General features: G+C 36.8%; 8 protein-coding genes, 1 long non-coding RNA gene and 1 pseudogene across 13 annotated transcripts; 5 read left to right on the top strand and 5 right to left on the bottom strand.

Moving 5' to 3' along the window:
• The first annotated feature begins 11,047 nt into the window (after window positions 1-11,047).
• LOC128213739 (uncharacterized) lies at window positions 11,048-12,280 on the top strand. Its single transcript, XM_052919773.1, has one exon. It carries the CDS (start codon window positions 11,048-11,050, stop codon window positions 12,278-12,280), a length of 1,233 nt encoding a protein of 410 aa, XP_052775733.1.
• A 467-nt stretch (window positions 12,281-12,747) lies between these two features.
• On the top strand, window positions 12,748-14,668 carry LOC128213733 (uncharacterized). The gene is made up of 2 exons (XM_052919759.1): window positions 12,748-12,896; window positions 13,381-14,668. The coding sequence occupies exons 1-2, from the start codon at window positions 12,748-12,750 to the stop codon at window positions 14,666-14,668; spliced, it is 1,437 nt and encodes a 478-aa protein (XP_052775719.1).
• A 206-nt stretch (window positions 14,669-14,874) lies between these two features.
• LOC128243305 (heparan sulfate glucosamine 3-O-sulfotransferase 6-like) lies at window positions 14,875-26,288 on the bottom strand. Its single transcript, XM_052961004.1, has 2 exons — window positions 25,452-26,288; window positions 14,875-16,380 (listed from the first exon to the last, which is right to left on the bottom strand). Exons 1-2 carry the CDS (start codon window positions 25,949-25,951, stop codon window positions 15,762-15,764), a joined length of 1,119 nt encoding a protein of 372 aa, XP_052816964.1. The 5' UTR covers window positions 25,952-26,288; the 3' UTR covers window positions 14,875-15,761.
• Window positions 26,289-50,998: 24,710 nt separating this feature from the next.
• LOC128213723 (uncharacterized) lies at window positions 50,999-65,438 on the top strand. The gene is made up of 6 exons (XM_052919750.1): window positions 50,999-51,069; window positions 53,342-53,477; window positions 62,662-62,805; window positions 63,040-63,150; window positions 64,001-64,123; window positions 64,651-65,438. The coding sequence occupies exons 1-6, from the start codon at window positions 51,064-51,066 to the stop codon at window positions 65,436-65,438; spliced, it is 1,308 nt and encodes a 435-aa protein (XP_052775710.1). The 5' UTR covers window positions 50,999-51,063.
• A 2,683-nt stretch (window positions 65,439-68,121) lies between these two features.
• On the bottom strand, window positions 68,122-75,264 carry LOC128212231 (26S proteasome non-ATPase regulatory subunit 10-like). The gene is made up of 6 exons (XM_052917578.1): window positions 75,130-75,264; window positions 74,257-74,355; window positions 72,506-72,652; window positions 70,688-70,854; window positions 70,224-70,305; window positions 68,122-68,836 (listed from the first exon to the last, which is right to left on the bottom strand). The coding sequence occupies exons 1-6, from the start codon at window positions 75,262-75,264 to the stop codon at window positions 68,741-68,743; spliced, it is 726 nt and encodes a 241-aa protein (XP_052773538.1). The 3' UTR covers window positions 68,122-68,740.
• A 1,441-nt stretch (window positions 75,265-76,705) lies between these two features.
• LOC128212217 (uncharacterized) lies at window positions 76,706-83,405 on the top strand. Of its 2 annotated transcripts, none has more exons than XM_052917557.1 (2): window positions 76,706-76,830; window positions 79,027-83,405. In XM_052917557.1, exon 2 carries the CDS (start codon window positions 79,093-79,095, stop codon window positions 82,429-82,431), a length of 3,339 nt encoding a protein of 1,112 aa, XP_052773517.1. In that variant the 5' UTR covers window positions 76,706-76,830; window positions 79,027-79,092; the 3' UTR covers window positions 82,432-83,405. The 2 variants fall into 2 exon arrangements, with proteins under 2 accessions (XP_052773517.1, XP_052773525.1); XM_052917565.1 differs by lacking the exon at window positions 76,706-76,830 and adding an exon at window positions 78,821-78,922.
• A 5,157-nt stretch (window positions 83,406-88,562) lies between these two features.
• LOC128222110 (uncharacterized) lies at window positions 88,563-91,361 on the bottom strand. The gene is made up of 4 exons (XR_008259074.1): window positions 90,391-91,361; window positions 89,940-90,035; window positions 89,173-89,325; window positions 88,563-88,938 (listed from the first exon to the last, which is right to left on the bottom strand). It is a non-coding gene; the product is annotated as an uncharacterized LOC128222110 (long non-coding RNA).
• Window positions 91,362-95,165: 3,804 nt separating this feature from the next.
• Window positions 95,166-96,588, bottom strand: LOC128213715 (uncharacterized; annotated as a pseudogene).
• A 6,275-nt stretch (window positions 96,589-102,863) lies between these two features.
• LOC128222069 (glutamate dehydrogenase, mitochondrial-like) lies at window positions 102,864-121,254 on the top strand. The gene is made up of 12 exons (XM_052930857.1): window positions 102,864-103,388; window positions 108,126-108,326; window positions 109,786-109,872; window positions 109,991-110,079; window positions 111,230-111,328; window positions 111,692-111,829; window positions 112,764-112,901; window positions 115,372-115,452; window positions 115,875-115,998; window positions 118,623-118,714; window positions 119,387-119,449; window positions 119,954-121,254. Exons 1-12 carry the CDS (start codon window positions 102,983-102,985, stop codon window positions 120,071-120,073), a joined length of 1,638 nt encoding a protein of 545 aa, XP_052786817.1. The 5' UTR covers window positions 102,864-102,982; the 3' UTR covers window positions 120,074-121,254.
• A 2,215-nt stretch (window positions 121,255-123,469) lies between these two features.
• LOC128222083 (39S ribosomal protein L1, mitochondrial-like) lies at window positions 123,470-130,435 on the bottom strand. Of its 4 annotated transcripts, none has more exons than XM_052930904.1 (10): window positions 130,410-130,425; window positions 129,677-129,788; window positions 128,290-128,407; window positions 127,828-128,041; window positions 127,408-127,497; window positions 127,102-127,173; window positions 126,671-126,800; window positions 125,522-125,637; window positions 124,396-124,477; window positions 123,470-123,665 (listed from the first exon to the last, which is right to left on the bottom strand). In XM_052930904.1, exons 2-10 carry the CDS (start codon window positions 129,717-129,719, stop codon window positions 123,520-123,522), a joined length of 1,011 nt encoding a protein of 336 aa, XP_052786864.1. In that variant the 5' UTR covers window positions 129,720-129,788; window positions 130,410-130,425; the 3' UTR covers window positions 123,470-123,519. The 4 variants fall into 4 exon arrangements, with proteins under 4 accessions (XP_052786864.1, XP_052786874.1, XP_052786883.1 ...); XM_052930914.1 differs by lacking the exon at window positions 130,410-130,425 and adding an exon at window positions 130,155-130,172; XM_052930923.1 differs by lacking the exon at window positions 129,677-129,788 and having other exon boundaries at window positions 130,410-130,435.
• Between the last annotated feature and the right edge of the window lie 13,744 nt (window positions 130,436-144,179).

Below are 144,179 nucleotides of genomic sequence, written 5' to 3'. Positions count from 1 at the left end.
AGTTTAAGGAATAGGAATACAAAAAATCACAAACGTGCATACAGCATGTGACTTTAAAGAACAAAAGCAGACGAAAGTACGCCCATGCGAAGGGTACGCCCTGTTGAAGGATACGCCCTGACCAAGTGTACACCTTGACGAAAGGTACGCCCTGACGAAGGGTACAACCTGACGAAGGGTACGCCCTGACGAAGGGTACGCCCTGACGAAGGGTGCGTGTACCCTGACAAAGTGCATGCCCTGACGAAGTGTACGCCCTGGCGAAGGGTACGCCCTGACGAAGTGCACGCCCTGACGAAGGGTACGTGTACTCTGACAAAGTGTATGCCCTGACGTAGTGTACGCCATGGCGAAGGGTACGCCCTGACGAAGGGTACACCCTGACGAAGGGAACGCCCTGGCGAAGGGTACGCCCTGACGAAGGGTACGCCCTGACGAAGGGTACGTGTACCCTGACAAAGTGTATGCCCTGACGAAGTGTACGCCATGGCGAAGGGTACGCCCTGACGAAGTGTACGCCCTGACAAAAGGTACGCCCTGAAAGTGTGATATTTTCGTTACACTGTATTTATACAAATTAGTCGTTTTCTTGCAGGGTCATTCTTTTCCTCACCGTTCTATAGAAACGATGTGTTAGCTACCACAGTCAAATTACATCGCATCTGATGTTGCTTTTATTTTAGTTTTGTGTCATACACGGCATTTAAACAGAAACACATACTTATGGGATTAGTTTTAGTTTGACGTGTGGACAACATTAACTGTGATTAATCAAATCATACACACAAAGACAAATCAACTACCACCCTTGCAAAACAAATTGTACCATGTACATTTGAACTTTGCAGTTTTTTGTATTTTTAATTAGGAACTGTAGGAAATTGGAAGAAAGACGATTATCCTGTTTGAATACAAGAAAATACTACAGTGTAGATCCATGTATTGCCTGACTTGTGCTTTATGAATTACTTCTTTTCATTCTTATCGTGATTTTAACGCCAGCATCTGAGACCAGACAGTTGAAATGTTTAATTCGCCTTCCCGGGAACATTCCATGAGCAGTGCTATAAGTTTGGTCGTGTTTCAATGAGGGACGATTTTACGACATCGGTTACACGTCCGTAGCCATTTGTCTTTCCTGTCACACGAAATGTATTGTCAATAAGTGTGCGTGTATTCGCGGTATTATAGATGAATATTAAATGTTCTCATGCAATCGAAGTTTCTACACAACCACTGGTGTTTTCTCAATCAGACGACAGTAACATATGTAATCTGATCCATTTATTCCCGCCAATAGCGTATGGTTTATGGCTAAATAAACTTTTAGCACGGAATACATGAAAAGACGTTCACAACAATGGTGAAGCATGTGTGGACATTATTTGACATACTTCAAAGAAAGACGGTGGCATTCTTATCATTTATAACTGTGTTCGTGAAAAACATGTATGTTTTTGAAAATGTTTTTAGATACAAGATTTTGCAAATGTTTAGCGCTGTTGAAACCTCTTTAAAGACTTTTAAAACTTTAATTTCAACTTTCATTTTACCTAAGACCCCAAATCAGAGGCGTTTGCCCTTACATACATAATGAAAAAGTCTAGTAAATTCTTAAAATAGGAACTAACTCTCAAATTCTATAAGAATCTTGTTTATTCTAAAACTTCTATACATGGAATAGCACATTCTAGAACAGTCTAAACAAATCTCGACAGTACATGCGCACATATCGTACGGGGAACATAATATAGACAGTACATGCGCACATATCGTACGGGGAACATAATATAGACAGTACATGCGCACATATCGTACGGGGAACATAATATAGACAGTACATGCGCACATATCGTACGGGGAACATAATCTAGACAGTACATGCGCACATATCGTACGGGGAACATAATATAGACAGTACATGCGCACATATCGTACGGGGAACATAATCTAGACAATACATACGCACATATCGTACGGGGAACATAATATAGACAGTACATGCGCACATATCGTACGGGGAACATAATATAGACAGTGCATGCGCACATATCGTACGGGGAACATAATCTCGACAGTACATGCGCACATATCGTACGGGGAACATAATATAGACAGTACATGCGCACATATCGTACGGGGAACATAATATATTTTTTATGAATCTAGGTCAACATGTAGATCAAACTTGATTATTACTCAATAAAATACTGAGCTTAAAATACATATACACGTAACAATAAAATTATTATATTCTGAAGTGAATCATCAATTGCAGAATCATTCCCACCATTTAGTTTCCAATCTGAAACGTGTTAGCTTGAAGAAATCATTTCACTGTCATGCTTAACTAAATCGTGTTTCTGGGATCATTGTGTACAACACAGATGTCATGACTCTGTCCAAGAAGTTTAGTACCAACACGTCAAAAAGGTATCCCTCAAAGAATTGCTTGTGTGATTATATCGACAATATAAGGACTATCCCATTAATGTCTTAGATGTTTCTCATGGAATGCTGTCAGGGCGATTCAGATAATTATATATGTATATATATATCATGATCACTTTAATTATAAAAAGATAGCATGAATATTTCATAAAAAATAAAGTCGAATGGAAATGGTTTTATACACGTGGAGTTTAGCCATGTTCGAGCCGAACTGAAAACATCAATTTAAGCTCATAGCGACCGTTATTAAGTGAATAATGATATAAACCCACAGTGTCTTGACTAATCTGCAATGGAATGGGTAGTATAAACCTCAATTAAGGGTGTGTTTTTGTCTTTGATGCAGACTTTAATTTAAACAGCTAAAATCTTAACAATTAGCTTCATGATATCAAGACTGGTGTACATGGTATACATATGACCGATGAGTGTCTTTTTTCAAATTTGATTCAAATATTTAAAATTTAAGTTACATTTTCAACACAATATATAAACATCTGTCGTTTTTGCTAATGGCAAACATTTGAAATGTGTATTCAAAGCTGTTTTGTTCAGAACACAAACTTACCTTCGAGTGTACTTTACATACTTCAGCATCGCATGTTGGGGAAATATTTACCATTTGCTTAATACTTATATTTTATAAAGGGTTCGTCCCAAATGTGTCGTGCAACAACAGATGAGTTCCCTTAACGAATTTGTTATATAGTATTGCCACCAACTGTTCCATTGATTCGATTTTGTCTTTGCAATAACATTGTTCTCTGAGGTAATAACATTTATATTGCATTTTCCGAGAAACAGAGCCAATGTCTTTATTGTCTCGTATACATGGTAATGTTTTTTCTCTTGTCAAGCTAAGCCTAATGGTAGCAAAAACCGCGCTGCTGGTGACAAAGGCACAAAAAGATATCACCAAGGACTACCACAGTATGTACATTGTGTATTTATTATTCTCCTTTATATCACAAAATCATAAATTATTCGATATAATACATTTAAAAATACGAGTACTGCTACAAAAGCACGTGTACGTCTCACTAACGACCTCGTTCAGCGTGTCCCATGTTCATAGTTTTGCAATATCAAAAACGGTTAACATTATGTTTGTTATGCGATTAATTCTGGACTCCATTAAAACTAAAGTTTACAATTATTGCTTAATCCAACAAGTAAGAATAAAATAATTCACTGTGGACTTACTCTGGATACTGAGTTACTGATCCTATGTTCTAGGTGTGTGCTCTAGACTATTCTTTTCAATTATACTCTACAAGTAAACCTTGGATCTTCCTTTGTAATTCAACGTTATTACACTGTACAATGTACATATTGTGGTGCAACTATGTTTGGACCTCTAAAACCCGTACACAATGCATTGCCCCGCGCCCTTATTACATATGGATGGAGGTCTAAAACCGGTAGACAATGTATTTACCCGCGCCCTTATTACATATGGTTGGACCTCTGAAACCGGTACACAATGTATTTACCCGCGCCCTTATTACATATGGTTGGACCTCTGAAACCGGTACACAATGTATTTACCCGAGCCCTTATTACACATTGTTGGACCTCTGAAACCGGTACACAATGTATTGACCCGCGCCCTTATTACATATGGTTGGACCTCTGAAACCGGTACACAATGTATTTACCCGCGCCCTTATTACATATGATTGGACCTCTGAAACCGGTACACAATGTATTTACCCGCGCCCTTATTACATATGGTTGGACCTCTGAAACCGGTACAAAATGTATTGACCCGTACCCTTATTACATATGGTTGGAGATCTAAAACCGGTACAGAATGCATTGACCCGCCCTCTCATTACATATGGTTGGACCTCTGAAACCGATGGACAATGCATTTACCCGTGCCCTTATTGAATATGGTAGGACCTCTGAAACCGTTAGACAATGCATTGACCCGCCCCCTTATTACATATGGCTGAACCTCTGAAACTGATACCGGTAGACAATGTATTGACCCGCGCCCTTTTTACATATGGATGGAGGTCTTAAACCGGTAGACAATGCATTGACCCGCGCCCTTATTACATATGGATGGAGGTCTAAAACCGGTAGACAATGCATTGACCCGCGCCCTTATTACATATGGTTAGACCTCTGAAACCGGCAGACAATGTATTGACCCGCGCCCTTATTACATATGGTTGGACCTCTGAAACCGGTAGACAATGTATTGACCCGCGCCCTTATTAAATATGGTTGGACCTCTGAAACCGGTAGACAATGCAATGACCCGCCCCCTTATTACATATGGTTAGACCTCAGAAACCGGCAGACAATGCATTGACCCGCGTCCTTATTACATATGGTTGGAGATCTAAAACCGGTAGACAATGTATTGACCAGCGCCCTTATTACATATGGTTGGAGATCTAAAACCGGTAGACAATGTATGACCCGCGCCCTTATTACATATGGTTGGAGATCTAAAACCGGTAGACAATGCATTGACCCGCGCCCTCATTTCATATGGTTGGAGATCTAAAACCGGTAGACAATGTATTGACCCGCGCCCTTATTTCATATGGTTGGAGATCTAAAACCGGTAGACAATGTATTGACCCGCGCCCTTATTTCATATGGTTGGAGATCTAAAACCGGTAGACAATGTATTGACCCGCGCCCTTATTACATATGGTTGGACCTCTGAAACCGGTAGACAATGTATTGACCCGCGCCCTTATTACATATGGATGGAGGTCTAAAACCGGTAGACAATGTATTGAACCTCGCCCTTATTTCATATGGATGGACATCTGATACCGACAGACAATGCATTGACCCGCGCCCTTATTACATATGGTTGGAGATCTAAAACCGGTACACAATGCATTGACCCGCGCCATTATTACATATGGTTGGAGATCTAAAACCGGTAGACAATGTATTGACCCGCGCCCTTATTACATATGTTTGGACCTTTGATACCGGTAGACAATGTATTGACCCGCGCCCTTATTACATATGGTTGGAGATCTAAAACCGGTACACAATGCATTGACCCGCGTCCTTATTACATATGGTTGGAGATCTAAAACCGGTAGACAATGTATTGACCCGCGCCCTTATTACATATGGTTGGAGATCTAAAACCGGTACACAATGTATTGACCCGCGCCCTTATTACATATGGTTGGAGATCTAAAACCGGTACACAATGTATTGACCCGCGCCCTTATTACATATGGTTGGAGATCTAAAACCGGTACACAATGCATTGACCCGCGTCCTTATTACATATGGTTGGAGATCTAAAACCGGTAGACAATGTATTGACCCGCGCCCTTATTACATATGGTTGGAGATCTAAAACCGGTACACAATGCATTGACCCGCGCTCTTATTACATATGGTTGGAGATCTAAAACCGGTAGACAATGTATTGACCCGCGCCCTTATTACATATGGTTGGAGATCTAAAACCGGTAGACAATGTATTGACCCGCGCCCTTATTTCATATGGTTGGAGATCTAAAACCGGTAGACAATGTATTGACCCGCGCCCTTATTTCATATGGTTGGAGATCTAAAACCGGTACACAATGTATTGACCCGCGCCCTTATTTCATATGGTTGGAGATCTAAAACCGGTAGACAATGTATTGACCCGCGCCCTTATTACATATGGTTGGACCTCTGATACCGGTAGACAATGTATTGACCCGCGCCCTTATTTCATGTGGTTGGAGATCTAAAACCGGTAGACAATGCATTGACCCGCGCCCTTATTACATATGATTGGACCTCTGAAACCGGTAGACAATGTTGGAGATCTAAAATCGGTAGACAATGCATTGACCCGCGCCCTTATTACATATGGCTGGACCTCTGAAACCGGTAGACAATGCATTGATCCGCGCCCTCATTACAGACGAGGGGCATTCAGTGTGTTTTGCAACTAAAGGAAACAATTTAATAGAGTGCTACTAATCTGAAACCGTAAAAAAAAAATTACAACTGGGCATGTATGTTTTTTTTTCAAGTTTGTTTTAAGTGCCATAAGAGGTGGCATGATATATAACTGACTGCAATGTCCAGTCTTGATGTGTGTCATAGTTGAATGAACAGAGTGAGATACAAGATGATCCCGGATTCAACTCTCCAACAGGTTTGAATCATTACGGAGTATTTCAAATATTCCAGTACTTCCCTTTAAAGCTGCACTATCACAGATTGACCGTTTTTCCAACTTTCAATTTGTTGTCATGGAATGAACCAATTTTTTTGCGTACATATCTGTAAACCAGTGATGAAATCCTGCTGACAAAGGATCAGATCGCAGATTTTCAAAAATTGGTCTTTTCAAGACAAAAAGTTGTCAAAACGTTCACTCTGTGAGATTGCAGCTTTAAACGCCGAGCGCTGGACGAGCTAGCTATTTGTACTAGTTTTGAACGTGTTGCAGCATGACACGGCTTGGGATTGAATCCTCGACTTTCTGCACCCAAAGCGAACGCTCAAACACTCTACAAACACATACATTGATTAAAATGAACAACGCACAATTGTGTTCTTATTCCACTTTATAACATCAACCATGCAATTTAAAAAACTACAGAAATGACAAGAAACCATCATCCAGGTGAAAGAAATTCTCCAGTTGGCTGTTGAAAAGCGAAAGTGAAACATTGCTAAAAGCGAAAGAAAAGACGTTTATTTTTTAAATAACAACATATCTTTTTAGAGTATGGCCCATTAATGTTTGAGCATACTTAGGTGTGTATGATCAAACCCCTCCTTTAAAGCAAACAAAACAATAAACTATCTTAGGTAATAATACATGTTGACCCAAATCTATCAACACATGTCATGCTTGAAAAGAAAGCCCTTCTACCTAGACTATCATCTGGTCAACCATTGCCCAAAATGTCAAGCATAGATTCACTGCAAAATGCTGTGATGCTATCCTAGCGTCTGTGTATTGTTCGATAAAACAAATAGTAAATCATGTTTCGCCTCAATTTATTTAGCATGCAGAGTTAAACAAATCTTAAACCTTAAAAAAAAAGTTTAGTAGGTCTCAGCCAATAAAGTTCCTGCCAATCAGTCCGAGACACTTCCAATTTTACGATAAAGGCATTTGTTAACTGTGATGGATGTTTTTTCAGGAATAAATTTTCTCCTGTTAATTGTGTTTCTTTTCTGTGTGTACACACACACACGCACACACACACACACACACGCACACACACACACACACACACACACACACACACACACACACACAGACAGACTGGCTATATCTCTTCGTTTTACTCTCCCCGGGCCTTTCAGTGCCTGATTTTTAGTTCCACACAAAATAAAGTGATATTAGGAAAAATCAAGTTATTATTGATACTCACGAGAACAAATTATTTTCAAGGAATAATATATCACAACTTTTTTCATCATGTATCTGAAAATACGAAAGTATGCTCTTTAATTACGAAAATAATAATAATTAAAATAATAAGTTTACGGAAAAATCATATATTATTGACGAACAAAGTATACATCCTAAATTCTCAGGCCACTTGATTTATATGTTGACAGGTTTGTCCAATACGTAGGTAATTGCTATAGGTAAAACGATTTCCTTGTTGTGTCGACTATCAAGCTGCATGATGCAAAATATTGATTGAAATCATTATCATTGAAATCAGGTTGTGGGCATAAATAAGATTAATTAAAAAAATACTGTTTTGAAACAGTATAAGTCCGTAACGATATCCTTTCATTGTCGTAACATATTGATTTAAAATGTTTTAATTAAGTAAGTTTCATGGAATGTCATAAATCCATCTTCTTAGAGACAAGCTCGTTTGATGTGTATTTGAAGATAAGAACATCCAAACAAAACAACACATATGAGAAACCTTTTGAACTTGTAATAAGAGTTGAACCGCGGTTTACCTATTAATAAGATACTATCAATACTGATGTCGCAGAATTAAGATTCCTGTAACATACTCACTCCGATAAGTATGTAGTTATTTACTGGAGTATGGATTAGTGAGGAATATACATTTACCAGATATGTGTGTATGCATATGATAATAGCACTAAAGCAATTGTTGTCAAATGTGTACCTTGTTTTATTTGTGTGTCTTAAATTGTTTAAGCTTGAAACATTAGACACTTTCTATATACGCAAATAAGTTAACGTATAAGCATTTTAACGTGTTCTGTCAGAGGAATAGGGTAATTTGGGTAACAATTAGATGACAACTGTTCCCTGCTTCCATTGTTTAACTGGTGTCCTTTATAAAGTGAACTCAAAGTATACCAAACATTGTTGGCATATGCTGGAGTCAAAGTCTAAAAAAGTGATAGGCGTAGTCATCTGAATTTGTTATTGAAACAGTCTGATGTGTTTTTCTTGGTTGAACATGTAGCATATTACAGTTCAACATGTTGATGAATACTATGGCAATACCAGATTTCCTTGTAAAATGACCCTGTGATACCATTTCAAGCACTATGTTGCCTCGCCTTATATAGGAATAAAACATAATAGCCTGGGTGATTATTAACGAGTGAAATTATACCTAATATACATAATATGTAATATCCACTTCAATTACATAAATACTAGACTAAGCCATCTACAAATTCTGCAAGCAATTCAATGGTTAGATATTATTCACAAAATAGTTTCACAGCTGAAACTGCAAAACAAAAACGTTTGTAATTTCTGCACCTGGAACATAGGAGATACTCAATAGACGTGTGAAAGTACTCATAAACGAGGGGTATATATCTCCCGGGCACTGGAATCCCGCCCCATCACATACATTACAACACTTAGGGCGTACAGCACATTGACAAATATTCAAATGCCATGTTTTCCAGCAGCTTTATCGCTTTAACGGAGGCAGTAAGACAATTTCAAACTGTAGTTATAGTCAAGTGTGCAGATGTGCAGACCTCCTTGGTATCCATATGTCGCAAAAGCCTAAGGGAATACTTTTCCTCCGCAATTTAAGTCTAGTTTTATTGCACAAGTCTATGTCCGCATGACAGAGTCGAAACATATCTGCTGATCAGATTCTTGTAGCACGATTAAAGGGATTTCTAACTTAGTATAACTGCCCGTGTCATGTGGTAGGCAATTATTTTGATAGGTGCGAACTGTTTGTTGTCTTGTAGCGTTGTGTCTTTTGTTTTCCTTCTTTAAAAAGGTATTTTATTAAACTTTATGCTAGCGATTTCCTGTTTAGTCCCATGTTTTATTAAATATTATTATGAATGCAAAGCGGAACATGACCTAATGGTTCCCAGTCACCTTGATATCAACTTAAGATCATTTGGGAAAAACATAGCTTTACGTCTCACTGGAGGTAACTCGATTCTATTAGATTAAAAATCTTAGGGAATAGTCTCAATTTCCCGGAAAATATAAATGTTAACAAAAGTGGTCCAAGAATTGTGAATAATCTTTTGGACTTGACCAAGTGGAACAATGATGTCGCTATATGTCGTATGAAGTTCAATAAGGTTATATATCTCGTTTGACCAATGTAGCGTTGACATGTATATATCTCGTTTGACCATTGTTATGCTAACATGTATATATCGCGTTTGACCAATGTAGTATTGCTTCATTATGATTAAGATGATGATAAATATTTTCATGATTTTGAATCTTAAGTTGTAACCAGATCTATTTAAGTGACCCTTATATTTCTTTTCAGGGGATTCTGTTTTTAAGTTGGAAATATTCATAATTTTGTGCGCATACTTGTGCGGCACAGCTTTTTTCGTTTATTTTGAATATCTTTGGATGTATTCCATGAATTTCGGCATTTTGAAATTGCGTAAATTATGCACCTGGTGAAGCATGTGTTATTTATTTACTCCATTGAAATTGCTTTTAGATCTTCATTTAATATGCCTGATCTACCCACCTGCTCAGGGAAAAACATGATCTACTAGTTGTTCAATGTCAGCGACGTCTTTATCAACCTATGGAGTTCAAATCAGGCCTCTTAACTGCTTTGTCAGGGCTGAAGGTTTTATGTTAAGTACGACTGACAGCTATGACATGGAAATACAAGACTTGCGTGGTCACAGTAGGCCGCCAGAGATGTGTTCACAGATAAAACACATGAACATCAATGTAACAAGTAAGAACTCTGTGTTCACTTCACACTCTGAAACAGGAGACGCCACTACAATACATGCCAACCGAATCGTGAAAATGAAAATTTGCCAATGATCAATTAAACACGAAATATAATCTGTCATCTGAATTCGATATGTTTTATCACTGCGCTCACGGAATGTATGTAATTTAGGTCAGTTCTGTATACATACTGTATTTCATGTATCAGTAGTATGGTGCATCTCACTCTGTCAAGAATAAATCCAATTGATACACTACATGCCAAGTAGCATATTCTTGTTCACTCATGAAACAAAACGGATAACATAAAATCACTACATAACTCTAACTTGGCGACGCGACCAAATCACTGGTGCAAAATGACAGTTATAAAGTCATGAAAATAAAGCAATAAACTGTTTACATCTGGTCAATCGCAATGATGATATTGGAGACGAGATATCAGGCCAGTTCCAGATGGGACAGAGACAATATTGCCATTGTTCAGCCTTGAAGACAAAATACCAGGCCAGTTCCCAGATAAAACAGAGACAATATGGCCATTATACAGCCTTGAAGACAAAATACCAGGCCAGTTCCCAGATAAAACAGGGACAATATGGCCATTATACAGCCTTGAAGACAAAATACCAGGCCAGTTCCCAGATAAAACAGGGACAATATGACCATTATACAGTCTTGAAGACAAAATACCAGGCCAGTTCCCAGATAAAACAGGGACAATATGGCCATTATACAGCCTTGAAGACAAAATACCAGGCCAGTTCCCAGATGGCACAGGGACAATATGACCATTATACAGTCTTGAAGACAAAATACCAGGCCAGTTCCCAGATAAAACAGGGACAATATGGCCATTATACAGCCTTGAAGACAAAATACCAGGCCAGTTCCCAGATAAAACAGGGACAATATGGCCATTATACAGCCTTGAAGACAAAACACCAGGCCAGTTCCCTGATAAAACAGGGGCAATATGGCCATTATACAGCCTTGAAGACAAAAAACCAGGCCAGTTCCCAGATGGCGCAGAGACAATATGGCCATTATACAGCCTTGAAGACAAGATACCAGGCCAGTTCCAAGATGGCACAGAGACAATATGGCCATTATACAGCCTTGAAGACAAGATATCAGGCCAGTTCCCAGATGGCACAGGGACAATATGGCCATTATACAGCCTTGAAGACAAGATACCAGGCCAGTTCCCAGATGGAACAGAGACAATATGGCCATTATACAGCATTGAAGACAAAATACCAGGCCAGTTCCCAGATAAAACAGGGACAATATGGCCATTATACAGCCTTGAAGACAAAATTCCAGGCCAGTTCCCAGATGGCGAAGAGACAATATGGTCATAATACAGCCTTGAAGACAAGATACCAGGCGAGTTCCCAGATGGCGAAGAGACAATATGGCCATTATACAGCCTTGAAGACAATATACCAGGCCAGTTCCGAGATGGCAAAGAGACAATATGGCCATTATACAGCCTTGAAGACAAGATATCAGGCCAGTTCCCAGATGGCACAGGGACAATATGGCCATTATACAGCCTTGAAGACAAGATACCAGGCCAGTTCCCAGATGGAACAGAGACAATATGGCCATTATACAGCCTTGAAGACAAAATACCAGGCCAGTTCCCAGATAATCAGGGACAATATGGCCATTATACAGCCTTGAAGACAAGATACCAGGCCAGTTCCCAGATGGCGAAGAGACAATATGGCCATTATACAGCCTTGAAGACAATATACCAGGCCAGTTCCGAGATGGCAAAGAGACAATATGGCCATTATACAGCCTTGAAGACAAAATACCAGGCCAGTTCCCAGATGGCGAAGAGACAATATGGCCATTATACAGCCTTGAAGACAAGATACCAGGCGAGTTCCCAGATGGCGAAGAGACAATATGGCCATTATACAGCCTTGAAGACAATATACCAGGCCAGTTCCGAGATGGCAAAGAGACAATATGGCCATTATACAGCCTTGAAGACAAAATACCAGGCCAGTTCCCAGATGGCACAGAAACAATATGGCCATTATACAATCTTGAAGACAATATACCAGGCCAGTTCTTAGATAAAACAGGGACAATATGGCCAAAATACAGCCTTGAAGACAAGATATCAGGCCAGTTCCCAGATGGCACAGAGACAATATGGCCATTATACAGCCTTGAGGACAAGATACCAGGCCAGTTCCCAGATGGCACAGAGACAATATGACCATTATACAGCCTTGAAGACAAGATACCAGGCCAATTCCCAGATGGAACAGAGACAATATACCAGGCCAGTTCCCAGATGGCACAGAGACAATATGGCCATTATACAGCCTTGAAGACAAATTACCAGGCCAATTCCCAGATAAAACAGGGACAATATGACCATTATACAGCCTTGAAGACAAGATGCCAGGCCAGTTTCCAGATGGCACAGATACAATATGGCCATTAAACAGCCTTGAAGACAAATTACCAGGCCAATTCCCAGATAAAACAGGGACAATATGACCATTATACAGCCTTGAAGACAAGATACCAGGCCAGTTCCCAGATAAAACAGGGACAATATGGCCATTATACAGCCTTGAAGACAAGATACCAGGCCAGTTCCCAGATAAAACAGGGACAATATGACCATTATACAGCATTGAAGACAAGATACCAGGCCAGTTCCCAGATAAAACAGAGACAATATAGCCATTATACAGCCTTGAAGACAAGATACCAAGCCAGTTCCCAGATAAAACAGGGACAATATGGCCATAATACAGCCTTGAAGACAAATTACCAGGCCAGTTCCCAGATGACACAGAGACAATATGGCCATTATACAGCCTTGAAGACAAGATAACAGGCCAGTTCCCAGATGGCACAGAGACAATATGGCCATTATACAGCCTTGAAGACAAGATACCAGGCCAGTTCCCAGATGGCACAGGGACAATATGGCCATTATACAGCCTTGAAGACAAGATACCAGGCCAGTTCCCAGATGGCACAGCGACAATTTGGACATTATACAGCCTTGAAGACAAGATACCAGGCCAGTTCCCAGATGGCACAGAGACAATATGGCCATTATACAGCCTTGAAGACAAGATACCAGGCCAATTCCCAGATGGAACAGAGACAATATACCAGGCCAGTTCCCAGATGGCAAAGAGACAATATACCAGGCCAGTTCCCAGATGGCACAGAGACAATATACCAGGCCAGTTTCCAGATGGCACAGAGACAATATGGCCATTATACAGCCTTGAAGACAAGATACCAGGCCAGTTCTCAGATGGCACAGAAACAATATACCAGGCCAGTTCCCGGATGGCACAGAAACAAAATGGCCATTATACAGCCTCGAAGACAAGATACCAGGACAGTTTCCAGATAAAACAGGGACAATATGGCCATTATACAGTCTTGAAGACAAATTACCAGGCCAATTCCCAGATAAAACAGGGACAATATGACCATTATACAGCCTTGAAGACAAGATACCAAGCCAGTTCCCAGATAAAACAGGGACAATATGGCCATAATACAGCCTTGAAGACAAATTACCAGGTCAGTTCCCAGATGGCACAGAGACAATATGGCCATTATACGGCCTTGAAGACAAGATATCAGGCCAGTTCCCAGATGGCACAGAGACAATATGGCCATTATACAGCCTTGAAGACAAGATACCAGGCCAGTTCCCAAGATGGCACAGAGACAATATGGCCATTATACAGCCTTGAAGACATGATACCAGGCCAGTTCCCAGATGGCGAAGAGACAATATGGCCATTATACAGCCTTGAAGACAAGATACCAGGCCAGTTCCCAGATGGCACAGAGACAATATGGCCATTATACAGCCTTGAAGACAAGATACCAGGCCAGTTCCAAGATGGCACAGAGACAATATGGCCATTATACAGCCTTGAAGACAAAATACCAGGCCAGTTCCCAGATAAAACAGGGACAATATGGCCATTATACAGCCTTGAAGACAAAAATCAAACTATCAGTCCGTTTGTGAAGATCAATACCACAGGGACCATATGGCCAACGGACTAAGACGCTCACTTGGTGCAAATAAGTCATTGGCCATTTACGTTTAAGGGAGTTGACACCCCAGTGTATACAAAGCTGGTCAGGAGAATAGTGTGGTACTATTAATATTATGGAATCATTCTAACATATTTTTCAATGTTAGCAACATATTCCTGTAAAATAGATATATGAAACTTACTTTAAGGGTATTGTAAATCGAAACCTTCCTTCGTCATATACTTTAATAAGTATTCAAATACCATAAATACGTTTATACAATCACAAATATTATACAAGATACATAATTAAAACAAATCTCGTCATGTAATAACAATTACAATATTTTGTCAAAATATTCTCTATTTAACACAATCATCAACGTTACACTGGATATTCAATTAATATATTCAGTCATGAACACTCTTTTTGTGTGACCCAATAAAAAAGCTTAACAAGATATTAACACGATTTCGTCATGTCAGTTCGTATTTTGTTAAAATATGTTTATGTAATACTCATAATATATGATATAACATAACGCATGTGTACAGTTCAATTGCATTAAGCCGTCCAAAAATAGTGTGTAAGTATATTTTGTTATTCGCCCTCGTCTGCAAACAGTGTAAACATGTACATTTTGTAATATTAGGCACTTTCTGGGCGTGAAATATGACGTTACTGTTCTTTGCTGCAAAGACGTTACTGTTCTTTGCTGCAAAGATGTTACTGTTCTTTGCTGCAAAACTAAATTCTTTAAACAGTCTAAGTAATAGATTATAAATGATGATGTCGGATAAGTTTCAAGAGGTAAAATGTATAAGTATAAATCCCTTGACAAAAGATTAACCTCTTGTATTGCAAATTATGCACGTGTGTTTTGGAAAGAACGAACACGTGTAAACAATATAAGTAGTGGTACAGAAGCGTTAATTACTTCAAACACGAATATGAAATGTGCAGTTTTCAGATCTAAGCAAACCAATATTCTCAAACGTCTCTTCCGCAAAGGCCCTTAACAAATAAAGTGAAACGATATGGAAATGTACTTGAATGCTTTCAATGGATGAAATATGTGAGTTTCAAGCAACACTTGGATTGAATTGAAACGAACTATCTATTAAGACCAGTTGAAGTCTCTCCCTGCCATTGAAAATAGTCTATGATTGAAGGGTCTGTAGAAATCCTGTAGACGTTGCCGCACGGAGGGTTCTATATGTGGATGCTGGCGCCCCTTTTCTTCATTCAGGCAATGCCAGCTCGACTTTGACGAGTCTTTCTTATAACACGGAAAGCCTTTGGTGTAATTATACGTAAAATTATCAGAGGTGATATGTTGCTTTAATTCTAGGAATTGTTGCACACGTCTCATTTCAGATGCCGGGGCTCTAATGAGGTCCTCTCCACTTACAAACAGCATCTGGTTGAGAGGAAAGTACTCGAGCCAGCGAGATAAATGAAGGGCGTACAAGCCTATCTTCACTAGCGTCCAAGAGGTGTCAATAACTCGAGTTTCGTTGTTTATAAACACCATCTCATCGAACGACTTTACGGATGGATTTCGACTGGCAAGCTGAGCATAGTCGGATATTGCACGAGTCACGGGGTCTCTAAACACTACAATGAGTTTGGTCTTTTTTGACATGCGATACACACGTTCTGGGATACCCTTGGTAACGAAGTAAGATGGCGTCTTCTCGATGGTCAGCTGGTCTTTGTACGTCTCCGGCATCAGGCTCCTTTTAAAGAGAAACAGAAACATATTATTAAAATGTTTGCGATTCGAATCATGCGTGTACATAATAAGTCTGAATATTTCCTGTGAAAGAGAAATAAAGATATCAACGTCTTTAAAAAAAGTATCAAGTTCTTTAGATAATCTGATAATGTCATTTTAAGCAAAATACAGACATTGCGACAGTTTTATACTGTGAAAAAGGATGACGTAAATTTGGAAGGAACCGATTTTGACTCTTAGATCAAGTCCTTAGACATTTCTTCTGGAAGGCTTTAAGTAAACATAAATGCATCAACAGACACATTGGGAGACCGTTAGTCATAAAATATGTCCCACGTGACGTTTAATCGATGAATGAAAGTTCTTGTTATATTCCATATTTACATGGCTTGTAATACAACACCTATGTGGTGACAAGCACACTGCGACTGTGGAAAATAGCATCAATCCTCATACAAAACAAACAGAGACATGAAAAACTTTCAAAGTACCTTAACCTATATAATGTCAAAGTCAAGTCCAACTTGAAACGACAAAATATTTCCCGAATAATTTAATTGTGTACTTTCTGAATAGAAGGCTTCTATGTTCAGGCATATGAGGACTGTTGATAATAGGCTACTCCTTAAAACCAAATGAATAGCTTCATTTCCCTTGGGAGTGATTTTCCTGAAATAATTACCAATGTTCTGGCGTATTCAAATATATTTTAATGACTAATAGCTTGCAATTAGGTGGGTTTTCATATGACATTTGGTGGGTAAAATTGTTTTCCTGGGAATGTCATTTGACGTCTTTGGAACCAGTATGAATTTATATTTGGAACTTCAACAATATTCCCTATTAAAATATGAAATAATAATCATGGTTTTAAATTGAAGGAAAGCAGCAATAAAGATAGCAGATTTGTTTTCGGTATTAGAAAAAAAGATAAAGTTAAATAAAGGCGAAGAAGATATTGTCCATGTCGGTGTTGCAGTTTCGTGGTACGAATGTTCCTTTTAGTCGGTCTAAATTGGGCTCGGTGTATTTTATTACAAAGTACTTATATTATGGCGCAACGTTATATCTATTCCATCTGAACCTGCGTGAAACGGAACATAAACTAATTGGTTATTGTGATAATAATAAAATAAATCTTCTCTTGAAATATGTTTCGTATAAGAATTAATGGCAGGGTACTAAACTAAAACAATAAAATCCGAATAAATCTGTAGTACATTCCTCTTTCAAAAATCTTCCGAAATGTGTAAGTTAAAACGCGAAAGTTCCTATCCACCACACACATTGTCGGCCCTATAGGTGTTTGTTTCATGTAATGTTCATTAATTACACGTAGATAATTGGGAAAACGTTTCTAGCGATCATTTGCTCATATTCGATGCAGTGCGATGTTAATCGCTACTAACGCAGTAGATCTAAAGGAATACTTCAACGTTTCCTACGATGCCCTGTAATTATAAGGTCATAAAAAGGCCAGTTTCGTAGCCAACACGTGGTACTACAACATATATCATTCAAACCATTCATTTCCTCGTGGTATTACGAATATAAGAACGTGTCTAAACCTAAAATAATTTTCTTATACGTTCAATAGGATTTTTTCCGTTCTGAGAAGAAAACATCAGAGTTATTTTATTATATTCTTCAAGGTAAAATGACAGTTGAATAGTTAACTGGTAAAGTTAAAACCCTAAAAATTAGCTTTGCAAACTTAATTACAAACAATATAAAAACGTTTAATTTCAATTGGTTTAGTGTTAATTCACTTCTAATGGTGTTTCCATTAAGAGGAGAACTAGAAACAATAAATGGTTCTTGCAACGTTCGCGCCCTGAAAGGAATGATTGCAACTGAAGTCCCCCGTGGACATATCTTCCTCGTTTTCGTCGTGTACTGTCATTAAAACATTGTCTTTCGGTGTCAGGTTCGCGTTTCGCATTGATTAGCTACACCAAGAGATGCTGCTTAAAGACCCCACAAATGCCTAAATAAATTGAAAAGCATCGCTAATGCAGAAAATATTTTTTATAACGGCATTTCTCTGAGCAAATGGATTTTAGAAATTTACTTTGAAAACCGGATGTTTTGAGAAAACAGTGAAGAATTAAATTCAAAACAGGAAATGGGCTCCCGGTCTGAACAGAGTCTTAACAGATATTAGAAAAATATTTAAATTGTTACTTGACACAAAACATAACCATTCGTCTTCTGATAATGTCCCCTTTTGTTGTAGATGATAAATGTGTTTAACAGTTAATTTTTTTATTCAAACACACAAACAAATTGTTAACATGTATGAGAAAACCAAAATGTTTATCGCTGAAGATGGAACTTCTTGCATACTTAAGTAGAGTCAAAACATATCGTACACATACAATAACAATTAATTGTTTACATGCAATTTATTATAGTTTTTGTGGGGTGGGTAGATTATATCGCTAAGTAAACAAATGTATGTTTTCGCAGCTGATGGGGATGAGGTGTATGTTGTGTTTGAAGCACGAATACAGAGTGCCTGTTGTCTTGGCATAAGCGATAGCCGCCATTATCCATCCATCATGGTGAACAGGTATTATTGTGTTTGTTTTATCAAAAGTACTGGAACAAACGAAGGAGCAACCAAAATGCCTTTAAAGTGACACTCTTATTCAAAATCAATACATACACATGTATAGCAAACATACAATTTGACTGATAAACCTTTATCTACTAACTAAATAATACATTTATGGAAAATATTAATTACTGATACCAAGATTTTAACCGTGTAGTTAGCAGAAAGCGCAAATATTAAATGATTGGTGAATGCTAAAAGATGTACATGACTGAGGTCTACTTTAGACTTCTAAGGTAGAAATACCGTAGTTTATGCGTATTTCTTTCAAATCCAACAGGGTATCCTTCATAAGAACCATTGTTTCCGATTTATTCATCTTTACGGAATATTAAAACAATTTTATTAAATTTGGTAAATCTTATTTGGGAGTAAGAGAGCATCTTTAACTTACTTCATAGTATAATAGAATGACATGTGTTGTTGGGTGTAGTTACAGAGAAGCGAGCTTATAATTTATTTCTTCTACTTGTATCGTTATGTTTTCTTCTATTTTATGGCTTCTATTGATGGACATACTTTTTGTTTAATTATTATTTTAATTCGATTATTTTTTACCCAATTTATAGAACAATTGACAGCTAACAAGGCAGCAGAGTAGCAGTCAAAAGTTTTTTTTGTGATTTAATAGTTGTGATGACTTCATTTCATTACACTGCATCGACTTTTTTGTTTTTAGAAATGTCATCAATAACTTCAAGTAAAGCAGAAAAGAGTTATTTCAATCTATTTCAATCCTATTGGTATGTGTGTTTCTTTTTCTGGCTTTTAACCAGTATTATTAGGTAAAAGGTTGCATTGTATTTCGTGTTTTATTAATTTATCAAACTTTGCGTAGTGGGTTTAAGTGTTTTATATAGGTTTCAATACACAATTTAATGACTAGTTAATAGTAGTTTTATTCGTGCATTATGTCAATAACAGTACATTTTACATCAATATAGGATATATCACATATTGTATTTGCATGATATTTAGAGCCCTAATAAGTTATATCACAGAAAGTTTAACATGAAATACATAATACTAGATCTACTAAAACAAGTATTACTTCTGGTGTTAATGATAAAGCTATCTAATTTATTACCAAATAAAGTTTTACCAAATAAAGTTTAACATAATAAATGACATTGCACAGGATAACCCGTAAAGATTTGCACAAGTACAAAAGCTTATTTCCAACGGGGTCCATGTCTAAGATATTAAAGTTGGCATTAAATGATTTAGTGGACAGTATTATATAATATTATATCATATACTCATATGAATTAAATTAATATATGACATTCATCACACTTAAACTACTATCAGTATCACATAAGTATATGATATACCACACAATTTAAACAAACAGTTGAGGAATCTTTAAAAAATTACCAAAGCAACAATATAAAAATTGTGCGTATTCTTAGAAAGCGCACTTATATTGATCTAATACATATAAATTATGAATACAAAAAGACAGACTTTTCAAACTTCTCCATCTCCTTTAGGAGGTGAGTTTTGACTAATTTCTTAAAAACATACTTTGATTCTGTGTCTTTGATGTTATTTGGAAGCATGTTTCAATACCGTATACCATTATAATAAAAAGAAGCTACTGTAAAACCACCATTATGTGGGACATAAAATTTTAAGTTGGATCTACTGCATATGAGTGAACCTCGTTAAATTTGGCAAAATTATCCTTCATATAACTTGGACACTTGTCATAAAATATTTTGTGTACATGATTCAGCCTAAGTTGTCTACATCTTTGTTCGACATTTAAAAAATCAAGATCAGCAAAACTTGCCACTGAAAGCGAGGTTCTACAATGACAATTATTAATAAAACGAACAATCTTATTTTGTGCCACCTGGAGTCTATTTTTAGACTTCATGGTAAGGCCACAGTACCAAGATGATGAAGCATAGTCAAGATGACATTGAACTAATGCATTACCAGGAGTTTTCCTAAAAGATTTGTTTAAAAATTCACGTTGTCTATATAAATATTTGATTCTAGAGTTAACCTTCTTAACAATATTGTTCACAGTAGATGTACCTGACAAATCAGAGTCCAAAATTGACCCAAGATATTTGACTGAATCTTGAGACTTGATTTTATGGCCATTACATTGAATGCTGAAATCCCCTATTTTGCCAAGTTTACGTTTGGAGCCAAAAAGAATGCATTCGGTCTTTCCTAGATGAAGGGATAATTTGTTATCAGTTAAACACATGCTGCAGTTTTGCAATTCTTGACCAAGAACTTGTCTAATAATATCAGGATCTTTATGAGAAAATAAGATAGCGCTGTCATCAGCATAAAGTATAAGTTTGCATTTAGAACTGATGCTTGTATTCATGTCATTAATGTAGCATAAAAACAGCAGAGGACCTAATATACTTCCTTGAGGTACACCACACACAACTTGATCAAAATCTGATCTGGTATTGTTAACATGAAATATTCGATACTAGTTCGATAATAGCTCTGTCATACATATTATAACAAATGTAATGACATGTTATTTATAAATATTATCAAACTTCAAAGGTTATCATGAGTTTTGACCTGGGTTACAAATTGGGCTTTCATTTTAGTATTGCTACATTACTTTGTTCATCTATAATTTATTCAAAAATTCAGTGGCCGTAAGTCCGTAGGCACGTCGTTGACTGTCTAACAATCAAAGGCTGCGTACAGCGCGTCTACGGGCTTATGGCCGCTATTTTTTTCTACGACACATCGAAAACTTCCAACTCCGCTTTAAAAGCTCCCGATACGTCAAACGGTGAGGAAAGAAGGCCAAGGCGCGCGCAGGATAGCCTCGGTACCCCCTGCACTCGCAGCGAGAGTTTGCAATTTCACCTGGACTTGGCGTCCTTAACCCGTTTTTGTGACCGGGCTTTAATAGCCATAACAAACATAGGGAAATTATTATTTACATCAGGGTTTCCAGGAATTATTTAACATAGCAGAAGCGGAAACAGAAGACGTTATATCTGGTTGTAATGTGTATTCATTTGAGGTTATGATAGAAGTATGTTGTACTATCTCTTTCTTCCGGGGGTGATATAACGCTCGATTCTCACCAAGGCGACCCAGGTTCGATTCCCGGCCTTGGCGCATGTGAGTGTTGTTAGAGGTCACCGAGCCGGTGGGTTTCCTCCAGCTTCTCCGGTTTCCCCCACAACACAAGATCACACTCTCGCGTAACATCGTGATTAACATAATGTTGTAAAAACATGTTTCAAAATTATATATTGTATATGAATCTATTAAGATTTTGGCATTGTGCTTGTAAATATTTTGTAAAATTGTATTGTTATAAAACAAAAACAAATTCATAATAATAATAATAAAGGAGTTTGATGACATCTGAAATTAATACAAGTTATGCATAATTCATTTTCGTTGTGAAACTTAATCTCTGCCCATTAGTGTTGAAGTACACATCTCTCTCAACATCCCTGAAACTGTATAATGTCAAAACTGTACGGACCATGAGCTAAGTTTATCAAAAGAATTCATTTTGAATTAAGTAATTCATAAATCTAGTTTATGAAATGATTTTTGTGAGATAAAAAGTAATTTATTTCAAAGTCTTTAATGTAAAGGGAGGCAAACTAATGTTTAGATTGTTTACACTCTAGTTGTAAAATACAAAGTTTGATTCAAAATATGAGATACATGTAATATCTTATTTTATATTAGATGATATTCAGACTGTTTGCAAATGTTCTAGTTTAAGTCCTGTAATCCACGCTTAGTTTCGTTTCTATTTTCTATATAAGCAATACACTCCAGGTACAACACACAAAATCTTATAAGTCAAATCAAATGATAGTGTGCCTGCTAGTATGCCTACTATCAGTCACCAAGAGCATGATGTGGGCAGTATGCCTACTATCAGTCACCAAGAGCATGATGTGGGCAGTGTGCCTACTATCAGTCACCAAGAGCATGATGTGGGCAGTGTGCCTGCTATCAGTCACCAAGAGCATGATGTGGGCAGTGTGCCTACTATCAGTCACCAAGAGCATGATGTGGGCAGTGTGCCTACTATCAGTCACCAAGAGCATGATGTGGGCAGTATGCCTACTATCAGTCACCAAGAGCATGATGTGGGCAGTATGCCTACTATCAGTCACCAAGAGCATGATGTGGGCAGTGTGCCTGCTATCAGTCACCAAGAGCATGATGTGGGCAGTGTGCCTGCTATCAGTCACCAAGAGCATGATGTGGGCAGTATGCCTACTATCAGTCACCAAGAGCATGATGTGGGCAGTATGCCTACTATCAGTCACCAAGAGCATGATGTGGGCAGTATGCCTACTATCAGTCACCAAGAGCATGATGTGGGCAGTATGCCTACTATCAGTCACCAAGAGCATGATGTGGGCAGTATGCCTACTATCAGTCACCAAGAGCATGATGTGGGCAGTATGCCTACTATCAGTCACCAAGAGCATGATGTGGGCAGTATGCCTACTATCAGTCACCAAGAGCATGATGTGGGCAGTGTGCCTACTATCAGTCACCAAGAGCATGATGTGGGCAGTGTGCCTACTATCAGTCACCAAGAGCATGATGTGGGCAGTGTGCCTACTATCAGTCACCAAGAGCATGATGTGGGCCGTGTGCCTACTATCAGTCACCAAGAGCATGATGTGGGCAGTGTGCCTACTATCAGTCACCAAGAGCATGATGTGGGCAGTATGCACTTCTTATAAGGGAAAGACAACAATACGCCAACATAATATGTAAAGTCTAGATAAAAGTCGAGTCCTGTTTCATAAGACAACAGTGCGGATACGGTTTTTAAATGCCATATAATTATTCAAAAGAAGATAATGCATTTTAACTTTTCTTGGCATGTTGCTGGTGTGTACGTACTTTTCGTTTTAAAGCTGCACTCTCACAGATATACCATTTGTACAACTTTTTTTATGTTTTGTCTTGGAAAGAGCAAGTTTTTGCGTAAATGCAAACCAATAATATAAGATTGCTGACAAAAAATCAGATCGTAGATTTTCTTATTTCTGTTCGAAAATTAATGTGTTATGGCTTAAACCGTTACTAACGGTTTAAGAAAAATGCATGAAAAATCAGTTTTTGAACTTAAATATAAAAATCTGCGGTCTAATTTTTTTCAGCAGTTATATATAACTGGTTTCCATGGATTTTTGCAAAAATTGGCTCGTTCCAAGACAAAAAATAAAAAAAAGTTGTCAAAACGTCCAATCTGTGAGAGCGCAGCTTTAATTAAAATACAACTTGTATTCGCTCATGAGCTTCTGTATCTATATTCACAGCAATGTAACAAATGTTGACGCTATTGAAAAGACACTTGCATAGTTCTGTTCATCCGGCCTTATAAAAATTCATTGACTACAAGCGTTTGACTATAATTGAATGTTTACAAAACAAGTTAATTATTTCCTGAATAGGTTTCTGTTTGCTCTGTGTGTGTGGTGAGCAGAAGAAAGGCTGTCATCTTCACAACTCTATTACGATTATGAAAACAATTTCTCTAAGTATCCGGTGCTTTATTCTCATAATTCCGGCTATGCATGGGCCATATAAAGCCCCGCAGAAGACATTGATCCCAATATCGACTCCCCTTTACAGATGGAGACGAATTCAAAGTCTGAAAAATAATTTACTCAACCGCCGTTTATTTTTAAGACCCTGCTCGATGGCGATTTGGTTTCATTTGGAGAAAAATAAGACCCTATGCGAGGTTAATTTGCTGAGGCCTTGGTACACGAGTAATTAGCCAGCCATTAAATGTGCAATCGACCGCATGGACAATATCCAATTATGAAAACCTCAAACATGTTCTCTTTCACTTCATTTATCATCATGAATACCCCGATCATTAACTCTGCTATGTATGTAAGGTGGGCATTACATTTCCTTATAAAGCTCTTAGTCTATTAGTGTTAAATGTCTTCAAAACATTTTGTTGACAGTATGTTTTAATATTTTATATTTTATACAATTAGGCAGCACGGACGAATAGTTGTAAAAGGAGAGGCGCCGTTGAACTATTTTAGTAGTGTTTCGAGAGATGATGAAAAGCGACTTCGTGTCCGAGTGTTTATCAAACTCAAGAGTAGGTTTAGTGACCGTGCCAGCGAAGCCAAACATTGGATTAATCACACGATTACTACAATGTGTGTTTGTATACATTTGCCACATAGTGTTATACAATACCCATGTTCTTGAGTATCCCGAACATCGTTTTCTTTTGATGAACGCTCGATTTCAATACCAGCCATGAGTTCAGAATAAATATTTTTAAAAGAGGTGTATAATTTTATAAATGTATAGTTATATTTAGCATGCTTTAATACAATGGCTATTTTATATGTACAAGTTTATAATTGCTTGAAAATATGATCTCATTCAGTACATTAACTTCAACAAACTGTATTAGGTACATCAGACTACAAGCCTCTCACCTGTACCATTTCAGGCCCTTGTCATAGTGTTTATCGAAGAAATGGGTCTCAGGCCCTGGAGCCCTAACGTCAGGGTGCAAACGAAGATATTCCAAAAGAGCCCGGGTTCCTGCCTTTTTAACTCCAATAATAAGTGCATGCGGTAGGCGTTTTGTCTTATTCCTTACTTGAAAATCAATATCTCTGCTTATATGGTATTCATTTTTAAAATCGTCCAGTACTAAATCATCTTTAGTGTTGTCGGTGTCGGTAATATGTCGGTCAGTGGCGTGTATGTTGTCTATAGTTACGTCCCCATTGCCCTCGAATGAGCTTCTCGCGGAGAAGACGGCGTCATCTGTGTCGACTGACTTGGCAAATGTCCGGCTGGGGTGGACAGACGCTAGCATCAGAAGTCCTGTCACGGACAACAACACGCTGACACTCATAGCGAACAGAAACACTTTTAACCTGCTACGTATACATCTGCATTTCCGAAAACATCCGTCATTTAATAGCATACAATTTTACATCGCAATCATAAATCTTATTCATTTCAAAATTTTAAACACTTATTATGCTCCTATAGTATCCTTTTAATATCCCGCTGTGGTGGTTAATTATTTTTATACTGTCATGCCGTTTGACGATATTAGCCACCCATTTTCCGATACAATTTAAATCTGATTGAAGAACTTCTAACACTGAATCGTTAAGTTTGACGGGTATGTATACAAACTAGTCAAGTCTTCACATAAAAACGTTATAAAAGCGAACAAGGCACATCACCGTGCTCGTCCTAAAACATTCTCGAGATTTGTGAGGACGTCTTGTAACGCAACGCAGCAAAACCACGAGGCTGTAAATATTTCCGATAGCTTTAGTGTGAGGCTAAACGGACGAGAATATTTCTACGACGAAGCCAAGCCAAGTGTTAATGGGAATCACAGTTGGGTGAGCCTAAACATGTAATTTAAGCAGATTACAGACTTCGCTACAACATTAATCCCAATTTATATTAATAATTCGCATTAGGTGTTAAACGAATGCTTGTAATTGCACCTCGCTATTTAGTATTACAGCGTTGTAGATCAGGATAAATGTCTCGTAGAAAACAAGATAGAAAAGAACACCGACGACTTGGTTAACATATCAACGATATCTACAGGAGATCAAGCACTATACTGCTGGTGCGAATACATATCTTCGCCGTTGTTTGTGGTGGTGGTGGTGGTGGTGGTGGTGTTTTGTTGCTGTGTTTTATGCTTTATTTTTTATGTTTTATAATGTGAGTTGCATTTTTGATCTTACAAAGTTTTGACTTTGTTATATTTGGCATTGTGGTCAATATTGCTATTATAGCCTTATGCATATTCTACAAGGAAAGCACTGTCTTTTTAAATGTTGTTACTTGACATACACAGAGTTTCACCTATATAGGTACTTTTAGTATTAAATGTCAATAAACGATTGGAGTTTGAACAGATTATCATGAAGATCCGTTTCAAATGTATGCAAGCCAACAGGTGAGTACATAAACAGTCATGTAATAGTAAGATGGCATGAAGTAAAATTTCAATGATTAAGAGGCTGGGCGGATTGAGAGAAGCAAACGAGCCCTGCTTAATCATTAAGAATGTACTTCATATTATCTTACTGACTTCGAATACAACCTCATAGGCTGAGGAACGTGTGTCAGATGAGTGGTAGTAGGTGGACCTTAATTACCCGCAAAAGTTGAATTGTTTAATGATAATTGAACCTAGTACTTATTTCTTGCCTATCTGTAATTTCATGGTCAGCGCTGATGTCCCCTCATCCGAGGTGAGTTTCAAAATCGATGTGTTGACATTATTTAATTAAAATTATTACAATCAAATGTAAGGGACATTGACTTTTAATAAAAAAGTAACCCTAAAAATATATACATGGCAATAATGTATAAGTATGTTGTCCCAATCATTTTTCTGTATGATAATGATGGTTTGCGACCACAATCAATCGCAATTGTGTGGGCGAAGATTGTTTATGAGTGGACTCCAACCAACCCCAGAATAACGTGTAACGCTATGTATACGTCCATGCGTCAACGCTTTAATAACTCCATCAACAAAATCATAAAAAAAGTTCAGCAAAATCACCGTACGATGTATCAACTTCGAAGCTTGTGCACGATTGGAAGCAATGTCATTTGACGGGATAGGAAGCCCCGCCTTGATCTACTTCATCAACTTTTAAAAATCATTTCATCAATCACAATCAATCAATTTATTTGGTATCTATAACAATAGTGATTATGTTAATGTACAGTGTTTACGTGTGTTTTAAATTGCCCTCGTACGTAAGCTATATCTGTTTAATACTTCAGCATGATTAAAACAATTTACATGCTCATTTATAAGATGTGTTAACAGTATTCTCTTCACTAGTTGCTGGCATTGAATGGTGAGGAAATGTAAATGGTTGTTTTTATTCTGCACCATCACATCAGTTCTTAGTGTGATCGATTAACACTTCATTAAGAAAACAGAAGCAACATTTTATGCAAAGCTAGTTGCTAAAAGCTAATGACATAACTCACTAAAGGATGACGCTGCCAAAAATAACGTCATCTCTCTGTTTTCGTTGTGATGCAATACGTTGAACGTTTGCCTGTATGTTTTATATTCACAGTGGACGTGAACTCCGCATAATATACAGTTAGACTGGCAATTGAAGATAGATAGCACTGAGCTGATGTCACAAACTGTCTATGCATAAAAGATCCTATTCTAAATTCAGGAATAGGAAAATACGAGTAGTAAGTAGAAAATTTAGAAGTTCACCAGTTCATTGTATTAAATTTGAGGGTTGCTTCTTTTAAAATGTTCTTTTCGAACGTACCTTTGTATTGTATGACAGATCCGACAGGCGCTGCTTACATCATGGCGAAGGTATTTTTTTCTTTCAGCTAAAATATATATTTTTTTGTAATTACTGAAAAAAGAAAATGGCGCAGATATGAATCTGTCTTCACCTCCAACAAAACTGGGCAGCAAATGAGGCAGTCTGTAAGTTTTCTATAGCACTGATGATAAGCTAAACAGCTGTCAATTTTGTAAGAAACGAAACAGAAAGATCGTCAGATTTAGGATCCAATTTGCTCAAGAAAATTAATACGTTGGCACCAAGATAAGATTGATGGAATGCTTCGTCTATTTAAAAGTATTTAAAAATAACGATGGCGTCTCGGTCTATTACAATACAAGGAACCTTTTTTCGACAGATACGTGTTCATTAGAATGCTGAGAGCGTTGGTTTCAAAAACGATTGTTTTTTGTGTGATACATTTTTGCAGAGGGCAGACTTTGAATGGTTTAAAAGGGGATGAATGGAAAACAAACAAACAAAAACAACACACACAATGATATGTTATTCATTCTCGTTCTTTATCAACGGAGAAATTGCCCTTTGAAGGAGGATTTGACCTAGTACCGGTGTTTTAAAATGCAAATGTTAGCTGTATAATAGCCATATCCCACAGTGAAATGTTTTGGCAGTAAGGCTTCTGACAGAGCACTATTGTCAAACTGTCGGCTTCCTGACAGGGACATTCCTGTGTGTCCGAGGTCTCCGTGAATCACCGGCCATCAATTCTTGAACTCCTGTCGCGTTACCGGCCATTTATCAACTTTCAACTATGTCACGTCCGTATGAAACACCTTGCGGTCTCATCTTACAGCAATAGTGTCCCAAACAATGCCCCAACGTGGAGTCGATACCATGTCATTTATCAATCAAACTGTTTTTAAAAACACCTTTGATAGTGCATTTTGTGTGTGTTTAGATACAGCGTAATCCATACTCATCCAAAGATACACTTGCTAGTTTAATCTAATCTGCAGTGAGAAATAATCGAAATGTTAGGGCTTTAGCAAGATTTCGCAATTGACTCTCAATGTTTAATGAATAATTAAGGTAATTTAGATTGCATACTTCTAAAACAGTGATGAAGCATTGCAAAACAATATTGCTTCAAGTGCTAGCTACTAGGCTACATAGCTGTCATTTAGTTTGAAGGGTCCTTTAGGAGTATGTGTAACATATATACAAGGAAACATATCACCAAAATATATTCTAATTCAAGCACAAAAAGTAGTACGATTGCCAAGATTCAGACATTTGCTGCCATCCTGATTAAAACAAATGTCTGTGATGGAAAATTCAAACGCAATGTGAGTAAAGCCTAACAGCTGGTAGTAATGTTATTTCTTGTAAATATCAGAAATCTGAACTTTGCATCGACAAGATAATTGGAAATAGCATATTAAAAAAGTGATAGACCTTGTATTCAAAGTTGTGTAAAAAGTACTACATTATTTTTTTTATGTATTTAATTAACTCTTACGTTTTAATCAGCTTTGTTAAATGACTTAAGCTCACATTCGTGGATTCACATATGAGGTTACAAGAACTTTTAGAGCTAATGCCAAAGTGACGGCTCGTCTCAACTAGGGTAGTTCCGGGATACCTGAATGAGTCCTTCTGGCGTGAATCCGTAAATCACAGAGCACGTGAACGAACTAAACGTGTGTTCTCTATAACTCAAAATAACTTCTTCACCTCATTCATATACAACACTCACCATCAGACAAATCATACAAGACTCGCGTACCTCACCATCAGACAAACCATACAAGACTCGCGTACCTCACCATCAGACAAACCATACAAGACTCGCGTATCTTACCATCAGACAAATGATACAAGACTCGCGTACCTCAACATCAGACAAATGATACAAGACGCGAACAACAATACAAGACACGCTTACCTCACCATCAGACAAATCATACAAGACTCGCGTACCTCACCATCAGACAAACCATACAAGACTCGCATACCTCACCATCAGGCAAATCATACAAGACTCGCGTATCTTGCCATCAGACAAACCATACAAGACTCGCGTATCTTACCATCAGACAAACCATACAAGACTCGCGTATTTTACTATCAGACCAAATCATACAAGACTCGCGTACCTCACCATCAGACAAACCATATAGGACTCGCGTACCTCACCGTCAGACAAATGATACAAAAGACTCGCGTACCTCACCGTCAGGCAAATGATACAAAAGACTCGCGTGCCTCACCATCAGACAAATGATACAAGACTCGCGTATCTCACCGTCAGAAAAATCATACAAGACACGCGTATCTCACCGCCAGACAAATCATACAAGACTCGCGTATCTCACCGCCAGACAAATCTTACAAGACTTGCGTATCTCACCATCAGACAAATCATACAAGTCTCGCGTACCTCACCATCAGACAAATCATACAAGAATCGCGTACCTCACCATCAGACAAATCATACAAGACTCGCGTACCTCACCATCAGACGAACCATACAAGAGTCGCGTACCTCACCATCAGACAAATCATACAAGACTCGCGTACCTCACCATCAGACAAATCATACAAGACTCGCGTATCTTACCATCAGACAAACCATACAAGACACGCGTATCTCACCATCAGACAAATGATACAAGACGCGAACAAACCATACAAGACTCGCGTACCTCACCATCAGACAAATGATACAAGGCTCGCGTATCTTACCATCAGACAAATGATACAAGACTCGCGTATCTTACCATCAGACAAATGATACAAGACTCGCGTATCTTACCATCAGACAAATGATACAAGACTCGCGTATCTTACCATCAGACAAATGATACAAGACTCGCGTATCTCACCATCAGACAAATGATACAAGACGCGAACAAACCATACAAGACTCGCGTACCTCACCATCAGACAAATGATACAAGACTCGCGTACCTCACCATCAGACAAATGATACAAGACTCGAACAAACCATACAAGACTCGCGTATCTCACCATCAGACAAATGATACAAGACTCGCGTACCTCACCATCAGACAAACGATACAAGACTCGAAGAAACCATACAAGACTCGCGTATCTTACCATCAGACAAATGATACAAGACTCGCGTACCTCACCATCAGACAAACGATACAAGACTCGAACAAACCATACAAGACTCGCGTATCTTACCATCAGACAAATGATACAAGACTCGCGTACCTCACCATCAGACAAATGATACTAGACTCGCGTACCTCACCATCAGACAAATGATACAAGACTCGCGTACCTCACCATCAGACAAATGATAGAAGACTCGAGCAAACCATACAAGACTCACGTATCTTACCATCACACAAATGATACAAGACACGCGTACCTCACCATCAGACAAATGATACAAGACTCGCGTACCTCACCATCAGACAAATGATACAAGACACGCGTACCTCACCATCAGACAAATGATACAAGACTCGCGTACCTCACCATCAGACAAATGATACAAGACTCGCGTACCTCACCATCAGACAAATGATAGAAGACTCGAACAAAACATACAAGACTCACGTATCTTACCTTCAGACAAATGATACAAGACTCGCGTACCTCACCATCAGACAAATGATAGAAGACTCGAACAAACCATACAAGACTCGCGTATCTTACCATCAGACAAATGATACAAGACTCGCGTACCTCACCAACAGACAAATGATACAAGACTCGAACAAATCATACAAGACTCGCGTATCTTACCATCAGACAAATCATACAAGACACGCGTACCTAACCATCAGACAAATGATACAAGACGTGAACAAACCATACAAGACTCGCGTATCTCACCATCAGACAAATTATACAAGACTCGCGTATCTTACCATCAGACAAATGATACAAGACTCGCGTACCTCACCATCAGACAAATGATACAAGACTCGCGTACCTCACCATCAGACAAACCATACAAGACTCGCGTACCTCACCATCAGACAAACCATACAAGACTCGCGTACCTCACCATCAGACAAATGATACAAGACTCTCGTACCTCACCATCAGACAAATCATACAAGACTCGCGTACCTCACCATCAGACAAATCATACAAGACTCGCGTACCTCACCATCAGACAAATCATACAAGACTCGCGTACCTCACCATCAGACAAATCATACAAGACTCGCGTACCTCAATATCAGACAAATCATACAAGACTCGCCTACCTCACCATCAGACAAATCATACAAGACTCGCGTACCTCACCATCAGACAAATCATACAAGACTCGCGTACCTCACCATCAGACAAATGATACAAGACTCGCGTACCTCACCATCAGACAAATGATACAAGACTCGCGTACCTCACCATCAGAGAAATGATACAAGACACGCATACCTCACTTGCCATCAGACAAATCATACAAGACTCGCTCTCTGTTTGGGTAGGAGGTCTTGTTTGAACTGTTTGATTGTGGGTGTTGTATATGTTTGATGGTGAGTGTCGTATATGTTTGATGGTGAGTGTCGTATATGTTTGATTGTGAGTGTCGTATATGTTTGATGGTGAGTGTCGTATATGTTTGATGGTGAGTGTCGTATATGTTTGATGGTGAATGTCGTATATGTTTGATGGTGAGTGTCGTATATGTTTGATGGTGAGTGTCGTATATGTTTGATGGTGAGTGTCGTATATGTTTGATGGTGAGTGTCGTTTATGTTTGATGGTGAGTGTCGTATATGTTTGATGGTGAATGTCGTATATGTTTGATGGCGAATGTCGTATATGTTTGATGGTGAGTGTCGTATATGTTTGATGGTGAGTGTTGTATGTGTTTGATGGTGAGTGTCGTATATGTTTGATGGTGAGTGTTGTATATGTTTGATGGTGAGTGTCGTATATGTTTGATGGTGAGTGTCGTATATGTTTGATGGTGAGTGTATGTTTGATGGTGAATGTCGTATATGTTTGATGGTGAGTGTCGCATATGTTTGATGGTGAATGTCGTATATGTTTGATGGTGAGTGTCGCATATGTTTGATGGTGAATGTCGTATATGTTTGATGGTGAGTGTTGTATATGTTTGATGGTGAGTGTTGTATATGTTTGATGGTGAGTGTATATGTTTGATGGTTAATGTTGTATATGTTTGAAGGTGAGTGTCGTCTATATTTTATGGTGAGTGTTGTATATGTTTGATGGTGAGTGTCGTATATGTTTGATGGTGAGTGTTGTATATGTTTGATGGTGAGCGTCGTATATGTTTGATGGTGAGTGTCGTATATGTTTGATGGTGAGTGTCGTATATGTTTGATGGTGAGTGTCGTATATGTTTGATGGTGAGTGTCGTATATGTTTGATGGTGAGTGTCGTATATGTTTGATGGTGAGTGTCGTATATGTTTGATGGCGAGTGTATATGTTTGATGGTGAGTGTATATGTTTGATGGTGAGTGTTGTATATGTTTGATGGTGAGTGTATATGTTTGATGGTGAATGTTGTATATGTTTGTTGGTGAGTGTATATGTTTGATGGTGGGTGTCGTATATATTTGATGGTGAGTGTATGTTTGATGGTGAATGTCGTATATGTTTGATGGTGAGTGTCGTATATGTTTGATGGTGAGTGTCGTATATGTTTGATGGTGAGTGTTGTATATGTTTGATGGTGAGTGTATATGTTTGATGGTGAATGTTGTATATGTTTGATGGTGAGTGTCGTATATGTTTGAGGTTACGGTCTTCTTTGAACTGTTTGATTGTGAAGTTTTGTATATGTAGGTGTTGTATGTATGAACTGTGTGATCGTGGGTCTGTTTTAAATGTTTAAGTCAAATACCTTGTATGAACTGTTTGATGGTCATTCTTGTATATTTTGAGGTGGGAGTCTTGTTTGAACTGAGTTTGTTCTTGTTGTTTTTATTTGATTCGAATAATATATCATATATCCTGGCACTCATCAGTTGCTTTCTGTCGATTCAATTTTTCTTGTCGTAAATAGTAACTCAGTGACAACTTATTTATAAATATAATATGAACACAGAGTAATGGTAACTATTAATGAAATACGTACACGTTAATGATTTTACAGTATACCAATATAAATTATATTAACCATTTTTGGCTGTTGGAATATAAAAGGTGTCTTAAATCTCCACTCATGAAAGTTCTTCACTCATGAAAGTTAAACCATTCTCGTGTTTGCATGTGTCCAAGAGCAATTGGTTTCTTAACATCACGCTGGGGTGTTCTAAACGCCATTGTTTCATCATATAGACCCCAAAGGGCGTAAACAGTATTGTCCAAACCATGCTGTCAGACTCTAGCCTCAAAATATATTGTATAATTGGTTGTCACATCCAGTTCTGAGCGTCTCTCGTGACTCAGCGTAGTTCCCTCACAGACATGAAATCCAGGAACGCTAACAGGAATGATTATGTTACTGACGCACTGGCGACAAAACTTGTGCAAGCTTTGACAGCATATCCGTTTCATTCTTGTTTGAAGTATAAAAAACCAAGTTTTAGAAGAACTTTAGTTAAATAGAAGTGGTTTTCTTTGTTTTAATTGACATTCTATTTTATTCAAATGTGTAGATAATTTTGAATGAGTCTTTCCAAAGTTTAAGATGCGTTTGGTGGTGTTGTGGACGAACGATGTCTTACGCATTTTGCATCCAGTTTGTAATGTACTGTTGTACCGTGAGTTTTTTTAACTATAAACCAGTAGATTGGAGCACCAATGGGGAATTAGCTTTCACGTCCAAACCAAAATCCTTTTAACGACACCAAGTTCTTTTCACGATTTTATTATGTTGCTCTTTCCTTAACAAATATTTGATGTAATAACACAGTGTGTGTAGTCCAAAAATTAACACCAAATATATTGTACAACAGCGACAACGCTATAGTTTGCTGGACTGTGGTAAAACCACCTCCGAGCTCAGACAAATTTCAAGAGTCCGTTTTCTATGAAGAACTACCTTTCTTAACATTGGGGGGGGGGGGGGGGGGGGCTTATTTACCCTCGCCATCGGGTTATACCCATTCGGCGAGCACGCTACGTTTTATAGTATTTCTACAGATTTAATAACATTTATAACATCTCGTCTTTAATCGTAGCGTGGGTGCTTTGGACTGTATATATATATATAAATATTCCTACACAGTATGTACAAATCTCTGGTAAAAAATTCAATATTTAAATAATGTCTTAAGAATCTATCACATATGCATTTAAATCAAACACTTCAAATACATCATAGAAATTATGCTATAATGTTTCCTATACAAACATTTTAGGCTCAGCCTACATTTTAAAAAGATGTCTAAATTTTAAAATTCTTTACAATATTAAGTGTTTATATATACAACGTATCCTTGGCATTATAACAACTAGCTAGTGAGAAATTTTATTTATTTTTTAAAAGACAGATTTCTCACTAGTTAGTTTCCTAAACCGCCTGGGGGTCATCAGGGATGGGGGCGGTATATGCTGGTTTGCACTGAGGACTATGCCTCAGTGCGTTTGCCTGGATTTTTTTGAGTGAATTCTTTTCTGTTTTTCCTGTTTATAATACAATAGCGATATTAAATAAAAAAAATTAAAGAAAAGTGTGTTATACATTCATATATAAGTGTCCATCTGTTGTTGTTGTTGTTGTTAAATAGAGATTGGTGGATCCTCCAGAGCGTATTTAAAATATCGCTATTAATATAAGTACCGTTTCCGGATGGTAGTTTAATACTGGCATAAACAAAGACTTTACTATAAGAAAGAAAACGATCCTTATAACGATTATTATATAATAATTTAAAATGTTACATACATTATTTACATAAAAAATGATTCTCACCCCGGAGGAACGGTAAATTGATAATATACAACGGCTGGTGAATTATTCAAACAACATATAAACAAACTCCCCGAAGCCCTTATTCCCATAAATGTATGGGGTTTAATACTCGAAAAATAAAAAGAACATTTATAAATCAGTAACCTTATATTGTGCGGCCCGGTTATGCCTACCATAAATTAAACCAATAGAAAAACAGAAAATACTTCAAACAGACTGTCAGCTCAGCCCAAACTAATTACTTCTGATTTCAAATAGTTCTCAATCAAAACATATGTCAAGGTGCTAAATTAGATACAAAGAAACAATAAAACAGTTAGCTTAAGTCAATATGGCTTCGAATGACACCTCCTTTGTTTGGCAATTAGCAACATACTAAATCATTGGCGTTTGCTAACCTGTCACAAACACAGTTGCATATTTCAAATTACAGAATGATGTAAAAACATCTAACAACTCAATAATTTGTAAATAGAGAAACACTGAAATTATGAAACTGGTTATAATTAACAAAAAAGATTTTAACCAAAATATGGCATGACGTACAGCATAACAGTACGATTACCTTGAACGTCCGCATATAATAAACAGCAAATTGCGTGATATAACCAACGCATCCATCTGCCATTCAAAATAAAAGAGTTGCAATCTAAATATTGCTATTTAATTATTGTTTTTGGTTGTAAATAATATCCGGCATTGCTTACAGCTGTTTCTCTGTTTCTGATATTAAGTTCAAATGTTAATGCAATCAAACTTCATATGAGGTCATGCATTGCTTAATATTTCAGTATTATTGTGTTGGTAAGTCATATGTAGCAACTCATAATCGTGTATTGCTTATTGTTTTACAATTGTATTTATATATTTTATATATATTTATGATGAGAAACCAAGGTTTAAGTTGAATAAACTCTGTTCTGTTTTGTTCTGTTCTGTTATTACTATCAAAAAGCATCCGGTCTTTTACAAATTTTGAAAAAAGAAGACTACTGTAGCGGTTGCCTTCACCAGAACGAGACTATGATACTAAGTGACGCCAATACGAGTGGGGTCGCCATCGCATTTACTGTTGTACTGCTGTTCATTGGTATTGAATGTACATTATTAATGTATTCGGCTCAAATTTGTCCCGATTCTTTCATGTCATAATACAATCTGTTTGCATTGAAAACTGACAATAGGAACATTCTCTCCATACAATCACTGGCATTCTAGATTCATGACCAGACCATGATTAATTGATGGTCACCATGCTGAGACATGTACGTGAACATTTTCCAAGGCAGTGCGATTCATGTTTTGTATCATCTATGGATTCACTTACCTCCAACTGTTAATGTGGTATTTATATTAATTGGATATTGGTATGAATGGCATTAACGCGTTCACGTCTTTTCAGAAATTAGGGATAATACATTGCTAAAAGCATAAGCGCATTAATATTTCTAAAGCGTTACCGATTGCATATATAAAGTATTATGATAATGGATAGTAACTTAAAGATGTGCATGTATATGTAGAAACAACTACTAAAAAGCAAAAAAAAACATATAATAGTATATGACCTTTCTACTGAACTTGACAACATTGTCAGAAGTGAATGGATATGCACACATCCAATGTATTATATATTGCCACTGACAGTATTTTGTTAGATTTTCAGAAAGTCGATTCTTTCTAGTTTTTAAGATGAACTCTTACAGAAAATGTTCAATATACGTTGAGATAAACTTGGTAAGCAATTTGCACCATGCTATATGAATTTTCTTTTTAACTTTAAAATCATCAGCTTCTACAAAGCTAAAATAACAACGTAAATTGATGCCAAAAGTTTTAATTTTAAAAGAATAATGAAATGGCTTTATTCCTCACCTCTTCCTGGATATCATCAATACAAAAAACTTGCACCACCTCTTCCTCGATATCATAGAGCAAGAAACCTTGCACCACCACTTCCTCGAAATCATATATCGAGAAACCTTGCACCACCACTTCCTCTATATCATAGATCAAGAAACCTTGCACCACCACTTCCTCGATATCGTAGAGCAAGAAACCTTGCACCACCTCTTCCTCGATATCGTAAAGCAAGAAACATTGCACCACCACTACCTCGATATCATAGAGCAAAAAACATTTCACTACCACTTCCTCGATGTCATAGAGCAAGAAACATTGCACCACCTCTTTCTTGATATCGTAGATCAATAAACCTTGCACCACCTCTTCCTCGGGACCATAGATCAACAAACATTGCACCACCTCTTCCTCGATATCATAGAGAAAGAAACATTGCACCACCTCTTCCTCGATATCATAGAGCAAGAAACCTTGCTCCACCTCTTCCTCGATATCATAGAGCAAGAAACATTGCACAACTATTTCCTCGATATCATAGAGCAAGAAACCTTGCACCACCACTTCCTCGATATCATAGAGCAAGAAACCTTGCTCCACCTCTTCCTCGATATCATAGAGCAAGAAACATTTTCACAACCACTTCCTCGATATCATAGAGCAAGAAACATTGCACCACCTCTTCCTCGAGACCATAGAGCAAGGAACACTGCACTAGCTCGTCCTCGGGACCATACATCAAGAAACATTGCACCACCTCTTCCTCGATATCGTATAGCAAGAAACCTTGCACATCATCTTCCTCGAGATTATAGATCAAGACACCTTGTACCACCACTTCCACGATATCATAGAGTAAGAAACCTTGCACCACATCTTTCTCGGGACTATAGAGGAGAAACATTGCACCACCTCTTCCTCGATATCATAGAGCAAGAAACATTTCACAACCACTTCCTCGATATCATAGAGCAAGAAACATTGCACCACCTCTTCCTCGGGACCATAGAGGAGAAACATTGCACCACCTCTTCCTCGATACCATAGATCAAGAAACATTGCACCACCTCTTCCTCGATATCGTAGAGCAAGACATCTTGCACATAATCTTCCTCGAGGTTATAGATCAAGACACCTTGCTCCACCTCTTCCTCGATATCATAGATCAAGACACCTTGCACCACCAGTTCCTCGATATCTTAGAGCAAGAAACCTTGCACAACCTCTTCCTCGATATTATAGAGCAGGAAACATTGCAACACCAGTTCCTCGATATCATAGAGCAAGAAACCTTGCAACACCAGTTCCTCGATATCATAGAGCAAGAAACCTTGCACCACCTCTTCCTCGATATCATAGAGCAAGAAACCTTGCACCACCTCTTTCTCGATATCATAGATCAAGAAACATTGCACCACCACTTCCTCGATATCATAGATCAAGAAACAATGCACCACCACTTCCTCGATATCATAGAGCAAGAAACATTGCAACACCTCTTCTTCAAGACAATAGATCAAGAAACCCTGCATCACCTCTTCCTCGAGACCATAGATCAAGAAACCTTGCACCACCTCTTCCTAGAGACCATAGATCAAGAAACATTGCACCAACTCTTCGTCGATATCATAGAGCAAGAAACCTTACATCACCCCTTTCTCGAGATCATAGATCAAGAAACCCTGCATCACCTATTCCTCGAGACCATAGATCAAGAAACATTGCACCACCTCTTCCTCGAGACCATAGATCAAGAAACATTGCGCCACCTCTTCGTCGATATCATAGAGCAAGAAACTTTGCATCACCTCTTTCTCGAGATCATAGAGCAAGAAACTCTGCACCACCACTTCCTCGATATCATAGATCAAGAAACATTGCACCACCAACTCCTCGATATCATAGAGCAAGAAACATTACACCAGCTTTTCCTCGATATCATAAAGCAAAAACCATGCACAACCCCTTCCTCGATATCTTAGAGCAAGAAACCTTGCACAACCTCTTCCTCGATATCATAGAGCAAGAAACCTTGCAACACCAGTTCCTCGATATCTTAGAGCAAGAAACTTTGCACAACCTCTTCCTCGATATCATAGAGCAAGAAACCTTGCAACACCAGTTCCTCGATATCATAGAGCAAGAAACCTTGCACCACCTCTTCCTCGATATCATAGAGCAAGAAACCTTGCACCACCTCTTCCTCGATATCATAGATCAAGAAACAATGCACCACAACTTCCTCCATATCATAGATCAAGAAACAATGCACCACCACTTCCTCGATATCATAGAGCAAAAAACATTGCAACACCTCTTCTTCGAGACCATAGATCAAGAAACCCTGCACCACCTCCTCGTCGATATCATAGAGCAAGAAACCTTGCACCACCTCTTCCTCGAGACCATAGAGGAGAAACCTTGCACCATCTCTTCATCGATATCAAAGAGCAAGAAACCTTGCACCACTTCTTCCTCGAGAGCATAGAGCAAGAAACATTGCACCACTTCTTCCTCGGGACCATATATCTAGAAACCTTGCACCACCTCTTCCTTGGGACCATGGAGGAGAAACATTGCACCACCTCTTCCTCGATATCAAACAGCAAGAAACCTTGCACCACTTCTTCCTCGGGACCATAGAGCAAGAAGCATTGCACCACCTGTTCTTCGGGACCATAGAGCAAGAAGCATTGCACCACCTCTTTACCGGGACCATAGAACAATAACCTTATACCACCTCTTCCTCGATATCATAGATCAAGAAACAATGCACCACCACTTCCTCGATATCATAGAGCAAGAAACATTGCACCACCTCTTCTTCGAGACCATAGATCAAGAAACCCTGCACCACCTCTTCGTCGATATCATAGAGCGAGAAACCTTGCACCACCTCTTCCTCGAGACCATAGATCAAGAAACCTTGCACCACCTCTTTCTCGAGACCATAGATAAAGAAACATTGCACCACCTCTTCCTCGATATCAAAGAGCAAGAAACCTTGCACCACTTCTTCCTCGAGAGCATAGAGCAAGAAACATTGCACCACTTCTTCCTCGAGACCATATATCTAGAAACCTAATACCACCTCTTCCTTGGGACCATAGAGGAGCAACATTGCACCACCTCATCCTCGTTATCAAAGAGCAAGAAACTTTGCGCTACTTCTTCCTCGGGACCATAGAGCAAGAAGCATTGCACCACCTCTTCTTCGGGACCATATAGCAAGAAATGCACCACCTCTTCCCTGGGAATATAGAACAAGAAACCTTATACCACCTCTTCCTCGAGACCATAGAGCAAGAAACATTGCACCACCTCTTCCTCGATATCATAGAGCAAGAAACCTTGCACAACCTCTTTCTCGAGTTCATAGATCAAGAAAAATTGCACCAACTCTTCCTCGGGACCATAAAGCAAGAAGCATTGCACCAACTCTTTCTCGATATCATAGAGCAAGAAACCTTGCACAACCTCTTCCCCGAATTCATAGATCAAGAAACATTGCACCAACTCTTCCTCGGGACTATAGAGCAAGAAGCCTTGCACGACCTCTTCCTCAATATCATAGAGCAAGAAACATTGCACCACCTCTTCCTCAATATCATAGAGCAAGAAACCTTGCACCACCTGTTCCTTGATATCACAAAAAAGAAACATTACACCAGCTTTTCCTCTATATCGTAGAGCAAAAAGCATTGCACCACCTCTTCCTCGATATCTAAGAGCAAAAAACATTGCACAACCTCTTCCTCGATATCATAGAGCAACAAACCTTGCAACACCAGTTCCTCGATATCAAAGAGCAAGAAACCTTGCACGACCTCTTCCTCGATATCATAGATCAAGAAACCTTGCACCACCTCTTTCTCGAGATCATAGATCAATAAATATTGCACCAACACTTCCTCGATATCATAGATTAACAACATTGCACCACCACTTCCTCGAAATCATAGATCAAGAAACAATGCACCACCACTTCCTCGATATCATAGACCAAGAAACATTGCACCACCTCTTCTTCGAGACCATAGATCAAGAAACCCTGCACCACCTCTTCGTCGATAGCATAGAGCAAGAAACCTTGCACCACCTCTTCACCACCTCTTCCTCGATATCATAGTGCAAGAAACCTTGCACCACCTCTTCCTCGTTATCATTGATAAAGAAACATTGCACCACCTCTTTTTCGAGACCATAGATCAAGAAACCCTGCATTACCTCTTTCTCGAGACAATTGATCAAGAAACCTTGCACCACCTCTTTCTCGAGACCATAGATCAAGAAACCCTGCACCACCTCTTCGTCGAGATCAAAGAGCAAGAAACCTTGCACCACCTCTTCCTCGTTATCATTGATAAAGAAACCTTGCACCACCTCTTCCTCGGTATAATAGATCAAAAAACAGTGCACCACCTCTTCCTCGAGAACATAGATCAAGAAACCATTGCATCACGTCTTCCTCGAGAACATAAATCAAGAAACCTTGCATCACCTCTTTCTCGAGAACATAGATCAAGAAACCCTGCACCACCTCTTCACCACCTCTTCCTCGAGAACATAGATCAAGAAACCCTGCACCACCTCTTCACCACCTCTTCCTCGAGAACATAGATCAAGAAACCTTGCACCACCTCTTCCTCGAGAACATAGATCAAGAAACCTTGTACCACCTCTTCCTCGAGAACATAGATCAAGAAACCTCGTACCACCTCTTCCTCAAGAACATAGATCAACAAACCTTGCACCACCTCTTCACCACCTCTTCCTCGAGACCATAGATCAAGAAACCTTGCACCACCTCTTCATCACCACTTCCTCGAGAACATAGATCAAGAAACCCTGCACCACCTCTTCACCACCTCTTCATAGAGACCTTGTAATTAGTGATTTAAGGCAAAACTACATGACTTTTAAGCAGGAAATTATATCAATCAGTGTATTAATGCGTTCTTAATCTGTAGCTCTATTCCTCAATATACATAGAAATGGATTTTGTGTGTATGGAAATCCTGAACGAAATGTTTTTTGCTTCATTCTTTTTTTCAATTTGCCTTATGGTTTTTGCAATCAGTCGTGTTCAAACAGCAAAACGGATAACAAGGGATGGAAATTGAAAAGAAAAATATAAAAATTGGGAGGCCATGGACGGACAAATAGTTAAAAGCATTTAACAGAAAACATGCAGCAAATTACAAAAGAAAACCTCGTTCAGGGTTTTCATACATTTTGGCACCGGAAGAAGTCTATCACCGCAAGCCAAACGTTGTACACACCACCGATTTGATTTGTTATGACTTAATTTGGAATGCGTTTTCACGCTGTGACTTTATTATAATATTATGGTACATGACCTTTGGCATTAACTTAGACTAAGCGTGCTTTCAATAAATGTTCTTGATTTATTATTTTCAGATTAAGAAAAAAAGATACTTTAATAGGGCTTCGGTCGATTTCCAATCACTATACTTCCATAATATACGGGAAATAGTTCATTTCGAAAGCATCATCGCCGAAAAATAAGACCAGACACCCTCATTCCTAGGTAAATAATGGTGTTGGTGCGGTGATGATTTAACAAGACGCTGTCAGACACCGCTGTGAGATCTGGCAGGCGTAAAATCGGCGGCAACATTTCCATAAACAAATCATTTGACAACATTTACTGGCACATCCATCAATTACGTATCTAAATGTGTGAACATGCCAATACTGTCGTTAATCATTGTTTCTTTTAATTTCAGCGCCTTGTGTTTCTCCGTATGACCCGTTTGTTTACGACGTTCTGTTATAAGTACGACAATATTAAAACTCCCCTTGCTCCTCATGGCTGTTTTTAAATTACTATAAATTTCAGTTATAAACAACCATATATAATGAAACTTTGCATATACCTGCTCCAGATATAGTTTTTTTGTTACTAAGAACTTAATTGCATGAATAGTTTTAAAGCTTTATGACAAGTCTACGTACATTTTTATCACCCGTCGTATGTACATCAAGTAGTAGTAAGATGGCATGAAGTAAAATCTTAATGATTAAGAATGGGCGGAGGAGCTGTTATTTATTCGATTTGAGCCCTCTTGAATTGAATTGACAAGGTCTCTTATTGTTTGCTGTATACCCATTGGTGTTTATTGATAGTGAATTATTTCAATTATCATGTGATAATCACCTTGTATAATTTAAAATGTTGTCAAAGATGCCTTAATACTGAGTGATATTTTCTTAACAGGAAACTAGCACGGCAGAATTTGTAGATCTCGTTTTATAGCATTGAGAAAATATGGCCACTATAAGGGTCAACATACACTGATAGAAAATATGGCCACTATAAGGGTCAACATACACTGAAAGAAAATATATGGCCACTATAAGGGTCAACATACACTGAAAGAAAATATATGGCCACTATAAGGGTCAACATACACTGATAGAAAAAGAACACGATTGAATTGTTGCTACAATGTACGGTGACTCACTGCTGGGGAAACCTTTACAATCCACGCTCTGTCCAGCCAATGAATGATTAATTAGTCACTATTCTGAAGTTGATACTGATGTACAATACCATTCAGGAGATTCGAGTGTGCGATACAGGAACATTTTTCAGGCCTTTCAACACTTAAGAGGCTTTCTAATACTATAACTCTCAATATGTGTAAGATCCATTATTCTCTCGCAAAACACATTTGTTCTACTCTTGGCTAAACGGTTCCAAACGCGATTGAAAACATTTGCTGTTGAAAGAAAGATGCATTATAACGTTTGTTTTGTGAGAATATCCAAACGTAGTTCTTGTTGTAATTATCATTTCTTATCAAACAAATTCGAATTAACAAGATGAAATTACTTGAAAACCTAACAGTCGACGAACAAATCTATGCCCATAGTTGAAGAATACGTTACACAATTACAAAGATATTAATTTATGTTAGCCAGAAGCAACATACAAAAAGAAACTGTTTTATTCAAATGTTATTAGCATTTCTTTTAACCAATGACAAAATATGCACACCTTTATGCTTTTCGTTGGATTTCATTCTATTTCAATCACTTGACACGGGATTGTGAACAGCCCCATGTGGATTAACATGCGTCTTGAATTAAAGGAAACTAATGAAGTTAGTGTTTTTGCAAAATTTGGTTGTAAATTGCAGAACATTTCGACAGTAAATGGTATTGTTCCTTGCATATGGTCGTGTTTATTACCATGAGCGCTGCGCGTTAAATTACTAATTAAGCATAGTTTTAATGAACGAGTGACTGCAAATGACACCGTTGGGTTGTAAATTACCAGATATTAAAGCTTCTGTGACAGGCCTTTAGAGATGCCCGTGCTACCATAGAATACCACGTGATTTACATTGCTTGTCGCTCAATTTAAGGTCAGCGATTCAGTTTCTCGATGATTCATAACTTAATTTGACATTTTTTTCTGCCATTCTGCCAAGATAACCTGAGGATAACAGCTGTGTGAAGTTAGCTAAACATATGACATTGGACATTCAAAATCGAATGTTGTGCTGGCACGACATTGGACATTCAAAAGTGAAAGTCGTGCTGGCACGACATTGGACATTCAAAAATGTATGTCGTGCCAGCATGACATTGGACATTGGACATTGGGATTTCAAAAATGAATGTCGTGCTAGCACGACATTGGACATTGGACATTCAAAATCGAATGTTGTGCTGGCACGGCATTGGTCATTGGACATTCATAAGTGAAAGTCGTGCTGGCACGACATTGGACATTGGACATTCAAAATCGAATGTTGTGCTGGCACGACATTGGACATTGGACATTCATAAGTGAAAGTCGTGCTGGCACGACATTGTACATTGGACATTCAAAATCGAATGTTGTGCTGGCACGACATTGGACATTGGACATTCAAAATCGAATGCTGTAGGTATGTATGTAATAACCATCTGCAAAAGGCGTTAAAAATCATTATTTAATCGCTTTAAATGGTATAGAAACAGAACTTTTATGCAATGACATTTAGACCTTTTTTCTCAGAAAAAGGCCACTCATACTCAAATGGAATTAAAAAAATAGTTTTATATCCGACTTGTTTTAGTGGACGTTTTTTTCGATTGATATTAGTCATCATACTCTATTCGTGAAAACATCGAGAGTAACAACGATTAAGTTGCCTATTTTCTGGTACACGATCTGTGACATTGATGCAAGAGATATTTAGAAAAAGGACGATGATTGAACGACGGGCTAGGGTTGTTTTATAATACCCATTACTGAAATGGGTTTTGTAAAGAAATATGAAATATGTTGGTGACAGTGCTGTTACATTTGTTATTTATCCCTAGATTGGCTGGGACTATAGAGCTAGATAGGGAAGATGGATCTGGCACCATCACGATAGTGCGTCATGCACGTAGATACAACACAAATATAGTGGAGGTAGAAAGTGTATATTAAAATAATGTTATTCTTTTATAACACATATATTTAATGTTGTAATTTCACATTTATTACTTTACCCACCCACCATAAACCAAGAAGGCTGAACCTTTTCTGCTGTGTCAGTGCTCAATGCAATGATTTAAACTACGATGATGAAAACGGGACAGTACGATGATGATAATGCGATAAACTATCGTGTTTTACCATCATATCGTCGCATTTTTAACATCGTAGTATCGTATTGTCGTGTTTTCATCATCGTACTGTCGCGTTTTCGTCATCGTACTGTCGTGTTTTCATCATCGCACTATCGCGTGTTCATCATCGTACTATCGCGTTTTTATCAAAGTGCTGTCGCGTTTTCTTCATTGTACTGTCATTGTTTATGACGGTAAAGTTGGAAGGTAGTTGGTAGTTGGTAGTTGGGGATTCGAATAATCAACTACTTACCAGTTGCCAGTTGGGGATTCGAATATTCAACTACCTGCTAGTTGCCAGTTGGGGATTCGATAAACACTGTTTTAATTCACTTTTATTGGTATATTCGCCAGTCGGATATTCGACCATTTCCAGTCGATTATTCGCGAATGTTCAACTGCAAACCAGTCAGTAGTTGGGGATTCAGTTTATGTCTTTATGTATGGTTTTAATATTTAATCGCCAAATGTTTCTGTATACATGTACACATATGTTTCTTTGCGACAAACACTGTTTTAATTCACTTTTATTCGTATATTCGCCAGTCGGATATTCGACCATTTCCAGTCGATTATTCGCGAATATTCAACTGCTTACCAGTCAGTAGTTGAGGATTCAGATTATGTCTATATATATGGAAGATGCATAAAGAAACATTTGGCGATTAATTTTCCCATATGTGACCTTTAAAACCATATATATAGACATAATCTGAATCCCCAACTACTGACTGGTTTGCAGTTGAACATTCGCGAATAATCGACTGGAAATGGTCGAATATCCGACTGGCAAATATACGAGAAAAGGTAATTTTATACAGTGTTTGTCGCAAAGATACATATGTGTAGATGCATAAAGAAACATTTCGCGATTAATTTTCCCACATGTGACCTTTAAAACCATACATATAGACATAATCTGAATCCCCAACTACTGACTGGTTTGCAGTTGAACATTCGCGAATAATCGACTGGAAATGGACGAATATCCGACTGGCGAATATACGAATAAAAGTAAATTAAAACAGTGTTTGTCGCAAAGATACACATGTGTACATGCATATTGAAACATTTGGCGATTAATTTTCCCATATGTGACCTTTAAAACCATACATAAAGACATAAACTGAATCCCCAACTACTGACTGGTTTGCAGTTGAACATTCGCGAATAATTGACTGGAAATGGTCGAATATCCGACTGGCGAATATACGAATAAAAGTAAATAAAAACAGTGTTTGTCGCAAAGAAACATATGTGTTCATGCATAAAGAAACATTTGGGGATTAATTTTCCCTTATGTGACCTTTAAAACCATACATAAAGACATAAACTGAATCCCCAACTACTGACTGGTTTGCAGTTGAACATTCGCGAATAATCGACTGGAAATGGTCGAATATCCGACTGGCGACTATACGAATAAACGTAAATAAAAACAGTGTTTGTCGCAAAGATACATATGTGTACATGCATACATAAACATTTGGCGATTAATTTTCCCATATGTGACCTTTAAAATCATACATAAAGACATAAACTGAATCCCCAGCTTACTGACTGGTTTGCAGTTGAACATTCGCGAATAATTGACTGAAAATGGTCGAATATCCGACTGGCGAATATACGAATAAAAGTAAATAAAAACAGTGTTTGTCGCAAAGAAACATATGTGTTCATGCATAAAGAAACATTTGGGGATTAATTTTCCCATATGTGACCTTTAAAACCATACATAAAGACATAAACTGAATCCCTAACTACTGACTGGTTTGCAGTTGAACATTCGCGAATAATCGACTGGAAATGGTCGAATATCCGACTGGCAAATATACGAGAAAAGGTAATTTTATACAGTGTTTGTCGCAAAGATACATATGTGTAGATGCATAAAGAAACATTTCGCGATTAATTTTCCCACATGTGACCTTTAAAACCATACATATCGACATACTCTGAATTCCCAACTACTGACTGGTTTGCAGTTGAACATTCGCGAATAATCGACTGGAAATGGACGAATATCCGACCGGCGAATATACGAATAAAAGTAAATAAAAACAGTGTTTGTCGCAAAGATACATATGTGTAGATGCATAAAGAAACATTTGGCGATTAATATTCCCATATGTGACCTTTAAAACCATACATATAGACATAATCTGAATCCCCAACTACTGACTGGTTTGCAGTTGAACATTCGCGAATAATCGACTGGAAATGGACGAATATCCGACTGGCGAATATACGAATAAAAGTAAATAAAAACAGTGTTTGTCGCAAAGAAACATATGTGTAGATGCATAAAGAAACATTTGGCGATTAATTTTCCCATATGTGACCTTTAAAACCATACATAAAGACATAAACTGAAACCCCAACTACTGACTGGTTTGCAGTTGAACATTCGCGAATAATTGACTGGAAATGGTCGAATATCCGATTGGCGAATATACGAATAAAAGTAAATAAAAACAGTGTTTGTCGCAAAGATACATATGTGTAGATGCATAAAGAAACATTTGGCGATTAATTTTCCCATATGTGACCTTTAAAACCATACATATAGATATAATCTGAATCCCCAACTACTGACTGGTTTGCAGTTGAACATTCGCGAATAATCGACTGGAAATGGACGAATATCCGACTGGCGAATATACGAATAAAAGTAAATAAAAACAGTGTTTGTCGCAAAGAAACATATGTGTAGATGCATAAAGAAACATTTGGCGATTAATTTTCCCATATGTGACCTTTAAAACCATACATAAAGACATAAACTGAAACCCCAACTACTGACTGGTTTGCAGTTGAACATTCGCGAATAATTGACTGGAAATGGTCGAATATCCGACTGGCGAATATACGAATATAAGTAAATTAAAACAGTGTTTGTCGAATCCCCAACAGGCAACTAGCAGGTAGTTGAATATTTGAATACCCAACTGTAACTGGTAAGTAGTTGATTATTCGAATCCCCAACTACCAACTACCAACTACCTTCCAACTTTACCGTCATGTCGTGTTTTCTTCATTGTACTGTCGTGTTTTCATCATCGTACTATAGCCTTCCGGCGCGCATGCGCAGAGAAGAATTTGCCCTCCATGTGACAAAATGTTTCAGAGCATTTTTACGATCTGCCATTATCGTAAATACACGATCATAATAACGTCCAACTTAATGACAATTACAAAGGCGTTTAAGAAACGTCTCGAAAACTCTCAAATCGTTCAGAAAAAAAATGATAGCGCAGCGTTCAAGCGAATGACACATCCTGAAGTGAAATGACGCCACGTCATATAAACTTGATAAGAGCACCTGTCTTTTTTATGAATGATAATTCTACTTTTACGACTACTACTGCTTCTGCTACTGTCACTACCACTTCCACTAGCACAACTAGCACAACTACCACTACCACTATTACCACTACTACTACTTCTACTTCTATATGTTGCTTATGCTGCTATTGTATCAGTAATATATCAGTCTTATACGTTGTACTCTTAAAAAAGGCGTCTAAAATAATCCACACGCACTTGTGGATTATTGTAAACGCTTTTGTTCAAAGAACACGGCATAATAATGAGTGCTTGCTAGTGACTAATTTAACACAAATTGAATGACGAATTAGAAATTTCTGTGGTGGTGGTGGTTGTGGTGGTGGTGGCGGCGGTGGTGATGATGGTGGTGGTGGTGGTGATGATGATGATGACTCTTTTTGCTGCTAGAGGAGATGTGAATTACATGTTTTCATTCATTATATACCCACTTTGTTCATTTCTATATAACTTGAAAGCAATCTATACCAACAAATAATTTCACTAGTATTAAACTACATTAGCATTGATACATTGAAACCCATATGCGTGCCAACATTAAAGCTTTAAAGTTTCCGAAGCTTTGAAACTGATCATGTCATCCGCTCGCAAACCTATATACTCTTACACAATATCATAAAACAACATTTGAAGCGACTTTGTTGCACTTGTTACCATATTTGTCAACCATTGCCATGGATGATCTATGCCTGGGGTCTTTGTCAACCATTGCCATGGATGATCTATGCCTGGGGTCTTTGTCAACCATTGCCATGGATGATCTATTCCTGGGGTCTTTGTCAAATATTGCCATGTATGATCTATGCCTGGGGTCTTTGTCAAATATTGCCATGGATGATCTATGCCTGGGGTCTTTCATTTACAACAACGCACATCATTTGAACGAGGATGTTTTCCCCATTATTCATGCCCTAAAACGATTGTATGTAATTTAATAAGCCGATAAATATCGCAACATTTTCATTTGTTCGCTAGAGTGTTAATGACTTGGAAGTAAAGCAATAAATGTAATATATGACAAGTATAACGGAATGGAGTATTAAAGATGAACGTAAGTAGAGTTGTATCTTTGAAAAAAAACTTATGTTCTCGTATATAGTTGATTTGTTCTTTCAGATGTTTAATCTAAATTGCATTAATGTGGCTATAAGAAAGGCGGGTACCCCCACCATTGTTCCATCATGAGTAAGGCGGGGACCCCCACCATTGTTCCATCATGAGTAATGCGGGTACCCCCACTATTGTTCCATCATGAGTAAGGCGGGTACCCCGACCATTGTTCCATCATGAGTAAGGCGGGTACCCCCGCCATTGTTCCATCATGAGTAAGGCGGGTACCCCCGCCATTGTTCCATCATGAGTAAGGCGGGTACCCCCGCCATTGTTCCATCATGAGTAAGGCGGGTACCCCCGCCATTGTTCCATCATGAGTAAGGCGGGTACCCCCGCCATTGTTCCATCATGAGTAAGGCGGGTACCCCCACCATTGTTCCATCATGAGTAAGGCGGGTACCCCCACCATTGTTCCATCATGAGTTAGGCGGGTACCCCCACCATTGTTCCATCATGAGTAAGGCGGGTACCCCCACCATTGTTCCATCAACGATATTTCGATACATGGCCATGAAGCGCTGTGTCTCCTATTTGATGTATGTGTGGCCGTGATCAGTTTACAGAATCTGAGATAAATTGTAGGCTAATAGGTATATCCCTGTCACTGTAAAATGTAGCATGCATTAACCGGACTATATTCAATCATGAAGAAATTGACCATTTATAAATTATTTGAAACAAACGATACAGTCTATTGAAATACTGAAACGTTGTCTAGCACACCGGATAGATATCAACGTGCTGGATGAGTCACGCGCAACAACGCATCACTTCTGACTTCCTTTATTCTATAGTTAATGTAAACTATAACAGTTTGATAGTGTGCAACTGAAAACATAACTTTAACAAACAAAACATACAAAACGAAATTAATCATTTTAAAAGCGCTGTTTTAGAGGTACGTGTAATATTTGACGTGAACATTGAACTAAAATTACAACGCATCATGGTGCCAGTAAAAACGTCGCGCTAACACCGTAACCGGTTTCCGCCACTGCCCCGGGTCAGACTTTTTGATCGCATGATGGATATTATTATTCGGCTTAATTATCAATGTTGTTTTTGTCAGAGAATACGACAAGTAAGTTCTTTTTAAACAGGCATTCATCTGCATTTCGACCATCTGTATAACATACATATCGGATGTAGACTGCACATGTTTTATATTTTGATGAAAGTCTAAGGCACTATTAAGTGGTTCTCTAAACGTGTGTTTTTATTTCGCGCTGATCAAAAACGGTTTTGCCGACGTTGCACAGACTTAACGAAGACAATAGCTTCCCAAATGTTCCCGTCAGTGATTTACCCCCGTAACTGAAGAAACTTGAATGGTATGAGGCAGTGTCTGGATTTCCTCTTCCACGTCATCCATATTATACGGAATCCTATGTAAGGGTCATCGCGATCCCGCCCTCGAGTTTTGAAAATGTCAAAGAAAAAACTATGCTAAACTGTCGCATCTTTTTTTTCAATGTGTGCAGTATTTATAAAGTAAAACATGAAATATGTTGCGTCGATGTACCAATAAATATCGCGTTTTTTTCTCCAGACAGACTTATTAAAAAAGATGCACCGAAGTAAATGTCAAATTTCGCATACTTTTTTAAATATCTACAGTTCATTTTATATAAAACTTTTCGTAGACAATAAAAAAGATGCGCCGATCAACAATAAATATTGCGTTTTTTCTTCAGACAGACTCATTCAAAAAGTTGCACATAAGTAAATGTCAAATCTCGCATCTTTTTTATCGAATTTTAAATAAAAACACACACTAGTTTTCAAATACAACGTACAAAAAAAGTAAAAAGATGTAAAAATGAAACAAAGAAATGTCCCGTTTTTTCTTCGGCAATTAATAAGCCGATGTAACGGGTCGCGATTCCCCTAATAGTCCTTGGTTTATATTTATTGTATTGGGCAGTGCCTATTCGTCCATATCATAAAATTTCTGGTTCATGCTTACTGGAATGGTAGATAGGTATGTCTAGATTTCTATAGTTCATCCACTTTATAATATTCCTTGGTCTAGGGCTACTTGCAGAGTATGATGCACTGACTATGTTCACTTTACCAAGTTCATCTATTATATCATAGTATTCGTTGGACCACGTGTATAAATGGTCTCGAATCTGAGTTTAGGCTCGAACTTGTAACTGTAAATTGAATTGAAGCTTTCATTCCGACACACTTGATTGTTATTTTTTCAGATTTGGCTCGGTTGGCAGTTGTGTTGGAGCTGCGTGTTAGCGGGCCTCCTTGCAACACCCGTCCTCTCGTCGCTGCTTGGACCACCCAGAGACAACAGAATACATCATGTCATCAGGGGACTCGTGGCGCATCTAGGTGTGTAGCAGTTAGTTGTTTTTATAAACTTATAAATTCGCTTCTTTACAATATGAAATAACTAGAGCTAAATAAGATTTTGTAGCCATGGCCAAGATATATTTATATCGGGCGTTATACCATGGCTGCAAGCGAGTTTTGTTTGACCATGCGTGCAAGTGTATAAAGAAATAAATAATCTATTCTAAATACATATTTTATATGGGCCCGATAGCGCAATTGTAGGGCGTTCGCTTTGGGTGCGGAAGTTCGCGGGTACAAACACCGGCAGCGTCGAAGCAAAAGACGTTAAATATAGTACCAGTACATCCCTTGCCAAGAGCCCAGCTTCTACTGAAGAAATTATGAAAAGTTTAACCCATGAAAATGATATCCCGTGCACAAAGTTTCTTTACACCGAGCACGTTAAACAAGCAAGAGGTATCTTTGCAAACCCTATTTCAATGACTGTTGTCAAGACCCTATTCAATGACTGTTGCCAAGACCCTATTTCAATGACTGTTGTCAAGGCCCTATTTAAACTACTGTTGTCAAGACCCTATTTCAACGACTGTTGTCAATGCCCTATTTCAATGACTGTTGTCAAGACCCTATTTCAATGACTGTTGTCAAGACCCTATTTCAATGACTGTTGTCAAGATTGTATTTCAATGACTGTTGTCAATGCCCTATTTCAATGACTGCTGTCAAGATTGTATTTCAATGACTGTTGTCAAGACCCTATTTCAATGACTGTTGTCAAGACCCTATTTTAATGACTGTTGTCATGACCCTAGCTCAATGACTGCTGTCAATATAATTGTTCAATGACTGTTTGATTGATGTGTGGGGAATTCTTCGTTTAAATATTATACCCTCTGGGCAAATGGTATGTTCATTACACAAGCAATGTCACCTCGTGGTTTTACCATGAAAAGAAGGTTGTTATGTAAGTTGTTTATCAAACTCAAGAATGTATCGGAAACAAATTGAATGAAAAGTAACACTGAAGACCTGAACACGATGTTCTCGATACTTGCGTTCGCATCTCAAGTAGAATCAAAGCGCTGAAAGCGTTGAAAGACTGTAAGTAAGATAACTGAAGCGATAGATAATTTCATTTAGTTGATGAACTCGCTTAAAATGTGAACTAGGGCAGATGTGATTATAATAAGCATAATTATATCGTCCCTACTTTATGAGGTATCCAATTGCCTACACCATTCCTAATGCATGGTTCCTTTGTTTTAACCTTTGAAATGCTTCAATATACTCAGTATGCTATTTGACGCCTTTAATATCAGTTTTAGTAAGCGTATACATTCATTTTGTTTGCGTCCATTTCAGGCGATGTTTTTTTTTAAATAAGTAATGAATAAATAAGTAAGAAGCCTACATGATATACGTAAAGCCTAATCGTAAAAACGTTTTATTTTGGACATGAATAAGTAACACCGCGAGCTATAATCCTTAATATTTTCATTTTAAAGACAGCAAAATATGTCTCTTGTGATTAACCACGTGTTTGGACCGTAAACATGCGTTTGTCAATTTGAAGATATCGGACAGGGTTCGCCGCCCTCCGCCATTTTGTTTTCCTGTTGACATAGATTCTCGGTAATACATAATAAGGTATGAAAGTTTATTCTCCGGGGACATAGAAAGACAAACAACGAAAATAATGACAATATATTTAAAAATATATATATATATATATATTTTTTTTGCGATTGAATTAATATTTATTTTTTTACTTTTATGTCTAAAAAAAGATTAGGGTCGGCGAGGAAAAATTAGGCTCGGTCAGGTTACCGGAAACACAGGTATTTATTTTTTGGCCTTAATGAAATTAAATAAAAACACATTTCGGATGGGTGTTCGGGAAAAAAAATAATCAAGACAAATGAGTCTAGTCTGTTTTAAATACAATACTTATAGTTACCAAAGTGTTGGTGACAATGTCCAAATCGCCACAAATGTTAAAAACACATACAAATGAAATTTGAAAATGATTAGATGCTTTATTTTATTCCTATACAACATACAGCGTATATTTGCAATGCATCAAGACGTCACATTATATTGATATGTTCACATCCTCATTTCATCATGCACATAGGTTTTGATCTGACAACAAACTTAAAACTGTACCGTCTGGTATTTGCTACTCACAAATTTAATTTTATATAAATATAATTATGAGCTAAGGCCACAACAAATCGATCATTTGTTCTACGGATTTTGCCAAAATAAAGTAGGAGCGAGCGAAAAAAAAAATACATTTTTTTTTTAAATAAAGTCAATTCAGAGGCGAGCGCAAAGCGAAAAAAAAATAATAAAAAAGTTTATTTCTTACCAAATTTATCATACAATTATGTCAAAAAATACTTTTTAATTGCAAACATAGGTTCTCAGTTCGAAAGAAACAGGTTTTGATTGTATCACATGAAAATCTATCTCAATATTTAACAAATGGCAATAATTAGATCCAGTGCTTTACTATTAACTTCAATTTAAACGTGGATCTATTGTAAAGACAACATTCCTCATAGTAACGTGCAATTATTCGAAGATCAAAAAGAAAACTATTGTATTCATTCTGTAACAAAAATCACAAAATTTTGTTTAGACTAGTAAGAGTAATTCATCATTTGAGCATTTCCAAATATTGGCTCAGGTCTAAATTTGAACCTCTTGAAGCACATGATAAATTTATAGTGACTTTGACATTGCAGAAGATCGAAAATGTAAATAACACAGAGAACATTTCTAAAAAAAGACACTGTGGATTGAATTGCGGGACAACATAATTGAAGCAGTATCTAACAAATCTGCAAATGTGGCACCGGTCATTATATTAGAGCAGGTGGTGGAATAAAGATGTTTCCCTTTCAAGACCTCGCCTTTACCACGAACCTATGGTTTATAGGTCCGTGCCTTGAAAAAGAATATCATGACGGCCTCCATAGCTTCAATGCCCGTTAGAAACAGGCCACTTTAATAACAGGCTACTTTACTACAAATCGATCAAAGGAAACAAGTGGATAAGAACAAAGAATTGAGAAAATTAAAACAGTCATTTTACTTATAAAAGCTTTTATTTTCTTAATTTACTGATGTTATTTTTATACTGTACATGTATGTGTAATGCACTAATGAATTGAAACCACGGCCCCAAGGTCCGGGGAATAGCGGGGACTTTGACTTTCGGTCCAGCCGGGTAAATCCACCACATTCATCCGGCACTGCGGGGCCACCTGAAAGGTAAAAACACGGCCCATTTCCCCGGCTATCCCCGGTATACCCCCGGACCGGGGGGAGGGGGGGGGGCATGGTTACAATTGACTGGTGTATAAATACAGACTGTTTCTAAAACATTTACAAGTCCTACTATTTTTATATGTTTATAACAATTATGAGTATATGAAAACTGAGAAATGCATTTTAGAATTTAAAAAATAACTCACGAAATCATGTCCAATTGTTGTAAGTCCAGGGGGTCCAACGTGAAATGTGTTCGCCGAATTTTAAGTGAGGGAAATTGTGTGAAGCCGAATAAAATGGCGGCGTTGAAAGGAATTTCGGTGTTTCAAGGATGTATTTTCACCTGTTTAGTAAGTTATATCACCTTTCTCGCAATATAAATACGTCTACCCGGAGACCACATGTGTAAGCGTCTCTCGGTTTTTTAACCTATGTTTCTAGAGGCCTTTACAAAAAAGTTATTGAATGTATAAACTGAACGATTGATTGTTTACAAGTGAAAATAGAAAATTGCGTGACTTGAAACTGTGTTTTCGGCCCAAGTTTACCATTCCTGTACCTGTTTTAGCTGTTTGTTATTGAATATTTGCATTATTTATCTTTTCGACCGCTACTGCACTTACATGGGTATTACACTTTTTATCAAGTAAATGATATACATTTTCAATGTTTTTATGTTGTTCTCTGATTTTCACCCTTTCAGAGTATGTTTTGTGACTTTTTTCATTCTTTTTTTTTTCGAACACCAGGTGGACATTTTTTCCAAAATTTCTTGTAAACCAAAAAATAAAAAAAGAGTGGCCTTAGTTTAACTATATTTGACCTAACGCCATCGCTCGATACGCTGCGCCCCGATATTCAGAGGAAGTTACTCTGTTGAGTGTTTATGTCTGACAATGACCAAAAATGGCGGATAAACAAATGCTTCTCAGTCTCCAGGATATTCCTCACAATATCAGATGAGCACAAATAGAACAAACAAGTATCGCTTAAGAGAAAACAAAAGGCTTCTGGGGGTTTTATCCAACAATTACATTAAAAACAAAATTCTTTCCAGGGATTGAAAATCTGTCAGTTTCCCGTGGATTTAAATATATGAAAAAAATGTTTCTTGCTTACCGATTCTTTTTATGCAAAATATGTTGTCAGACACGTTGTCAAGCCACAATCCTTTTCTGGGAGCACGCAACTTTGGTGGCCGTCTTGCTGGCATAATGTGAACATACGGCAATGCTGGTACAGGCTTTACCTTGTAGGTTGGCAATCAACAAAATGCTTAAATAAAATAGTTAAGGACGTCCTCCTCAAAATGTTTCGTAGAAAAATTGAATCACACCAATTGATTTATCTCACAACTTCAGTAAACAAGATTAAGACCCGGCCCAGAGAGGCCCTATTCGAATTTCTCTGACACATGTTTTATTATAAACCTTTAGCAGCAGACCATTGGTATTATGGCATATAACTGCCGGAAGATAATATGTTAACGTTCACGAATCACTTAATTTTCGCGATAATTATCTAGCTATTTTTTTCGGTTAAGATAAATATAATAAGACTAAAAACAGGCCTAAAAGAGCCCAACTTTGCCACCTGTCACCTTTTTATGCTGTACAACACTAACAGTTTAACTAGTTATGGTTTGCGAATTCCACTTAATAAGTAACATAAAATAACAGCTTAACCATTCATGTATACAAAATGTAAATACCTTTTTGGATTCTAGCGAGGGGTGGTTGTCAAAACAAAGCACCGACGCTCGGGGCTCCGATACTGATCGTCACAAACCATTCCTTAATTCGTAAAACTATTGTGCCCTAATATTGCAAAGATGACAGCACAGTTAAATAATGACAATAATGAAAATACCTTTGAACACAGGTAAACGTGCTTATATAGCTGTCCGGTGATTTTTCAGTATTTCCAAACTCAGCTGATCATTTGGCAGTCTAAGTCGCAGGTACCATAAGCTTCTTTTCACCATTATTACAGCGAAAATAACATTAATATAAGGTGAATACATTTGTTTGTCGGACAAAATGGCGGATGCGGGCCTGTTGCTTAAAATAGAATAACAATATCTGGGTCACGGAAAAGGACAATCTCTGATTCTTTAGACCTAAAAATGCTTATATATCTCCAGAAACACTAAGTAGCTTATAAATGCTAGGTTAAAATTGGTTTGATTGCTTGTGAAAAAATACGGAAGCAAAAAAGTACAGGTTGGATTATTTTGAAGCCGCATACCGTTCTTGAACACTAAATTCCTGCAAAACTTCAAAGCGTAGCTTCCTGTCGTTGGGAAGCAAATTGTTTTCGTTTTAAATTGTGACATTAACATTAAATTCTTGAATCAATCTCATCATATTACGTGTTTGACTATACTGTAAACAACATGCGATATTTTTTTCATCAAAATACTTAAAAAACGCATAAAATCATGCACTTGACCCCACATGGTTTTGTATTTATGGCAATGTTTATTTTGACGAGACAGGCAAATAAGAATAAAACAGGCTTTTTTGTCATGGTCCTTGTCGCTGCTGCTGTTATTGTTGTTGTTTTTGCTGTTGTTGTTGTTGTTGTTGTTGTTCTTATTGTTGTTGCGGCTTCTGCGGCAATGACTGCATTAAATCTACATCTAACAAAGTATCTCTTCTTCGTAAAAACATGGTACATTTAGATGTGTCTTAATATGCGACGTCAAACCGCCCCTCCTTGATCCGCCCTTGTAGGTGTTGCAAGTGATCCTAAAGCGAGGGACTACAATTTAAACCCATTGAAATGTAGGACAAACTTAAACATCTATTTATATAAGCTTAAAGAAAGAGTTGATTTTATTGATGTAAAACCTATAAGTATCTTCCATGGCCGAGAGTGTAAGATAGGTTAATCCCAACCCAAGCGTACGGTGTTTTGCGGAAACGAGGTTTACCGAGTTTCCGCAAAACACCCTGCGCGAGGGTTAGGATGAACCTATCTTACGTACACCAACGGGTATGATAGATGCTTTTTCTACCACCACAGTTAAACAAAATTAAGAAACAAGAGGGCCATAATGGCCCTAAATCGCTAACCTGAGTAAACACTGATCAAACATGTTGCCTGGATAATCACTGACAGGACTTGTCAAAGTTACCTGCACACTGATAGGACTTGAAACGGTTTCCTGCACACTGACAGGACTTGGTGATTGACTGCACACTGACAGGATTTCGTTCAGTTGCCTGCACACTGACAGGACTTGATGATTGACTGCACACTGACAGAATTTGATTCTCATACCTGCACACTGACAGGATTTTGATCAATTGCCTGCACACTGACAGGACTTGATAATTGACTGCACACTGACAGCACTTGGTACAGATACCTGCACACTGACAGGACTTTTTTTAGTTGCCTGCACACTGAGAGGACTTTGTTCAATTGCCTGCACACACACAAGACTTCGTTCAATTGCCTGCACACTGACAAAACTATGTCAAATTGCTTGCACACTGAAAGAACTTTCAGTATAGATGCACAAAAACAAACAGTACATCATCCAATAAAATCAATAAACTGCCTTAAGCTCTAAAAATCAAATATCAGAACACATTCAGCACCTTCCATTAATATTGCATTGCATTCGGAGCTCCTCGGCCATTTTATCGAAAACAACCTCGGATGTATTTGGACGGTTTACATACTCAAAAAGTGGTACGTTTAAGTCCGCTGCAAGTAGATCGCGTAGTAATTTTATTTAGCAGTTAAACTTTGTGACTTAACTCTTGGGATTCTTTATTATGTTTGCAATAATACAATTCAGTGGCAATCAATTTAAACTTAGATCAATATATACAACTCTAAAACACTACATTTAATTAATGATATAATTCAAAATTTTACGAACTGATGTACCTGCATACATTCGAGGTTGTTTTTTTGGAAAAAAATGGCCGAGGAGTTCCGAAAGATATCATTGCTTCTTCTATCTAGGTCAACATCACCTTCCATCACATGTTCAAAATCATTTTTTTCTTAAAAGACATAAAGCCTTATTCACTATCCACACAGAAGATAAGATTGTAGCTTAGAATAATCTACATGAAGTTCAATGGAAAAGTCTGATTATTTAATTTATCATTAAGTAAAAATGAAATTTCGTCTAAAGAATAAAGTTTATAATAATTATTTAAATCTATGAACCTAAAAAAAGAACAATAATTACCTTTAAGTGACTATGTTGAAGACTTAATAAGGTTTAAAATCTTTTCTCTTGCTACTAAAAGTAGAAAGTAGTGGAATATCCAACAAAAAGGGAGACCATATGGCAAAACTTGCTGCCCTTGCTTCAAGAGTAAACTACATAACTATCAGATTTTAACATTTTGGCCATTTTGTTGTTGTTGTTGTTGATCAATCATGACCTTTGGGGTATTTTTGTAGAGGGTCACCAAAACAGCTTTCTGTAAAGTTTAATTGAATTTGGACTGGTAGTTTAAGAGGTGATGTTAATTTTTTAAGCAAAATAGGAAGTTGGCCATTTTGTTGTTGTTGCTGTTGTTGTTGCTGTTGTTGATCAATCGTGACCCCTTGTTGTATATTTGTAGAGGGTCACCCAAGGAAGCTTCCTGTAAAGTTTCATTGAATTTGGAGCAGTAGTTTCAGAGGAGTTGTTTTAAAGCAAAACAGGAAGTCAGCCATTTTGATGTTGTTGTTGTTGTTGATCAATCGTGACTCCTTGTTGTATTTTTGTAGATAGTCACCCAAGGAAGCATCCTGTAAAGTTTCATTGAATTTGGACTGGTGGTTTCAGAGGAGATGTTTTTTAAAGCAAAACAGGAAGTTGGCCATTTTGTTGTTGTTGTTGTTGTTGATCAATCGTGACCCCTTGTTGTATTTTTGTAGGCTTCCTGTGAAGTTTCATTGAATTTGGCTAAGTAGTTTCAGAGGAGAAGTTTTTTAAGCAATTGTTGACGGACGGACGGACTGACGGACAGACGCCGGACAAAGACCGATCACAATAGCTCACCTTGAGCATTTCGTGCTCTGGTGAGCTAAAAATGGGTTTTTTTTGTTGAAACTTTTTTGTGCGTAGTGAAAATAAATGCGTATGGATATGTGATAATTCGTGGTTGTCATGGATATGCGCGCAGTAATTCAGATTATGTTAATAGTCAAATCGGTCTTTATATAGTTCTGAGGAGAATGGAGCATTATTTTTTTGAAAGGTGCGTGAAAACTTTTTTATGGTGACATTTGTAGCGAGAAATAATTAATAAGCATTCTAAATATTGCCACAAGACAAGGTTTCTATGATGCTACAAACGACAGTCTTCAACAAGGGAGGTAATTACAATGTGATTACCATTAAAAAAGAGTTCCACTGGGACTCTTGTTTTATCTTTGCCCGTGGGCAAAGATAAGAATTTCTAGCATGGTTAAAATTTATGATCTACTTATCTGAGGTGGGAGAAATTGTTTTCCAATCACTTACCATGTTCTAAATAAGCCTAGCTTCTATAGAATGTATTTGTTTCGTAAGCATCTCCATGTGATGGGAACGCAGAAATTTTAGACGAATTGACCTTTGGCAAATGACCTACTCCCAAATTCAACACTTTTTGGCCACCTAATTTCTCGCCACTTCAACATTGGATCTCAGTGCCATGTTTAAAACATGAAGCCATAGATTGGATAATCTGAATGGATTCAGTAGCGTTGCATTCCGTTGTCATGTTTTACAATTATTTGTCGATATATTGTTTTTACCTACAATCAATTGAAAGCTGGGGTCAAGTACAAATTTGAACCATGTTTAATGATTTATCAACATATAATTAAAGAATACGCGTTGATAAATGAAAGACTGTGTTCCTTGATTTTTAAATATAGACTGATTGTTACCATAAAATTTGCATAATGAATTAAATAGCGTTTTTTCTGCCCCGACCAGACCGTTGTGATGGACAGTTTCTATGTGAGCGGATGGGAGTGGGGCGGAACCGAAAGGGGCTTGCCCGTTGTGTGCCGCTAGACAAGGTCAGAGACGGACACTGCGACTGTCCGACATGCTGCGATGAAGTTTTCAATACCCCGGGTACGTGCGGGGAAGGGTTTTTTCAACTCTTTTCAATAGTGTGTAGGCAATAACTTCCAGTGCGCGTGATTTTTCAATAGTGTGAAGTTTTTCTTCATTACGTTATACTGTACGTACACACCTATTCACTGCATGTGTTTGCCGTGTATTTGATTGTCTTTCTGAAATATGCATAAGATACGAATGTAGACTTTATACAGCACACCTATACTCATTGTGGGCATGTGTTTGCAGGCAAATTGTGCAAACAAAGCGAGTTTCGATGCGCAGACGGCTCCTGTGTGCCACTTAACCGGATGTGCGACGGCGTTCATGACTGCCCCGGGTACGACGAGCTCAAGTGTGGTAGGTTTGAAAAATGATTTGCAATCTATGCCAAATGACCGTTAAATGGTGTTCCAAATGACCGTTCAATGGTGTTCCAAACGACCGTTAAATGGTGTCCGTTCAATGGTGTTCCAAATGACCGTTAAATGGTGTCCGTTCAATGGTGTTCCAAATGACCGTTAAATGGTGTTCCAAATGACCGTTAAATGGTGTCCGTTCAATGGTGTTCCAAATGACCGTTAAATGGTGTTCCAAATGACCGTTAAATGGTGTCCGTTAAATGGTGTTCCAAATGACCGTTAAATGGTGTTCCAAATGACCGTTAAATGGTGTTCCAAATGACCGTTAAATGGTGTCCGTTAAATGGTGTTCCAAATGACCGTTAAATGGTGTTCCAAATGACCGTTAAATGGTGTTCCAAATGACCGTTAAATGGTGTCCGTTAAATGGTGTTCCAAATGACCGTTAAATGGTGTCCGTTAAATGGTGTTCCAAATGACCGTTAAATGGTGTTCCAAATGACCGTTAAATGGTGTTCCAAATGACCGTTAAATGGTGTCCGTTCAATGGTGTTCCAAATGACCGTTAAATGGTGTTCCAGATGACCGTTAAATGGTGTTTAAACAAAGATTATTTTATGGGTAGTAAGTGTGAATGTTTCTTGTGTGTGTGACATCATGCATGCTTAATAAATGATATTATTAGAAATCAATGGAATGCAACTAGACACCTATGTGCACGGAAGACGCTCGTAACTGACCTTCACCCCCTTCCCCTCCGGCACGCATAAAACACGTGAAGATGTAAACGTGATCCTAGTATTACTTAATTAAACGCACCTTCATAATGCGTTGTTCATTTACAACAGGTGGTGTGAAGGAGTGCCCGCGAAAAGGCTTCCGTTGCGTCAGCTCCCATCAGTGTGTCCCAGCTTCGCGTGTGTGTGATGGGAACCAGGACTGCACGTGCGGGGAAGATGAACACTCTTGTGGTGAGAAAATGTGGTTCATAATATTTAATTTAATCCAATAATTGCAATTAACCAATCAAATTTCTTGTATGTGCAAACTTGCCAAAAGTTAACCTGTAGATAACTGATCAACTTGTACGTGATGTAGAACTACATGTGTACCTCTCATTGCGAGAACCTTACTTCTACACCGAATGCATACCATGTCCTCTTACGCGTTTACTACAACGCATTAACTCGGACTTTCAAGACTCCCTACCTTTTACAGTTTTGCCTCGGAACTACGGTCGCTGATTTCTGCCATATTGTGTTTTCACAACGAAAGGGCAGAAAATGCGCTGATTAGTCAATGCAATTATGAGCATTATTATCCCCCCCCCCACACACACACACCTTTTGCGTTTTCGAAAACACAATATGGCAGACATCAGCCACCTAGGACCATACGAAACAATTTGATGTAAATTTGCATACGACGTGTTCGATTTCTGTTCAAAAATGGAATGGTTATACCTTTCAAAACACTGAAATAAAATGTATTGTTACAGGCTGTGGTCACATGGGCAAGTCTTTCCTGATCGCTTTCACCCGGTGCCCTTGCCCCGAGGCGATACCAGTGCTCTACATCACGGCGGCTCAGACCACGACCGTCACCATAACAAGCGCCCGCTTTACCCCGATCACCCTGGGGGTTTCGAGGTCCACGCGGGTCAATCTCCTTCAGAACGTGTTTCCAATTGCCCCAGTCATTGACGTCGTTAGTGATAGTACCGTCCGTATAACAGCGGATGAGCCTATCAGCGTGGTAGCGGTCGTCACGTGCGAGGATACGAGTACGCTGATGTTACAGGAAGTGGAGGGGACACTTATAGTTCCGGAAGACTGCGCGTCCACCAAGTACTTGGTGGAGGCGGTGAGTTCCAAGTCCTCGACTAACTCGGACACTGAAGGTCAGGTTGTCATAGCTGCGTATGAGGACAATACCTTGGTCGAAGTAACCCAACCAAACGGAAATAAGACGAGCACTACTCTTCAGAAATTTCAAATGTTCTACGTTGAAGGTTCTAATCTTTCCGGTTCAATTATAAAAGGAAACAAAAAGATCGCAGTGTACAGTGGCAGTCAAGTCGTTAGAATCCCGCTGGATACGAGTCAAGTATCTAAGGGGGTGATATTTGAGGCATTGCCATTCTCTTGGACGGGTGTATGTGATCGCGGCCTTGCGCCCGCGGCGAGTGCTGTTCTTCCGCATCCTTGCCGCCACCAGCGGAACAGTGGTTTCAGTTTGGGACCAAGAAGGGAAAGAGATAGAGAAATTTACAATGGAAATGAGTGAAATTAAAGAATATGTTTTCATGGCCGATGACCACCCGGTGGTTTCAGTAACTGCCTCGGAGGGTGTATTAATTTCGCAGTACGAGGCGTCGCGGCCCGTGGATCAGTACGGAGCCGGCGATCCGGCCGTCGTCTTCCTTCCCGCGCTCACACAGTGCGACTCTGACATCCAGTTTACACTTCCAGACAAAATGGACCGGAACATCCTCACTGTCGTAATTAGCGACTATTACGGCATCGACGGCCTGCGCGTAGACGGACAGCCATTTCCAGTGTATAATCCTCTTGAAATAGAGGTTCCGAAATACGGCGCATTTACTTTGTTGTTCGCTGATATACAGAAATCATTTGATGATCCAATCTTCACGACGTTAACGCATGATAATCCCAGAGCAAAATTCTGTGCAATTCTCAAGTCTGAAAGGAGACAAGACACAATGCTTACCCGTGTTGGCGGTAAAATATGAATAGTGCAGTCTAATGTACATGCACGTGTAAATGTTGACCTATTATGCATCAGTACTACAAATGTTATAAGCTCTAATAAAGAAAAGTTGAGATCCAACCGTAAAGGGACTGAAGCTAGTTTTTCAGATGTTGGTACTTTAGCAATATTTATATGTATCGTTGGTCACATCACACACATGTAATCTTAATCTGTAAAACAAGTTATCATGAAAAGATATTATGAAGTAACCAAGTTGTAATGGAAGTGTCATCGACCATGTTAACCTCATAGTGATGGGAATCTTTTCTTTCCTTAATGACTTTCGCTTAAGAAAATGATCTCAAAATCGAAATGTCCCCTGTTAGCAAAACTTATTGTATTTAGACATACATTGTAATTCTAAGACGTAGTGAACACTTACCATTTGTACATTTTAAAATTTGTTTTTCAGTACTTACAGTCCCTTCAGAAAAGGTAAAAAAAAACTACAAAAAAGATTTAATGAAAAATGTTTTATCTCATTGGGAACGGTTCAAATTTGACAGGAGATATTCACATGAAAGTTGCTATGACCATCCAAATATATTACTAAATTTAGTTGTTTTTATTTGTTTTATCTAAGAGTAATACCGCTATAGATTGAAAATAAATTATTCGACACAAATTGAAAGTAGCTGTTTTCGACATTTCAAAGTATTGTCCTATCCATATTTACTCGGTTTTATAGATACATAACGATAAATGTAAGTTCGTTCAACATTTAAAACAAGGGCATGTCAATTATGCACCAGTCAATTGTAACCACGGCCTCTTTGTCTTTTGCGCAAACTATAGCGGGGAATGGGCCTTACCTAGGGTCTCTGGGTGCGGGGGCATTTGGCGATGATTTTACCATCTGTTTGTCCCCGCAGGGCTGGGATTTTACCCGGGGTTGGCTGGACCGAAAGTCAAAGTCCCCGCTATTCCCCGGACCTGGGGATGGGGGCGTGGTTACAATTGACTGGTGCATTACTAAAACATTATCGGTCTATGTTTTAGCATCCGTTAATCTGAATCTACCATCAGCATATCGACACAACCCGTATTAACATTTAAGTATTAATGCGCCCACGGGAGTATCAATTCAAGCGCTGATAGAACTGTGGTGGTCAGCAAGTTCATTAATCTATCTGCTCTCATAGCTACGAAGCTGCATTATGCATGAGTAACTTCTAATCGCTTTGGTTACTTTGAGCCGAATTCGTTTTAACCAATGATATTTATGTAAAGTTCACTTTTTACTTTGAGGCGATTCTGCCTTAACCATTGATAAGAGTTCAATGAACTAGGTTGCCACAAAATGTTGAATACCTATTTAAGTACTAATCAGTTTTCAAAAGTAACATACATTAAAATAAACCTGAAACTTGTCAAATAAAGCTATTTTTTACAAAGTCCTTTTGGCTATTGAAAAGAAATCATATATTATAAATGTCATATTCATTAGTCACTTCGACAATTTTATACAGTAATAAATCTTCGACTTAATTGCGACATATTCCTATCAAACCGAGTTTCCATTTCTGTTTCACTGTTCAGTGTAAGTTCTTTCCAGCTGGGGAGGGAATAAAACAAAGGGCATCAAAAGTCTAAAAAAAAAAAAACCAAAAAATAGCAAACAAAAAACACATATTTGACTTAAAAAAAACTCACTAGAGTTACACGGAACAGTTTAACAAGATATGTAAAATACCACTTATAGCAGCAAATAAGTCATGTCGTATTACATGTATGTGGGGTAATTTAAGGTTATGACCAACATCCCTTCCAAGTTTGAGGTGGAGGTCTTGACAATACTCCCCATCGGACATACTCTAGTTATCAAACAATCTACTTAACAAAAAATGAATAAGGGTCATCTGGTGCTCATGATCAAACTTCCCCACTTAGTTTGACCACCTTGACCATAGGCCCAAGCAAACCTAGTTATTAATTGGAGGAGGTTTGGACTGACATTTGCAAAGCAATATACACCCCACCCCCGACACACACACGCACACGCACACACATCATTATTGCAGGAAAATCAAACACTGATTGCGAGGATGGAAGAAAAAAATCCAGGAATCCTGACCACATATTGGTTATACATATTTAGTTTTGCTGTACAATCCTTCATAAGATGATCCTAGTGAAAATATTTGTATAACATATCCCTTGGATGTTAAACAGTTTCAAACATGAACAAAAAATAAAGGCCTGTGAAATGTTTTAATTTTGTCATTTTACATGCAGAGACAAACATGTTTACATGCAAACTGCACACAGATTCATCAACAGCAATATACAAACAAATACTAACTTAACGCTGACATGAATAAACAATTCCCAGCTAATGACCTCCATTCCAAGAAAACACAAGACGGAATAAGGTTACACTAAAACCAGTAAATGTATAGGAACGGATGGATAACATTTGGACATATTGTGTTCATATCCAATTTTATACGAAGTACTTTCTACTATTTTTAGTAATGTTTTTACAAAGGGCCTAACTCAACAGCTATTGAAGACAGAGTAATGGGCCTTGCCATGTGCGTGTCACTGGAAACATGTGTACAAAGGTTCATTTGAATATCTTGAACGAGTTTGGAATTATGGTCAAAACACTGCCACCAATACCACATTCAACAGATTGCAGTATTAATACAATATACTATAAATGACCCAACAAGATCCAGATTGACCATGTCTGATGACCATTAAAATGTATTTATGTGGCCTAATAATGTCCAGTAGAGTGGACACAAGCCATTGCAAATGGGAATAAAATGAGTGTCCTGCGCTTCTTTTGTCACCAGTCAAGTGCTTTCATGTCACCGGTCATTAGGAACAATGTGGATGTCTTCACTCAGTTTCTTCAGGGTGCGTCTCAGGTTGGGCGGGGCTAGGTCAAGGGGAGTCTGTTCTTCCTGTAAAAATCACATGGCATTATTTAGATTATATCATGAACTATCATGTGACAAATTGTTTAGATGCTTACTTAAGAGTTGTATGGCAATTATTTTTGGAATATAAAATAGTATAAAACAAGACCTGTCTAAGTAAGATAAGAATACCCCCAAGGTGCCATCCTGTTCAATGGATTATGCAATCACTAGTATGCCTACATTCAGGAAGAGCTATAATAACTGAAAACAGTTGCCCATTTATTTTAAAATCCCTCTGTGCCTGACAAAGTTACAACCCTGACACAGCCAACCATATTGTTTATGCCTATGCAGCATTCCAAAATAATAAAGCTGAAAGTGTGACATTGACCTTTAAGGTAGGGACGTGTGTCTTAAGTGGAATGTCATCATCATTTACCAAACACATGCATTGAGTAATTCTCAAATCACTCTCTGCATGACAATGTTACAGCCCGGACACAACCAACCATATTCTAGGTGCATATATGCAGCATTCCAAAATGATTGAACTCTACGTGTGACCTTGACCTTTAAAGAACAGGCCCGAGTCTTGCACGTGACATGTCGTCTAAATGTACCATAGACATGTGCCAATTTTTTTTTAAATCCCTCGGTTGTTGACAAAGTTACACTCGGGACACGACAAACTCTACTGTGTATGTATATAAGCAGCATTCCATTATAAAACCTATCTTTGAGTCCTTGACCATTGACGAATTGCACATGACACAAATGTGCCAAGTATTTTTTAAACCTCACTCTGCATTACTCTACATGCATATATACAGCATTCAATAATGATTTAACTCCAAGTTTGATCTTGAACTTTGAGGTAGAGTTTTGGGGTTTGCAAGTGACACATTGTCTTTATGTACCTAACACAAGTGCCAATTTATTTGAAGATCCCTCTCTGCATAACACAGTGAAAGCTTGGACGCAACCAACTATATTCTATGTGCCTATAAGCAGCATTCCATGATTCCATCATGATCATCAAGTTTGACCTTGATATTTGAGGTAGGATCATATGTTTTGCTGGTGACAAGTTGTCTAAATGTACCAAACACATGAGCCTATTTATTATAAAATTCTTCCGAGTAGGACAAGGTTAGAGCTGGGACACGAAAAAACGGACAAATCCTTTGGGGGCATACAAAATAACATTAACCCAATCTAGAACAAAAGTGTTAGTCATTAACTTAAAACATCAATGTGTTTAAGTTTGAATGTCTTATATTCATGTATAACTGTAGCCATTCTCCATTTTTGAGAATCTAAATAAAAAATCTGACTTGTAAGTAAACCAAACAATTATGGACTGTATTTAAGCATTGTTTTATGCCTATTCAAGTTGATGGTAACAAAACCGTGCAAGCGTCCACTGTACCTTGTTCATGATGGTGACATATGCGCCATGTTGTATGAGCAGCCTGGCAACCTCCGACCTCTCTTCTTCACATGCCACATGTCTGCAACATTTCAAATCATTCTGATAGGATTTAAAAATTATTTCTACAATATAATATAGTGTGTTTTTTTAAATATTATTAAGTTACATGTAATAACTATGTACCGACTACAACAACCAATAAGAGAGTTAATTGAAGTTGTAGTAGCACTTCTGCAACATATCTTTGAACAGGATATCTGATTAAACTTCCTTTCAATCTGAAAATTATAGAAGCACTTGTTGTTAAAAACAAACAGTTTTAAAAAGTAACACTACTTTGTAGCATATATATCGACCAGACTATGGAGGAAAAACGTAGACAAGTATTAAAAATTAAACGAGATGACTACTCCCAATATGGTACGACTTTGTGCTGGTATGAATTCTCAAGAAATCCATACAATGGTGTGTTGCCACTGGAGTCCTTATAGTTGACGTCAGGTCGGTACTGCAGGAGTAGCTTGGTTATCTTCACATGGCCCTTGGATGCGGCACGATGAAGGGGCGTGTTCTCATACAGGTCACCAATGTCTAATGCACCTCCATTCTCTAACAGTAACTCTGCTATCTGCAACATAACAAAAATATCATCCAGTTGCTATACCTTTCACAATAATGTTCTACGTCAAGCCTCCAACATAAATGACGCAACGCCATGGTCCATGGACTGGTCGCGCAGTGACCCCATATTTTTCCATATTGGGTCACCTAAATGGTGTCTATTTTCCAATGAATATTCTGACGAAAAAATGAAACATTTAAACACGTAAACAGGTTGTCAACGTGATATTATATACGTTATGGGTTAGTAGGTGACCCGATATGGGATATATGTGGCGCCGGAAACCATATTTGGGTTTGAGCTTCGCTCTCCCCAATACGGTTTCCTTTGCCCCGTATATCCCATATCGGGTCACTTACTAGCCCCGTAACTTATAATATCACTTAACGCTGATTGTGAAAACAGCGTCTGCTGATAAAAACCCATACATGAGACAGTTCCTTGGGCAGAAACCAGTATCGGTGTCCTTCCTGAAGGGTCAAGAGAAAAAATGAGCCACCCATAACATCTACGACTTAACATAAGAGGCAGTCAAATATAACACTCTCACCTTTTATAAAGTTAAATAGTTAAGATAAAAGTGATTAGTGTTCCCCCTCCTCACCAAAAACACAAGGTCCACAATTCTCTGTCAGAGTTTATGTGAGTTTCTTACAAGGTCACCAAGCCAGACAAGTGGTTTTTTTCTGGGTTATCTATTTTCCCCCAAGACTCAAGACAACATGTTCATGTAAGGTAATACTGTGCAAATGAGGCATTGTTGTAATATTTTAATAAAGACCTGTTGAAAAATGAAAAAAATGAAAACTAATGAATTGTTTTTAAATATCATCAATTATCTGAGATCTGTAAATATAAAAAAAGTACTGCTACATCTCTCCATAGTTCAGCACACCACACAGTGTCTGGCTACGCTATCTGTCGTATATATATCTAGCGACTCTTTTGTGACATGCACATGTTTATGTATAATTTGTTAAACAACTTTCATGAATATGCACATCTCTATTTATACAAACAAACATCAAAGGTGGAGAATAAGTTCTCTCACTTCTCTAAAACCTTGAATAAAATGGTAATAAAGGATTGGTACAAAGTTAGAAAAAAGTAGAAAGTAAAACTAACTTACCCTGGTGATATAAACATATAATTACAAAGATCCTTGAATTAAAAAATATAGAATTATAAAGCTAAAGGCAACATCTTAACTATAAGGACTGGTGCACTAAAGGGGCTCGATCATGTTTATGGACCAAAATGAGTTTTCCCGGTAATGTGCTTAATCAGCCCTACTGATTACAACTTTGTTATGTTTCCACAAGTTATTCAAACCATTATATGTATATAAATCTTCGAAATAGCCCACTTGCCCTAAGCCCTAGACAAACATATAAGAAAAAGGGCAATTTTGCTGCTAAAAGCAGTTGAAAAACTAAATCTGTTTAGTTTGGGAGCTAAAATGAAAAACTTGAAAGGATTGTTAAGCTCTGAAAGTTACCAGTTCCAGCTTGCAACCAAATTACATGTACATGTATATATATATATATATTAACTTTTAATATAAATATAACTGATAAGTTCTATTTGATTGCTGTTGCTCAAACAGGCAACATTGAATATAAAATAGTATGGCTAAGTGAACAGACAAGAAAACTACCTGATATCTGTCCTTGGAAGCAGCGTAATGCAGGGCACATTGACCAGTCTGGTTAACAGCATTCACCTGTGCTCCCCGTGACACAAGGTCACGCACAATCTGCTCTCTGCCAGCAGAGGCAGCAATCATCATAGGAGTCCACATGGCCTGGTAACATTAGTTGGTTTATGTTTTATAACCTTTTATATACAGTTTGCACTTTCAAAAATCTTCAAAGCATTTCTATCTAAATGCTATTTCAGGGTTTGTGAAAGGATATAAACTATTGACAAAGTCTTCTTGATATACATTTGATATTTTGGACTAGTGAAGTCAGGAATTAAACTAACATATAAGTAACTATTCTTCTTTGAAAAAAAGTACAGCTTTACCATACAATGTACATAAATACAGGTGAGTATTCCTATCAGGTTCTTAGACTCACTAGTTATGACCAACTTCATGTACATGTATGCACACTATTGTGTATGCTTCAAGCTAGGACAAAATTAAGCTGAGTAATTCCTCATGAAAGCTCTCATTATTTTATATTGTTCCTTTTTTCCTTATTAACAAATGTGTTTAGTCCAGCTTGGTGTTCTTCACAAAATATTGTCATAAAATTATTTTAATGCATGGAGGGTCAAAATTCAACAAATAAAATTATATATAAAATTATTAAACCTTAAAAAAAAAATTCAAACAGTTGAAAACTGATATTAAGGCCTTGATTTTAGTATTAAGAAATGTCACTAAAGTCCATTTACTATTAGATTTTATTACAAGTTCTATTAATAAATCTCCATGATTGGACTAAGAGCAATTTCAAAAGATAGAATAAAACGCCATATTGACCTGTAACTTAATAGACCGGAAACAGTTTATCATATGATGTCAAAAAAAAGCTGAAAATGACTTCAAAAACACCATATTGACCTGTCTCTTTATCGACCGTAAACAGATTATCATATGACGTCATAATAAATGCGGTTTCATATTATAATTAAACAGTTATTTACTATTTAGCTTAAAATTTGCATTCCATATTGACTGCAATATCATAACTGACCTTCACATTTGGCTCGGTCAAATAGGATCTTTTGGTCAATATGATAGCATATATATATATATATATATATATATATATATATATATATATATATATATATATATATATATATATATATCATAGTAAAAGAGTAAACAATTGTATAATAATCTCTGATATTGATATCGTCATTTGTGTATTTAAAAATGTTTATGTTGTGAAAGTGTTTATAGATTTGAGACAGCCAGAAAATAACTTCAAATCGACACATGACACACACTAAATAAGATGGATCGAAATTTCGGACCGATTTTTTTACACTTTTTGAAACTGAAATTGGTCTGGCTTGGTCAATATCGGTCCAGACCAGCAAATTGCCGGTTTTTAGAAGCCCTGATGAATATAACACATCAATGCTTAATAATACATCAATTTGTACCTAAATGTTAACAAGAAAACTCATCAAAATTGTTTAATTGAGTAAGTAGGACAGTCACACATTTATTTAACACCTTACTCAACATATACATACGTATACATTACAGGTTGTGTAACTACGAAGCTTAACATCAAACTTAGAGGAGTTGGGTTTTAAATCCAGTCTGTTACTACCTAGTCATTCTAAAATGCCGTCCAGACTTCTTTTTTAATGATGTTTAGCCTAAACATCATTAAAAATGAAGTCAGGACAGCATTTTAGAATGACTAGTTACTACCCTGTTACCTCATCTCTGGCATCAACTGGCACATCCATTGATAACAGCAGTTCCACTATCTCATTGTGGCCACCAGATGCTGCCCAATGAAGTGGCATTCTCTGGCTCTAAAAATAGAACACATCTAATAGGCATAGCCACAATAATGCGCGTAGGGAACTTTTTATAACATTTGGATATTCATTTTGTTCCCTAAACGCCACAAGTCGACTGATTCATACCAAAGTAAAATATATTCTTCAACTGTAACTCCATAATATTTAACACTGCAATGTTAAATAAAAACACAAAAGCTAAACATAAATTATTTTAGCCAATACCTTTCTCTTATTACACTTATGAAACACAAATTTAGATCGATCTGTCAACAAAGCATCGCCATTTTTTAACTATCTAGCAGGTGCCCGTTATCTTTCTGCTCAATATATTTAGCGCTTGAATCTGTCATTCTTGGCTAGGAAAACAACAAGTGGGATATGGATGCATAGAGTCACCATAAACAAAAATCGTCAAAGACTCTGAAGCGGCTGTTTATATGGACAACTAATAGAAATTACTTCTAATAAATTTCAACTGGGAAACTTCAACAAACTGTTTAACATTAAATTAAAAAATATGTATTGGCCAAAGGTGAAAGTAACAGTATATTTAAGTGTTTTGACGATTTTCAGACTCCAGATAGTGACACAAAACAGTTGTCAAAATGATACATATAGAGATCCCAGAAGTTCTGGGATCTGTATATGTATCATTTTGACAATTGTTTTACCCCACCCACTAAATTTGCATATACACAATGATTGTTTTCGATAAAAGTATTACTCAGCTGGGTGATAGGCAGTAACAAATTATGTAATTATTACAACATCAATTTAAAATACCACATCTTTCTTTATTGCCTTGCTATGGTCTTCTCGTAATTTAATTTTAAGAATATCAATGTTGCCTTCATACGCTAATGTGCTTATTTCATCCATGTTTAATGTATAGAATCCGGAACAAGATCGGACTCTCATTAATATTGAGCGAATACCGGACTTTACTTAACTCAAGTTTATGGTAGACGGGATATGCAAATTACTATTGCAAAGAAAGGCTGCAGATAAATTCTATCTGTAGAAAGGTGAAATTCCACTGCATGTATACACAAGTAAAAAAAAAAAATGTGTAATTACACTTCATGCTTGACCATATTCTGAATTTAACCAGTAAAGTATTTGGCGTCAAACTTGCATAATACTTAAACTTGAGCTACCACAACAGCATCTTTATCAGCAAAAGCTGGGACCAATAATACCAGTAATCTTACTCCCAGGCAAAAGTTAGTATAAACACGGACCTATAAAGCTTATAGGTCCATGGTATAAAGAAGCAAACCTGTCTCCTATAAAAAAAATCGTTAAAGAAACCATTTTTGTATTATTTACCCCAAGACCGATATATTTTAGCTGGGCATGCCAGAAGATACAGTACGATTTAACCTTATAAACTCAAAACAAGCACACAACATTCATAACGAGCTAGAATGTGGCCAATAATACATCAATTTACATGATTAAAAGAATAAACACAAAAAAACAACATATCGCCACACACACTGTCTCAGCTGAGTTTCCACCATTACAAATAGCGCCGAATGGTTTCCCCGTTCACTAATAACGCGGAATAGCTTCAAAACACCCTGAACGTCACTTGATCGTTTCACTCACTAACCTGTCATTCAGTGTTCAACTCATTTTCAGCACTGTTATCTCTTTTAAATGTTTCCATCGATCAATTTCATCATCTGTCGGGCTCTGTGTCTAATTAATTTCACAGCAGATTTCCGCTTCTGATGCATGGTGAGCCGAGCAGCAGTGCTATCCGTCCTATTGGAAAAGGGGTAAGTGTGTTTATTGAGCATGTCGAAGTCACGTGATGAGTGTCGATGAATATACCGCCGCTTTTTTAAACTTACTGGGTAAACAAACCCAGTAGATTTCGAATATGAAAGAAAACGCCAAAACTGCGAAAGCAAAATGTGTCGTAAGTGACGTGATACACCAGTAAGTAATATGCACTGCGTTGTACAAAAGTTGTAAGTTTTTGAGAATTTTCGATTTTTTTTTACAATTTGAAGTGGCGTCTAGTCCCCTTTACCTTAAATACTATTTCAGCAGACAATAACCATAACAGAGTCAATGGGCGCCTCGTTTTACACTTCGACTTCCATGTAAAACGTTGTTTCATTGGCTAATTCTCTAATTTACTTGGCCGGTTCGATCGAATCATCATCCACCAACATGCGCACATAATTTATTATTGATGAATGTATGTATACACAATCTGAAATACTGGTTCTTTTCTTTTGAATGTTCATTTTGTAAAACATGTTTTGTTTCTACAATACTGTTTTGCAATGAAGATAAAAACTGTTTACAAAATTGGCTTACAATAATTTATAATATTTATTATAAACTTGCAACAACCCTGGCCTCAAACGAACACGACCTTACCTGTCAAATTATTACAGGTGACAACATAAACAACAGACAACCGGTTTACATGTTTCTTTCTGTCGTTTCCTTGTTCATGGCTTTCAGGTCGGTATAACTTTATTAATTTGCTTCGATATATATCAGATTAGTATATATTTATTTATTAAACTCATTTAAAAATTCCTGAAGACTTGATCGTGGCGTATATATGGATATACATGTGTATATCGTATGTACATGTACATTTTAATTAGTCATGATATACAATCACTTACAATTCATGTATGATTATTGAGCAATGCTCGATCATTAAACCATACCCATCAGACATGCACAGATGCATGGTTACATTATTTATCCAGTATTTATCGTTGTTATTGGAATGTCATTTGAGGATAAGGGGGAAAGTTAATTAATGTTCAAGATGTTCTGTATAAATCCAAAAAGCACAGAGAATTGTTTAAAGTAATTTAAAGCAGTGGAATGTCCGAGGAACAGTACTTGATAATGAAATGGTACGTATACATTTACAAATATCATTTGCAAAAAAACATTACGGTACAAAGAGTTTTAAAAAGCCTAGTGTTTCTCTGGAGAATGTGTTTGTAAATCGATGCAGAAACCTATTATTGTGCATGCACATTCGTCATCAATTAATACACTATTATTAATTTGTTTATCAATCTCCCTAAAGGTGCAATACAAAACATATATATATATATCGGTTGATATCAAATGAAAGAATTGAAGGTCATTTTGGAAAATGCATAGATCGATTTAAGCAACATAAGAATTATTTCCGTATGCAAATAAAAAAACAATTTTTCACAGATTTTTAACATGTTCAACATAAAATATTATTGATCGAACAGTTATTTTAATGTTGATAGTTAGAACGGCTTCTACAATAGAACTGTAAGTAAGCCATACAGGATTTTGAAAACGTTCTAATACGGTGTATTTTCTTTGCTAAGTTTGCATCCTTTAAATTTTAAAATAATATTTGATTATCAATGAAATGGACTTTTCTCGATCTGCTAATCTGTGGCTTCTGATAAAACCACATAATGGATAGTTTCAAAATAAAACTGATCGAGCTTGATTTCCTTACATTTCACAAAAGAACCATTGGTGAATAAGCTCCATTTTCCTGTTTAAAAACACAGTGGCCAAACAACAATCTCAAATATTTGATTAATGGTATGATATCTATGAACATGTAAAATTGTGGTCAATGAAAAAGTTTTGAGTTTAGGAACCCATTCTGGTAGGAAATGTGTTGAATTGTTATGGAGATAAAGTGTGTTAGTTAAATATACCACGTACGAGAAACAGTTAACGTTTCTTATTAAGTACGTTTGAATCTTAAATCTTGTAAGGTCGGATAAAGGTAAGGAAATGCGCTTGATTGTTATGTAGTTATACTGATACTGTGTATGTTGTTGTTTTTCAAAGAAAATATCCTTACTGGTTGAAACCCGGTCTTTAGTTAAAAAAGAAAACGCTTTAAGTAAATGAGGTTTACTCCAACACAGTTGTACAGATGTATTATGTGATTAACATTTATTTGTCAATTAAGGAAGTCACAGGTACATTTTAAACATAGCTAAATCCTATTTGTTATTCTCCATCGACCAACCTGAACACCGTCCGTGTGCTACTGCAAGGCATATCGCGTAATTGTATAAATAGGGTATAATAATTTTGTAAAATTGAATCAGTATTGCCGAGTAATGTATAGCTGGTATAGCTATATTGTTAATGTGCTCGTATTTTAAATAACAAAATATAATAATACATAAGTCATCCTTTTCTGCAAATTTTCTGCAATATATGAATAGATCGTTTATATTAATCATTCCATTGAGGGAGCTGTTGTATGCACTTCTTTTCTTGGGCTCCTTTTATGTACGTAAATGCCACTTAATTGCAACGATAATAGTGAAAATCGTTAAGCTATAAAACAACAAAACCGCCACGTCTCTTTCAAGTTGCTTTTAAAATCGTTGGACCATTATAATCTCATGCGTTCTTATTTAATAAATCATCACTTAATGCATCGTTTGGTTTTCTTACGATACAATTTGTATGTACTCACTAATGCAAAATGAATTTCACATCTTTACGATAATAAGATTTTCGAACACGGTGGCTGACTAACAATTGAATATTATCAACAACTGATGAGTCGACTGAGGTTTAAATACATATATATTTTGTTCATTTTAGTACCAAATTTGTGTGTGTGTTTTATACTAAAAGAGGAAAATAGTATAAAATAAGTACTTTTGTTTGTTTCAGGTGAATTGTGCGTTATGCCTATCGCGAGCGACGTAAATCCTATTATGGCGTGATCAGGCGACCAACATGGCGTCCGAGCGTCGGCCATTAACAAGAGGTCCGCGTCTGTCGAAGACATTTCCGCATCGAGTAGTCCTCGTCGTTGCATTGGTCCTATGTTTGTGCGCGTGCGGAAGTATCGTGCTGGGCGTTATTTGCTGGGCCAATCATCTATGGGGTTACTACTGGGGAACGGGGTTATGGTCGGGAGGCGTCATTCTGTTCGCGGGTATGTTCGGCATTGTGAGTAGTATCGTGAAGAACGTGTGTGCCACCAAGACCTTCATGATTATCTCCATATTCGGATGTATTGTTTCACTAGGAATGATCGCTCTAGCTTGTGGTGGCCTTGATTCAGCGAGCGGCTTTTTCGACGGCGGAAACCGCTCAAGCTTTCTGACATACCTTAGTCACGCGTTGTACCTTGGTCTTGGGGTTTTGCAATTGACGTTATGCGTTCTCTCTGATGGGATTTGTGTTTACTATTTGTTCTACGGGACGAATGCGGAATTATACACAGTGGCAAATAGCAAAGACAAGAAACATAAAAAGACACCAATAGTGAGAAAAGACAAAACTCGATCTAGTACCGGAAGTGAGGTTCCTTTAATGCGTGCCTCAAAGTCGGAGAGTCTAAGGTCTAGCGGTAAACGACAATCCAAGTCAAGGAGTGACACAAACGTAAACAACAATGATGAACAATTCACCGCCGATGATCTGCCTATCTTTTATTCGGGAGCTGCACATCAACTCAACGCCAGAGCTCTGCACAGAGAGGAAGCACAGGTTTCAAGTCCCGTGGTGCGCAGTGCTTCATTTTCGACCTTCGGACGCCACCCTCCCGGCCCTGACCAGGTGTCGCTGATAGTTCACCCAACTGACGACAATGCAAGTGAAGTCAATACGGTCTGCATGGAAACTTCCGAACGAGCCCGTAAAAGGGAAAACCATTACGCACAAACGCTTCTGTTCGTCCCACCGCTGCCGATTGAAGAAGACGAAGCTTTGCCGCCCTATGAGGTGGTCGACTCAAACCCGTATGAAAACGTGAATAGTGACAGGCGGCGGAAGCGCCGGAGAACAGACGAGTCGCCTGTTACTTGCCTGTACATCCACCGAAGTAGAAGTTTGCCGGTGAGAGCTTTAAAGCAAACCGATTCACGTTCTAAACGTGGTTCACTGCGAACACAAGTACCACGTGGAACTCCAGACTCCGGACTACCAGGTGGCGGCCACGAGCAACAAACTCTCTTACCCACAAATAATGACGGTCAAACTCCTAAGTCAAAAGGTCCGATAGCAGTGTGTCCTTTAAGTCGGTCCGCTGACTTTTTGCCTTTTGAAAATGAAACAGATAGCAATGTAGCCAGTGTCATTGATGTCAGTCCGCATGACGTTCTTCAAAAACAGTTTGTTCATCCAAGTGATCGAATAATGGATAACAATGTTGTTCGAAGAAATAAGCATTCTCAAAGTATGAAATCTGAAAATAAAAGACGTTTAGATCGACATCGACGAGCTGTTTCGGCCGAAATAAAACCGAACAAAGACGGTCTATATCCACATGAAAAACTTGCAAACATTGATCTGGCTGCGAGAACCAGTACGAGTTCACTCGACGGCTCGAACTCGAGCCTGTTCGCGGATAATCGGATAATGCCAACCAAGTTTTCTCTCCGAAAGCCAATACGACAGCTAGGTATGCCCGCCATAAGTTCTCCAGTTCCGGTGAAGCCTCCCCATGCCGCTCATGTGAAGAGTCCCCCACCCAAACCACCCCGCACCCATTCAGTCACCGCCGACGACCTGCTAAGAGACGACATGGACTCTGTTAACATAGAGGAGGCTGAAACAGTGTTCGCTAACATTAATGATCTTACTAATGGGAAACATTATGACGCAGGAACAGAAAATGTGCCACAGCCGAAAATAGGACTTGACGTACCGAAACATAAAACATTGGCTGTAGTGCGAGATGAAACAAAAGTAAAACAAGCTAAGGAACCTGTAGCAGTGTTAGACAGTGGACCGGTGTTGAGGTGTATGCCTCCTTCGGTTGTGAAAATGTCTAATTCCGTGGGTGATGACGATGTGTTCAGCAGTAATTCCGTGGTTCTCCCGACCTCGCCCGTGTTAAAACACCCTTCATTGACGGCCAAACAAGCGTATAGACCCTCTGTAATTGGCAAAACAAAAATAGTTAGTAATGAGTTCGAATCTAAGGTTGATCATAATGGTACGGCAGAATTGAAAAGCCCGAGTGTTGATGAGAAACGTGAAAGTGATAGTGCTGTGTATGCTCAAGTTATGAAAAGTACAACTGTATCGCCAACTTCCCCACGCACAAACGTTCAAAGGTCAAGAAAACTGTACTTTTCATTCTCGGATAAAGACAATGTCAGTGTGTTTGACCCGAGTCCAGTCATCGAGAATAAACCCGGACTTGAGTCTGAACACGTGTTTGAAATAGAGAATAAAGTTACTGTGCAGAACTTAGCAGAAGTGCCAGAATCTCCAGTCGTTGCCGCAAAAGAACAAACGCGGAAGGGAGATAATAATGACAAAAACATGAAAGAAAAAAATGTTAGAAATGGAATTCAAGAGAAAGAAGGACCTGTGAATGGCAAAACGGACTTACGTGTAAGACTACCCCCTGTTTCTCCATCAGAAAGAATACTTCAGAGGAAAAATCTCACTAGCAATATAGACCTTGGAAATAGCTCGCTGAAAGAGGAAAAGAAATCTCCAGAAACGAATGGAGCGCGACCGAAAACGACTTCGTATAAACATTTATTCAGTCCATTGCCTCACCCAAGCAAGCACATGAGCTCGCCACCACAAAAACCGGACTTACGTTTATCAAGCTTGTCAAGCTCTGGTTTTGATCGACAAATTACACCGGGGGATAGCAAAAAAATGCCGGAAATAAGTCCTCTCCCTTTTCTGAAATCCCCCAAACCTCCGGTGTTTAGTAAACCGACAAAGCTAAAGTCCCCTGCTCAAAGCAATACTTTGTCTTCTGGTGAGGCTGTGAATGTTCCTTGCGGTTTGAAAGCAGATTCTCCCGGCACCTTAACTGGCGCCGCTAGCTCGCCTCTGCATAGCGCTTCCGGTCAGTCGGATAAACCGTCGACAAGTTCATCAACTGTAACGCCGACTTTCTCACCAAGCGCTCCTGACCGTGCCAGGAGCAGCGGTGGTAATCATCAAGGCGTTCTCACACTTCCACCACCACAGCACGCGCGTCACGTGCCGGACCAGGTGCTCAGGCAGCAGGTGCCTGTGTTGCCCAATCAAGACATTCCAGCACAGCCGGGGAACGCCGACGAGCAGCTCAATAGACCATTATTTTCAGTCCTCTTATAGTTTATTAGTCCATGAATTAAATGCTTGGAATTACCATTGCTTTGAAATTGATATGGTGTTGGTCTATAACGCATTTGTTTAGGTGTTCAGTGATGTACCAAATTTAGCTTGAAAATATTATCTTGAAATTTTATTCAGTTATTTGGCTTCAAAAGTCTGCGTTTGACTAAATATTTACTAAATAACTATTTAATATTGCAATAATTTGTGTTCAATGCGGATGAAGTCCTTTCTAACGACAAGGCTTTATACTACTTTAAATCATCCCCTTTATCCATACATGCAAAACTATTTTTGACCTGATATATGTCCAGTACAGTTTAATAGTCACAGTTTTTGCTTTTCAACAGGTTTTGCATTTCTGTTTTATACAAAGTAAACGCTATTTCAGTGAGAGTCACAATGATGGATACCTCTACTACTAGACTAGTATACTTATTTTGTTCTAGTTTTTGTTTAAAAACTTACACTTGTTCAAAACAATGTCTACCAAGCAACAGATCTGAATACATACATGACTTTCTGGAATCTTAGCCATAACTTATAGACTTTCGATATATTAAAACCAAATTGTACACATGCTGTCAGAGATAATACGCACGTAATTAGCAATGCCCATAACTCTGGTTGTTTTAATTGTCGGGTATATGTCCCTTTTTACTGAAAACAACAACTGACGATAGTTACACTTTGGTGCATGGGGCTCTTGTTCATACGCCAAATGAAGGCATTGAACCTCACCTTTATAGAAAATAGAATAAAAAGTTTCAGTTAAATGTGTAGCTCTTGTTATGTTGGATAAATGAGTACTTGGACCCTGCTTCATTAAATATAACAGTTGAATGTATTGCCATATTTATCATATACATGCTGTGCTATTTTAACCATGTCAGTTGCGAACAATGTTGAATTATATATATTTATTGTTATTGTTAATGCTTTATTTCTATTGCTATTAAATATTTACAACTACATGTATTGTAGCGCGTCTGTTTTTGGACACTGAAAAGCTGAGGTCGATTGCCCCTCCTTAAATCGTCCAAGTTTACTACAAATCTTAATAAGGTGGAATAAAATACACCCAAAATGCACCATTTCTAGAAATTGTTTTCTGATTGCAATATATGTTGAGTTGTGCCCCTCAAATCACTGGGAAATGTACGATGTTACTATGCAAATTGTTTAACTGGTATAGTGATCAGGGTTTCTAGACCTTTATAATTTCTATTTAAGTTTGTCTATTGATTCAAATACAGCTTTCGAGGCGTCACTTAGGTGGTCCGCAAAAGCTGTTGGGCATAACCTGATGACAACACACACACACAGGGGTCATCTATAAACCAACGAGCAAAACAATCGAAACATCGAGACTTTGAAGTAATAGTCAAATAAGGTTGCTATAAAATTGCATTTTCAGGCCACCCATTTCTTTTCAAATGTATCTCATCACTAACAACTATACATAATATATACATATAACGGTACATTCGTATATAAGATGGCCCCGTTACAGAGAACGCCTTCGTATAAACGGAGTGGGTCGTTATTCGTATACACTACTCTGGCTAAGACATTTGCTGAGTTGTGCCCCTTTGATATATTGTGGTAAACCGATGAGCGGTGGCCTCCCTTCGTTCTTGTACCGCTGAGAAAGGAATCTCTCTCTAATAATGAGGATTAATGGTGTATTGTTATTTCGGAAAATATAAGTTATTTTGATATCGCTTATAATATAAACGATAATGCCATAGCCAAAGTTTCCATTTCTTTTCCGCCAGAACACGGACGAGTCAGAACATGGACGAACACGGTAGAGCACGATCACTTGTTTAACACCAGTCTATACACTTGTATGTATACATAAACCTGTTATTGTAGAAAATGTTAATCATGTTGAGAACATGAATTTTATCCTCGACATATCTGTACATATTTATGATATATGTATTGCAACTATTTATTATTATGCTTTTTTCCTTAATATTTTGTCTATTTTTATGAAATATTATTAATTTATGCTTTTCCAAACATGTACCGACTCCGTAGCGTACAGCCCTTAATTAAGAGTGGTGAAGTTATAATAGACGAATACTTTCCAGCACTTGGTTTTTCTGACGAAGTCACAAACAGTATAACTGGTATTGTGCGGTCATGAAGGTAAAAGGTCGCAAAAAGGATAAATCGTTCCATTCTACGATTGAATATGAGAGTAAGACGTATTTTAACCAAATAATGTATGTTTTCGTTCTGAATGTTTCCAAATAAAACATTGAAATAAGCACATATCCTTCACATGCATTCAAACGATTTTAAAAATGTTAATTATTTCAGCTCACATTTAAATGAAGAAGATTTTATCACGAAACAGAACAAAAACACAATTGTCAAATCTCATGACTATTTACCGGAACGAAACGCCTGAAACTGTTTCGCATAGGTTAATGTGGACACGACCTTTTGAAACTTATAGGTCCGAGGCACGTCATCGTGGCGGAAACTGGAAAAACGCGCACCAGTAGCGGTAGGTAGACCATTAGCAGAGAATATAGTCTTTTCAGTCTTTTCGGTGGCTTTCTGGCTGCCGATAGTTCGTCCCCGGCAGGTTGTGTGTAGACTACATTTTTCTGGTTGTTCTGCAATAGGTCCCTCCCTCCCCGGCATAGCAGAGAGGATTACGCTGTGCCGTTTTGATAACGTGTGTATGGGTTCGGGTGGATGATGCGCACCATCGCTTACGTGATGTCGATGTGACGTTGTCAAGGGGGTGCGTCCGTGCGTCTGTTGGCTCACAGGAACACTGTACCGCCTGATATATCTAGTACTTACGCTGTTTCTGTCTCGAGTACTTGTCCTATGGCCTTGTGTGATGTTTGGTTCATTTAAATCATCCACATGAAGCACCGTTCCCTGTGAAAACCCAGCGTCTTTATTTTCTTTGGAGTTCTTATTTTGAGCCACGAGCGTTATAATTTGAAGCTGACTTGGATCCCTTTCATGTCTTGCTTCTTGTGCCGCGAAGGTTTTCTCACGGGCGTACTCACGTAAGTTAACCCTGTTCACCTCGATTCCGTTAACGGCGAGACGGTGCAGGCGGCTTGATGTGACTCGCTCGTAGCGCGTGATCAGCTCGTGTATGCGGTCGGAGAACTCCATGTGGCGCTGACGCCGCTTGACGCTACAGTCGTGGAGCTGTCTAGACAAGGCGTCCAGGGTGTGCCGGAACGTCACAGGGGTGTCACTTGTCATCAGGACAGAAAAGGGTGTCGGTGTATTGCTATCTGTACTGATCAACAGAAAATTCCAGCGCAACACTTTTCCACTTAACAAATTCCCAAGTCTATCAGTGTGCAAATACACATTTGGAGTGTATCTATTGGACACATGTCACATTAATTTATAAAATCGTTAATAAAAGTATAGCAAGGTCTTATAAAAGACCTTTTTTTGAAATCGTTAATATTTCATACAAAAATATAGCAAAGTCTTACAAAAGATATTCTTGGCTTGAATTAATAATTCCATTTGAAATCAATGCTTTCGGTTTGTTTATTTTAGCCACGTATGACAAGTCGATACTTTCTGCGTGGTTAAAATATGTATTTTTTTACATTCTGTACACAAAATTGAAGTCTTTGGTTGAAATAGGCAGTTCCTGAGCCTATAAAGTCGTTTCCTTTTCCAGGCAATTTTGATGTCGAGCAAACACAACACCACAAGAATGACGTCGAACTGGCATTGTTCCACCACTCGGTTCAATTTTTCTGTTTGCACTAACATTGAAACAGAGCAATTAGCAGGCCATTGCCTTATAATAAGTTTCGCACACGGTTTTATATTAGTATAAAGGATTCGACCAGATGATTGCTTTTCGCAAATATTGAAACATTTTTCATTTCTTTAAGAAAATAGCAGGTACAAAAGTAAATATAGTGGACTCATTGTCAGAGTGACAAACGTTACACACACCAATTTTATGTTCTGATAAGTTATGTTATTGCATACATTCATGTATATGTTCACGTGTATATGTTCATACTTTCATGTTTATGTTCATACTTTCATGTCGGCAAAGAGCTTTACATAGCTTCTGTTTATCTGTAGGCTGTATATACATAGTTCTCATAACGTAGGTTGGCGACTGCTTTGTTGGAGCTAATGTGGCATGCAGTGGTACAATACGTACCCACGCACGAACACATTTGTCATATTTCATGTAATATTTCATAAGAACATTAGTTAGTTATGTTAGGCTTTTCCACCGCATTTTTGACAATACATTCTTTGGATCTCAGGATAAGGATGTACTATTGGCGTTCAAGTGTTTGGATACACTGTTGGCGTGTCATGCATGTAAGGGTTAGGATACACTATTGGCGTTCCATGAAAGTAAGGGTCAGGATACACTATTGGCATTCCTTGTATGTCAGGATTAGGACGTACTATTGGCGTTCAATTGTTTGGATATGTAACAACCTGATCATTTCATAAATTCATTATATTAATTAATAAAGCGCGATCATGTTCTGCCCGTAGTTAATGTTCTGTCAGTGTCTTGTTATGTATGTTACATGTATGTAAATGTTTAAGTTTGTGACGTATGAAAGTAGTTGGTTCAGTATGAGTGATTTACCTATTTATAGATTTATAGAGGGCGCTTTTACTAATCAATTTACCCGTGCTAACTTTCCCGGTCACTCATTCCTGTACTGAACACCGCAACCAACGGACCACTATTCATTGTTTACGTAGTGTTTAATATTCTTGCAAGAGTATTTTGCTGCCGGCTTCATCTTCAACATCTACAATAAATATATATTCAAGACCTACAAAGGCGTTATATTATACCCCCGGTTACAGATACACTATTGGCGTGTCGTGCATGTGAAGGTTAGGATACACTATTGGTGTTCCATGAAAGTAAGGGTTAGGATACACTATTGGCATTCCTTGTATGTCAGGATTAGGACGTACTATTGGCGTTCAATTGTTTGGATACACTATTGGCGTGTCATGCATGTAAGGGTTAGTATACACTATTGGCATTCCTTGGATGTCTGGGTTAGGATACACTATTGGCTTCCAATTGTTTGGATACCGTGACTATTGGCGTGTCATGCATGTAAGGGTTAGGATGCACTATTGGCGTTCAAGTGTTTGGATACCGTGACTATTGGCGTGTCATGCAAGTAAGGGTTAGGATACACCATTGGCGTTCAAGTGTTTGAATTCACTTTTGGCGTTCAAGTGTTTGGATACACTTTTGGCGTTCCATGGATGTAAGGGTAAGGAAACACTATTGGCGTTCCATGAAAGTAAGGGTTAGGATACACTATTGGCATTCCTTGTATGTCAGGGTTAGGATGCACTATTGGCGTTCAATTGTTAGGATACACTATTGGCGTGTCATGCATGTAAGGGTTAGGATACACTATTGGCGTTCAAGTGTTAGGATACACTATTGGCGTTCAATTGTTAGGATACACTATTGGCGTGTCATGCATGTAAGGGTTAGGATACACTATTGGCATTCATTGGATGTAAGGGTTAGGATACACTATTGGATCGTAATTTATTATACCTCATCAATTTGTCCCTTCTTTATGTATATAATCCCGATCGGTCCGTATATCACTGTATTTTGATGGAAATCCAATTTGATGACGTCAGCGGTCCATATTATATTTTTGGCCGGTCAGGACCTCTCCAAAAATGTAATATGGACCGCTGACGTCATACGATTGGTTCCCAGCAAACATTTTATATCGGCCCGACGTCGGGCCGATATGGAACGCTTCATCGGCCCGACATCGGCATTTACATCGGGCCGATGTCGGATGTGCAACACGGCTCGACATCGGGCCGATGTCGGCATATTTTTAATAGCCGACATTTAGCCAGCATGATGCCGATATCCTTCCTATTTCGTCCCTATTCTTATACAGATGGATTGTCATGCTCAATGACAACAGAACAAGATAGTTAAAACACAAGATTTTGTCTTGGTTTATCTTCTGAGAGAAAAAATAATAATGCAGATAAAAAATCAACCGTAAACCTACATGCATATTATATACTCACAAATTACTACATAATAAAATAAGCTAATTCATCTTTTAAATTTTTATTATTATTATCATTGCTATAAATATTTAAACAATTGAATTATCACAGAATGTGGATAATACCCCTGAACAGTTTATCAAAATGTTCAAGTTAAAATACAAAAACATGCCATAATACACACAGGCTGTTACTGTATAAATAATCAAACAAACAAAATAAGACTTGAAATAAAAGTTATTTCATTGAACAATACTTAAGGTAACGCTACTGCATTAAACATTAAGCGTTTTTAACATAATATTATTTTGTTTTTTCATCCTGGTGTTCCAAGGATGCACTCAGATATTTGCGTCTGCCTCATTTCCCTCCCACCATCTCTGTCCGATGCTGTCTTCATCCAGGCGGCATTTTGTTGTGAGAAACGACGGAATTTCACGACACCCTCTGGAATAATTGCATGTACTGTTAATACATAGGCGAGATAGGTCTTTTCCAGGATATGGGTATTTACATAATGAAATTTCAAGGAAGTTGGTATTCTTAATTTTAATTGGGTTTTTGTTAAATGTGAAATGTTTTTCTTGTGTTTGTATAAAATTTGCCTACATCCCTTCGCATATTTCTGGGGGGATTATATATTGAACTGTGCTTGAAACAAAGGTTAATAGCGGTATATACCTGTAGAGATGGTGCAACTGTTTGGGGATCTTATAGTAACTGTTGTGATGCCTGCAGAACAGTCCTGCCATAGCCACTGTCACCTTCGAATGCCTTGGTGGTGTTGTCACTGAGTGACATTTATTCATCCTCATCTGATTAAACACGCTTCCTCTGAAATGCATCACATTTTGTTACAGTTACAAATGCATTAGTCGGTTATCCTGATCATTCTCCCCTTTAGGTAAATTTAAAGGTTGGTATAGTCAACCTGCTTTTCTTAAGTGTGAAATAATCAAATACCCTAAATCACCTGCTTTTTATTAGTACTTTCGATCTTAATTCATTAAAATTAACAGATGTATCATAAATTAACTTGCTTAACAAAAAATATACATATGCATCCTGACAGACTGATTGTAACTAACATATTATGAATATGAACACGTTCAATATAAATGGTAATGCACTAGTCAATCGTATCCACGGCCCCCCAGATCCGGGGGTATACCGGGGATAGCCGGGGGAAAAGGGCAGGGTGACTGCGGTGGTTTTGTCATAGCGCAAAATTTAGCGGGGATTGGGCTTTATATAGAGTCTCTGGGGTATGGGGGCATTTGACCGGGGTTTAACCATCAGTTCGTCACAGCAGGGCGGGGATTTTACCCGGGGTTGGCTGGACCGAAAGTCAAAAGTCCCGGCTATTCCATAGACCTGGGGGTGGGGGGGGGGGGGGGGGGCGTGGTTACAATTGACTGGTGCATTACAATTGGGACGTAAAGACATACCTCCCCTATGATTGCCTTTATTCCTCTATTTCAGTGTCTCGATTTGCAGTTGTCCGCTCTCTGCAACTTTGATCGATCTTTCCACAATATATGATACTGTAAATTACAATGTCTCAATTATGATTCATAATTGATAACAAAATGTTCTTTTTAAATTTGTCTACAATGGAAGCAGATAAATTAATCGTTCAAACCCAACCAAATCATCAATGTAATACTTTGCTTTTGTGTGCACATGCTACCTAAACGTAGATTTTAATCAAACTCATAAAACAACAAACTTACAAAGAGAACTGGTCACGAAAATATGTTACACGAATGCCTTTTCAACATATTTACTCGAAATAAAAGTATTTATATCACTTTTGAGAATAAAACAATAGAATAACAGAATAGTACTATAATAATTACTTATATTCATACGTTCAACAACGATTCAAAGATTACTTACCATTGATAAATACCAAAAGTATGATTTGACTTGCATCATTTTTTTGAAATGGCACAAATACCGCAGTGAATATAAAACTATCTATCTATCTTTGAATACTGCCGAACCCCTCTTTCGAGTATTACTGGCAGGTGCGCGTCGGACTGTTAGTAAAGTGAAAGAAAGAAATAAAAGATAACATTGTGAGACATGGAATAGAAAAACAAAATCCAGTCATGGTTAAAACATGTTAGTCGTGAGAACATTTTTAAAAAGTAAAATATGATAGTACGTAAAACTAATATTGTAAGCTTGACACTGCCTGTTTGAACCTATCAAGTTCTGTTGCTGGCAGAGTTGCTACATTGACGGGCAGGCTATTCCAAAGAACTATGCTATGGGGGTAAAAGGACCACTTGTGATAATCGGATTGGACTTGGATTTGCTGAAAGCTATGGGGATGAACGTGCCGGCTAAGTCTGACAGGCTTCTGGATATAGGGTGGAAGGTTAATGGCCACGATGTTGTGTAAGATTTTGAAGAACATGATGAGCCGCATGTCATTTCTGCGATATTCGAGTGACCGCCAGCCAAGGCTGTTTTGCATCTCAGTAACACTTGCAAGAGGGGAATAGTTGTATTTAACCCAGCGGATGGCTCTTCGCTGGACCATTTCGATTTTATTTTTATTTGACTGTGTGTAGGGGCTCCAGACTGTTGATGCATATTCAACTTGCGGGCGAACTAGGGTTTTGTAAGCCATAGCTTTCACAGATTCATTTCTTGTGGTAATGTTACGCTTAAGAAAGCCCAAGGTCTTATTGGCTGTTGCTGTTATTCTTGTAATGTGGGAGTTGTATGAAATATCTGATGAAAGGTCTAAGCCGAGATATTTTGCACAGGGGACAGATTGGAGTGTTTGACCATGGAGTATGTAATTGTGCTTAATGACTTTTTTGTTTTTGGTGATGTGGAGTACTTGACATTAAGAGGGGTTGAACTCCATGTCCCAATCTCTCTCCCATTGTTCCATACATGCCAGATCTTCCTGAAGCATTTGAGAGTCAGACAGTGAATTTATTGTAAGATAAACTGCCGTATCATCGGCAAAAAGTCGTATTTGGGATTGTACTGTAAGGGGAAGTGTATTTATATAGATCAGAAAGCAGAGGGGCCCAAGGACAGAGCCTTGGGGCACACCTGAAGTGACTGATACTGCTCTAGATTGATCGCCCTCTAGGACAACTGTTTGGTTTCTACCAATAAGAAAAGATCTAGTCCAATTAAGAATCTGGGATGAAACACCATGTTCCTGAAGTGTATATAGAAGTTTAAGATGGTTAACTTTATCGAAAGCTTTCGGAAAGTCTAGCAATATCAGATCTGTCTGTTTCCCTTTTGCCAGATTATTAACAAGAAAGTCTGTCAATTGAAGAAGCTGCGTTTCACAAGAACGCCGTTCTCGGAACCCATGCTGGAGGTCGTAAAGAATTTTGTTTTCTGTAAAGTGAGAAGATAGGGCAGACGCAACTATATGTTCGAGAGTTTTGCATAAGATACAGGTCAAAGAAATTGGGCGGTAATTTGCTGAGTCAGTGATGTCTCCTTTCTTAAAAAGAGGGCAAACAAATGCAGAAGTCCAATCAGATGGGATTTTTCCAGAAGACAAGGACTTTTGGAATAAGACTGACACAACATCAGCAATTTCATGGCTTAGTTCTTTTAAGACAACAGGTTTAAGGAGGTCAGGGCCAGAGGCCTTCCCAGTGTTAAGGTTTTTGAGAAGTTTTAGAACCCCATTTTTGTCAACAACTATGTCCTTCATGGGGGTGTACTTACAAAACTGCAGGGGGTTTAGGCGACGGAGGTTTTGAAGATATAACTGTTTTAGAGACAATGGGGAAGCTGGAGAGAAAACAGATTGGAACTGTTTGTTGAGGATGTTAGCCTTGTCAGTGTTGTCTGTTTTCAAAGTGCCAGTTGTACTATCCATAAGTGGGGAAGATACTTGTGAGTCTTGCTTGGAGTTCTTTATTAGATTGTACAACTTTTTAGTAGAGAATTTGCTCTGAACTCCAGGTTCCAATTTTTCACAGTTTGAGATATCCAATATATTTTCAAGGTATCGGTCATATGACTGCTTAATTTGAATCTTTATAGTACATTTCAATTTCTTAAACTGTTTCCATATTTGGTGGTTTGTTTTATTTTGTTTGACTTTTTGATATAGTTTGTTCCGTTTACGCAATAGCTTTCTAATGGATTTATTAATCCAGGGAAGTGATCTTTTAGGTCGTATATGCTTGATAGGGATATAGGTTGCTATCCCTGTAGATATTGCACTTTTGAACCTCTGCCAAAGCTCCTCAACAGATATTTGTTCATGATTATGAAGGATGTCAACTTTAACTGTAGAGAAATATTTCCTGAATTCAGGCCAGTTAGCTTTGCTGTAAACGCTACATACTCTAGGTTTTTGTTTAAGAGAAGTCGGACGTGCACTAATGCTAGCAGAAACAATATCATGATCTGAGATTCCAGATATAATGTTTACTGATTGTACTAAGGTCGGATTGGAGAGTAGTAAGAGATCTAGGATATTTCCTTCTCGTGTGTACTCATTAACCATTTGTGTTAGATTAAAGTCACTTAAAATGTCAAGGAACTTGTCATATACAGCATGGTTGTAACCTGCTTGTAAAATTGGGTTATTTTCTGTGTCCCAAGATAGTTTTGGCAAGTTGAAGTCTCCAAGTATGATCTTCTGACCTTTAAGTTTTTGAGCAAGCAATAAGGATTTTTCCAATTCATAAATACTATCAATATCAAGTTCATGTGGCTTGTAGAAGCTAGATATATAAATTGGTTTGCTACCTGTGATTTCAAGTTTGATCCAGAGGATTTCACAGTTTGTATTCAGATTTAGTTGAACTGATGGAATTAAGTTGTTTTTTTACAAGGATAAAGACCCCACCTCCCTTGCCTGATTTTCTATCCCGTCTGAATACTGTATACCCAAGACTTTCAGGAAAAATTTCAGAGGAATAATGGTCAGCAGTAAGCCATGACTCAGTACCGGCCACAATATCTGGGTTTTGTTCTGAAAGAAGGTTATGGAATTCATGTTTCTTCTTAACAATTGACTGGCAATTTACCAATAGAAATTTTAGTTTAGAAGCAAATCTTTTGATGTGTGGGTTTTGAGTTTCTGATTTTTGATTTAGAGGCGTATTTTCATGAGACAGGGCTGAAAAGCTGTTTGTCGAAGAGATTGATAAGATACTGGATGTGATAGAGTGGTTTGAATTATCGCACACTGTGCATGTCCAAGCAAAAGAAGCATCAGTGTGGATTAAGTCCTGGTACCATGAGTGTTCTAGGTTTTGGCACTGGATGTGAAACCATAGTCCACACTTGTCACATTCTACAGCTGGGTCAGAGTCCAGAACCTCTGCACCACAGGTACCACAGGGGAAATCAGGGCCAGGGTTCGATTCAATATCGCTGGCAAGAGAAAGGAGCAGAATTGTGAGGTATAGCAAAGATTTGTCCTTATGTGGTTTAATAGGTTGCATGTAGAATTTAAATCTAGTTTTTAGGCCAACAACTACCATGCCACTTGCAAATGAATTATCTGGGTTATAGCGGTCTTTGACTGAATATATTCTCGGAAGCAATTTGACAGCAGATACATCTTTTACTTGTGTGAGAACTGCGACAACTGCAAAGAGTAAACAACTCACCAGAATGCCGGTTTTCATCTTTGTTTACGTTTTGATTTTACACACCGGAAGCTGTCAGAGGTCAAGGCCGTTTCGAGGGGGATAATGACAACTATGTAAAATACCTGAAAACTGCAGGAAACTGCACAGCAAGCAAAACTATGAGTGAAACTAGAAATAATATTTATATATAAACTCAAATCCACTGAAAATCCGCTATAGATATAGCCAAAAATAATGTTTTAACACGATTTGCAGAGAGAGGTAGAAGAAAGGTGTTAGTAGTCTGACGCATGCGCACATTTACAACAAAAACAAAATAATTTCGGAGATAAAAATCAAATAAACATGAACTGAATCTATTAATTACAGAATTAATTAAAAATAACCATATAGACTTAAATTGGTTTTATTATTTAATGATAATGAATTTAAATATTTATTAATCGCCAGGGGAATGAACTGCTAGTGAAAGTTGAAATATGGGGTACCGGATGTTTCGTCACCGTACCATTTCGTCTACCTTATTTTATAGTACAAAATGGGTAGTTGTTTCGTCAACATATTTTTACAGTTCGTCAACCTTATTATAAGTAGCAATTAATGCAACTATTATGTCCAATTTATTAGGTGTGAGCAAACACCAATTTAGGAAGAAAGGAATAATTTAGTAGACCATTTTATTGAATATTTTACCTTCTGATGTGTATGTTGACATGCGTAGTGTGTGAAATCGTTTATTACTCAAAACCGTGTTTTTGCATATTTTTTATTTAAAATAGCATTGTTAATAAATGAAGAAATCTTGGTGTTTAAAACTATAAAAATAAATATAAACAGGATAGCATATATATTTTTAACTCAACAATCTCAAAAGTTAACAGTTATTTATGCAACTTTAATAAACACAATATTTGACACATCATTTACACAACAATCACAATATATTTATTTATGTGACATACATGACTATGCATTTTTTTTTCAATTACAGTCAGATTATATGAAATTCATTGGCCTATATATGACAAAGTCAATAATGAAAAATAAATGGGCATGAGTTAGATTCTGATTTTAATTCGTCATGTCACCGTCGTGTACGTCGTCAGAAGGAGTTGTTGGTCCCAGTCCCGCAATGTTGCTGATCGTCCGAAGTAGTTGGGTGGTGGTGAGCTCGTCCTCCTCGTAGCGGTCCCATGCGTTGAAGAGTCGTCCATGAATTGAAGCAAACTTTCTACGTTGGATGCGGGTCAGCAGATGTTCGCTGACCAGGCGGATCTGCAGATCGACCGTCTCGGATTCACCGCGGAGGAGGGGGACCAAGACATAGAACCCAAGGTTTGCTCTACCAGCTTTGGTATTGATGCGGCGATGCCACCCCTCGACGTCGTTGTTTGTTCTTATGTGTTCTCGGAACACAGACCAGTTCTCTGGTCGCCACATGGAACCGTTGATCCTGGTCCGCTCCACGTACTCGACGACCCGATAGACAGGACCTCCCACCTCTGCTGCTGTCAGTTTCAGTTGGCCAAACGCCGGGACGATGTGCTCGGTCGGCAGGTAGGGTAGTGACATAACCTTCCGAAGGAACACAAACTTGTCCCCCTTCTGGATGTAGGCAGTTGGATTTTCCTGTATATCCGTTGCGTCCAGTGGAAGACACAACCCTTTATTATGGTTCCTGGGAAAACTTCTCGGATTGCCTGCCATGTGGCGGCCTCGAAGTCCAGCATGAACCACTCCACCAAGGACTGGCCTATGTGTCGTAGCAGACTTCTCAGTACCTCTATGTAGTCGTGTTTAGTTCTTCGTGACATCAGTACGTAGACAAGTGTAGACAATGTTTCACCAGCTTGAAGGTCCCGTCTATGAACCATCTCCTAGACTGTCGAGGTGGTGTAGCTGCTCCTGCGTCGCGAAGATGATATGGCGCTGACCGTCGACCCGTATATCGTCAAGGATAAACTCCTCGCCGATGAATTCCCGCTCCAACTGGAATCATCTGGGCGTTGCCGTCTGTGATGGTTTGCCGCTCAGGCTTTGGTAGGCTGAAGTCATCTTGTGTCGTCATCTGCTTCATAACTCGCTCGACGATATTTGCTGCGGACTCGAAGACACGCTCCCTAGCGGCTTCCTTCACTTTCGTAGATATCTTTATCTTCTTGGCGGCACCGGGATCGGCCGGATGGACATGACCGACGATGCTTGGAGTGAACATATCGCCGAATTGCTTGACGCTTGCGGGGCAAGTCATCTTCTTGCTTCTTATACTGCACGTCCAGTAAGTGCGACCACCCTTGTTACGGCGAGCTGTGTATGTGTATCCGGCACTACTGACGAGCTTCCGGCCACCTCGCTTGCTGCCACCCTCTACGACCTCGAAAGTCACCGGTAAATCAGTGGGAACCTCTTTGTCTAGGGGCCTGTCCGGTAGCGACTCATCCAGTGGATGATGGGGTCGATCGAAGCTCCTGTTCGAGATGTCAAACGTCCGGTCTTCCAGGATACCATCAGCGGCGTTGGTGCTGATGGTGTCGCCGGCTACTTCGTCGGCGGCGGCTACTGTGTTGGCTTCGTCATCTGCTCCTTCTTCGGCTACTTCGTCAGCGTCATCGTCTGCTACTTCGTCGGCTGCTCTGATGACAAACGTTGTAGACAGCAGGCGTATCGGCGATGCACTGATGTTCATAGCCGGAAGAGTTATATCTATCGATGCCGTAGAATTGGACTGATCGTCGACATCCATTCGGCATTCATCACATTTCCATGCCAGATTTAGCTCATTTTTTACCATCTGTTGGTACTGCTGCGCAGATACCCCTGAATTGCATTTACGATGTTGCCAACGTTCACACACGTCGCAACAGATCGCATGCATGCGAGCAGTTACTATTTTAGAGCAATGTACGCAGTTGGTTATAGAGGCCATGATTGGTGACAAAACAAGATCGAACATTGCTTTTAAGCAATCTGACTTATTGACATCCATCACTAAGATGGCAAACTGATAGAAACGTACAAACACACGCCGATGTCTCATTAGCACTATCACATTAAAGCCCCCACACACGCTGACACGTGCGATTAATTGGGTCATCAACTGTTTAAGCTAATTGGTTTCGCATAAATGTGTGAAATAGTTCTAAACAATTAAGTTGACGAAACCGCTAATAGGTGTGACGAAACATCTTGGCAATTTACTATATAGAACAAGTGTGACGAACTGGAGAGTTGACGAAACCTCCGTAATTCAGCATATGCATTGCTCTCCCTTGAAGCAATACAGAGTATACATCGGGCCAATATCGGACCGATATCGCGATATTTATAAAATGTTTTTTGTCCATAAAAAACAAAAGCTATTGTTTTAAGGATTCTTCGGACTCCACCCATTTTGAACAGCCCCATTGCATACCATACCCCAATAAAATGCAACATGTCGAATTTTAATACTTATATTTACATTCATTTAAATCTACATTTCTGCTAAAATAAATTGATTATTCAAGAGCATTTTCTCTTTTTTCTTTCTCTCGTTGTTCTCAACGGTTGGTAAATTAGAACAGCTATCGCAACCTAATTTTATACCACAATGAATGCACAGATAAAATAGTTCCTTATTTATATGATTACTTTCTATCTTTTCAAGGTCAAGAATATTATAAATACGTATTATTGCTTAAAATGTATGTTTTCGGTCCGTTATCGTGGTGTATTAAAACGCAAAAACCCGGGCGTTATCGGTAGAAAACGTGCATTATTCAGTAAATTCACGTGCCGTTAATGCCCGTTTTTTTTGCTTTACATATGCGCTATCAGGGCCCGCATCATAACAATGAAGGCTGAGCGACCAGGTTTTTGACCGAAAGTTGGTCAACGATGCTAACTTTTGCACAAAAACATATTTTAGCATATATAACGTAGCTGCATACAAATACCAAAACATGAAATAAACCACATATAACTTACATATTTTCTACTGAGTTGTCTTTTCCTGGCAAGCTGATGTGTTTACTAAATAGTTTTTTCTGCAATTGTTTTGACTATTAAAAGCACTAAATTATGTCTAAAACGACTAACTCCTCCGAACTGTAGTTATTTCTGTCGATTTTATTCAGAACATACGACTTATATGGACATGATTCCATTACGTCGTATGCAATGAACAAAGAAATTTCAAATATGTTTTCTCTGATGCTGTAGTCATTCTAAAATGCCGTCCAGGCTTTTTTTTTAATGATGGTTAGCCTGGAACTAACCATCATTAAAAAAAAGCCTGGACGGCATTTTAGAATGACTATCTGATGCTGAAGATGCTGTTCATTTTATCAAGAACATGTTTACCAAATTTTCAGGCTTAAATGAGTTATCAAAACAAACAATGGTTAAAGTATGACTGAATAGGTAATTAATTGATTACCCAATAGGCATTGCGTGTACATAATCCCAGTAATCCAGTCAATTTTCGAAAAAACAACACTTTCAAAACGAATGAACACTGCAAAAAATGGCGTCGAAACAAAATGCAGCTGTTGTTGTTGTTGTTGTTGTTGTATATCTTGTCCCTCCTTCTTAGGAGAACCGCACGGTGTGCGTAGTAAAAATTCACCTTCGCCCGTAAAATGTCAATTATATATACGAATCACAGTTTATGTACGCACATTTTATGTTAAAAGTTCACAGGATTTAAAATGTTATCGCGTAGGTTTATGTATGTACGCACTATATAATAGATATTGTCACACTGGCATAAAAATTGTTGAAATGTTGCGGCCCGAATCGAGCTTAATGTAAAACTTTTTCAATGACATCACTCATGACGTCATACAAGCACCCGTCATAGAGGTTATTTTGAACTAACTGTTTTTGCTTTTTCGTGACATTTAACAGCCTTTTTAAACACCAACGTTTCTTCAACTATTCCATTTATCATGAAACCATCTACATTAAAATCAATCAAATTATCGTTGCTTATCTTTTTTTAACTGCTTTACTGCAGATTACAGTTTTGCATGTTGCCAATATTGGCAAAAATTTTACTACGATTTCATTGAAAAAAATAGTTCCGTAGTAAATATGGGGCGATACTATTTCCCGGTCCCGGTCTCCTCCGGTCTCTGTTTTCAACAACATTAGATATTTGATGATAATTATGTCACCATTTATTTCATATTTTATATCAATATAACATATAATAAATTTAGGCAAAGATAAAAACATGAACTATGCACATGTACTAAGATTAATGTCATGAATAACAAACACATTGTGTGTGTGTGTTTTTCATATTAAATTCAGTTATAAGTATACTATTGATAATGGTAATACAAAAAGAAACAATGCTTGACTACACGTAAATCAAATTTGTTAGTTAACTCAGTACTTCATGAATTTTATTATTTTTCTTTTGCTTAACTATTGATTTTGTTGCAGCAGATGCACTTCCACGACCAGTTGCCTTATGTATTTCTGCCAACTGATCGTCTAATTTTAATTCTTATGCCGACGCATTTCATGTGGAATCTTGTCCTGCATGTTTTATTTTCGCAAATAACTAAATTGTCGACGAATTCTGGCATTTCACATGAACAGAATGTTTTTAATTTGAAATTCATAGGGATCGCGATTTTTCATTTTCTTTATGAAACGGTTTTTTTTTCTAGACAGCTGACTAGATGTTCCCTCATTTCATTTACAACGAAATTGACATTTGTATTTACATAGCCATTCTTAAAAAAAGAATCCACAGCATTAGCAGTTGCAAAGACACCACAGGCATGTACATTTGGTTGTTATAGAAGTCGTGGAACTTTTATAAGCTGAGATTTGTTACTTTTTATAAATTAGGAGCATCGTAGTTCCACCGATCATGACGACTTTAAATAAAGATTCTTGTATCTTGTAAGTTATATTTCATTTGCAAAATAGCCTTCCGAATATTTCAGAAGTTTATTTATTATCATTTTATTTTGTCAAGGAACTTTTCATAACAGGTTTATGACAATACACAATGTCATACCATGAAAGGTGTAAATGCGTTATGCAACGCGTGTCAGAGATTAGCGAATGTCCCTCGTTAAGGGCATGATGAACGGATTAGCCAGTTTTTTATTACACAAGCACGGCTACTGTTCGGTTCATACCCTAAAAATATTGTTTATTATAAAGACAATTTTATAGAACAAATGATTGTTATGCAAAGACTCTTATAAGCTTGATTAAAAATAATACGATGATAACATATAACCAAATTCAAAAATAAATAAAATAATCAGCATCAGATTTCTTAAACAGCTAGAGTTTTATTGCAAACTTCAAGTTGACAAATAAAATATATTCGGCTAAAGTTGTGTAATAATGACGAAGGTATTCAAATGTATTCAATGTTAGCGAATAGCACAAAATTATAAACGAAAAATGGAGACATAATGTGTTGATTACTTAAGAATGGCGCAACTTCAACTAACACTATTCATCTAGTAGCTTTAATGTCTAAGCACACGCATACTTACAATAATAGGATGTTATAACATTGCAACTATTAGCTCCAGATAATGTGTTTTTGTACTTTTTCTCCATTCATTGATTTACGTGTTTACATGCTATGAACATTGTATAACGTTTTACGCAATAAACATATCGTATCGTATCGATATGAGTCGGATATGCAAACATGGAATTTTTCAATTGTAATCATTAATGCTTAAAAAAAATATAATGTCTGGAGGGGGGGGGGGGGGTAAACAAAAAAGGAAGAACAATAAACAACTTTGACATAACATAATTTAAAAGGTGCAATTCTAAGTTACTTCATACTCTAGCCGTCCTCAATCTTTTATGCAAAAAACATGATCATTTGTACTGCCATCGCATCTTTCTCTACACCTTTAACACGAATTGCATAAATAGTGTAGACCTATAACAAATTGCATAAATTAAGACATAATGTTCATATATTTTATACCATTTTGTTACATATTAAAAACAAATAAGATTGTCAAAATCGTGTTATAAACATCAGCAACACAATCCGTTGCCTGGGGCCATAAGTTATGAACCGGGAATTATGAGACCGGATGAGACCGGATTTTACAAGGAGAGACCGGGAAATAGTATCGCCCGTAAATATGCCCCGCCCCTTGGTATAATTGCGCCCAATGACAGGACAGAAGTATCGAACAAACGCACGCGATATCGATGGGAAATGCCATTGCACTTTATACAGAAATAAAGTGCAATTGATAAACAACAACCATCGTTTAGGAATGAAGTGTTAATGTAAATATTATGTTATAATGTTTAAACATTCGAATTAAAATCATATAGTATTAATACAAATACAATGTTTCAGTCAATATGCCCATATCGGGCCGATATCGGCAAACACTGGCCGATATGCCGATATTCAGCCGACATCGGTCCGATATGGTCATGTTTGCTGGGTTTGTGCGGCTTGCTATTTTCACAACGGCGAAAATTTGTCGCAAGTAAACATTATCAGATTGTTAAATAAAACACATTTAAATCGCTTTAAATGATCGCTATTACCCACCGAAAAGAATATACAATGTAATTAATATCCATCATTAATCCAAACGCATTTACATATCACAACATACGGAAGTCCGCATTCCAATCCGGCAGTGCAATACGGCCGTATTCCATTCTGCTGACGTCACGTCATAACAAGAACATGTATCTTTACGCGATGTTAAATTGACGTCTTCAAACTAAAAAGTGCGACATTTATTATGAAAACGTCGGTCTTTGAAGTGATTTAACAAATAATGTATTTGATTTAATAAGTATTTTATTGCATAAAAACACATTTGACAATGAGAATATCAATGCAAATTTCAACACAATATTTAAACCGACATTATAAAATCAAGCAACAAGTAATGTATATATTAAAAGAGCTAATAATATTAGTTTAAACATATTTATTTTACAACGATTGTGAAACAAGTTATTACAACATTATATTAATCACTCTCGTTGGCACGATTTTACGCGAGAGTGTGGTCTTGTGTTGTGGGGGAAACCGGAGAACCCGGAGTAAACCCACTTGTCCGGCTTGGTGACCACGAACCAAACTCACATGCGCCCGAGCCGGGAATCGAACCTGGGTCGCCTAGGTGAGAAGCGAGTGTGCTAACCACTGCGCTAACCGGACAATAATAATATTGCGTTTTGACCCGGAATGTCGTATTCGACTCACGTGGATTTTGGTAGATTTCGATTTCACTCGACTTGCGCCTCTGCAAAAGTCCTCGATCTCGAGTCGAATACATGCAACCTCCTGGTTCAAAACTCAGAACTTATGGGTGTTTTTTGGTATTAATGCCTTGCTATCGCCAAAAAAAACTTTTTTCAGTCGTACTGTGCCTTTACCTCTCATTCTGAACTCCTTGGCCATTTACCGTCGAAACAACCTAGCTTCATGTGTACACATAGAATGTATATGCCGGTAGAAGTAGTTCGTAAATTATCAATTTATTGTAATGTTTAAACGTGCAAATTGTATCTCTTAGTCTTAAATTATTGCCAGTGAAGTGTATTTTGCATAAATGACAAAGAATCCCAATGCTTTAAGAACTGTTGAGAAATTCTGGCCCGATGTTGTTTTCGATTGAAAATGGCCGAGTTCCGCTTTTAATCGAAATTTGTTATTTTGACCTGTTATCCGGATAACATACATGTACATGTTATGCCTGTGACGTCACTCATGAAAACAGCTGACTTTGTAACAAGCAATTTCATTGGTTTACATCGAACACACCTTCAGTTAACTCAAGGTCAGAATCGCGAAGTGGTATTAGTTATTTTTCAACTCGTTTTTGTTGTCTTCCAGTAGTCAATTAGTGGATGCTAGTAAGTACATTTGAACTATGATGCGACGAGTTACAACAGCCTTTGTGCAGTCGGCGAAAAGAGTTGGATATCAAGATGTGCTCGGGAGACCCTTGTATTTGTCGGGTAGTGCCAAGTTCGAGACTTCTAAAAGGACCATGTCAGATGAGGCAGTCAATACAGAAGCCCTTGGGTTTTCAGAAACTGTTGACTATTTTTTTGATAAAGCAGCCGTACTAGTTATGGACAAACTTATCGATGATCTGCCTGGTAAGGCCTCCAAAGAAGCTAAATCACAGAAGGTGAAGAACATTCTAAAAATGATAAAGCCAGTTAACCATCTTGTAAAGTTTTCATTTCCTATCCGACGTGACAATGGGGATGTTGAAATCGTTGAAGCATGGAGAGCGCAGCATAGCCAACACAGAACACCTTGTAAAGGAGGTATGATTCAGCTAATATAAAATGACTCTTATTTCTGGAGTTTATAAAATCAGTAAAGTACCTTTCTTAGTGGTTCAATTATGTCCTGAAAGTTGGTCTTTTCTTGGTAAGGTAAACCTGGGAGAAAAAGCATGCATGTTGTGGGCTTGTACCAGACCATCCATATACTAGTTAGGTAATTTACCAACAGTTTGAACTGAGCTCACCAAAAGCTCGGATGGCAGCTGGTTCTTACTTACACACATTTCAATCATCCTTCCAGGGAATTACGGACACTACGGACCATGGACATTACAGACCAGACATTACGGACCAGATTTAGGGACACTACGGACCAGATTTAGGGACATTACGGACCATCTTCGGAATCTTACGGACCATGATTTAAACATTTTTTTTTTTTTAAATTAATCACTCATTAGTTTATAATTTGTTATTAAATACTTGAATATGAGTGCTCAGTATGACGTTATATCTTCCATAAAACTGAAAAATCCCGTGAAGTTCGAATAGATCTCAATATAAAATCTTGTGAAATTCCAAAAGGTGTTAAAGACCTATGCATTTATAACAATTATGTGAACAATAATGAACGAAATTTGAAAGATCGGCAGTTAAATCAGTTAAAAGCAACAGAAGAAATATTTTCCAAAACAGTTTATTTCCCAAAATAAATCGAGCAGAAATATTTTCCAAAACAGTTTATTTACCAAAATAAATCGAGCATATATTAAATAAACAATTTGTGTTTGTTGCAATTCTTGCAAACTGATGTTTAAAACTGGCAATTTCTGTTGCCTTAATTAGTGTTTATTAGTTATAATTGTACCCGCAATTATCGGCGGTATATAACAAAAGAAACAAACATTATACTGACAACCTTTAATTGGCAATCATAAAAGTGTGAAAACCCATTGTAACGGCGCACTTTCACTGAACCCACGGCTCAATACACAATCCGACTGGCATGTTGACATTACAAACCAGTCGAGTGTAATTCGTTGATCTTGTTCAAACGTAAGTAAAAAAGTTAAAGGTTATACTTTTGGTTTGGAAACTAAAAATAAGTCAAAGAATTCGCAGTCAAGACAGAAGCCTATATATGCAACTGCAACCTATCTTTGTAAAACTCGGAGCTGCAACCTATCATTTTCATTTCGTTCTCATATCTTTTAAAATCATTAATATATTTGTTCACAAATACCTGTACCTGTTATATTTAAACAAAACTTAAGTGTTTTATGCGGTTTTCCCGAACTTTTATCTCATTTTCTACTAAATCTGAGCCAAAATGATAAATGGAACTATAACCTTCCAGTCGTATTGTGTACATGTTGGAAACATTGCAGAAGTGTTCTCGAAAACGGTAACAGTTTCAAGGAAAATATGGATATGTAAATACACACTAGGTAGGTAGGCATATGATAGGCTATGTTTAAATTCCAAGAAACTATCATAATTATAGGATAAACACATATTTCGTTCATTATTATTCAAATTATTATAATATTTCATTAAAAATACATTGATGTTTAACATTGGAATTTCCTGGATTTTTCAGTTACATTAAAGATAATTTTCATACTGAGCACTAATATTCAAGTATTTATTAACAAATTTAAGACCAATGAGTGAATAAATTAAAAAAAAATGTTTAAAAACATTATAAATGATGGTCCGTAAGTTTCTGAAGATGGTCCGTAATGTCCCTAAATCTGGTCCGTAGTGTCCCTAAATCTGGTCCGTAATGTCTGGTCCGTAATGTCCATGGTCCGTAGTGTCCGTGACCCCTTCCAGGCACTCCTGCCTTTAACTCCCAACAGCTATAAAATGAACCTGGGAGAAAATCTTAGCTTTGTGCTAGACTTGAACACATGACAGCATGAACATTATGCACCAGTCAATTGTAACCATGGCCCCCCCAGGTCCGGGGTTATACTGGGGATAGCCAGGTAGCCCCGCAGTGTAGGGCGAATGCGGTGACTTTGTATTCGCAGCAAATATAGCGTGGAATGGGCCTTACCTAGGGTCCCTGGGTGCGGGGGCATTTGGCGGGGGTTTCATCGCAGTGCGGGGATTTTGCTCGGGCTTGGCTGTACCGAAAGTCAAAGTCCCCGCTATTCCACTGACCTGGGGGGGGGGGGCATGGTTACAATTGACTGGTGTATTAGCATGACATTTTTCCAACTGAGCTAACAGGGCGGCTGGTTTTTACCCACACTTGTCTAAATAATCAGACTCTATTTAGGGATTCTACAATGCACTTTTAAAAACCATATCAAAATTGTAAAAGGATCAATTCATCTTACAATTCTTTGTACTATTATTCATGAATACTGATACCACACTAAGTAGGCAATTTCTGATTTTGTTATCTGAACAATAGATTATGTTTACCATATGAGTTTCTTGAACACAACATGATGTCACACATGAGGTATTTGCCAACATAGATGTTGGCATGCATAATAGCACTGTTAATGACAAACTATGCTATGATAAAGCACCCATTTACAGAAAATAATACACTTACATGTACCTTGGTAAATTTGAATACTTAACCTTGATGCTGGTATAACAAACCACTCTCTAATGGCAGCCTCATCAACTATCCCTTGATACTCTGCTTTCCACCATGCAATGTAGTAAGTCTTTAGGGTCTTAGCCAGGTTTTAAAAAGGACAAGGTGCTGGCAATGAGGGACAAAATGCTAAGGGAGTAATTGGCACATGGTATCAGGCTGTAATGAATTTTAACATAAAGAATTTAACCGAAAAAGTTATATTTAAGTAATATTATTATTAGGTTTCAACTGCCAAATAAGTGAAGATTGTAAGTAGAAATAATCATTGTATGATTGAATCAAAGCAAAAGAAATATTTGACAGCCTTTGATGCTATGAACTTCAGAAGCAGGAGGCTGTCCATGCTGGTCTCCATGCCAGCAGTAGGGTGATACCAAAAAAGTGCTAAGTGCAGCATTTTCATAACTCTATAACTAAAACCTTATTCTTATTGGTACACATGTAATATCATTTTGTCAGTATGATTATACTGATCAAATCCAAATTCGTAATAAAGAAATTCTGTTTTCTTTAATATGTGCAGATTTCATTGTACTGTTCCCCAACCAAATAATGCTACCGTACTTGTCCTAGCATTCACTCAGCACTCCTGAGGTGAGGTTATTTCCTGAAGACTTCAATAAATATAAGGTTAAAATTAAAACCTATCATTTTATTAAATAAAAGAATCAAGATTTGTTAGTCTTTGAGTGAATGTGCAAAAAATTATGTTAATCCTAGCTACCTGCTGACAAGTACAAAGGTTAAACCACTCATGTAAAGGGCAAAGCGATGATGCAATACTATCATAAAGTCTGTACTTGATCCAAATGTAAAGTTTACATTCATTGTATTAAAGGCGCACAATATATGGTTAACTCATTTCACTTTTATGATAAAAAAAATGTTTGTGATTAAGGATTAAGGATTAAGTTAATTCGTAAAACCCATTTATAAAGGCTAATGTTTCTTTAACTGTACCTCAATCATATGCATTGTTTTGTTTAATGCATTCAAATTAAAAAAAGTTGCATCATTTATTCAACCTATATAATGCGCCTTTAATAATATAGCTGAATGTACATGTATGTATACATGAGTGGGTGTGATGATGCAATGCTGAATCATGAAAGATCACTTAGTACAATGTATATAAATATGATATCTCAAAACAGGATCCAAATTTTGGATGGCAGAATATGTCGCATATACATTTACATTAGACTTTGTGATCTTTCCACACATCATCACTGTACAGCTACTGTTTAAAGTTGACCTTGAATCAAAACAAAATACTTTTCGAAGATATATCATACTGATACTCACCACAGCGTCAGCTTCTCAAATGCATCATGCACATTTTGTATTGCATAAAAACTTTATACAAGGGTTCTCAACCATCCATTGTATGTAATTAATTAAGTTGTGTTTTTTTTGCATATAATGCAAATGATGGCCTTTTATTATACCAGGTTTTGCATGTTATGTAATTTTTCAGTGATCCATGCTTGTTTTATGAAAACTTTGATATCCTTAAACAGTAAAGTGGTGGAATAGTCCAGCACAATGTCTCGTTGACAGCTCTTGTTTGTATGCAAATTGCATTAGAACAAAAGGAATTATAATAAGAAATACTATATTCATAATGTCATATTATTTTTACTCTAAAATCACAGCTGGAAGAAACCTTAAATTCAAAAATAAATATGTTTATAGAAAATGTTTACAATAAAAAAATAATGACAGAAGTCAGGCTTTACATACATGTACATGTATTTAGATAACAGAAAGGTGAAGTGTCTCACCTGTCTCAGATTTAGAACATGAACACATAACTGCCCAAAATTGCTTGTCTAGCAATGTAAAGGAATGGTAGAAATTCTGATTTCAATGAAGTTCCATTGTTACAATTACACCTGTATTATACCTTTTTTCCAAATTTCTATGTAAAAAGAAAATTCCTTCTATCTCTTCAAGTTTTGTTTTTTTAATTGAGTAAAACATTTATTTTGGCACGAAATTGAATATTTTATGGCCATGGATACAACCTATAAGATAATCTGTAGTCCAAGACTCTGAGACTACTTGTCTGGTAGTCTAATAATCTACACATATAGATAGAGGGCATTAACAGTTTGTGACTTTGAAGACCTAAAGTAATGTGACTATTCCAGGTATACGTTACAGCCTGGATGTGAATGATGATGAGGTGAAGGCCTTGTCTCAGCTGATGACATACAAATGTGCCGTTGTGGACGTTCCATTTGGAGGGGCAAAGGCTGGTGTGAAGATCGACCCTAAACAGTACTCTGAGACAGAGCTGGAGAAAATCACCCGCAGACTCACAGTGGAGCTAGCAAAGAAAGGATTTATAGGTTCATACATATATATAATTGGCATGACTTATTCCTTCAACAGCATATTGCGCTATGTCGCAAGTACTGCTTTTTCATTTCTCTTTTATGAGGTGCATAGAACATTCCGTTTGATTCATATACAATTGACCGATTGTTCAGAGCTGGGTTTTTTAGTTAACTATGTATTTTATAAATTTTTGTTAACTTTTAATCATGAAATATTGGATTATGTACTTGCATATTTAAATATAAAAAAGCTTAAAAAGCTGTCTCAAATCTTGTAAACAGGTCTCAGGTGTATCTATTAAATTTTCAGAGCAGTATAAGGCTTTGAAAGTTAACAATGACGTTAACAATGTTGTTAACTTTTACAAAGCTTTGAACAATCATCCGAATGTTAGTATTAATAACATTTTTCTATGTATTAAAAGTAAACATTATATCTTTAGACAAAATGCAGATGGGAATACATTGGACTAAACTGCTGTAACTATGGAAAATTTAGAGCGAACAGAATTATGATCAAGTCAAAACTTAATTCTTGCACGAGACAATGCCCTTTCTTCCTTTTTTATTTATGCCCCCACAAAGTGGCGGCATATAGGGTTGCCCTTGTCCGTACGTACGTCTGTCTGTCTGTACGTACGTACGTCCCGAAGATTGTTTCCGATCTAATTCTTGAAAACCGTTTGTCCAATCCTCACCAAACTTTAAACACATGTTTGTGACCATAATATCTTGATCAAGTTCGATAGTCATGGAAATCGCTTTAGTCATTTAGGAGTTACGGCCCTTTTTTGCCAAAAATACTTCAAAAATATATGTTTCCAATCTAATTCTTGAAAAGTATGTGTCCAATCCTCACCAAACTTTACATACTTGATTGTGACCATAATATCTTGATCAAGTTCGATAGCCATGGAAATCGCTTTTGTCATTTAGGAGTTACGGCCCTTTATTTGCAAAAAAAGACTTGAAAAATACGTCCCGAAGATTGTTTCCGATCTAATTCTTGAAAACTGTTTGTCCAATCCTCACCAAACTTTTAACACATGTTTGTGACCATAATATCTTGATCAAGTTCGATAGCCATGGAAATCGCTTTAATCATTTAGGAGTTAGGGCCCTTTATTTCCCAACAATACTTAAAAAATATCTTATCCGATCTAATTTTTGAAAAGGATGAATGGCGCCATATAACCTATACAGTCTTGCGATGCCGTAAAACCCAACTCAACTCAACTTATCCCATATGTGCAGATTATCCTGAATAATCATTATGGCTTATTTTCTGTGACAAAAAATCGAAGTGGGGGCATCCGTGTCCTATGGACACATTTCTAGTTTGCTTCTATTTAATAATAATTACCAATTCTGAGATCATTATAGATAAACAGAAAAGCAATTTTTGAAAATATCAATACATAAAAATTGAGGCAAGCGTGAGCCCTGGGGCAATGATAACGATGTTTTCCAGGACCAGGCATTGATGTCCCTGCCCCGGACATGGGTACTGGGGAGCGGGAAATGAGCTGGATTGCGGACACATTTGCAAACACTCTAGGTAAGATTAAAAACAGTGAATATTGAATTATGAACTTTTTCCCCTCTTTTTCTTGATTTGAATTGACAGTAGAATAAAACAAAGAGTTTATATAAAAAAAATCACCGTGTATTTGAAGGTCACGGTAACATCAACGCCTATGCATGTGTGACTGGCAAGCCGATCACTCAAGGTGGTATCCATGGTAGAACTTCAGCCACTGGAAGAGTGAGTAGACTTTAAGGATTTCTTAACACTGTACTTCATTTAAGCACTAAACATCATATTGCATATTAAAGTGTTATTTTTTCACTATAATTATGCAGAGCAACTAGTATTTTCATGGTTGAATGGTGTTTTAAACTATAGTATATACACTAAATAACCATAAAATTTGACTGCTCCAGGTATGCATTACTATAGTGATTTAAACATTTACCTCTTAGTCAATGTTTATCATTTTATCCTTAAATTCTTATCTGTCTATTCTACAAGGACTCCGACTGCCAATGATAAAACCATAACATAGCTAATAAAATCTGAATTATTAAATAAAAAAGTCTGTTATTTTGGATCTTTCCTCGTATCTGTGTATACAGGACAAAGAAATGATATAACAATTATGACCGCCCTTGATAATTACCTTCTTACCCCGGTAGTTTAACAGAAGAATATATTGAATCCTTATTCCTTTTTGTCCAGGATTATTTTGTGACTATTAAAACGTTTTATTGGGCTAACAGTTATTATCCCCCGCCTTGAAAAGGGGAGGGGATATAGTTATGGTAGGCGTGATTCCGTGAGTCTGTGTGTCCGTCCGTCCCACATTCATTTCTTTGCATCTCCTCTTACATTTCTCATGTGATTTCTACCAAACTTTCACAGATTGATGATCATAAAGTGAAGCAGCGCATATTGTCGGGCTTCGACCATTTTTGAAAGAGTTATTGCCCTTTGCTTATTTTACATTTAAAATTGGTTTCTTCGCAACTCCTCTTACGATTTTCATGCGATTTCTACCCAACTTTCACAGATTGATGACTATATAGTGACGCAGCGCATATTGTCAGGCTTTCGCGATTCAACCATTTTAGGAAGATTTATTGCCTTTTTGATTGGCTTTCGTTACAAAAAATGCCCCCATGAGGCGGGGGATATAGCTGTCTGTGACCGCTCTTGTGAATATTTATATCAGGGTGGTTCAGGTTTGGCGTCGAGTCAATTGGTTGCTACATTTAGCAATACTACTGTTACAGTAAAAACAAGCTGTATATGTAATTCTATTAACTGTGGAGCCTTACATTCATGTCAGAAATTTATAAATATCTTTACAATCATTTGGCATGCCTTGTTCCTATTTATTTGTCTTGTTTTGCAGGGTGTTTTCCATGGTATACAAAACTTCATCATGGAGGCGTCGTATATGTCCATGGTGGGCCTCGCCCCGGGATTCGCTGACAAGACCGTCATTATACAGGTACACCTTACTATCACTTGGTTTTTGCACAGCCTCTTCAATGTTGATCCAGTATATGGTGTATTACTGGAGATGAGAAAGAACATGCTTGGTATGAAAGTTTTTACAAACATTTCATGCATGAATAAGAATAAACTTTTCAAACGGAGATAATTTTAGCAAGTGGCAGAACATCTGTATGAAATGTTATAGCCATTACTGGATGGAAGGTTTTGCAACATGGCATTTTAGGTAACCACTACTGCCTACCAGGTACTCTAAATAACACAATAGTAACTGTATGCTTTAATGACTTGCAGTACTGCTTTTAGACTATACGATATAAAATCATGCTTATGTTTCACCATAGTTTGTTATCTCCAGGGTCTTGGAAATGTTGGTCTCCACTCAATGCGCTACCTACACCGTGCAGGGGCCAAGGTGATCGGCATTATGGAGTGGGATGGAGCCATCTACAACGCCGACGGCCTAAACCCACGTGACCTGGAAGATTACAAGATCGTAAGAACATGACTTATTACAAGCTTATCAGTTGGTTATAACATGATAGACTAATTGTTTTCAAAAAAGAAAATATCGGTTAGATGAATTATTGTATGTAAACTTGAACCTCATTTCATAAATGACATTGTTGAAATTTTGTCCCAGCCTGCGTGCGCTGATGAGTGATGTTTGATTTAGAAGTGAGAGCAAGTTTGAATTTCAAAACCTGATACATATAAAATCGTTATTTTGCTATTTCAAACACTGAAATATCAATTTGAAATGCCCAGTCAGAGAACCTGACAGATATAGTTTCACCTGCAGGGAACGGTGGGATGTATGTATGTTGTCCAATCAATAACTTAAGAAGCATATGTCCAATCATCACGAAATTTGGTCAGAATGTGAATTGTCATAATATCATAAATAAGTTTGATCACCACCCTCGAGAAAATTGAGAGTTATCACCCTTTTTAATAGAAATAACCTTTGAAGCCTTGTCCAATCTGCACCAAAGTTTGGTCAGAATGTGTATGGGTAAAATATCTTGGACAAATTAGATAACCAGTCATTTTGCTTAAGGCTCTCTGGCCTTTTATTATAGAATGACCTAAAATGGGTCTTGTCAGTTGTCAACTCGATAACTTTTGAAGCCTTTGCCTAGTCATCACCAAATTTGGTCAGAATGTGTATGGGCAGAATATTTCCGGCATGTTTGATAACCAGCCGTAATTTAGTATGGAGATAGTTTGTGACAGTTGGCGCTCTTGTTTATTATTTTTACCTACAAGGAATTAAATGAAATTTTAGAAAAATTTGGAAAAGTTAACGAATGTTAGAAGAACTTGATTTATAGCAAAACATCTGACTCTACTGAACCGTAAACCTAAACTAATTCATCTGTTGAACAGTTTAAATCTAAAATAGCCCACATGTTCATCTATCCATTCAGGAGAACGGCACGATTGTTGGGTACCCATTGGCCCAGCCTTATGAGGGGAACATGATCACAGAACAGTGTGACATCTTTGTACCTGCCGCCAGCGAGAAACAGCTTACCAAGGAAAACGCACATGAGGTCAAGGCCAAGGTATGGGATTGGGTTAATTCATTTTGCTTACAAGGAGTGGTACATGCACCGTATTATGTGTGTCTCATATTGTATAACCAAGGGCTTTGTTGTTTAAATAGAATTGTTATTCATTCAAATGGCACAAACATTGACTGAAATATGCCAGAACTGATATTGGAACGGAAAGTTTTTTTCCCTTACTTAAAAGGTTTTTAATTTTTCCAGGAAATCTATTTCTTGTGGTTTATCAAAATTTTGTACAGTGAATAAGTTCATTTCACCATAACACACAGATCAAATCACTTAATATTTAGCTTATTTGACTAGTTGTGCAATGAATCTTCATGAAGATCGTAATAGATGTCACCTCATGAACACTAAAAGCTTTATTATACCCCCACAAACGAAGTTTGAGGGGGTATATAGGAGTGAGCTTGTCGGTCAGTCGGTCGGTCTGTCGGTTTTCATGGTTTTAGGACGATAACTCATGAAAGGCTAGACAGATTTGAAAAAATTTTGGTACACAGGTGTAACAGCAGAAGATACAGGTAAAGTTCGATATTGGGGCTGGTGGGGCCAAGGTCAAGGTCACTGTTACTAAAAATAAAAAAACGGTTTCCGGACGATAACTCATGAAAGGCTTGACAGATTTGAAAAATTTTTGGTACACAGGTGTAACATCAGAAGATACAGGTCGAGTTCAATAATGGGGCTGGTGGGGTCAAGGTCACTGTTACTTAAAAAAAGAAAAACGGTTTCCGGACGATAACTCATGAAAGGCTAGACGGATTTGAACAATTTTTGGTACACAGGTGTAACATCAGAAGATACAGATCAAGTTCCATAATGGGGCTGGTGGGGTCAAGGTCACTGTTACTTAAAATAGAAAAATGATTTCCGGACGATAACTCAAAGGCTTGACAGGTTTGAACATTTTTTGGTACACAGGTGTAACATCAGAAGATACAGGTCAAGTTCGATATTGGGCCTAGTGGGGCCAAGGTCAAGGTCACTGTTACTAAAAATAGAAAAATGGTTTCTGCTTCATAACTTTAATTGTGCATGAGATATTGTGATGAAACTTGCTGTATAGGCAGCCTCTGTGAAGACAATGCTTGTGATTGAAAATGGGGCCAGTGGAGTAAAGGTTTTTGTGCACTGTTACGAAAATAGAAAAACAGTTTTGTCTTATTCCAGAAGAGATCAGCTAGAGCATCAGCTAGTTTTTCCTGTCAGCAGTGTAACTTCTAAATTACTCAACAGATTTAAATAAAACAATACATGCATGATAAAAGAAGATGCAGTGTGCAGTAACCTTGGAGTTATGGCCTCTTTTCAAAGGAATGGTTTGCCATTCCTGTGTCCAGGCGGCATTTGGGAGTATTCATCACTCCTGTGACAGCTCTAGTTTAAGAAATTTTTACTTTCATGAATTATATTGGGATCTTACACTGAAACAAACAATTTTCCATTTTATGAGATGTTTTAAAAAAGATTTAGTCGTGGAAATTGCATCCCAGCCCTGTGAGCGCTGACATTTGATTTGAATGGACTTAAATTCCAAAACAATGAAAAATATTGAATTGATGTTTTCATTTTTTGAAAGAGTTTTATTTAAAAATTTCAGCATTGTCATATTTGCTCAACCCAAAAATGTTCTGAACCTTCCTAGGAGATGATTAGTTGAAGCAATGCAACAGAATTGAGTAAACCTTCGACCGAGGCTGGTCCTCCATCGTCTCTCTTCTTTGTTGTGTAACATTTTAGATGTCATTCATCTTGTTACACAACCACTAGTTGGTTCAAAACTTTATCTTCAGCCGTACACCTCATCTACTGGTCTGTGTGAGTTGCCCTCTTAAGGCTTTCTAATTCATCTTGGGGTGGGTGGGGTAAAGCTATAACATGGACCATATAAACTCCTATCCCAACACCACTAATACTTTACTTTACAAGCTCATTCAATAATTGTGTCACACTAGGTCTTGCTTGTTATTATTCCATTGTGTTCTCAGAGGCAGTAACACAATTTAAAAGCTTGCAAATTCCTGATATTACCGTAAAGTGTTATTTACATTAATACATACCATAAAAAGCATCTCGCATTAAATATTTTTGAATTTTCAAACCTCAAGAGCTTTGGTGTCAACAATATTAACCAAATAATTGTGAAGTCTTCTGATTAGATTGGAAAAAACAGACAATTGAATGACACCTAGCCAGTAGTTGAAGATTTATTCAGCAGCAGTTTAAATTAAAGTTTAGATTATGAGACTGTAGAACAGGGATCCATCTTCAATAGAGTACAATCTTGATATTACCGGTAGCAAAACTAAAATAATACATGAGCAGACTTGTTCAGTTTTCATGTAATTGGGAAGTCTTTCTTTACATTCAATTTGTGTGTAAAGAAAATGCTTTGTTGATAAGTCTTTTGTTTTCAATTTATTATTTAAACTATGTATCTAAAATCTGGTTTGTCAAATAGATCATCGCGGAAGGTGCCAACGGGCCAACAACAATCGAGGCTGACAAGATTTTCCTGGAGAGGAACGTCCTTGTTATTCCTGTGAGTAAAGCTCATCATCCCAAGTTGCTGTGTTGATAACCAGTAACTTGCTGCCCGAATGTGTATTTCAAAAAGGATACCATAAACATTGAAAACAAAATATCAGATTAATCAAAATGTCACAGAGCTTGTTTTAATAGTGAATACAATTGATTATACCATTATTAATGTCCTGAAATTCACTGAGCTACATTGATATTAAAGTTAGGAAAATGTCCTAAAATTTTTAGTTTTAACACAAGAAGAAAAAATATGTTGAAAATGAAAGCATCGTAAAATCTTAAAATTTAAAAAAGGGAAATTATTAAAGGAACCAACCTATACGGCATCCATAAAAAAAAAAAAATCTTAACTAATATAATAAAGTAATATATCTTGTATCTTGTAAGGTCATGTACTTGACAGCTGTCTTATCTTGCTAGGACCTTTACCTGAATGCCGGTGGTGTGACGGTGTCATACTTTGAGTGGCTCAAGAACCTCAACCACGTCAGCTATGGCCGCCTCACCTTCAAGTACGAAAAGGACTCCAACCACTACCTCCTTGGTGTGTAGCAAAATGATTAAGGAAGAAAATAGCCGAAAGCAAACCAGATTTGATATTGTAATGTAATTGACTATGCATATTTGCCAAACTCTTCTTACATTTTATAATATTCAACATGATTTATCCAGTAAGTATATTAAAATACTGCCTGCGTTTGTTGTCAACAGTAACTTTCATTGGCCGCGAAAATACATTACTTTTCCCCCTACCTGCAATAATAGTTGTGTTGCATACACCGGTCAGTGGCTTTACAATAGCTCATGGTTATAGTTTAATGTACTTACGTTAAACTCTCTTAATTATGTCATTCCATTTAGTAATTTCACGTTGTAATTGAAACACGGAAGTAAAAACAGTTTGTTTTGGGGCGGCCTCTTTTACTGAAATAATCTCTATTCGTAAAACATGCTTTATAGGTAAAATGCTATACCTCTGTAATACAAGGTTACGTTAAACCATTACTTTAAGTTGTTAACGTCACGGTGGATCACGCTTACGTGACCGCAGTACGTATCATAGGGATTTCGTCCGGATTCCGTACGTGGCACTAGATTTGATGTGGCGGAGGACTACAATCTACGGATTTTCCGCACGGCTGCTGATTGGATGAGATTGGCCATTTTGGATTTTCCGGGTTTCTGATTGGTTTTGGGGCAAATGATTGCCATGTCCTCATCACCAAGTATCAAGGCGCGGGAAAGCATAAATACAAGACCGCGCAGCAGACGCCAGCTTTCACAACTTTTCGGCCATATTGGAAACTTTAAAAACTTAACTTTCAAATCTTTTCATACAAGTTTATTTAACAAGACAGAGAGCCACCCTGCAGCAATGTAAATATTATATTATATCATTATAGATGATAGATAAAAGGAACGTTATCATTAAAAGCACAATTACTCTTTAATCAAAGTAATATTATTACAGTATCATATTTGTTTGCAAGGATTGATATTTATTTATGAGTAAATAAAAGTTATTACACATGTCACGATCGTTGGTCCTGTATCTAGTAAATTTAAATGTCAACTGGAGCATCTGCTGTCCATTTCACATGAAATAAGGTAAACAACAAATCAAACGTATAAATTGAGTCGTCTACGTAAGGGTTCACGTTACAATATCATGAAGAAATTTTTCTCTTTCAGATTGTTATTTTGATCTAATCTAGGCATGAATTTTTTTTTAGTTCTTTCATTATTGGAGTCATTGTGTAAAGCATAAATGTCACAGTGATCGCAAAACCTACCATCTGGTAAATATAAGCTAAGTTTATTAGAGGAAAAGAACAAAAAGCATGAGCCATTGTGATTGTCTGTCATCCCTCTGTCCGTCCATCATCTATTTTTTTCTTCTAACAACTTTTCCTCCTAAACATCTGGGAAAATTTCAACCAAACTTCACAGGAATGTTCCTTGGGTGGTCCTCTTCCAGATTCCTTTAAAAAAGTGGTTCCATGCAGAACTGTGGTTGCCATGGCAACAGAAAGGAAAACCTTTGAAATGCTTCTCAGACCACCAACCTGATTTCAAAATAATTAATAGGAATGTTCCTAAAGGTAACCCTGTATCAAATTCCTTCACCCAATGTTGATTTGTAAAAAAAAAATGGCTGCCATAATTTATGTCTATAGGCAATTCTTTTTAAGTCTTCCCTTCAGAAACCATTGACCTAATCTTGCAATAATTTCACAGAAATGTTCCTAAGTTGACCATATATCAACTTTCTTCACCCCATAGTGATTTGCCACCAGGAGCGGGGCTAGTTTTCACTAGGGCTTTATGGAAAGCTTTGAAAATCTGTTTCAGAAATGGTTGGCTCCATTTCACAATATTGCCTATAATATATAAATATGGTGACTCTTCATCAAAATTAGTATTCATTTATTTTTGTATACCTCACTTTTTTTTTTTTTTTTTTTTTTTTTTTTTATAATAATTTTATTGTTTTACAATCATTTAAGATATCAACTTAAAACTTCATGTTCTTAATGTGCTCTTTTGTGACAAGTTATATAACTACAATTTAAATATTGTAAGAGTAATGGCCCTTTGTAAATTTTTATACAAAGACACGTTTTTATATTCCCTTTGTTTCACTTGTGGCTTACAGGCTGGCATTGGGTGGACGGTCTCCAGTATGTTGTCAGATCAATAACTTTAGAACCCTTTGTACAATCATGACCAAATATGGGCTTTATACCTTGGACAAGTTCAATAATTAGCCAAATTGTTGCAGTCACCCAAGAGTTATTGCGTTTTATCATAGAAATGTCTAGAGCACCATTAAAGTATTTAATGTAGGTGAGCTATATAGGGTCATCTTGGCCCTCTTGTTTGAAGAAAAGTCAATGTAATGCCAATATTTTCCATTGACATAACTCGAGAAACATTCAAATACAACTCGGTACACATGTTTTCATGAACAATACGTACATGTTTAGGAAGACCAATAACTATCATTTTAAAAAATTGCCAAACTATGCACCTTTTTTGACTGAGAAAAACAATCATTGGTGCTCACTCAGCTGCTTTCTTGTTTTGTTAAAATTTGTAAAAAGAAACCATATCAAACTTTAAAAGTTCATGTATGTTAAAAAAGCTATTTGTTTGGTATTTTTGCAGACAGTGTCCAGCGTTCACTAGAGCGCAAGTTTGGAAGAAACGGTGGAGCCATTCCCATCTTGCCGTCAGAGGAGTTTGAAAAGAGGATTGCTGTATGTACCCTACCGCATTTGTTCTGAAAGGCATCATATCTAGCCGAGTATTCATAAAACATCATAAGTCATTTCCTAACTTTAATTTGATTGTCTTAAATCTCCAGCTAGTCAAATAAAAGGATACTTATGTGTTTTTTACATAAGGTATGAAAGTAGATTAAAGTCTACAAAATGTTATTGACATTAACAAGAAGATTTATCATATGACCAGTGAGATACTTCAATAAAAAAAGTTAGGAATAAGCATATGTTTTATGAATACCTGTCCTTGGGCCATTTAATCAAGTACATTAGGGGAAATGATAAACCATGAAATACAACTGTCCAAAAAATCTTGAAGGGAGGAAATTAACTTCTAGAGTCCTTGATGAAATAGAACTGCCCCCAGAATTGTTGTTTAAGGATGTCCACCTGTATAACTTTGGGCTTGCTTGCTTAGCCTTCCTTCCTTATTCATTTACATTTTATGAACTTAAAAATGGTAACTGTTAAATTTCGCTAGACGGTTAATATTAAATGTCTATAACCATTTCTTAAATGATTAATTGTATAGTGCTCTGTTCATTCTGTCTTACATTGTCTTACGGTTGTTGGATGCCTCACTTGTTTGATAAAAGTTTTCAAACTTCCTACTTTTTTCAATCCAAACATGATCCACTTGACTTGCAGGGTGCGTCTGAGAAGGATATCGTCCACTCTGGCCTTGAATACACCATGGAGCGGTCAGCCAGGGTGAGTGATGCTCTACACATGTACAAACTACATACATGTATCAATTTCTGTAGGCATCCCACGGGTCATATATTTTGACCCATTGACCCATCATTGCCTATGGCAAAGTTCTTTTAAATGAAGCTAAATTCCCAGTTTTGACAAGATACTGCTGGAATATCATTCCTACTTCAATTGGCTATAAAAAGGACTGAATTATGACAGACTGGGATTTCAGGTTGTCTGTTGAACAGAATAGCCCTGAGCTGTTATTTGTCATGTGATCATTATTGTTGTCATCTTCATTGTTGATTTGATAAAATGAATTATTGCCCCTTTTGTTAACTTGACCTAAGTCAGTTGTACATCCTGTATGTCTCCTATTCTTTCAGGCTCTGGAATATAAACATTACTACTTATTGTCTCAATAGCAGTTGCTTGCTAGTAACACTTAATTAGTTTGATCTTTTTTTGGTAAGCTTCTGTATAGTATAGTTAATATTGTTCTCATTCATTTATTCTCAGAACATCATGCGAACAGCGATGAAATATAACCTAGGGCTGGACCTGCGAACTGCATCCTACATCATGGCGATTGAGAAAATCTTCCGCGTGTACAACGATGCCGGTCTCACGTTTACGTAATTACACAGGGCGTAGTTGCCATGATGGACACCCTTGTGTAAGCGTTAGGTACACAATGAGAGGGGGGACATGTACAGTGGAAATTGATCATAAATGTTTCAGTGTGGCTGTAAATGTGGATGTTTTATTATTTTATTTTTCTTCTCATTGATAAGAATGGATTATTGATTGTTTATTTCTGCTTATATTGTTTGTCCAGTCTTTGAAGTGTTGTTTAATAATGTGTTCCACATCTTGAAAAAAATAACAAAAAGTAACTGTACTATGTATCTTGATTGACAAAATCAAATTCTTTTTTACATATTACTAAAATGTAATAAGGTTTAATCAACAGGAATCTCTCATGTTCTGTATATTTGTGAATAAAGAATTTTCAAGTTTTGAATCTCTCAGATGTCACAGCAATATATGTACAATGCATACCTCACTGATCATAGAATGTGTTTTTAAGGAACTATGTTTGTGTTACATTCGTTTGTATGTAAATGACCTTGAAATACCTAAGTAAACTTAAGCAGATTTTTATTTTCAAATACATTAATTCAAAAATATATTTTAGTATGCAAGACTAAGTATATGTTGTCATATCAAGATGGTTTACTTGGTTACAATTGACATCTGTGATACAGCTTGTTTTCCCTCGTGATTGTAGCATACTTATTTTGCTTCAAATTTGATACACTTTCCAACCAAATATCGAATCCTGTATACCGGTACATGTATATTTTGATTTGTAAATGTCACATTGTATCCTGAGATGAAGTAAAGGTTTAACTTACATGTAGGTTTATATCTTTACATATCAATGAGTAAATCATACAATCAAGTTTATATACTTGGTTGTTAAGCTGTATAGGTTGAATCAAAAGGTTACACGAGTTGTAATTCCCCTAGCACTCTATTAGCACTAACCTAGCATTCAGAGGAAGATATTTTGTGGTTCGCTCGCTGATAAGATGGCCACAACATGTTCAATTTACCACATATATGTATATAGATTATACTAGTTGAATATGGTGTATACGTATCATGTCATTCAGTCATGCTGCCATCCAGTACATGAAATATTTTTATTCTAGAGTCATCATCTGGCAGCTTTCGTCAACAGTTTTGTCTGCTTTTAGGTACTAAGTCAATTTAACAAGCATCCCTTTTTCTCCCAAAATAAAATTGATGATCAGTGTTGATGTTGTTGTTTTTGTTTCAGAAGTTTTTAATATAAAAAAAAAGCTTTGCTAGATAAAATTCTAACGAGGTGACAATTTGATTTTGTCTAACTGCCAAAAATAGTAATCCGTCAAAGTATCTTAATGAACTTGTTTTAATATTAAAGTACATGATTGTAAAAACTGCATAATGGAATCCGACTTCGGTATGTTTTGCTGGCAAATTCTGTTCTGTAGAGAAAAAGAATGCAGGCAATATGCTTCAGAAACTAATCCAACCATTCATTTCCAAATATTTACACTCCAGTCGCAGTTTCTTTGATGAATGTGTATCCTTGTATATGGTCTATTAAGGACAAGTCCTTGTACAGTAAAACTGCGATCGCTCGAGGTCGACGGGGACCGAGTCTGGACCTCGAGGGAACCGATGTTTCGAACAACATGATTTTCAATTCTCCAATCTGTTATGAAATGTATTTCAGTGTATTTTAAGTTTGAAGTAGTCTGTTTACTAAGACTATGTGTTGCGTAGTGGAAATCGCTCATATGTTCAAAGGCTGTCGTTTACTATATGTATACAAAATATAAAATGTAAAAGAAATATCAATAAATGAATAGATTTTTTCATTTTTACACGATTGCCATATTGCAAAGGACAGTAACAAAAAGGAATTCTTTTCAGAGATTCTGATGTTGGATCGATATGGTAGTGTTTATTCATATTTTTATTATTCATTTACATTTCTCACAATTAACTTCTCGTCATTAACTTCTCATAATTATCTTCTAAAAAGCGCATATCAACTAATTTTAATATCAGTCATGCGTTAACAGTGTTAAGCGGTTTTCACACCAAGTATCAAGTTGCCTTTCAACTGTCATTGCAATTTTTACAACTTGCAAAAATTTTAATACCTCAATTGTTTGATTATTTTGGAACACGCGTTCGGGAAAAAGTGTGAAATTATGACCTTGAGGGAGCCATAAGGTTTTGTGCATGATTTGTGTACTTGGGACTGAGAATATTGCTTGACTCCTTGACATAATTAGGTTTCGATGCAGTGTGGGTATATTTTATATGAAAACAGAAGGAAAAAAGTTCGGGACCAAGCTCCGACCTTGAAAGAACGCCGGTTCTAGAAGGACCGCTTGTTCGAACGACCGCAGTTTTACTGTAGTATCTTCAAAACAGGCAATTGCAATAGCTTTGTCACTACAATTCATGTTAAATCAAGAAGAGTCATAGACTTAAAAAAAATGACTGGTTTATAAGCACTTTTGTATGGTTATTCCTTCAAGTCCCCTACCAGAGAGGACTTCAGGTTAACAGTCAGTCTGTCTGGATCCTGCATTATCTCGAGAAAAATGCAAGGTAGGTTTATGACTCTTGGTTTTTGTTTAGATGGGGAAGAAATGAGACTGCATTCCATTTTACTTTTGTCAGACATGGAATTCATGGGATAACAACTGTTGTTGCTAGGGCAGCAGGAATAGTGTGAATGTCTCTTTTGCAGTAAAACTGGATTCTGCAATATGCGAAAAAATATGCAAGCCAGGATGCATATCTGGGTATTTAGTTCGAGGACAAAAAGGAAACTAACTTAATTGGAGTTGTTTCCAACTGATTTTTTTTCATTAAAATAAAGACGAAGGCTGCTGCTTTTTTCTATAAACTCCTACAAGTATTTAATTGGCTATAATTTCTAATTGTTGATATGAAAAACCTGGTTTTGTCACAGTGCAGCGCTTCTTTAGCAGTCCAAAAAGCAGTTGATATTGCTATGGGAAAAAGAAAATACAACACTTGTACTGGATCTTGGCATAACTTAAAAGAAAATTATGGAACTTGGTATGTTGATAAAATGGAGAAATGCAGATCAATTATGTTTTTCGTCTGACAGACAAAAAATGTGGTTAAAGCGAAGAAAAAGAAAGGAAACTCGTTCTTCAGCAAAAATACACTCAAGTATTTTTTATTTAACAATGATTATACTCAAATACATTTTTGGATGTAGAATATTTTTCCCTAGGAAACTTGACAAAAAGTTATTATCAACATATTAAATGACAGAATGCACTTTTTAAAGGCGTAAACACATAAATAATGTTTAATAACTTTCGATGTTATGTGGTAAAATGAGTTGAGACTGAGTTAATCTCGCTTTGACATAAGTGTTTTCGTGATATTGGGGCCAGGTTTAAATAGCGCAAAAATGAAAGAATAAATCAATTGATAAATCACAATTTATTAACTAAAGAATGCACATATATACAAGTGAATCATGAACCCTCTTCATCTGAGTCTTCATCCTCTTGTTCCAATCTTGATGGTCTTGACTTCTTTTCATTCTGGTAGTCGTCCCGACTCAGAAGAAACCGCTCCTCGGAAGGAGGCGCCACTATTGATACCTCCTTCACAATTTGACCTGCAAAACCAGCCGGGTATGGAGATTGCATTTGTACACTTTTGAGAAGAGTGAATGACTACTGGCCATTGTAAGTCTTTTACTCCGACTTAAAATATCAATAGTTAGAAAATGACAATTATAACTATTGCAGACTGATTTGCATTCACTTCATAGGGCAAGAATGTTTAAGGATTTCAAAAGTAGACTATTTAAACATTTTTTAAACATTTCCTTACTGCAGTAAGTTGTGTTTAATTTCAACTAAATCATACTGAATGCAATTTTCTTATTATATTGCAATGTCTACTAGTCAACAAAACTTAAAAACATTTTCATCTTTTGATTTCAACCTCAAGCTTGCCAAAATAATTGTTTATTTAAATGTTAAATTCAAATTAATTTCCTTTTTATTCATTGCTTTTTGATGGGTGTTTTTTTATAATGACACTGAATTTAATCCAGGTAATATAATATACAGTTATATCAATACAATTTCACTGGTTTTTTTCACACAATAATACTCATTGACATAATTTCTGGTATGACATCACTTGGCTAAAATTTTACATGATTCTTCTATTAAAGATCAATTAATAGGTAAATTTAAAAAAAAAATAATATTTGTTTCAGTGTTTAATTGCAATATATTTCACTTTGTAAATATTTCACTTGCGATACTGAAACAATAGTTATCTTCTTTAGCATTTTTTTCTTTTCTTGAATAGCTATCATTTAATCTTGAACTCACCGGTATTTGCTGGTTTAAATTCTGCCAGAGTTTTCATCATGTGCTCAAAGTTTTCTTTCACTTTTTCATAATCCTGATTTAACTGAAAAACATGATGTCACATCAAGAGTTATAAAATATATGATGGCATTATTTTCATATGAAAATAATGGTGTTTTCATTTATGATATGGAGATTTATATTATTCTAATGATTTCTGATAAACTATGATTGAATGACTTTTATATCCTTTGAAGGCACAAAATAAAAATAATTTGTTTCAATGTAAGTTATCAAATGAATTTACCTGGTTAACAACAAATTAATATGTTGGTGCTCATCAGGTGAAACACATTGTGATACGACATGGAAACAAACAATTATCTACAATGCTTAAACATACCACAGCTCTAACTCGGATCTGCTGCCACATTTTTTTCTTGGCTAACAATGTGCAAATTTGAAAACTCTTGAATGAATGCAAAGTAACAGATGTTTAGCAAGAACCTCATGAACAAGTAAAAAAAGAGGAAATGACCACCCAAATAGCCTTGTGTTTGAGTGTTTCTTGGATTGTAGAAGGATGGACATTCAATACCCAGCTGCATCATACTGATAGATGTTTAAAGTACAAGTAGCCTTTAAGCCTGATTCTAAGCATTAAAAGGGTAGTACTGAGAAATTTGGAGTACTCATTACTGGTTTACACCCAGGAAAACAGTATCCCGTGTCAGCCATAATGCAGCCAATGGGTGCAGGCAGAACTTCATCAGTGATTTTTTTTTAATTATCTTTACCCTGTGCCTGGCAAATTGGGAAAAAAGTTGACTTTGAGGAAAAAATAAAATCAGGCCAAAATAGCTAATATCATGACAAATATTCATGTTTTCACTTTTTTATGTATACATCATGCTGAGAAAATAAGTCTTGTTAAGATTTTGTTTAATTTTCAAAATATTTGTTGCTGTTTTATTCATTTACGTAGTCTGCATTTATCAAATTGGGAAAAAAATATAATTTGGGGGGGAAAAATGGACATTTTTTCTTAAGGGGAAACAGCATTTAGAAGGCAGTAAATTGCACCAAAAAAATCTCTGTTCATAAAATCAAACAAACAACAATCAACTGGATATGTTAAAAAAAACACCTGTCCAAATGGAATCTGAGCCCTCCCAACTTGGTCTGACTCCTTGACTGCCTTGAAGGAAACGCCCGTCTCATGTCGCTCCCATACTTGCTCTAGACTCGTCTCAATGATACAACCTGCCAGACAAATACATCAGTATACATATAACATATAACATACACTCTGAACAATCTTAATGAGCTCTTTCAATGCCAGTCACATGTTGCTCCATCCGCTAGACTGGTTTCCATGTTACAATTGGGAAAAATAGCATATTTTCCTAATTTCCAGATATTTTTTTCACAATTCCCAGATATTTTTCCCAAAAAGGAAGATCTTACTTCAAAAATTTAGAATAAAAATTTATTCTGTTTGAGCAAATTATTCTTTTCATCTTTTAAGTTAACATCAGAAGAATGCTGTACAATTTAAATGTTATTGGAGGACCAATTAGTCCATATATTGTTATCAATTTTTTCCCTCGATTTAGAATCAACTCTATGAAGACATGATTTCTCCCCCAATTATATCTACATGTGTATTAACTGGAAGTCCATACATTTTAGACTTCTCAAGCTTGACCCTGTGAAGTGTTTGTGCACATTTCATATTAAAAAGGTCATAATTGAAAAAATCAGCTAGAAGTAGACTCACATGTAAGATATGAGCCTGTTTTTTGTAACACGAGTTCCAAGTATCATATGGATACCTTGACCCGTGTTTAAAAGGTGTCTACAATCCTCATGTGGAATTTCCCATTTTGAGACGTTTACGCATTTAAATTTCCCAATTTGCAGAATTTCACGTGTTTAAATTTCCCAAAATGAAAAGGCTAGGCCTCTTCACAATTGTTGGTGTAAAAGCCCTGGATAAAGTAAATATACTATCTGACAACCTTAACTGTCAAATCTTGGTGTTTTTGCTGTTTTAAATGCACCCTTGAAGCAATGGAGGCCTTAAATGGTAAGTACACTGCGTGATTGATAAAATATTCTGATTGAAGAAGGCAAAGTATTAATACTTTCCACAGGATCAAACAATTACCAAAAGAGTTATTCATAAACCAAATCATACATAATATTTATAAATGCAAAATAAAAACAAAACATTATATAACATTAATTTAATATCCTGTATATACTAAAATGAATTCAATTGAAGGAATGTTACCATTTTTCTTGGTTGGCAGCAGGTCCATGAGGAAGCTGCGTACAGAGATGAGCTTGACAGCCATGGTGGGTGTGGCAAACACAAAGTCACATGCCTCAATGTCCTCACGGCGAATCAGATTCTGCTTGATCTGTGGGTGGACAGCATTGAAGGATTAAATATTGAATCATTTTAAATGAACATAAGTGTATTTAAAGTCAAAATAAAAAGAAATTCAGGTTTTTTTCTTGTCTAACAATGTGCATGGAAAATTCTACAATCTGTCAATCAAAATATGTTTTATTCCAAACATACGACATGTAGTAGTAATAGTAAATTTTGACAGAATTATAGATTTTTAATGGCAGTAGTTGATAAAAGCAGTGAAAACAATTCAATTTATAAGCTTTCCAACAAACCTTTCAAATAGGCTCAATATAGTGACTACTCACGTAATTGTAGATGTCATCCCCACCTGCATACATGGCATTCCTTTCTTGTGCATACTCAATATCGCTCTTGTTCTGGAATGTAATATGCAGAATAGTAAACAGTTCAGAATTAAAGGGAAACAACTACAAGTGGGTACAACTAAATATAGTTGAATTCTGCTTTAATATAAGAAATGAGGTTATATCCTGCTGTAAACCAGTCGTCTAAAATTTTAATCAGTAAATGTACAAAAGCACTATATTATGATAATCTCTTAACTGCAGTAATTTCTTTTCCAAAGATGCTAATTAGCCACTAATGTGTACCTCACTGAACAAGATGTAGACTTTCTTCTGTTCGTGATTAAACTGGTGAGGATATTCCATCAGGCCTCTCACATGTTTAATAAACTTTGTCTGCAATATAATAAAAAGTGATTTTATATGTTCAAGCCTGTAAGGAAAACATGTGTCATGTGTAGCAGTTCTTTCCAAGTTTGAAGACAAAAACGGCCCATGGATAGAAACAGTCTTCATTTTAATTAAGACAAAACTTTTTAACTTTTAAAAATTGCCATCAACTGATAATAATATGCTTTTTAACTACCAAGTACACTTAATATATTTAAAATTCTTTATGAATTACAGGACACTGACTTTCTATATTACCATCAAACATACTTCTATCCTGTAAAAATATCTAAACAAAATTACATACAACATGCAGAATCATCACAGGCATTTTACCTTCTTCTTAGTTGTAAGGTCCAGAGTAACATCCGCGTATATCTGGGTATCGGGGGTATTGGCCATGGTAGGCTGAGCAGCCTCCTGGTGCATGTTAAAGCATTCTGCCAGGGAGAAGGCCTGTGGAGGGTAGTCCTCGGCTAAATACACCGTGTGCAGAGGACGCTCTCCCTTGTAGATCTTTTTCTCCTCTATTTTTTCTGGGGCAGCCGCACTGTGGGAAAATTATTACACTATAGCAGCTATTTAGGTCAGCAGCCTAAAAGGGTTATAAGCACCTGGCAAAACAAGTCTACATTTATGGTTTAAATTAACAATGGTTTAGGCAATATTTGTTTCGGAAATATATTTTTTGAGTTAACTTTCTTATAAAAATAGTATTTACATCAATATAATAAATGTTCAAGGAACATGCTTTCATAAAATAATATGTCATGTTGTTTTTATCACTAAGGTACATACAGCTTTTTAGCCTTTCCTTTTCTGGCCGCTGAATACATATTTTTGAACCTGCATGGCTGGCATGTATGAGCCCTTAACTGCTCTAAATCTTGAAACAACCCTTTTAACTTGTGGACTCCTGAAAATAAAATACAATCAAATATAAAACAAGGTGAGAAAGTTCAATCACCAGCTGAAGAGACATTGAAGCCAAAAGACAACCATGCAGAAACAGCGCTAGCCTAACAGCCATTATTTTATGTACTAGCCTATTTAAATACTTTGCTCAATGTTAATTATCATAACATTTCAAACATCATTTTAATGTTGCAAAGTACACATTGTAAGAAAGGCAACAAGTTGTGCATTTCAAATTTTTGTAATCACATATTTTGGTCAGATTTATGTTTCCAACGTCTATTATTTTAGACTAAGGTAGCAGAGAGGTTTAAACTTCAATTACTGATGTACACAGCTTTTGTGACAAAAGAAGAGTTAAAATAAAGTTTAAACATTAACCTTCTGATTTAAAGATTGACAAAAAATGCTTTTAGAGGAGGTTTAGTAGCTTTGTTTATTATTTTGACATTCCTTATGTATTCCTTTAACGCTACAACTCTCTACCATTTAACACCCGGCAAATGTATATGTAGTAATATTATGCATTGATGTTGAATAATAATGACAAAGTTGTTCAATATATACCCGACAGTGATCTAAACATTGTATTTGTAATTACAGTCGTTATTTTCACATAAATACATTCTGGGTCACGAATACTGTTATACATGTACACAACTTGTCAGATTTGTCCCAGATTTGCAGATATCCGGATACTTGATCAACAATCGACACATGTAAGTGTTATATGATATCTGAACATGTTTTTTTTTTGCATTATGACATAAATAAATATGTGTCTAATAGTATGCAATAATATTTTTCGTAGAAATTTGAATTTATAACGGGGATAATTTCAAAATTGTTGCTGCGAGCATTCTCTCCGCAAGGACTGTTTGCTACTTTTCAGTGGGATGGTGGACATCATGAGTCTGCCGTTGGAAAAAAAAATTGTCAAACGACTTGTTGACGGCCATTTAGGTGGACTACATGTGTACCTTCGGTTATCACTCTTCTTTCGCTTCAGGCATAGTTGGGCAATTTATTCAAACAAAATATATATTATTATTAATCAACTATTACGTATTTGACGAGATACAGAGACAATTGCTGTACAAATACCAGACAACTGAAGACAATATATGCCAGAACTCGCTCAATATCGACCAAACTCGGCCAATATCAACCAAACTCGCCTTATATGAGTTTCCTCGTTTTGATTGGCTACAAAACTCGCCTAATATAGGATTTGAGAAATGGGCCATTTTCATTGGCTGTCAAAACTCACCTGATATGAGAAATATGCTGGAAATTATTTTTAAAGTAGCCATTTTGGTTTCCGTTTTCCGACTGTTTTGAAATTGTTGTGCTTCATATGACTCTATTTGGAATACTTGAACCTATTGAATGATTGAACCACTGTGTACGGTTTGATATAACAGTTGTATTTAACCCGTTGGTGGTCTAGAAAAGTCAAAAAGTCAAGTCTAGAAAAGGAGACTGACACCATGAATGGATCAAGGATATTAAAATACGTCTTCAATGTGAACTAGAGGTAAGTGATAAGAATGTTTTTAACCAAAATGGTAATAGTTAATTAATAAAATACTTATAAATTAGGTGATTTCATAATGGCCCAGTTATTTGTCCTCGGTCAGCTGTATTTGCCTTCGCCCTTTCGGGCTCAGGCAAATACAGCTTACCTCGGACAAATAACTAGGCCAATATGAAATCACCTATGTAGTAACATTATTTTATTATATTACTCTTAGCTTTGATTTCAAATAAAGCCTTTTTGGACCAGTTCTTTACGGATGTTTTCTGACAGCCACCATCCGGATTAGCGACCGTCCGTAAAACGCATGTATTCTAATACAAGTGCAATGGCTTCACAAACAAAACAGCTTTCCAAGAGCACAATTCATTAAAAACAATATCATTGAAAACAACAATTAAATTTTATATTAGTTAGCTCATCTGGTAAGCAATGGAATCAACAAAGACCCAAGGACACTACGAACTTTTGAGAATCATGGGGGCAGCCATGTTGAGGCAGTCAATAGTTTCTGGGTTTTTTTTTATAAAACAGGTCCTGTACACCGTACAATTAACTTGCTTATTTTGATATGTTTTATTCAATATTTAAATTTTCTGCCGTATCATTGCATAAAGTTATTTGCCAGTTCTTCATTATGAGTTGTCACATGACGTCAACTAGTGGATTTGGGCAATAGTACTTTATGATTAGGGCCCGATCAGGCGCGTAGGAAGGAACTTGACATTGGGGCCGCGGAAGTGGTGGGCTGGGGAGGGGTGTCCCCTCCCGTCAAGATTTTTTTTTTAATTTTAAGCATTGAAAGACTCGATTTCCAGTGAGTTCGGGTTTTATTTTCATGTTTTTATCTAAACTTTTTTTGGTTAAAATAACCTTATGAGCAACAGCAACATTTGAATTGTTGTGCTATCATAAACTATTATAAACGCCAGTAATTATTTACTTTTAAATATTCATATTTGTGCAGTCTCACAATGTATGTTAAATAACAATTTAGCGCAGTTTACCTCTTCAAAGTGAAGCCACGAGTGAATTTGGAACCATTGCGAGTTTATTGCCCCGTGTTCAGTTTTTTTAGTGCCAAAAGATCTCTTTGGAAATTCAAAACTTTTAGGCAGATTTGGAACGTCCAATTTAAACTCAAACTGTAATGTGACGAGTTTAAACAAATACACATTAATGGCTATTTAATGACAATTATGTTTTAACGAGTAATTGCAATTATCATAATCAACTACAGTTGTTGACACATCGAAAACGATAGAGATGTTTTTTTTGTCTTATTGCCTCTTCTTCCACTAACCCGTCTTTAATAACCTGCCCTTTGTTTTCACGCCAGAGTGAACACGCCAATTAGCTAGATGGTCACAAGTTTATGACATAGTGACCTGTATATTCAATATCGTGTCAGACTGGTATTGATCTATATGCACGTAGATTTATTTAAAAAACGATTATTAAGAAAATCGGTATGAAATATTCGCGGCCCCATTGCGGTTACTAGCCAGAAGATTGAGTGTATTGTAATTTAAGAATATATGTGGTTATCATAGCCTGCATTCGCTCGAAATGCCTTTAAATGTTCTCTAAAAATTATAATTTTACATTGAATTATATAGGGAATAACAATGGTGGTGTGTAACCTTTGACAAGCGCAGGAAAAACTTGCCACCACATCAGAAAGTAGTTAGATTTGAAATTTTCTGTTGGTGTTGTTGTTTTTCTAAACAAAAAAAAATCACACATTTATGCAATACTCAAAGTTTCTTTAGGTAAGTTTTTTTTTGAAAGCGTAATTGGATATTTTTTTAAAACATTCCATTTAGTCAAGGTAATTGGCATTAGGAGCTCCTCGGCCATTTTTTTAAAAACATTGTTTTTGAAAAAATGGCCGAGGAGTTACGAATGGGTAATTGGAGGTTGAGCGGCAATCGTAACAACTCGGCCATCTCCGGCAAGCTTCGAGATAGATACTCCATATCTTGATACTAGCCGAGGAGTTCCGATTGGTTGAGCGGGTATGTATAAAATCCGGCCCTATAGCGCCTCAACTCAGACACAGGTAAGAAAAACACGGCCCTAGGGTCTAACTTTTTTAATTAAAAACCAAATTAATAAAGTTTGGTTTTGTTGGAAAGAGGAAACAACCAGCTTTCAGAAAATGTTTTTGGTGTTTAATTTCCACCGAGATAAAGTATGAAAATATTGTTTTAGAATTTATTACGTGGTAAATTATGTGAATATTGCCTCAAAGTCGTCGTTGATAATCGCGTAATATCGCACAGTGGCGCAGGTACGGAAAACACGGCCCTAGGGTCTAACTTTTTTAATTCTTAATTAATTTAATAAAATTTTATATCGTTGTAAAGAAGAAACAACCACCTTTCAGAAAATGTTTTGGTTGTTTTTAATTATGTGCATAAAAACGTATGCTAATGTCATCTAAAAGTCATCGTTGAAAATCGCGTAATTTCAAACAGAGGCGCAGGTATGGAAAAATACGGCCCTAGGGTCTAGATAATTTATTTCTTAACCAATTTAATAAAAGTTGGAAGAGGAAACATTCTGTTTAAAATGTTTTTGGATTTTAAATTTTAACGAGATTATTGATGGTAATATTATCTTGAAATCATCGTTGAAAATCGCGTTGTATCGCACTGAGGCGCATATTTTGAAAAACACGGTCCTAGGGTCTAAATAATTTAATTCTTCATCAATTTAATATAGTTGAAAAGAAGAAACAAGCAGGTTTCAGAAAATGTTTTTGTATTTAATTTTCTAGCATGACAATTTGTAATAAAAGTGCCTTAAAGTTGTCTTAGCTATTCGCGCTATATTGCAAAGGGACGCATGTGCGAACAACAGGGCCCTATGGATTAAATGGTTTTATTATTTACCAATTTAGTAATTAAACGAATGTATATGTGTATTTATACTTCATTCAATAATCGCTAAAACTCTTGCATCAAAAATGAAATTATATTGTTGTTTTATCGATTGCGAGAAATGTTTCGATAAAATCTCAAGATCTCATATATTTCATAAACATATAACCCAAAATGTTAGCTCATTGTTCGTAAAAGCTATTCAGGCCATGTATAATACTGTAAAAGCCTGTGTTCGATATAAGGAAACGGCGTCCCCCTTTTTTACCTCAAATATTGGAGTAAAACAGGGGGATCCCAGTTCAAGTTTGATGTTTTTATTTTTCGTCAATGACATACTTAATAATATTAATCATAATATAGATGGGCTATGCAGTATCAATGATATCAAACTATACTTACTATTATTTGCAGATGATGCAGTTATTTTTGCCAATACACCTATGGCGCTACAATCAATGCTTAATGATATACAATTATATTGCGGCCTTTGGGATTTAAAAGTAAATATACCAAAGACTAAATAATGATATTTGAGAGGGGAAGAAAAACAAAATATACATTTACATTCAATAATACTAATCTAGATATAGTAGAATCATTCAAATATTTAGGCATAACTTTATTTAAGAATGGAAACTGGAACAGAACGCAGAAACACACCGCTCAACACTCATTATATGCTTTGCATAATTTATTCATCGCAGTCAATCAATTAAAACTAAATACAAAAGAGCAATGCAAGTTGTTTGATAGTCTGGTAGGATCAATATTAAACTATGGATCCGAAATTTTCGGATATTATCCTGCAAAAGATATAGAAATTATTCATTGTAAATTTATGAGAAAGGTTCTTAAAGTAAGAAAAAGTACAAATTTATCAGCGTTATATGGTGAATTAGGAATACATCCTATGGAAGTTCAGAGAAAAATAAATATGATACGGTACTGGGTTAAAATATTAAAAAGCAATGATAACTCATTAGTGAAAAATATATACACAATGCTTAAAACCGAAGCAAATTCTAATAACACATTTAATGGATTAAACTGGGCTTTTCAAGTGAAAACAATATTAGATGAAATTGGAATGTCTGACGTCTGGATCGAACAAGATATACAAGTTATACCTTTACAACTAATTAAACAGAGGATAATTGATATATTTATTCAATCGTGGAGTGCAGATGTGAATGGATCCAACAGATTAGCTACATATAGTTGGTATAAAAAAGAATTATTACATGAAAATTATCTAGATCTTATACAGATAGATAAATATAGGATATCATTAACTAAATTTAGAGTCTCATCCCACGACTTACTTATTGAAAAGGGAAGGCATTTTAATATACCTAGAACACATAGAATTTGTACATATTGCAACATGAATGTCATAGAAAATGAATATCATTTTTTGTTAGTATGCCCGCATTATAATAACCTGCGAAAGGAATATTTTAAAACATATTTTTGTCATTGGCCCACAAAACAAAAATTTATAGATTTGATGTCAGCAAATACAAAGAAAAAGTTAAATTCTCTTGCTAAATTTGTATACCATGCTTTTCTTTTACGATCACGTTTAGAGTAACATATAATACATATATATGTATGATAATAGTAATTCATAAAACAATCTTAATATAACATCCAATTTGTAATTCTCTCTTATGACCTTTCACGTTTGATAATATGTGAAGCATTTTGGCTATGAATGTTGTACATTTAATGCTAAATAAATGTTGTTGTTGTTGTTGTTGTATAACGTAAAAAGACCTCCAGTTTGCATAAAGATTTTGTATGAAATTTCTATCCTGTTTAATAATACTGAACTAGTCTTGAAATCGCACATAATGTACAGGAACTGTGGTGCTGCGTTATAACGCCCTAAATGGTCGGTTCTGAATTATGAAATATAACAACAACAACAACAACAACTCAGTTTGTCAAAATTATACATGCATAGAACATTGATAAATTTACCGAATCCATTCAATCATTACCATGAACACTGTCCACACAGCCACTTGTCTGAACATTCTACATTGTCAGTACAGCTTTGGTGGTACCACTTGATCCTACATTGTTTATGTTCACATTTGATCATATTGTCTGTAACGTCCGGCATTTTACAGGAGCAATATAATTTGATAATGGTTGTTTTAGATTCTTGTTGAGGCATTTTGGGCATTTCATTTACTTTGAAACATTCCATTTGACCTTTACTAATGCAGCGAAGAAGATGGCTTCTCATATTCGACTGAACAAATCGCAAATTTGATACATCTATTTCAAAGTTTTTTAAAACAAGTTCAGTTGCAAAGGCAATAGCAAACACTCCGCAGTCATAAAAATGATCTTGCCTCTGTACGTTTTAAAATACATTGACGGAAATATTGTTTTTTTTATTTATTTCCATATATTTGAGATATCTGAATTGTAAGGTTTGTATTTAGAGTCCGATTTGATTTCAAACTGCCAATTAAAAACACCGGGCCGTTGTCTTCTTTTTGAAATGAAACCACCCAGTGGTTACTTCCATTATAATGTATCTGGACCGATGGTGCATCCTTGGCTCGCAGATTTTCATTAATATTCCATTTCCAAATGTCGTCGTTAAACACGGGGGCAAATAAGGTATTTTGTAGACCATTCACGTTTGAAATATTTTTAAGAAGTTTTTGACAAAAATTAATTACACGGTCGTTCAGCCACGACTCTTTATTTTCAATGTCTTTTTTTATCTGAATCTTTAATGGTATTTACGGGCACAGTCAAAGTGGGAACAGCATCCTTTTCGGGCGAACACATATTGATTTCCTCACATAGCAGTTCCTCTGCTATAGTTGAAAGTTTGTTAAGGCTGTCATCAAATTTTATTTTATTTTTCGCTCTGGACTCCATGCTGGCAAATATCCGTTTCCTTGTGCTAGAACTGGGTGTTCTCTGGCTTAAAGCTACAAAACTTATTTGTTGAGGTTTCGAACGCGGGTGATGGTGCCATTGATGACATGGGTGTAGAACACTTGTTTGCTTTCACTGAATCTTGAGCGGGATTTATTTCAAAGTCTTTTTTTTTGGGGGGGGGGGGGTTCTATCCGGTCTTCTGTGCTACAAAAAGATTAAAAAACTGTTATTAAACCTACGAGTTAAAATTTAGTTTCATAAAAAATGTACCAGGTATTTGGAATCGAGGCGCGCAGATATGCTAACACACCTTTAGGTTTTACCGAACTAGGCACGTACTTCCTTTTATACCGAACTCTCTGCTATTAAATGTAAGTATACCTACACATTTAGATACATTTCGATTTTATATATATATGTATTGTTTAATCATTAGTACTTGTACATACATGTAAATATATTAACTTATAGACATTGGAATTATATTATCATTGTCTTATAAATCACATGTAATTAAGTCATACAACTATAATCCATGTATATATGTACATACTCGATCACACTTATAAATATGTCTATGTATATGTATTATGCAATGCCATGTCCAATCTCTTCTTCAAAGGAGGAAATAAAGAATTATCTATCTATCTGTTCCGATTGAGGTATTCGCCCGTTAGGTATTTTTAATCAATCAATTGTGCGTATAAGACTTGCCAAAATTAATACATTTGTTCTTATATATAACAAAAAGATGAATAAATGTCGAAAACAAAGGTTCTTATGAAGGATAAAGAAGGGTGCAGAAACCATGGTATTTCTACCTTATGAGACGATTAAAGATCACAATAAATCTTTCAGCATTTACCTATCAATTAAATAATTACATAGATGACTTTGTTGTATATATAATCGTTTGTAATACATTGTTGACACTGAGCATTATAATCATTATACTAGTAGGTGGAAACTTTTACCGCCGTCTACTGATTGACTGACCCCTAAAAGTCGGAAGTATAGGTATTGGCTGTCCTTATGCGCTTAGACACGCCCATTTACGGTAGCGCTTCACTCGATCAGATAAAGTTATTGGTGTATCAATAAACAACTATCGGTTAATTGCATATTGCCTAATTTAATGTATTGTCCATTACAATAATAACACCCAACTGCACAGCTGGACTCTCAACAATATACGGATTTAGGGATAGGGGTAACTTATAGAAGGCTTAAACTAGGTCTTTAATGTCTAATAAATCACACCACTCTGATGACCATAAAAAGCACGCTCTTCATTAGGGAAAACATAAATTAAAAAAAAATGCGACTTGTGATAATACAATGTCATATTTTTTTTCATAAAGAACACACATTCAATGAAATAATCAGCACTGTAATAATTCTTATTTCTCTCCTTGTTGTACTTTTATTTCTAATTCTAACCTCGGTGGACACTCGTGGAACTCCTGGCACAGGTCTGCGATCTTCTCCACGATTGCCGAGGGAGGAGCCGAGAAAACGTTGTTCGTACCGAGGACAAGGACAATCTCCTGTTGAACAACAATACCACTCTTACACGTAAATGTTTTTTAAAGATACAATGCAATATCAAATTTACAAGTGTAGTTAAGACTAGAGAAATGAAACCATATCCAATAGTCAGAGCTGTGGGACCACTCTAGATGTCATTCATCGCAGGTTTCGCGGCACTTTGGCTACAAAATTACTCCTTTGGCGAATATGTCAACCGATGGGAGTAATAATCCCCCTTTGGCTTTCGAAATTCTGTTTAAGTCACACTAGGGGACGGGGTCAAGCCATAATGCAGCCATTATAGGGCACGGGCAGACCTTCATAAACTCAACAACAACAACAACAACAACAACGATTTTCGCGCAATAAACATTCTGACATATTTTTTTTTAAATAAGTGGTTTTCATACGCATATCAGCATCATTTCATAAGACCGATCATTATAATTGGCTTGGCCATAAGTAGATTGTTTGTAAAAGGCCAAAGGATAACGTGCCGATTGTCAATAAACTCTTGAATTTATGATTCTTAATCCAAAAATGTAATCAGAGTGTCCCTTTCTTTACAACACTAACTTTATAAAAACGACTTTCTTTGAATTTCAATAAGAATTTAAGTAATTAACCAAAGGGCCATTTTCTTCGCACCTATGTTTGTGGCGGTAAAGTGCAATTCAGCGATGGATTTGCATTGAATTTATCGTGTTAAGAAAATATAAACAGAACAGAACAGAATTTATTCGATTTAAACCATTACGGTTTCTCATCATAAAGATATACAAAATAGATAGATACAAATGTTAAACAATAAGCAAAACAAGAGTACGAGTTGCTACATATTAACAAAGTGATAATTAAATATTAAGCAGTGCATGCGCACATAAAGATGAAAACAAGAGAACAAATTATAATATTTCATTACATCCTGGATATATTATGCAAAGAAAAAACCCCACTTGGTTAACACTTATTGTCTGATAAATTAATTGATTTAAAATTATAGTAAATAGATCAAAGGGACTTGTTTTTCTCAGAACTAAGACCTGGTGTGGCATTATGTGAATTTCAACGATGAATTCGAGACAAGTTTAATAGATTTTCACAAAAATATAAAGTTCAACAAACAAAAAAAAACCGTGAACGCTGGTGTTCCTTTCTTTGCTGCATTTACACCTTGATTTACAAAGTTGATGTAGATACATTGGAATTATAACATAGGGCCATATTCGTCATACCTGTTTCACTTCACAGTACATAGCGTGCTATCCATGATGAATTTATGGCAATTTTATCCTTACTTATCACTCTAGGAAATTAACTAAAAAACATTTTCTAAAAGCTGGTTCTTTATATCTTTCAACTATACCAACAAATATTTAAATTGATAACATACTAAATTATTTAAAACCTTCAGGGCCGTGTTATTCATACCAGCGCCTCTGTGCGAAATTACGCGATTTCCAACGATGACTTTACATGATATTAGTATAACTTTATACGCACACAATTAAAATCCAAAAACATTTTCTGAAAGGTGAATGTTTCTCTTTTACAACAATACCACTTTTTATGAAATTGATAAAGAATTAAATTATCTAAATCATAGGGCCGTGTTTTTCATACCTGCGCCACAGTGCGAAATTACGCGATTTTCAACGACGACTTTTAGACCATTTTAGCATAATTTACCACGTTAGAAATTAAAAACCAAAACAGTTTCTGAAAGGTGATTGTTTCTTCTTTACAACGATGCCAAGTTTTATTAAATTAATTAAGAATTAAAAATTTTAGACCCTATAGGGCCGTGTTTTCCATACCTGCGCTCCTGTACGATATTACGCGATTTTAAACAATGACTTTTAGATGACATTAGCATGCGTTTTTACGAACAGAATTAAAAACCAAAAACATTTTCTGAAAGGTGGTTGTTTCTTCTTTACAACGATACCAAATTTTATTAAATTAATTAAAAATTAAAAAAGTTAGACCCTAGGGCCGTGTTTTTCATACCTGCGCCACTATGCGATATTACGCGATTTTCAACGACGACTTTAAGACAATATTCGCATAATTTACCACGTAAGAAATTAAAAACCAAAACATTTTCTGAAAGCTGGTTGTTTCTTCTTTCCAATGGTACCAAACTTTATGAAATTGGTAAAGAATTAAAAAAGTTAGACCCTAGGGCCGTGTTTTTCTTACCTATGCCTTTGTAGAGACCTTATAGAGCCGGATTTTATACTCTTCCGGTTGAGCGACTAAGAAACTTTCAAAATCAAAGATAATTTACAATCGATCACGTGATATGTATTCACTTCTTCCTCTTTTTGTTTCCCCTTTGCATACATATATATCAACATCGTATCTAAATTTAACTAATTAGTTCAATCTGTTAACACCAGAATTATAGAGATAATTGTAATGCCATTTCTTTTTGATGATATAAGTCTGGGGGAAAACATGTGGAGGGCCAATTTCTAACGTTGTAATAACTTGTGGCGCAACCCTCTTGTGTGTGTGTATATATATATATATATATATATATATATATATATATATATATATATATATATATATATATATATATATCAAGTGTCATCCAATCCTGGAAGAAAATGAAGAATCGCGATCTGCAGCGATCTGCAGCGTTCTCAGGTATCCCAAAGACCTTCAAATTTAAGACATTTTATTCTTGTAAAATAGTACTCTCATGATTAATATTTTTAAAAGCAGTATACTAGATGTTCCGTAATTTCAACAAAATTAATGTTTGTGTTAACTTTCTTCAATCAGAATTTCAAAGCATTCGCGATCGCAAACCCACCGCAGTCACGTCCATTTTGCTGTTGTCAAACCTGTGGAACTTTAACCATTGGTGAGATTTATTACTGTTGTAAATTTGTGTCAGTCGTATTTGAACATTGTTCTTGAGAAATTTCACTAAAACTGTCAAAGTAATAACTACTATTACGCATGTCAGTAGAACAGAATGGATCCGCTATAGTGAGCACATTTATATCGATAAATCAATGTGAAGTTAAAGCAATACGTCAAGAAATGTACAAATAGATAAACCACAGGGCAGGTTGCGTTGTTTAGACACACCACGCCCCCGTCCGTTTTTTTTTATCATTTTTTTTTTTTATCAAATTTTAGTAAGAATATGATGTGGTAACTGTAACTTGTGAAAATTGGCAAAAAAAATATTTTTTTATTTTTTTTATTTTATTATCTTTGTGATAAAAAAAAAACGGACGGGGGCGTGGTGTGTCTAAACAACGCAACCTGCCCCTGTGAGATAAACATGATCATGCGAATGCCTGCACAAAGTCGATGGAAATATTGAAATCATGCATGCTGGTATAGACTCGATAACAGGATGTTTTTTCCTCATTACCTTTGTCACACGAAAAATTCAGTCTATTACGTCTTTAAATTCCTCGGTGTCGCCTATGTTCAATATCAAGAACGTGGGATGATAGCCTCAGGTTTTCAAGTGCATGTCTATATATCTATATCTATATATATATATATATATATATATATATATATATATATATATATATATATATATATATTAAAAAAAAATCAATATATATATATATATGTGTGTGTGTGTGTGTGTGTGTGTGTGTGGGAACGGACACCGGATATATAGCTCAAAAAGTGATAAATCGATAAGCGTTTGATTTTGATACATGGACAGTTTTCTATCATTTTTTTTGTATTTTATGGTTATATATTTATCAAAATCGAAGAGTTTTAAATAACTTGACCCTGTGCAATATACGACTATGATGGAAATGTCTCCTCTTTTGTATAATAGCCCAATTCTCGCCGAAAGTTGCATGATCGCTCACAAATGTTCATTCATGTGGTACGATTTCAAACATTAATCAACAAATTAAAAATAAGAATAAAAACTGAATCGAGCGATTTCATTGTAATTACATTTAATATCTAGTAATGTGTAAGATATCAATACGATATGTTTTGTTGGTACGGAGATATTCATACCTTTTGATGCACTGGCGGTGTACTTGGGATAGATAAAGCAAATAAATAACTGCACAGGGGATAGCTATTAAGTGGACTGAGGATAGTAACGATGTAATTAGAATAACGAGACTGTTATAATGATAACGGCCATTTACCTATATTTACACCTCAACTTCCGTTCCTTAAATGAACTGCCTTTCGGCAATTGCGTTCATCAATCGATGAACGCAACAGCTTCGGATATGTTCGGATCGTAATTCATTGCATAACAATATACATCAAAGCTATTGATCTTGTTATTGGTTGTATTGAGTCTGCAGGTTCCGTAAAATATAGATAAACATTTTTAAAAGTGTAAGTTTATTATATTTTAAATATATTGGTACCAGAATTGTTTTAATTTTACGTTTTAAAGTGATTTCGAGTGGTTGATCTTTTCCCGCGTTATTGTGACGTCATTTGAAAAAAATGTTTCCGGTTATAGTCGGGTCGTTCTATTTACAGAATGGGTAAGAACGGATTACTGAAAGGTTTTCTTAAATGAAATGAAGTATTTTTTTAACAATTCTTGAATGAAATAATGAACTATTGGTGTAAATATAAGGAATGAATTGCGGGGTTGATGTCATTATCGGGGATATGAACGCAATTGGGTTGGCCAAAGTTCGCACACATTGACCAACCCAATTGCGTTCATACCCCCGATAATGACATCAACCCCGCAATTCATTCCTTAAATATACGCGAGCTCGAGGGAAATTGTTTGATGTTGTCCATATATCGAGGGATGAGAGCAAAAAAATATTGCTGTTTTTTTTTTATATGTATGCACTTAAAAATATTCATTAATATAAATTAGTTAACCATGACGTGTTTTTTTTTACTAGCATCAACGTTCGAATCGCAAATATCTAAATATTTTAAATACGCCGGTAATCTGATTTATTTAGGAACACAAAACATGTGGCCGTAGAATTTATGTGGTGTTTGCTATTCATATATATAGTATTGCTTTGTAAATCAAGTAGGTACGTTTTTGCACACAGAAAGTCATCAGTAGGGAATGAGATATTGTGATCAAACTTGGAACACGTGAAGCTTTTTTCTAAGCTTGGATCGATGTTGTTATTACTTAGAACAGAATAATGGTCTCTACTCGTTCACTTCAGTGAGAAAGTATGTATTGTGACCAACCCTGATATTTAAGCAGCTTGCATATGTACGTTCATTTAGGAGAGCATGGATCAAACTCATTGTTAACTAAAGTTTGCTAAATAATTTCTTATCAAATTGTACTCTTACTTTTTGCAGATTATTTGAAGTTCGAAATAGACATACATGTATATTGTATATTAACAGTGTTACTATCAATTTTTGTCCCATTTTACATGTTATCACCAGGACACATTTCTCAACTTTGAAACTATCCTCGGTACATAATACGGCTATCCCCAGTACAGTATTGCGAATATTTCTAAGGGAATATCTTTAACAGTTTAAAAGTTACATTGCCAGTTCTTACAATAAAAATAGTTGAGATTATGCTTGTGAAATCCTTCGATTCAGATTTTTTATTTATTCGATATATTTCCTAAAAATAACAATACTTGTCGGAATTCTGTAAGATTTGAGGTGATCATCTCAGATTTGAAGAAACATTTTTCGAGGTCTGCTAAATCGTAAGCACTTTAAAGTATACCATAGGCCAAATTAAGCATTCAGCTATTAGTTCAAACACTTGTTTCATTTGTGGATACGGTAGATAAGCGTTAACACAGCAAGATCTTACCTCTGGTAAAGAAAAACAACTGCATAGTTCTCCGTTTATGTCACATAGGAATCAAACTGGTTTATCATAACGTTCAATAGCACTCCGATCCCTTTATAATATCAAACAGCAAGGGTAAAGATATTTCTGCTTTTGACACTTATGGGCTTCTATCCTTGGTTTAAATGACTGGAACTGAACTAGAAACCCAGATGAATGAAAACGTCCACAACGTCGACCACTTTGACGCTTTAAGTCCAATTAAAATTGTTCAAAGCTGCAAGCCACCTTTTTTTAAAAACAATTATTGTTTTTGTTTTCAATACATTGACAAATTGCAATACCGTGATAACGAGTTGATCTTTCTGCGTTCCGAGTATTTTTTAAATAGTTTTCTGATTTTAATTTGAGATTTATTAATTTTAGGTCATTTGATGATTGTTTTAGTCCAGTAGATGTTGCAGGTGAGACGTTGAGACGATGGTTTCATGTTCCGTTTCAGAAGTAACATGAGACAATTCCAGTGAGGTTTTATGTTTTGGCCATAAAAGCGCTATATCTTATTCATTCATTTCGACCGCTGTACATTTACTTTTTACTGGAGATTCAAATGAAATCTGGCTGTTTTGAGTATAAGTCATTTCTCTTTGTATTAATTCATAGTTATCAATAGTTGATACAAACGCATTTTAATATTCTTATCTGGTGTTTGTCGGCTTATATATATTCTCGCAATCGGGCAAGGTCTATTCAACGAGTACTCCGATAAGATTGTTAGTCCTTTTATATTTTGGAGCATACGTAATGCACAGACAGTTAGAATGTAATCCTGGTTAGAGCTATCCTGGTTCTTTAACGTGCACCAGTGTGAAGCACTGTACGTTACACGTACGGGACCCCTATTTATCGTCCCTCCCGGAAGACGATTATTATTTTTTTAGTTGTGTGTCGGGGAGTCGAACCTGCGATCCCTAGATTGAAATCAATTGTGTCAGCGCTAGACCACGGATACGCCACAAATTCTTCACAGGTATGACACAGGCACCCTTTTAATGACAAAAACCGAGCGACCCCTTAAAAAATATGACAGACAGGCATGGCAACGATAGCCAGGTGTCAGCGGCGGCATACTTCATAGAGTTAA

Source organism: Mya arenaria, chromosome 2 (assembly GCF_026914265.1).
Source record: "Mya arenaria isolate MELC-2E11 chromosome 2, ASM2691426v1".
NCBI lineage: Eukaryota > Metazoa > Mollusca > Bivalvia > Myida > Myidae > Mya > Mya arenaria.
The sequence above is the reverse complement of the archived record's forward strand: the minus strand, read 5'-3'. Positions and strand labels throughout refer to the sequence as shown.

Excerpts from the sequence above, each read along its gene's own strand:
- LOC128222069 (XM_052930857.1), top strand. The coding sequence starts at position 102,983 with ATGATGCGACGAGTTACAACAGCCTTTGTGCAGTCGGCGAAAAGAGTT. Across the intron at positions 115,453-115,874 it reads GGAACGTCCTTGTTATTCCT|GACCTTTACCTGAATGCCGG; the intron begins GTGAGTAAAGCT and ends TTATCTTGCTAG. Across the intron at positions 115,999-118,622 it reads CTCCAACCACTACCTCCTTG|ACAGTGTCCAGCGTTCACTA; the intron begins GTGTGTAGCAAA and ends GTATTTTTGCAG.
- LOC128212217 (XM_052917557.1), top strand. The coding sequence starts at position 79,093 with ATGGCGTCCGAGCGTCGGCCATTAACAAGAGGTCCGCGTCTGTCGAAG.
- LOC128213739 (XM_052919773.1), top strand. The coding sequence starts at position 11,048 with ATGGGACAGAGACAATATTGCCATTGTTCAGCCTTGAAGACAAAATAC.
- LOC128243305 (XM_052961004.1), bottom strand. The coding sequence starts at position 25,951 with ATGCTATTAAATGACGGATGTTTTCGGAAATGCAGATGTATACGTAGC. Across the intron at positions 16,381-25,451 it reads AAGGGCCTGAAATGGTACAG|GAGCCTGATGCCGGAGACGT; the intron begins GTGAGAGGCTTG and ends TCTCTTTAAAAG.
- LOC128212231 (XM_052917578.1), bottom strand. The coding sequence starts at position 75,264 with ATGAGAGTCCGATCTTGTTCCGGATTCTATACATTAAACATGGATGAA. Across the intron at positions 74,356-75,129 it reads AGGCAATAAAGAAAGATGTG|AGCCAGAGAATGCCACTTCA; the intron begins GTATTTTAAATT and ends TTCTATTTTTAG. Across the intron at positions 72,653-74,256 it reads CAGTTGATGCCAGAGATGAG|GCCATGTGGACTCCTATGAT; the intron begins GTAACAGGGTAG and ends TAATGTTACCAG.
- LOC128213733 (XM_052919759.1), top strand. The coding sequence starts at position 12,748 with ATGGCACAGAGACAATATGGCCATTATACAGCCTTGAGGACAAGATAC. Across the intron at positions 12,897-13,380 it reads GAACAGAGACAATATACCAG|CCTTGAAGACAAATTACCAG; the intron begins GCCAGTTCCCAG and ends GCCATAATACAG.
- LOC128213723 (XM_052919750.1), top strand. Across the intron at positions 63,151-64,000 it reads GTACGACGAGCTCAAGTGTG|GTGGTGTGAAGGAGTGCCCG; the intron begins GTAGGTTTGAAA and ends CATTTACAACAG. Across the intron at positions 64,124-64,650 it reads GGAAGATGAACACTCTTGTG|GCTGTGGTCACATGGGCAAG; the intron begins GTGAGAAAATGT and ends GTATTGTTACAG.
- LOC128222083 (XM_052930904.1), bottom strand. The coding sequence starts at position 129,719 with ATGGCTACTTTAAAAATAATTTCCAGCATATTTCTCATATCAG. Across the intron at positions 127,498-127,827 it reads ACCTTACAACTAAGAAGAAG|ACAAAGTTTATTAAACATGT; the intron begins GTAAAATGCCTG and ends ATTATATTGCAG. Across the intron at positions 126,801-127,101 it reads GGGATGACATCTACAATTAC|ATCAAGCAGAATCTGATTCG; the intron begins GTGAGTAGTCAC and ends GTCCACCCACAG.